This window comes from Pithys albifrons, chromosome Z (assembly GCF_047495875.1).
Source record: "Pithys albifrons albifrons isolate INPA30051 chromosome Z, PitAlb_v1, whole genome shotgun sequence".
NCBI classification, from domain to species: domain Eukaryota; kingdom Metazoa; phylum Chordata; class Aves; order Passeriformes; family Thamnophilidae; genus Pithys; species Pithys albifrons.
Window position 1 is genome coordinate 73,555,680 of NC_092497.1, and position 144,179 is coordinate 73,699,858.

Consider the following 144,179-nt stretch of genomic DNA (forward strand, 5'->3'; position numbering starts at 1 on the left):
GGTGAATCTTTGACAACAACTGCCAGTAAACTGCCCTCTAAAAGACCAGAGACTGCTTTGACCAAAAACCTGTATGCTTTTGCCTTCTAAGGTGTTGAATACCTTTATGTTTTGAGCTCTGTACCTAATGCCAAACTCAAGCAGGGCAACAGCGGACAATCAATCCTGCTGTTATTTTTAGAATTCAATTTCTTCACATATACTGTTTACTTTATAACTGGACTCATCATTCTCCTGGTTGTGGATTTGATGGTAATATCCACTGTGTGCACCCATCAGCTTTCCAGAGATGCTTGTAACTCTGCAGACTGAATTGTTCTGTTCTGTTCCTGCACAGCTTTCATGCTTTTGGGTGACAGGCATTTAAGTATTTGTAGATTTGGCAGCCATACTTCTGAATGTCAAGACTTGGTCCTGGCATATGGTAAATGTCCTCTGTTTCAGAGGAGTTGGAAGTGCTCCTCTGTCTAGAGCAGGGTGTCCCTGACTGATTTTTTGACAGCATTTTTGATGCCAGAAGATTTGGACAAATGAGAATCAGTATTTTCATAATTAGGCAGGTGTTTTATCATAAAATCATCAAACAATATTTAGAAGTCAAGAACCCACTGGAACTCTTATTATGACCCAGATAAATGTGAAAATTCCAGTGGAAACTAAATACGCAAGTAGGCTGAGGGCTGAGTATTATAATGAATAACATGTAGATATCTTTTTAGTATAAAAACAGAAGGTGACGAGGATGGACATATTTTGGCCAATTTTGCACTGGCCACTTCAGGTAAAAACTTTGTTCAAAAGGATTCAGAATCTATTGTCACAAAATGCTCCAGATGCTAGCAGTTATAGCACTTTTCATGGGGGAAGCAGATTTTGGTTACAAACTCTATTTGAGAAAGAGGTGAATTTCCACTCTGTGCCTCATTCAGCTCTGAATCCTATGCAGTGTGGATGTCAGTACCATCTTTATCTTCAACACCATGACTCTGAAATGGAGTCCTGAGCTCCTGACTACTGGATCAGTCTTCAGAGCTCATTTAAGCAAGTCAAAACCTCAACAGTAAAACCTGGGTGGCTTGTCCCGTCAAGGCGCTGGGCAGCTGTAGGCCTTAGTTAGAGAACTGTAGGCAATAAAGCAAATTTACAATCAAAAACTTAAGTCTATATATAATTCAGCTATCGCTGTTAGGGTATTAATTGCTGAATGTTAAGTTTTGAGACTATAGATTTGAAATACAGACACCAAAAATGGCATGACTAAATCACATCTATTGTGCATGTAGGTTTAAGCTGCACTCATCAGGAATACAAACTGCTTGAAAGCAAATCTAAGCACGACAGGCAGAGAGGAGAAAAAAGCCCCAGTCTGAGCCTATAACCTCACGTATGCCTCACTGCAGTGCACTGTCTGCAGTGGGGCTCGGCAGAAAAATTGTTTTGCGGTCTTTTTAGCCCACAACACTACTACGTGCAGAATCGGACTTTTCCCGGCTATTTTTTTGGGCAGTGTGTGTGTAAGTGTGACAAATCAGGTGTTCACGCCCCAGCATGCCAGTGCCAGGCCTGCAGAAAGCACCCAGGCCTAGGAAGGCGCTGTCCGAAGCTGCTCCCCAGCCTGCGGAACACGGCAGCCGCGTCGGTGCAGCCTTAGATGCGGAAAAACGACGCTGGAGTCCTCTGTACTTCCCCTGCACAGCTGATTTCCAGGTCTGTGTACTGCACGTTCCGAGGTGTGCAGCAAAGGGCCCAGTCGCCCTCTGAAAACCGGGACAGAACGCCCCGTCCAACACAGAAGTGTAGCCACAATGGCGCATTTAAAGGGCAAATCCTCAAGCCTTAACTCTCCCAAGTGTCGAACACCCGGTTCCTGTGACCGCTTCCTCAAGTAAAGCCTGCAGGGAAAAAAAAACAACCAAAACCAACCAACCAAGAAACCAAAAACCGAAACTTAAAACACGTCCCATTCGGTGACCGTAGCACGGCACCGTGCACGGTAGGAGCAGCGGACCTGCCGGGGCTGCGCTGCGGGGACCGCTTCGGTTCCCCGGGAAGGAAGCCCGGCCCAGTCCGGGCAGGCCGCGGGGCGAAGGCAGGACGGCCGTGCCCGGGGCCTCCGTGGGCAGCTCCATCGCCGTGTCTGTCGCCAGCCCCCGTGCCCGCCCAGAGCCCGCGGGCGCAGCGACAGCTCCTGAGCTCTAACGAGGCGCTGCCCCCAATTAGCGCCTGTAGCCGGCGGCGCGGGCGGCCCGCGGGCGGGGCGCGGGGCGGAGCCTCCGCCACCGCCCTGTCCCACCGCGCCACCGCCCCACGCGGAGGAGGAGGTGGCGGGAGCGGCGGCGGCGACAGCCGACACCGGCCCCACGTTACTTTGATTGACGGCAGAACAAATGTTTCCTCTGTTCGAACGCCGGCGCCGCAGAACGGCGGGGACTGCGGGCCCCGCCTCGGGCGCCGGGCCAACGGGGGCGGGGAGGCCAAGGAGGGCCGCCTGATTGGCTGAGAGCGCGCGAGGCGTCAGGGCCCCACGTGGGGGCGAGACGAGGGCCGCCCCCCAGCCGGGCCCGCGCGCCCATTGGTCAGCGGGCAGCGCGGGGCGGCAGTGCGGAGCGGCGCTGCGCTCAACCCCACGCCCATTGGCCGGCGGCCACGGCCTGCGTGGGCGGGCCGCGCTGGGGGCGGCAGACGGCGCCGCGCTGCCTGACGGGAGCAGTAGTTCTCGGCGCACAACCGTGCGGGCACATGGCGTGTCGGGAGGACTGCGACTCCCAGGGCGCCTCGCGGCGGCGGCTTTCCGGCTGCTGTGAATATGTATCAGAATGTTAATGACGAGCCGCTGCTAAATTTGGTCAAAGGAGTCACCTCGGCAGAGCGTGAGGTGGGAGCGGCGAGGAGCGGTGGCCTGGGCTGGGTCGGGCTGGGCAGGACAGGGCTGGGCAGGGCCCGAACGCGGCGCGCCGACGAACCGAGCACGGGGCTCTGCTCCGCCCGTCGCTGCAGCCTCTGCCACTTCCCGGAGTTTCGAAAGGCGAGGAGGGAAAAAAGAGGGAAAAAAAAGACATAAATAAAGCTGCCCGGACCGTACCGTATTTTTCATCCTTCTCTCTTTTTTTTTTTTTTTTAATTAAAAAAGAATCAACAAGCCGGCCCAGTAGCGCTGGCGGGGGAGATGCGGTCCGGGCGGTAGTGGCGAGGACCGGCCCGCCGCACGGAAGGGCACCGCGCACCGCTCGCATCCCACCGCGGCGGCGGAGCAGCCGCCGGCCCGCCACAGCCGCCGGCCCCGCCGGGGCGCCGCGCCCCGCTCCGCCCGGCGCCGGGAGAGCCGCCGGCAGCAGCAGTAAAAGTTTTCAGGAGGGGAGGAAAACTGCCGACGGGGGGGATCTCCGGCGGAACGCGCGCCGGCGTTGGCGGAGGGGCTTTCCCCGCCCTCCTCCACCTCACCCTCCGCCGCACGGGGCTCGGAGCCCGCGGAGCGGCGGCGGCGCTCGGGAGAACCGGCCGGCGCCGCCCGCTGACCGCCCCCGGGGGATGTGGCAGCGGCCCTCGAGCGTCGCGGACGCCGTCGCCGCCGCGCCTCGCTGCTGCCGGCGGTGCCCCGCCAGCCCCGGGGCGGCGGGGCCGGGGCGTCCCTGCCCGCCGTCTCCGCCGCCGCGACTGCAGCTTTGATCCCCGCCGCTCCGGCCGCCAGCGCCCCCCGAAGCGGTGTGGATGATCCGCGACCTGAGCAAGATGTATCCGCAGACCCGGCACCCGGTGAGTGGCGGCTGCGCCGGCCTCGCTCCGGCGCGGGCACCGCGGAGTTGTAGCCATTTTCTTATTGTTGTCCGCCGCGCCGCCGCCGCCGCCCCGGGCCGGGGTTGGCTCGTTCGAGTGGCCCTCGCCCGGTGCGCGGCGGTGCCGGCGCCAGCCCCTCGTCCCGCGGCTGCGGCCGATGCGGGAGGTCCGAGCGGGTGGCGCCTCCTCCCGCGGCGGTCCCGCACCAGCGGCGGCCCCGTCGGGGCAGCATCGCGGGGCGCTTGGGGCATCGCGCCGACGCCCGCGGGGCTGTGCCTCGGCGGAGCCCGGGTGTGAGGCCCTCGGCGGGTGGCGGCGGCGGGCGGGAGGTGGCGTCCGGGCGAGAGGGGCTGATTAAAAGACCTGCTGTTGCTTGCTTGCTTGCAGGCTCCTCACCAGCCAGCGCAGCCCTTTAAATTCACCATTTCAGAGTCCTGCGATCGGATTAAGGAGGAGTTTCAGTTTTTGCAGGCTCAATACCACAGGTAACGCTGCCGACTTTCCCCGAGCCCCACGCGGTCTCTCCCTTCGCCGCTCTCAGCGCTGCTGCCCGGCGGGGCTGGGGCGCCGGACGCCTTGGCGGACCCCGAAGCGGGGCGGACCCTTCCCAGCGCGGTGCTCCTCCGGCGGCCCCGCCGCATCCCGCCGCCACTCGGGGCGAGAGGCTCCCGTGAGCCCCGAGCTGAGCGGTGCGAGGAGATTTTCTTGTTTGCCCCGCGCTCCGTTTTGTGGTTGTTCTTCTCCCCCACCCCCCCTCCATTTTTTCTTTGGTAGTTTTGTTTTGTTTTTTGTTTGTTTATGTTTTGTTTTGTTCACTTTTGCGTGCGGGGGCTGAGTGGGTGTTGAGAGAATATGTGGTTGGCTGGCCCCATTCTCTGCTTTTCTTCGAAATGCCGCTCAGGGACACGCATCTTGTCTTGGCTCGGCCCCCTCGCGCCTTCCATTGACATGTCAAGTGCTGATAACCTGGAAGTGGGCCGGCGAGTTATTTCATTATCTGTAGGTGGAACAGCTCTTCGTCCTCAAAGTGACAAGAGACTTTTGGCAGAATTACTTAGCGGGCTTCTGAAAACAAACAGTAGAGGTGTTAATGTTTACCACGGTATTCTAAATTATCTGCAGTATTTTATTTGCATTTCTATCATCAGAATAGAAGTAAAATTAAAATCCACAACTTTTTGCTTCTTGGAGTGTTGATATACATTTGATTCGTGGATCCAGTGAAAGAAAGAGGTGTTTCCAAAACCTCTTTTAAATAAAAATTCCAAAACACAAATTATGTTTTTATTAGAAGCTTCTCAAGCTTGACTGTTAAAGATAGGAACCCCTGCTTGCTTCTTCTGTGAACTGGTGTCGATGTTCAGGTTTTTTATGTCAGAAAAATACTCTCCTGTGTATGCACACGCGTGTGTGCAGTTCTTCTAGGAGATGAGCATCTTGCACAGTGTCACTTGTAAAAGTGCAGACCCCTACCCTGATCTTTCAAGTAAGAACTGGAATACAGATTTATTATTGTTGGTGGAGAATAGTTAGAAAAGGGGAGTAGCCTGTGCTCTGGAGAATGTCAGTTTTGTATTATGAAGTGCCCATGCTTTTCCTTTTTTGTGTTTTGAACAGTTTAAAGCTAGAATGTGAAAAACTGGCCAGTGAGAAGACGGAGATGCAGCGACATTATGTCATGGTAAGGAAGCTGCATAACAAATTCAAAATGTCTATTAGCTTGGTATACTGAGACTGACATACATTTGGATTGCTGGAGGGGAACAGGAAGATTGAAGTAGCACTGCTGTTTCTGAGGTTGCATTTGTGCTTCCATTATCAATCCTTAGTTCTTGAGGTCTTTTAACTCATTTGCAGTGGTTAGTATGTGGATGAAACCAGCTTTTTAAGCAATTGAGGACATTTCTTCCAAATAAATGCTAGCAACTTACTTGTCAGCCTTTGAAGCCATGTACATCTTCCATAGTGCACACCTTCCGAGGATGATGTTTTCACTTTTGCTGACTTTTTCCAGTGTGAAATCTGTTCTTTCACAATGGTCATATCTCTGTGAAATGGTTCTGGTTATTTTTTTTCTGCGATGGGAGTAAAGCAAAATTGTATATGAATGCATGCAAATCTAAAGCCTGGTTCCTCGAACTGTTGGACTTAGGCAGCTGAATCATTGTTTCACTAAATGGAAAATGTCAGGGATCTCAGCTGTGAAAGGGATTTCTTCAGTGCTTGTGGTCTGCTTGGTTAAATAACGTGCATAGGAAGACATCTCTAAATACATAATTGTGTGATAGATCACAAGTCTAGAGGAGCTCTTACTGTCTCTGCTCTTGTTCATCTATGAAAGATTAGCTGTTTTCCATATGCACACGACAAGTAACACTCTTGTATTCACAAAAAGAGTAAATAAGCTTGAAAAAATCTTAACCAAGAGCACGAGCAAATGTTAAGGCTCGCAGTTGTCTTTTTAATGCCTGATGTGCCTAAGTCTTGGAGGTTGTTTGGTATTAACATTACACACTGACCAGAGTACTCAGGCACAACAGGACGTACTTAGATAGGTTTTTTAATCCTTTCAATTTAGTTGCAGGGGTTTTTTTGTGATTGTTTTTAATAAACAATACTGAATAATCAATCTGTTAGACACTGCTGATTTAGATGTTTATATACTTAAAGCATTTTCTGTGGGGTTTTTTGTATCTTTTGTATGTTCCGGGGAATAAAAATCTTGAGCATTTTCTGCTTCTAATGTTTGACTTTGTGATTACCTTTTGTGATTTTTTTTATGTCTGTTTTTGCCGTGTTTTGCGGCTGTTCTTTGTAATGTGACATGAAACACTGTAGGTTAAGGAAAAAAAGGTTACTCTGAAATGTGCTTTTTCTAATCCCTGGAATTCTTCAAGGCAAATCAATGTTTTTTAGGTCTGTATGTCTTTGGATAGATGATGTTTCAGTCAGGGTGAATTTCGGAATAGTTTTCACAATTGCAAAGTCTAATAGAGTAATTTTCTTTTTTTCTTAGTATTACGAGATGTCCTATGGGCTGAATATAGAGATGCATAAACAGGTAGGTAGATGATTTGTTCTGTTGTAAGAATGCTCTGTGTAATTTCTCCCATCAGTCTTAACACAGATGTGTATTCTGTGTGACTTGCTTTAATTGCATGCTTGAGTGCATCGAAATTTTTTTTGTTCTTCACCTGTCCCTGAGTCTTCCATCTCATGTGTGGTGTACAGACTTTGCATAGATCTTGACTGCCAGTTGTGTATTTTTTGTTTTTTTCCACATAATGATTTTTGTACATGCAGGTAACCCTATACTGTATGTGGAGTGTGTCTGTGTAGGGATGGGTTTGTGGGTTGTATCTTTGTTTCTGTCTGGCCTCAAACCTTTTGGGTTTACTTTTTGTGATGATAGCTATATCACAAATGTATACTAGGAAAAGGAATGCATGTGGGAGAAGCTTATTCTTTTTGGTTAACCTGGACTGACTTAAGCTGGAGCTACAAATGCAGTTGATGCACAGCCTTGTTCGTGTTTCCCTCAGGCTGCTTACTTGGACTTTTGTCCAAAACCAGTGTCTTAGAGTCTCAAACACAAAGGAGCAAATGAGCTTTCTGTGAGGATGTTAGCATAGAATTGTAGATTAGTTTGGTTTGGAGGGGACCATAAATATATTGTAGTTCCACCCTGCCGTGCTATTGGTCACCTTCCACTAAACCAGGTTATTCAAAGCCCCATCCGGCCTGGTCTTAAACACTACCAGGGGTGAGACATCCTCAACCTCCCTGTATAACCTGTTCCAGTGCATCGCAACCCCCACAGTAAAGAATTTCTTCCTAGTATTTGAACAAAACCTACCCTCTTTCAATTTGAAGCCATTCTGCTTTGTCCTGTCTTGTCCTGCTCTTGTCAAAGGTCCTCTGCAGCTCTCTTGTAGGCCCCCTTTAGGTACTGGAAGGCTGCTGTTGGTTTTGTCTGTTGAACTGCAGCATTTAGGCCAAGATTAGCAAGAGATTAGTCTGCTGAAGCATGGTAGTGTAAATTAGAGTTTTTTATTCAATATTATGTGTTTTTTAACTTTCTCTAGAGGAGAATGAATTAAACATCTGACCTCTTTTCCACTAAGGAAACTTTTTATATAGTAGTTAATACTGACAACTCATTTTAGCAAACAGTTGAGCATCTTGTCAGGGTTTGCTGGGGAGTGTAGACTGCAGAAAAAAATAAATGGACGGTAGAAGAAAGAACACCTGAAAATTGTTTTGTATGCATTTCTGTTCAAAGTTAGGGATTTGGAACTTCTTTGAGTTGCGAAAATAGGATTTCTTTATCTTGCTGAGAGCAGACATAGAAGTCAAAAGTTTTCTCATGTTATTTATTATATTTTGTATTCTGTTAGAATCCCAATACCACAGAAATTATTAGGGTCGTTTATGCTAGGTGACATACAAATATGAAGATTGTGGGATTTCGTGCCTCAAAGCCTTTTGCATTTGCAGCTCCAAACTTACGGGGCCTTGTACATACAACTTACTTTACAGACATATGTGCAGATCTTTTGTATCCCCCTACGGATCCCTCTCACAGGTACTATAAAGACTCAGCAAATGCGTTTAACAAATGCTTAACAGGAAAAAGCTGTGATTGCAGCTGATCAGATTTTATGTGTCTGGTGACTCTGGACCTGACTCATGTCATGAATAGAGGTGGAAAGGCTGGTCACTGACTCTCAGAGGTAACGGGTGTGCTCTTGGAAGAATATCCAGATTGTTTCAGATCCCGTTAGAAGAAACCCCCAAACCAGACCAAACAAATGCTTATTCAGTAAAGTTTAGATATGGAAACAATTCATAAAGACCAGAGTCTTTACAGGCCACCTACACAGCAAATTCTTACAGGCATTTGAAAGCGAGCATTGCAGTCAAACTTGTTTATATTTCTAGATACTCTGTTTTTACAGTGATTAGTTCTGTGTAGACTTACACTGTCTGCACAAAATTCTTTGTAACAAAATCAGCTTTCAAGGGAAAAGTGTAATGAATTTGTATTAAGTGAGGGAGAAAACTCACAGCAAAAGCTCTTTTAATTTTTAATTTCTAAATGCTTTATTTAAGACATTTTTTATAGTTATGCTGATGGACTAGTCAGTGATGCTATGCAGAAATTAAATACTTAGTGACAACTAAGTGTGGGGATTACAAGGAACTGGATTTTAATTAAACACCTTTTTCCATCACCATTCAGTCAACTCAAATTAGTAGTTTTAAGTATTGTACTCTCAGGCAAAACACTGAAATATTTTGTCAGATGTGGATTCAGATTAGTTGCAGCTAGGAAAATTGCTCTCATTCCTAAATCTGATACCAATTTCCTGTCTTTCATGTTTCCTATTGCCACAGCATTGTGTTTTTCCTTTCTCATCTTGGCAACTGCGAAATATTTCCCATCTTGCTTTATGATCACAGCATTAGGGTTCAATTTCGTATTTGTATAGATAGCATTGATTGCTTCATTTAATGTGTGCACAGCTTTTTTAGTCTACCCTTTTCCTCCTCTCCTATCTTAGCATTTTACTAGGCTGAAATTGAGTGGTTCACCTTTTTTTTTCCCCCCTTCTCCCCTTCCCCCCTGCCAGCTTTCTAAATTCAATCATACAAAAAATCCTGAGGGCAGTTTATCACATTATGAAATACAGACAGCCCTGCAAACCACCTACTTATTATATTTTCTTTCTTTTTTTTCAGTTTAGCACAGAGGCATATCTGTCTTTATTTGTTTTTCTGGGCAGACAGCCTTGGTTCCTCTCAGGTTCTTTTCCAGATGTACTCGCTTGATGCCCTTGTAATGGAAAGCAGGCAATAATGCAGTGAAGTTGCCCTTCGGCGTAATTGGGCCTAGTTCTCAAGATCAGGTTAGGCTTATTCACTTATTAGATTTGCGTCTCAAAGGGTTCAAGAGCAGGGCTCCCTGGAGTCCTTGGAAGTACCCTAGTAATTGGTGGCCCTGATACTTGAAACCTTTGTGTATTTTTCTGTTAAAGCTTCTGTTCTTTTTGGCTGCTCCCAGCCACAGAGTATTTATTTTTAGAGAAATTTTTCACTGGAACAGAAAATGATGTGTGATGGAGTCATGACTCTGTGACTTGGCAAATTGATAAAAGGATAAACGTGCAGAAGGCAGTGGTAGTGAGTGTGCCTGCGCGTCTGGGGGCAGAGAGGGGGAAAGAGCATCTCTTTTCCCACCCCTTCTGTGATGCTCATCATCAGTTATTCTGTGTTGATTTTGATAGAAGACTATTAAAGTGAAACCTATGGGGAATTTGTCATTCTGAAAGGAAAGCTAATGTAATTAGTACCAATTAAAGTACATTTAGTAAATTGGATTTAATCTTAATTAAGCCTGCATAATGTTGCCAATTTTTAACAATTATGTTTGAGAACATAATTAATTTAAATTTTGGTAACTGAGTAAATAGCATTAGACTGGTAGAATTAGTCATTTGTATTTTTTTAAAGACAAGTGTAGGGTAAGTTGTCACATACGATATTACAGCCTAACATGCTAAGCTGATTTTTGATACTCTGTATTAGAATAGATGGAACTTCAAAATAGACAAATTCCAGAAAAAAAAGGTGTCCAGTGAGGGATTTTGGGTTGCAGTATGAGGAGGTATGTCCCTACAATTTGAAATTTCAGTATTAGCATACTGTTTGAGCATGGCCCATGTCTTACGAAGTTGCATTTTTTAGCATTTGGTTTTAAGAGGCTCAGCCAACACTTTATGAATGAAGAATTGACGTGCTGCTCTGTGTTTCTAATATACTGTTGGTACTTGGTGTTGGTCATTTACTTTAATTTCTGAAATTAGACTTTTAATGTTACTGTAAACTGTTTATTTAAATTGCTGTAATCAAATATGCTTGCTGAAGGTTTTAATTCAGTGTTGTAATTATTGCTTAAAATAAGTGTCCGTAGTTGGCTACAGACAACACATATTTGTGAATGGGACTAATGGAAAGCATAAATAAGATCCAGCATTCACGTTTTATTGTGGGTTTTGCAGATGTCAATGCATAAATTCTTATTCAGGCTTTCTGGCTAGACCTTCATCTTTGAGCTAATTCAGAAGCTAGAATGTTGGATTTCAGCATTTTTTGAAAGAAAATTCAAGTCTTTTAAGAAGCTAGGTATTAAAAAATAAATGAAATGACTTTTTAAGATCACAGAAAAAAAAATCAGTCCAATCCATGTAAATTTTATTACAAGACTTGGGCAGCAACCATTTGAGTGCTGCTAAAATATTAATTGGGTAGAAATGAAAGGGCTCTGCTAGCTGATAGGATATCATAATCATAGTTGAAGTAGTCGATGGTAAATGATGATAAATGGCATTAGGAACCTTTTAGCAAACTGTAATAACTACGAGGAGGGGAAGAGGTATGGATTTGCATTATATCTGATACCCTCTAGTACCAAGTGGATTGCCAATACTGCTTGTTTAGCATTTTCTAAGGGCAATAGGATATTGATTTCTGTCTTACAAGGAATAGCTCTATTTTCACCATTGAAAAGTATTGCAGGTTGTTAAGAAGAAATTGACTTGAAGAGGCCTGACTGCTGCCCATCATGGAGCAAATAAAGCAAAACTGCCGAAGCATGGTGGAGCAGTGAGATGGGGCCCTCAGCAATTTGTTGCTATTAATTTACCATGCTCGACAGCAAATCAATCGGCATCTACTTCATCTACTGGAGAAAATGCTGTCCAGGGCAGATAAAAGGCCCTGCGTGGTACAGGGAATAGACTGGATTGGCCAAATGGAGGCTGCAGTTAATGTGTAAATAAGTGAAATCAAGGCCACTGTTGCCGAGAAAGCTGTTTTTAATTAGGTTGGGGCTTTATAGTGAGCTATTTAAGAAAGTACTATGGAGAGTAAAGGGAGATTTATTGCTGACTGAGTTAATATACGGGCTGTATGACATCCCAGCCTTTAGTCTGCTTGCTTCTTAAGCCTTAGTAAATTATTTTGGTAAGGGGGTAAAGATGGGAATCAGGTTGTTTAATTTAGGGCAGAATTTTGACCATTTCTCATCCTCATAGCAATAAAACATGTATTGCAGCGAAGTGGTTTTATGCACGCAGCAGAAGAACACACCCTTCTTTTTCCTCTATTCTCTGGCAAAGTGTGGGCTTGGCATCATTGTGTATGGATGCATGTGTGGACATTTTCTTTAACACATTCAGAAGTTGAGTATATATGGTCTTAGATTTGAAAAATAGCTGGGGAGCCAACTAAAATTACACTGGCTGAGTTTGTTCTCCATTGTAAACAGCAGGAAAGGTTTAACAGAGATATAGGCAGTGCGTAGTCAGAACTGAACTGGAAAACTTCAAAATGAGAGAGATTAGAAGTGAAATTCTGAAGGCTGCAGCTCACATAGGACTGTTAAGGAGGAAGAGAAAAACAAGTGGCTTTTCGATTAAAATCGCAAAATGTAAAAAATAGGCTGTCAAATCAGTTTGACAACTGAGGCTTGTTTGTCCCAGTTTTAGGTTATTTAGCCTCTGAAGCCAGCAGAAAAGCTTAGAAGCTTATGAAAAGCTAGAAAATGTATTATTCTGGAGTTAAACCAGAAACCTTTTACCTGTTAATAACTGCTAAGTTCTGAAACCAGATGATATGCTTCCTTTACCTCAGACCTGTTAGGCAGCCTTAGTGCGTAACGCAGCTGGTAATTACTGGGAAGTTTGTTGTTGCCACTATTCCATGAGTTACTACTGGAATAACCTTTACTCTTGCAACTGCAGAATAGCATACAGGATGACAAGAACTTCCGTATTACCAGATCTTGCCATTCATCAACAAAGGAAAGTGTCTTTTTCTCTCACTTGTTTAGGCAATTCAGACAGATGCTTAAGACACAGGAAGTAGCACAAAACATGCTGAGCAAATGTTTAAATTAAGACATATGCTCTGTTTTTTTACTGGAAAAAGGCTGTGCTCTACAGTGCTTAAACATAAAAGCATTTTTGTGTCTTTGAAAGATGATAATTGCCATGATGTTGCCTCACTGACTGTATTGGTTTATAAGCCCACTGGTATTTACAGAGGGGGCCAGTGGTGACCCCGTGGTTATAGTTACCTAACAATTTCCCTGATAAAAAATCCTTTGCAATTTTTTTCTTAATTTTTTTTTTTAATGAAAGAAATGTGCAGTAAGGGAGAGTGTTGCCCTGTGTGCCTTTTGGGCAACTGGGGGAGAGGGAGGGAAAAGCGAAAGATGATGTGTACCTTGGCAGTGAGAAGCTCCTCTCCTGCCTTGCACCACTGCTTGCTCTTTGGATTGTCCAGGATGGCTGGAAATAAGACTTGGGCATAAGGCTGCTGCTGAATAGTCAGGACATATACCCACCAAGAGAGGAAAGCTGTGTCACCATTTTGTATATAGCTTTTGCACCATTTTATGTGGTGAGATTTACCTTTCTTTTAGGGGCCAAAAAGAAGTGCTGACATAATTCATCACTGGAAAAAAGCCCCCATTAATTAGCAGATAGGTTTCCAAGTGGAGTATTGCTATGCAGGCAGTTAAATGCCTCCCTGACATCTGATCCTGTCAGATCTCAGAAGCTGAGCAGGGTCAGCCCGGGATTAGTACTTGGATGGGAGACCTCCTGGGAAATGCCGGGTGCTGTAGGTTCTGGTCCTGAGGACTTCACTGTCACCATCCAAGCTCGCTCGGCCGTGGCAGATGAACCTCAGGACTTAAACGGTGGGGCCAGTTCTGCGCACGCTGAGCCTCACCTAAAATCCACCGCGCAGACTGGAAAGGCACACCCACGTGGGGACAGCCCTTCCCAAACCTTCGTTCGAAGCCGAGCCCCACACACACACACACACACACTTTGCTATGCAGGGATGCCCAAGGTTTGTAGCATTTTTGTAAATGTGATCCTGCCCCATTGTGTATGTGCATCGTGGTGCAGGTTTTAGTTATACACTTGCTGGTCATATTGCCAGCTTTCCTAGAAGACCTCCTGCAGTGCACAAAATAAACACGAGGAAAGTAGAATTAAAACTGCAGACAGGATTGTAAAGCTGGCTTGAAAGTGTTTGGGTTCTTGTCTCAGCAACTGAAATAACTTTAAACATAAGGATTCAGGCAAGTAAAATAATTGCCATTGTAAGCTCCTTAAGATTCCGATTTTGATTGATTTTACAAAAAGTGCAAGGAGTGCTCACACATGTCAGTTAGAGTGAGTACTACAGGCTTGGTCCATTAAAGCTTGTAAAAGGATTTTAACATCAAATGTGGAAAATTCAGAGTTATCAATTTGGTCTTTTTATTTTCTTTAATGAAATATTGTGATTTACTATTTGTGAATGTAATACAGAACTGAATTTGTCACAAATGTGGGTCAGTTTGTGAACAGTGCTATTACAGTTGTTAAAAAGTCACTTCTATGGTCTGCACATTGACTACCGCCTGCCACTGACTTTCAGAAAACCTGTTTAGCTACAAGGCACAATGGGAGCAGAACAAAGATGATAATGTGAAACACAGGATGCACTAACTTGCATTAACTAATGGATGACAGAATACATCTTGAAGATGAACCTATCTACACTCAAGAAATGCTATTCTGTGCAAGAAATTGAATGAGTTAAAAATTAATCTTTATTTTAAAATGCAAAAATATAAAGTGTTTTTAAGAATACATATTTGTCTATTTACCTTTATTATTACAGATTTTGTCTTGGTTCAACATGGTATTTTTTGTTCCACTGGTATCTGGTGGAGGATGTTCCTGCCCATGGCAGGGGGAGTGGAACTAGATGAACTTTAATGTCTCTTTCAATCCAAATTATGCTGTGATTGTACCTTGAACTACTTCTTGTCTAATTTTTTCCGTTGATACTGTCTTAGTGGTGGCACAAACTCTAGTTTCTAGCAGAAAGCATTTTGGCACAGTCAGAAGCAGATGTCTTTAACTTTTTTTTTAAATAGTAGTTTTTAAATATTACTGAAATACGTCACAAATAGTAAACAGGACTGTAAATAGTGATTGCCTGTATGCGTAGGATTTAGACATAAGAAATCATCTTTCTTAGCCCAGGACAGGTACATAATGCTCTGGTATTGAACACTGTAGTGTTATGGCTGACACGCTTAAATGTGCAAATGTCAGGCAAGTCAAAGTTATAGTCCCCACAGTAAACCTGAATTGGTCTCTTTATGGTTATGTAGTTGTGTGGTATGCTGTATTGCCAACTCCAAATGTTAAATCATGCCAGTCACTGAATATCATGAGACTGACTGAAAATTAATCATGAGATACACATAATAAATTTGAGGCTCTTTTTACTTTCCTTCTAATTTTAAGCTGTCAAACTGTGCTTGGCTCATGCTTCTTACTTTTTCCCGAGTGCTCTTCCATAATTGTTTTTTTGCAAATAAGGAGTAAAACATTCAGGATAAAGTCAATGGAGATAAGTATGAGATACAGCTGACAACTTCTGTCATAATTTCCTGCTCTCAGAAAATGTGTGATGTGTACTCTGCTAAGAAAAAGTAATACCAAACTATAAAACTATATGCATTGTCTTTCTGAAATGGTTTTTTAAGTTTTTGTGTACTACATATCATAAGATGGAACAGATATGATGATGGCCATTCTTTTTTTGTGTTAGAAGGAAAGGAAACACAAGGCATAGATTTGAGTGGAGGTCTTCTAACTTGACCTCTCATTTTTGGTCTACTTAAATGGTTTCTTTGCAGAGTCTTGCACTCCCAGAGGTTTTGGACATTTGCTGGATGAGATTCAAATTCTTCAAAGGAGAAAAAACTTCTGTTATGTTTGGAATGTGAAACAGAGGCAATGAGAACCTGTGCTTTTCTTTTTTTTCTTCTGCTTAAAAAGCCTTAGCAAAATGTCTCAGTTGAGCAGAAATAAAAATTTGTCCCCTTCATCTGTAAAGAATTTGCATTGCAGTAGGTCCTGCTACTAGATTTTGTTTGGCATGTGTGACGTACTGTGCACATGTTGTATATGGTTACTGAGAATATTTAATTCTTTAAAAAGCTGGTTTTTTCTCCATCTTAAATAAACTTCTCTTACAGTGTTCTGACTGCTTAAGTGCATGGCTTCTTTTAGTGTCTTGACTGTTAGGAGGTTTTGCAATCGTGAAAAAAAACCTCCAACCCTATTCTGGGTTACCCCAGAAAGAAGTGATTGCCCTGGGACTGAGTAGTTGGTGCTGGAGTAGCACTGTGTAGAAGGTATGATGAAGCTGCTACTAAGACGTCACCTGGTTTTCAGTTACAGGTGTAGCCAGCGATGCAGATGTACTATGTCAGAAGAGTACCTCCTAGAGCAAAGGGGGTCCTATCCCCTTATGTTTTCTGACTTTGAACCCAAAATCAAACAAATCAAAACACAGCAAGGCCAATACATGCTTCTCTGCAAATAATAAATACTGTGGCACATGTGGGCAGTGACAGCAAATGTATTTGAAATATAACAATGGCAATTCTAAACCCGGGAACAACAGCAGAAAGGTCTATTGTCTGTTGTGTTCTCAAGGCAGTGGGCTTCCTCAGAACTCAGGTGTGCCCAGGGGTTGCAATGACAGGCTCAGCAGGGAATGAAGGAGGAGCAGGTAACCTGAAGCCTACTGAGCTGGCACAGTGATACGATCCTTGCAGCAGCTGGGAGAAGGCTTGCATGATGGTGTACAGACCTCAGTGTTTAGAGAATTGAGGTTGCAGGATGCTATTGACAGTTGCTCTATGGCAGAAGCTGTCATTTACCTCATTAACAACATTATTTAAAATTAATCATAAGACAAACTGGAATGAGTTTTTAGTGAGAAATTGAGGAGGGAGAAGGCATTTTGATCATGCTTTTTTGTTCTCAAATCTTACTGCTTCTTGGCAGGAAAGGTGGATCTTCATTATTGCTTTTTCTTTATAATACAGGTATGTAATGGGGCCTCCAGGTTGAAATGTTTGGATATCTGGTTAAGCTGTCTTTCTCAGTAACTTATATGTGCTGGTAAACTGATTTCTCCTATTTGTCATTTGATTTGAATTTTACTTTTTAAGACCAGGGGAAATGGTGCAATTAGTGAGCAAAGTTTTTGTCTTGGACAGCCACTTTTCCACATTTCTCTGCTTTCACAGAGATGAATAAGAGGTTTTCAGCCATGCCTAATATCTGAAATTATTCTTGGCTTTTTTTTGAAAACACAGTCCTGTTTTTCTATTAGGTTTTCCTATTAACAAGTCAGGGGAGATGAAATAACTGTAGGGCAGCCTAGCTCAAGCTTGGGAAAGGGGCACTCTTGTTAAGTGACCATGCTTGTCCGTGTGTTTTCATGACATCTGCTTCACTGAGGGCTGTGCAGGACTAGGTTTCTGTCAGAAGCTCTGGTGGTGTCTCTGACAGCTGAGCTGACTGTCCGCCTTGGGGGATCCTGTGTTGGGTTTGAGGTAGACAAGCCACCATTTAGCTGCTTGAGAGCCAAATAGCCAGTGGCAGCATGAACTCTATTGTGGGCATTTGAGTTCCAGCAGCTGAGCCAAGCTGTTTCGTGGTTTTGGCTTTAGGAGAGATATGGGTCTCCACTGGATTTTTATGGTAGCTGCCAGAGGAAGCCACCTTTCTATGGTGGCTGCAGGAGGAAAAAGTTTAGTACTCATATTTCATGAAGCACTGTGGATCTGCAGAGAAAAGTCAGTGTACTGTCTGTTCTGGTTCCTGCTCTGGACACCTGCAGATGCTTACCCAGTGGCTTGACTGCCTTGGATCCAGGGAAGAGACCATTTTTAATCTAGGGGATGTGACATTATCAGTTGGGGTTTCTCTGGCTGTTAGTTCATGAGCTCTGCAGCACTTTGCAAGACATTCCTTGTAACATTTCTGTGCCTCTGTCTCCTCCTCTGAAATGGTGGTGATATGTACATGATGGGGAGTGATCTAAGTCTGTTAACATCCATTATTACGTAATAGGTTCTAGAGAATCACATAATATTGAATGAACGTGTATTTGCTGTGGAAGGAAGAGGGCTCTTTCCAAACTCATGTCTGCTGTATAGCAAGGTCCAGAACTGCCTTAACAGCTATGAGCTTTCCTTTGTTCTTATGCCCCAGAGGTTACCAGAAGATAGAACACCACAGATGCTTCAGTTATCCTCCTGTCTGCAACTCTGTTAGTTATATTTGGAGATAGAGGTTAGAAATAGGGCAGTCTGGTCAAATGTAATAACATTTGGAGAAGAAAAACAAAGATAACAAGGCCAAAGCTGGTTGAAACACTAGATTTTTGGCTTGGGGGAGAAGACAAAGAACAAGAAATGTTTGGAGGAAGCTCTTTAATTGGTTTTCTTCTCATGTCTGCCATTTCCCTGTGCTACTATTCACTTTATATGACAACATCCACTTTCTCAGTGCCCCCCTTTGAAAGATGGCACTGTGCTGATGTGTAAAAGAGAGTGAACTACAGCACCAGTGCCATCAGCTTTCTGTAGTTTTATAAAGCATTTGGCAAGATACAAAGTAGGTGCTTCTTCTTAAAATAGGCATCTGCTGAGGATGAAAATCGTTCTTGTTCTTAGGCTTGATCATGTAGATAGAGATGTAAAAAGCAACAGCACCACAAGGTTGTATAAGAAGAGTGCCTTTGTGAGCATACATGCGGTTGCTTTTTTTTTTCTGAGGTTGTAGGTTTCTGTTTGAAGATGAATTTTCGAGCATGTGTACGAAATGTTAACATTAGCAGCCTTGCTATTATACACTTAACCTACCTCTGTGGAAAGATGTAAGACTTTTCTTTGCAGATACAAGCATCCAACTTCTTTGCATATGCAACATTATTTTTCAGGCATACCTTCAGTTAAATGGACATACAGACCTTGTGAATGTAGGAAATCAGGATGTTTTGTCCTGTATTTTGTGGCTTTTAACTCTCTTTTCTGCTTGGTACTCATATGAGTATTTCCTCTAAAGCACTGATTTTTATATGCCTTAGTTTAGATGAGAAGAACCCTGGGATGATCTCAGTCTACACATTTTCAACGAAAAATGCAGTTGTAATTATGCACTGCATTAAGGGTCACGAGGTTTTTGTTTTTTTTTTTTTAAGCCTGTGATGGAACCTGGAGAGGCTGAAAATCTGTAGACATGGGAAATGCATGTCTGTATTAGAATCATGGAATCACAGAAGCAATTGAATAATCTGAAACAATACAGAAAGCTCTTAGGTGTATGAGATGCAGCTGATAGGATCTGGGACTTGGGGGGAATCAAAGTGCAAGTTTCCTGTCCAAGCTGTCAAGGTGTCCTGTGAGACCTTGGACAAACCACTTGGCTCCTCTCTGGAACAAGATGGGAGCAATGCTGTGGACACTTTTGTACCACTGGAGTGCAGGGTCCGCTGAGTGAGGGCAGAGAAATGCTTTTGGTGTGGGTGGTCAGTTAAGAGATTCAGTACAGTGCCAAAGAAATCAGCACATATAGGAGGTAGCTCATACTAATATTGAGGTTGCAGGAATGTCTCTTACCTCTCACTGCTTGAAGGCTGAGCCACCAAAGTTAGTGCTGCCAGGGCATGCTGCTTTGGGTTGGTAGTTTCCGAACTACTTTTTGAAGAGTAGCACCTAAACTTTATTTCAAAGTATAAGCATAGTACTGATTTTTCTTAAACAGAAAATCTGGCAAAGGCAAAACGCTTGGTTCATCTGAGTTCAGCTATTTTTCTGTCTACTATGAAGACCGACATTTCTTCTCTCACAGAAAAATTACTTGGATACCCAGCAGAAAGCTGTCTGGTTTGCATGAGTTCCTTAATGTTTCAGTAGAGCTGAAAGAGGAGAGATGCATGTGTGCTGTCCCCCTGGAAAGACTGGCTAGCTGGACAAGTTGTACTGGATTCCTGTCACTGCCCCAAACCCATTTACATGGTTTAGCCTGCAGTGTTTTTTCAAGTATGGTGATTCCGAGCAAGAACTGGAAAAGAGACATTCCTTTTCCAGTGGAAGAATTGGGAGTATTTCCAGTGCTCACAGAAGCCTATTCAACAGGTAAAAAGAAGTAAAGAAAGAATTGACGTAATGCATATAGTGCTCTGATTAAACTCTTTAAGCTGCTACATGGAAGTCTATCTGTTCGCCACTCCTTTTTTTTTTTTTTTAATGTGCTGCTGCTGTATATTATGTGGGAATAATTCTGGCAGAGATTCTCAGCTCTCTAGGGAACATGGCTGGAGAAGCATTAAGTTATGGGAGTTTCAGGGAAAAGGTTTTTGCAGGGCTTAGTTATGAGCTGGATACCAAATAACTTGGTATTGTTGAGCCAAAGACTCAGCAGGGTGAGCAGGGAGGGGCTTTCAGTGCTGAAGATGGAAAATGCCAGTGCATTTCAGGTGACTTCACTACTGTGTAATCCCTGAGTGGGGTGACAAGGGGGTGAAGATTGAAGTTTGGGATTTTAATCCCTAAATTTTTGTGGTGGTGTGACTTGGTTTTTTTTAGGATGTAAAGATACATTTATGTTTCTTTAGATAAGGGTAGAAGCCCCCTGTTTGTGTAGGAATTCTCGAAAATCTTCTTGAGCATTTGTCTGTAGCTGACTTTTTGCAGAATTACATGTCTAGTCTGCTTAGGCATTTTTAAAATTCTATTACATACCTTCTGGAGACTTTACCTCTGGCTTCAGATCATTGTCTGGGAAGTGGAAGTAATACCATTTCCTGAAGCATAGCCCTTACCACAGAGACCCGTATATTGAGAAATGGGTGGTGGGACACTATTGCATGGACACTTAGAGGTGACTGGGTCTATCTCATAGGGCATTATACTTGGAGCTGAGTGCTCTTTCCCAAGACAATTTTGTCTTTCTTTTTGTTCCCATGTGAGTTCTGCTGTCTTCCATCCCAGCTGCAATTAAGGCTCTACTGATGTACCCTTCAGTAGTAATGCAGTCAGTGCTTTGATCTGTATTCAGGAAGTTTGCCTGTGGTAATCTATGGAATCAGCTTCTGTTCTCCATCTGGACAATGGGGGAATACTACTTTTTTCTTACCAGGGTGGAATTTTGGGGGAAAACTGAAACAAACTTTCTTGCCTTGTGGTCCTGTGTCCATCCCTGCCACTTGCATGCACAAACCTTTCCAGTGCATGTATACGTGCAGTGGTTGCAGCACAGTGGGATCTTGGTTCTCTGGTACAAGCAATTATATTGTAAAGTGATGGAAAATATGGGGTTTGATAAACTTCCTGCACCTAAGACAGGCTCTCAGTGTGGGCTCTCAAGTAACTAGTTTCCCAGTCTGTTTTTAGCCTCAGTTGTATTTCTACCTGCCCACTAGACAATGAATCTGTACAAGGCTGTTCCTTGATATATTTGTTACAGAGGCTGAAGGAAGGAAGGTGATGACAATGTGAAATGTCAAAAGATTAGGCAAACGAGCTTAATATTCAGCAGGGAGGATTACAGCTTTGGTTTAATCTCCACTCCTCAGTATATGGAATACCCCACACATGCAAGAAGCTGTAAATGTAATCTTGAGTATAAATGCAAGGTGGACTTTGGAAAAGAAGTACTAGTCAGAGGGCTGTTTTCAGCATAATAGAGGAGAAAAGTTTGATACCTGGTTCTCTCCCCTGAAACACTGCTGAGCTTTTCCACTTCGGTGAAGCAGTGGTATTTAGGTGATAAAGCAGGTCACTTCCTCTGTTGGAGTATCACTTTGCTCTTACCTATCATGATTACCCTTCCTCAGAGGGATGCCAGTTTTGGAGGCAGAACAGCTGTAAAATTAACAAGACTATAATATCTCTCACTGTATAGTCTAGCTATAGTCAGTAGAGCTGAAGAAAGCCTAATTTAAAGGCATATAGAATGAGCTGTACAGTGTTCTGCGGTGGATATTGAGAGTAATTTTGTATTGCTTTAGGCTGCATTGGCAGAAAATGGCATCTATTTTCAAGACTTTGTTTACAGGTACAGAGTTAAGATAAAGTGTTGTTTGGTGCATGTGGATGATATTCAAGAATATGACTGAAGTACTCACAGGTGTGCTTTAAACACCGTTGAACAGACTTGCTCAGGTCCTGATAAATGAAAAGTTGGCAAGGTTTTATTGTGCTGATTATTTCTCCAGCTACTTGGGCTATTCTGTAGCTAGTTTAAGGCAATTCTGATTCTGTGTCCATGAATGAAGTTGTACTTGTAATGGTAAACATACTTGGATGTCTTTTTAGTGATTTAAAAAATAAAAACATTTTCTCACTTATTCTTTCCCTTGCTTTCACCCACACATCATGATGTGTTACATAGTAAAAACTGTCCTATTTAATAAATAAATCAGTAATCTTGAACTGCTTTCTCTTTTATTGAAGGTTTTTTTTTCCTCCCTTGTCTTCACTGAAGCTCACACAAAGGAAACACAGTCTGAGCTATCCACTTGTCATCAAACCTGTTTCTTTTCTTACTCCTCCCAGCTTTTTCTGTTGCCTTTTTGCAAAACAAATAATGATGTTACACAAACAGGTTTGCAAACAGTCAGTAGATAATTCAGTGATTTTAAGGTTTCCTTTCTTGTATTCTGGCAAATTTCTAATGTAATTTCATAATAGCACAGCTAAGTCTCTAATTGTCATGGGAAGCTGCTGTTACAAAAAAGAAAAATTATCATAGTTTTTGCAAAACAGATTTTCAGAAACCAGAGCAGATCCAACCTCTGTGTATTTTTATCAGTAAAAATGTTAGGATTTGAATGAGTATTTTTCTTCTAAACGCTTGGCTGAAACCCTTCTGATTAAAAGAGTAGCAAAATTGCAGACCTAGCAATCTAAATATGAAATTAACAAGCCCACAGACTGTCTTTTGGTAAACTGTAGAATTACTCCATGGAAAAAAGCCAGAGATCTATGAAAAATCCACAGCAACGTAGACACAGAAGTGTGGTTTTGCTGTCTTTCATGATGGATGCTTTAACTGATGAATATGCATTGTTTTATGAGCGTGGTTTTTTTCCACCGTTTTGACCACAGCATTTAATTTCTGTCATTTGGCCACTACAAAGTTAGTACAACCACCACTAATTTACATTAGTTTTTGTTTATTTATTGGTTTGAATTCACTGTACAATTGGATATTGGTAATTTGATTTACCAGACCTAACAGGTGGCTCTGAAACTTTTAGCTAAACCAATCACAATACTAACCGAGAGGTGAAAAGTGTAGGATAGGGTTGATAGCAATACAACTTTGTTGCAGCACAGTGGAGGAAGTGAAACAGAATGCTTTGTCATGCCCAGAGAACTATCTCTAAGAAGATGAACAGCTTGCTGCATGTGGTCTCCTTACTTAACTATGCTGTTGTTTTCTGACTTAAAAGGAGTGTGCACAAGAAGTCTTACCTTGGGATTTTGTGTGTCCAGAACTGAAGTTTTCTGACTTCAAGTACCTGTTTTTAGGCCAATTTTAAAGTGCATTTGAAGCAACAGTGAAAGCCTTCCCTCTGTCTCAGGAACAAATACAGCATAATTGATGAGAGCGTAATCTGTATTTCTGTCCCAGACATCTTTATTGAAGACTGGTCATAGGTGCAAAATTGGGACAACTTCATGAAGGAATCTTGTTTGACTGATGCCTTTTCTCAAGGAGTAATGTGTTGATCTGTTTAATCTATTTGGAGAATGGATTATTTACCTCTTACATGTGCTTATATTTGATGTGCTTTCCATGTTCTAGATGTTTTTATTGAAGTTTGTAGGTATGATGAAAAGCAGGTTTAACATAACGCTGTGTCTTGAGTATTTGTCTGAAATTAGTGCAATTCGTAGTAGCTCTCCAAGTGTGATCTCACAGGAGTTACACACTAGAAAATGTTCCATGAAGTCTACATTTCCTAACCTGAGGGTTCTTGCTCAGTTTCTTCTATTCTGCTTTTTATGGCGTTTTCTTAAATTTTGTGTTTCTTTGAAGTTGTTTTACATTGAAATCCCTCTTGGATGAAGAGTATTTGAAAATTTCAATAATGCTGATGTACTTAAAGATAAATGCCATTTAGTGTTGCTTGACTCAGAGTCTGTCTGTTCTGGTAGGAGTTTTACTGGGGGAATGCCATTCAAATGAATTGAACATGAAGATGTACTTGGTGTATCCAGCTGCCTTGGACAAGTGAATTTCCTGAACATATTAAGTGTGCATGTCTTAAAAATGTCTTAGTATTTGCTTTGCAAATGTGTCTTAGGAAGGCTGAAAAGAGAATTGTAAACGACCTGATTATTTTAGACGTATTTCACTAGTGAAGCTACCATTTGTTACATATTCACATGCTGAAGGATTAAATTCCTTGTTCTTTCCTTGTCCTCCATCACTTAGTAGGAAAAATACCAAAAAAACCTAGCTGCAGAAATGCTGAATTCTGAATGGTGTTATTTTCATCAGAGATAGTTATGATACACAGTGACTGAAATTATGAGCAATGACAATTCATATAAATATTTTCTCCTCAATAGGAGTTGGAACTACAGTCTTTTTTAGTTATTGTTCCTCTTTGGAAAGCAGCATTCTGCTGCATCAGGGTTCCCTGCTTGGTGAGCTAGTTGTTGGAGCAAGTCTTTTACTTCAAAAACATGAATATGAATCCGTATCAGCTGAGTGGTGGCAGAGATGTGTGAAATGCTGGAGCTTCCAGTATGGTATAAACTCCTAGTGACAAGATGGGTGATAGTTCACACTATGTTTCTCTTCCATATAGGATGCTGCAGTATGGAGGTTTTCAGTTAGTGCTTCATTAGGATTATGGCACTGCCATATCAAGCACGAGAAAATAATTAGTTTGAAACTTGCACTTGAATTCAGAATAAGAGAAAATGTGTTCTGCTTAAACACCCTTCATATTTTAGTAGACTTTCACTTATGGAGTGTTGATTTAAGAACCAAGAAGTCTTTAGGATAGGAAAGGGAGAAAGGTGTCTTAAATGTACTGAGTTTCTCAGATGATTGCTTTATTCCAGAAACTGGAACTTAATAGAGACCACCAAGGAGTATGAAATACTTATGTATCTTCAGAAAGAATTAGCAGGTATCATACTTAACCTTTGTTTAAAATGTGCGATAGTGACATGCCTTATTTGAATTTCTGTCTTTACAAGGATTCAAAGTTGAAGCTTGATTTTATCATTGCTGTAAAATCCACTATACTGTTCTTTCATTTTTTTCAGGGGTGTTGTTAAAATTGTGCTGTTCTGTATTGGCTTAAAAGGGGTATATCTTTATCTGTTTTTTCAAATACTAAAATTTATTACATTAATCTCTGGAAATTGCATCTGAGTATTGCTCATCTTCATGGTACAACAGCATAGTTGAAAAGGAAAATGAGTTCAAATGTTGTTTCCTTTAAATAAATACCCTGATTGCTGTTCATGACGTATTGTGAAATTGCTGGGTAGGAAGAAGAGATGAAGGATTGAAGGAAAACATGCCAAAGTTTTCAAACACTCTAAGAATTCTTGTAACTAGACTTAAAAAATCCATCAAATAGATCACTGTGCTTACTCCCAGTATTATCTTTCCTGGAAGCAAACACAATCAAGTGTGATTATCAAAGAATCAGACAGGCTATGGGCTCTACCTTTAATAACCTGCAAGGCTGGGGCAGGTTGAGCAAAGGAAGGAAGGGGTGAAGAGAAATAGTCATTTGCTCCTGATGCAGAAGGATGGATTCCTGACCTTGAGACAAATTTGGAAGAAAATAAACATGAATTCAGCAGTCACACTGTCTTTCTTGGTTTTGTGGGTGACTTCTGATTGCTGCTTTTATAAGTATATTGATCAGCTCTATGTAGTTCATTAAAAGCTGCAACAATACAACTCAACACTTGCTGGAGAAATTTAATTTTCTTGTCAGAACATTGTATGCTGCCACTGGTTGTAGTGTTTTCTGCCACCGTCATGTATGAAGAGTGCAACTTTTCAGGTATAACTGGAAGTCTGTCACAGTCTTCACAGTTCTCAACTCAGATAGGTATCAGTTTCTCGATGACTAACATTTGAAGAATACTACTCCAGAGTAAGCACTGTAGTCATAATACAGGGAGTGGATGTAGGAAAATGGGTGCCTAACAGCTTTTTCTCAGTCTTCCTTTGTGTGTATTTGCAGATGAAAGTGAAGTGCTGGGAGGGATCAGAGGTGGACACTGGTAGTTCTAATTTATAGTGGGAAAATGATTTCAGTGCTTATTTTGTGGTGCCATTTCTAAAAAGAGCATCAGGACCCCTTTTGTAAGCACAATATATGGAAATTTTAAAAGCATAGTTTCTTTAAAGTCAACTGCTAGATACTTTCAGCTTGTCCACGAAATGTTGCTTCCTTAACATTTTTCCAGTGCAGTTAACATTTTTACTCTCTCAGCTTATTTTTTTATTTAATTTTTCATGATGTACACATTGAAATGACTGATTGGCAGTTATTTCATTTTCTTTCTGTCTGGTTTTCCTGCCACCTCTGAAAAACTGAGTATGAATGAACTTGTGTTGTAAATAAATAGGGAATTTTCTTCATCCAGTTAAATTAAAACTGCACACCAGAACCACTGTATGCATATAGTTGCAAGGGCAGGCTCAAACTGGGTTGTGCCATTTCCAGCATGTGCCGAATTGTGGCCAGACTCTTTAGTGAGGTGTGTGAGGGTAGATCTGTAGTACTGAGAGACTGGTGATTGTGCATGTGCTGTTGTGTTTTAGTAGTTATGGGAAAGATTAAAATGGGAAATTCTGACCTAATCACTGCTAGGAGACAGATGCAACTCTGAGCCTTAGTGTGATGACATGGGTTTATAAGCTTAAAACATTTTTTTCTTAAGTTTTTTTAAACTATAAAGTCAGATCCTTCAGCTGTTGGCAGGTGGTGGAAGCTTCTGAACCTTATGTAGTTACATATTTCACAAAAAAATGTGTCACTGTGAAATGCTGGGAATTGCTTGTAGGTGAAAGCATAGTACCTTATAGAGGACTTCAAAGCTCTGCTGATGGAAGCAGCATTTCCCATGGCAGTGTCCTTTTACTCATTTCTGTCTGATTTTTCAGCAAATGTTTCCTGCTGCTTTTGAGGAAGGGATATTGAAGCCAGTCATTGCCATTTCAAAGTCCACTTGCTGCCTTTTTTCTGGATGCTCTGCAGTTTCTTGTGTCAAGGCAGGGCAGGGTGTAGCTTGGTGGCAGCCTGAGCAACTGAAGAACTGTGGTTATCTCCAAGCTGTTGATTTCTGTTCCCATACTTGCTGATAGAAGTCGATATTTACAAAATAACATCGACTTCATCAGGTGACAGACTTGATGCATGTTTATATGTCAAATTACTTTACTTGCTTTTTATTGTCTTAATCATGAATGATTCAATATGTATCCTTTTTTTTCTCAGTTTGGCTCCACGTGATGCTTGAGACACTAAATAAAAGCTATGTCTTATCAGTTCACTTCAGCATCCCACAGTGTGGTATGGGCATTAGAAAATTGATTTTGAAAAGGCTGTCACTCCAGTTTATTGCTTATGCTGCTGTTTGCAGTGTTTTATTCAAAATGGGCACCTAAATTAACTTACAAAGTCTGGATATCAAGTTTACAGTACTTCGTGAACTTAGCTGGGATGTTTGCAAAGGAAAGTTGGTAGGCAAATGAGATAGAGAATGTACCTGTGATTTGGCATTCCAGTGGACCTGCTACAGCTAACACGTACATGCATTGCTCAGATGATATCTCCTAAATCTCAGCAACTGGCTTAGTGAAGAATAATTTTTTTGTTCACTAGCATTCTAATCATAGAAATTTTCCCTCCACTTTCTTTGACTACAGAATTAGGCTCTTTGAGTCTCAGTTTCCAAACATCATTCCTTTAGGGCTGAGAAATTTGATATTCAAGGCTTGCAGTATTTTCTCTAGTTCTGTAGAACTGGAGTAAGCACTTCCAGACAACAGTCTGTGATTAAAACAAAACACATTATTCTTTATGAATGAGGAGTTAATTTTCTGTGAAATACTAAGATTAGCTTTTTTGCTTGCTTTATTCAGAATCATGATATGTTTCATACAGTATAATAATGATTTTTGTTCTCACTAATTTGTGAAGTGCCTGTTTAGGGTGTGTGCATGTGTTCTTGGTAAGCACTTAATAAACTAGATTGATCTTTTTGGCAAAGGCTGCATTGTGTAGAACAAATTAAACCTGAAATAACAGCTGTTTCAGATTACTTTTCTGAAAGTGTAATTGCATATATTCTTCTTCCTACTGGCTGCTGAAATGAGTTTCTCAGTAATGTTTTATTATTCTGTTTTATTTCAACAATACTTATATAGTAGTTTTTCTTCCATTCCACTGACAAACCTAGGGCCTCCAGTGGTAATTCTTTCCCAGCAATTTTTTTATAATTATAGCAACCATGGAACTTTGTGAAATACAGTGGAAATATTTTCCTGAAGTTTATATACTATAAATAAAATGCCAGTTCTCTTTTCTTTCACAGAATGATTTAAGTTTATTTCCAGAAAAAAGGGAATGCAAATAGATATTTTTAAGCAACAGGTTTATTATGAGCTCCTTATCTATTAGGACATACCTGAGTACCTTAAGATCTGGATTTTAAGTGACTCTTGCCTCTCTTTTCCCGTCCATCAGTGCTAAGTCTCTGGACATGTGCTAAAATGCTAAGGCACTTAAACATATTCCCCCATATGCTTATGTCCTGTTTTAGCTGTGTGTGGCAAGGGTAAATTGAACTAAACTGCTATGTTGCAATGGTGAAATGGATTAGGACTCAAGTAGTCCATCACACACTCACCTTCACCTACAGCTGATAGTTGTGGAGCTGTGGTTGTACCCCAAAGTCCAGTTTTGCTGAGCCCCCTTCATGATCTGGGTTATCTTACCTTGAGGGACCTGTGGTATAGTCTTGTCTTTGAACATTCTTCTCAGAATGCTTTATAGGCACTTAGGAACTTAAGGGGTCAGATTTTTAAGTGTATTTAGGAAACAAAGTCCCATTTAACTTGCCAGCTTTGGTCAAAAAGATTTTGGTGTCTGAATTGGGGACCTTAGATGTTACTGTTCTGTTGTATCCACGAAATAATGCTGAGGGGCTGTTAACTGATACAAGTCTTCATTCCTTTACTGTGATCAGATTCTGGCACAGGGATTTTATTATCATCTCTTTATACTCAGACAGACCAAAAAAGTTAACATTGTAGTTAAAAAATATTTAATCTTTCTCTTTTTTAAAATTATGCCATGAAAGTGACTATGGAAAGAGATCAAAACTTTTAAAATAGTATCTTGTAGGTGTCTCCAAAAGGATGCAAGCAATACAACCTTGTATTGCGTAAGTAAAAAGATAATTCCAGCCCAAGCCTTCTCTTTCAGTGCCTCCTTCATTTTTTCTGGTTCAATGCTGGTGCCTTTTTATGCAAAACCAAACATCTTTCATGTTCAGGCAAAGGAGTAATAGAAGTATTGGTGCTTGTTAACAGATTTGACAAACTGTGGCAAGAAAAGCTATCTTTTATATGCTTTGGCGTCAACAGTCACCCTTTTATTGTGCTATTAATGCTGTTTGAGAGCATTGTGCTGTATCCACAGGCAATAATTTAGCAGTTGTTCATCAGGAGCTTTCATAAAGCTTTAAATAGTATTATAACCTTTAGTAACACTAACAACAGCTTTTCAGAATCCATGCCAGTTTACATGGGATATCTGTGAATGTAGTTGTTCAGGGAAGCGTGACCCACATAACCTATCAATGTGATTGGAAGTTACAGTGCTGGCATAGGCTGATGGATAGCAGATTAGAGCCCTGATTAACCATGTGATTCACAGACTGGGAATATATTGTCCTAAGAAAAATTTGTTAGATGCAATCAGAATTTCAAGTGATCATATGAAATTCAAATGTGCTATTGGATTTGCTCCATCTCCACACCCCCCTCCCTTGTGTTTTTCTTCTTAGGGTTGCCCTCTTTTTTATTTATTTATTTTATTTCTTTATTTATTTTATTTCCAGAGCTGGAAAATACTACTTTGATGAATCTGTTCCTCACTGTAAAGCTGTCTGTCCGTTATTCATCAGAAAGCAGGTCGCAGTTCAGTGAGCAGAAGAAAAGATTTTAATAGAAGCTGTGCCAAGGGCTGTAATGCATCATTTTAGGGCCCTAATTACATTACAATGACAAATATCAATGGTGACAACAGCAATAACCTACATCCTTTAATGGCTATGCTGGAAAAGGAGTTTGGGCACTGCGCCATCAGATTAGACTTGGTTTCAAAACATAGGCCATTAGAAGTGTGTGTGTTCACGGTATTATTGGCTGATAACTGAGGCCCAGTGGAAGGGCCTGTAAATAAATGAAGCCTCTCTAAAGCCTGGTCCCATGGGAAAAAAGAGGAAAAATAAGATGACTGTGGAAGCGGCAGCGTTTCTGAGGCAACTTTGGCTTTCCATATGAGGAATTGAGTGCCTGATTTTATGAAATAACACTTTTTCCTTCTCCTGCCAGTTAAACAGATCATGAAAAAACTGTTGACCTGATGTCTAAGAGAAAAAAGGAGACACTATATTGGCTACTAAATGTAAGGTTTTAAAAATCTGTATGAGTATAGAAATACAGAGTTGTCCTTTACTTAGTGTCAGAGCTTGTACCTTACTCAAAGGATGAGTTTTCAGGCCCCTGCTGAGGGCTGTAGGAATAGATCTACAGAGATGCTAACCTATGTGATCAGTACCTATACCTTCAAATTTAATGGCAGCATTGCAAGAAATGCACTCAACTATCTTCAGGTGGCTAACTGCTTTCTGTTGTACATTTTGTGGAAAACAATCAAGCCTGGTGCTGTGGCATTATCTCCTGCAGTGACTTACAGAAACAGTTGCAGTGTCAAGATAGACTGTAATTTGTATTTACTATGTGAAAAAGTCTGGTGTAAGACTTTTCTTGGCAGAGAATGTGTAATGCCCTTCCTATGATTTGCACATGTGCACAGTGCTTTCATTCGTGCCTTTGGGCTGTCTCTGATCTCCAAAGGCAGGAAGACTGTATCTTGGTCATGCTGCGTCTTTTCGGTCTGCTGCTGCTCAGTTGGACTGTTTACTTGCTGCCCGAGTGTTGAGGATAAATAAAATGTAACTACACAGAAACATGCAACTGGCGATGCTCATTGTTAGGGGAAATGGAGACTGTTTTAATAAGGAAAAATTGCAAACACTTTGGTGTAGCAAGGGCTTCGTGGCTTTGTTGTGACTAGCCTAGTGGGCCCCTTGCTTAGCTCAGAAATGCTGCTAGGGAATGTTTTGACATCACTTGAAGCTGTTTTAGCAAGTTCTTTTTCTTCTCCATAGGCTGAGCTGGGTGCTGTCTCCATCAGCTCACTTCCCTACATGCAGCATGAAAGGACCTGCTGTTCTGCACTCCAGGGGGATTGATGTCAAGAGATTTGCAGTTGTGTAACTGTTCATATTCAGTCACCTATTTTCAGTTACAGCTTTTCGGAAAACTCTTTCTAGCTTAACATTTCCTAGATTCAGAATCTGCCAGAGGTGAATTTTTGTATAAATACTGAGCAAATACGTCTCAGCCACTTTTTGTCTGGAAGAGCAGTAGAAGAGAGACATACTTCTGTTGTGGAGCAGGGAGAGAAATGATGGAAAGGAGAACATCATAGATGAAATAACTTGAAATAGCTATGGTTGAGTACCCTAATTGAGAAGAAATGCCTCAGAGTGAATTGAATAAACTTATTTTTGTTGACTAAGCTATATTCTAGCTGAACTGTAATTTATGTCTTTGATGGAGAAGCCAGTGAAGTTTTACAGTGCAGGAGGTCAGATAAGACAATTGTAACAGTCCCTTCTGGCCTTAAAATCTATGAATCTACAAGCCTTTTAAAATTAGACACGGAGTTCCTGCATGGCACTTTGAGCCCGTTTTGTTCCAATTTTCTTAGCAGTGCAGTAAAGGTATCAGTCTAACGTAGCTGAGGTGGAAGTGTGGTTTTCCAAAGGTTCCCTCCAGGAGCTGCACAGGAGGGGTTGGTAGGGTTGTGACAGGCATTTTAAAGGTAGGTAGGAGGAGCTGTTTTACAGCAGAAGAAAGCATGATGTGCCTTTTTCACTACAGCGCATATGTAAGTTAAATGGCAGGTCAGAATAGCTTGAGCTTATATCAAGACAGGGGCACTTTGGGATTTTCTGCTTCTATGGAAAAGCCTCGAAGAACAAAATATGTGGTTTTCTGTTTGGCTTTCAGGCACTTATGAGATTCCTTTGAAAAAATAGCGGTGTGGCTGGAACCCAAAATTTGGAAATTACTAAATTAATGGTACTTGAACCACTACAGCACAGGTACTTTACAGCTGTGTCTTGCATTACAGTCTAAATTTCTAAATAAAATATTTTTTCCCAAGTAATGCTGTATTGGATTGTACAGCCTCTCTGGCTGAGGCTTAGATGCACGTATCTTGTTGCTTTTAGCACTGCTCTCTGTAACCAGCAATTCATAAATTTCTGTGTCAACTAGTATAGTGAACACTGTCTGTTTAAAGTAATAATTCAGTTTTACATTATGGTATATCTGGTATTATTGGTGCATAGAGACTTTTGACATTTGGAGATAATTTAGCTTTGTGGTGAACAGAACATGTTCTCAAGTGTCCTGTAAGATACCTGTGCTGCTGAACAAATAGAAATGGTGTAGTAGACAAATGTAAAAAATGTATTAAAATGCATAAATATTTTAACAAGATGAGGACTTGCATCAACAGTGCAGGCCAGTGCGAAAATAAAAGGACAGTGTAGTATAGAGATTGCTGTATAAACAACCTGTGGGAGTCTAGGTGGGTTTCAGAAAAAAGAAGTGGTATTTGCAAAATAGCATGTGTTAACTCGTATCACAGACTCGTATATCACACAGTATGCACAAGGGGGCAGAATTTGTTTCACATGTACTCTAGCAAACCATATCTGTTGGTTAGATAGCTGTGTAACTGTAATATTCCTTGAATCCAGATTTATTTTATGTGACTTTCTGGGGGTTTTGTAATGCTACTTCTGAGCCTTTTTATTCTATAGGTTCTTTCCTAAGTGTTTGCCATTTAAAAGACAGCACAGCTGTTAAAAGATGGAAGGCTAAATTGCACAAGTTTGTATGTCTTCATCATATGGTTAGTGACTTTACAAGAGGAAGACCATTCTGTTCTACCAAATAATAAGGAACTGATCCTGGTTAGAATTTATTATAAGAAAGTTACAATTTATTGTAGGAAAGTCTGTGGTTTAAAATATTCTGTTTTTAAAGCTCTAATTCTTGTGTTATCAAATCTTCTCTGTCTCTGTTGAGATTCGCAGGTTAAATACACAGCATACAAATTGATCTCCAGGAAATATAACATTGTATGTTATTAATTTCTGATCACAGTTGCAAAATTAAAGTATCTGCTATTAATGTGTGTGTAAGTGTGATACAAGACTGCAGCTTCCCTTTCTGAAATATGTGGTGGAATGTTTATCTGTGAACTTGTATATTACAATGCTAATGTTGTCATGATATGCGCTGTTAGAAGTAAATGGTTTATTTGTTCCTTTGCTTACAGTGGCATTTCTGTAATTGAAAATAATCCGTCCTTTTGCATTGTAGGAGGGAGTTCAGTTTGAACACAGAATTTTTGTTGCATCTCCTTTTTTGTTACCTCTCCTGAAGGTTTTCTTATTTAAATGCCTGTGATTGTGTAATCAAAATTAACTAATCTTTGTGTCAGTTCTAAACAGTGTTTTTTAAGAGAAACTTTTTAGCCAGAAATTACTAGCTTCCTAAGTGTTTTTGAATCGCTGTCCAAACACTTTTGACAACGTGTCCTGGCCAGCAATGAAAAAAACCCAAATGTCTTTTTAGTGTTCATGGGTGATAGTTGCATTTGAGAATTTATATAACTGAACTTCTTTATTCTTGTCACTTGCAGGCAGAAATTGTCAAGAGGCTGAATGCTATATGTGCACAAGTAATTCCCTTCCTGTCCCAAGAGGTAGGTAGTCATTTGTACTGTTTCTGATCTAAATGATTGCCTCGTTGTATCTATTACAAAAGAGAGACTTTGTGTTGAGACTGTTTCCTTATGAATCTCTTGGCACTTGCAGATAGATGACTTTCCACTGTGCTGTTACCACTGTAACTTCATTATCTTCTCCAAGCCTATTATAATATCATTTAAATGTATTTATGAGATGGAGTGTGTTGTAATATGCTAAGCAAAATTTTAGTTGTTGAAATATTTTTCTTTAATGTATAGCATAGTTTTCCATGCAATTATTATTTTGTGGGTCTGAAATCAGAGAATAGCTTGCAAAAATGCTAGAAAGGCAAAATTTGTGCTGCATTCTTGACAATGAGCATTAAAGTTCAGCAGAAACTTATATTTTTGGTACACAAATAGTGATAGTCAACACATTAGGCATAGAAATGCAGGGTTTTTTTCTGCTGTTTTTCTCTCTGCATCCCTCAGATTACTTACTGCCTTAAATCCTTTTAAGTTTTTTGTGTATGTGGGGAATATAAACAGAATATTAAAACTTGCCATGAGTTAATGTCTCTGAGTACTCATTTTTTCCAAATCATGATTTGCTGGTATTATTGTGAGTGCATTGTAGATACTTTGAGGGGCATGAGGATTTGGGGGAGTTGGTGGGAGCTAGCGAGGGAGCTTTGGAACAACTGCCATGTATGAAGTAAAAAGGAGTTGCTGTTCATTAAAGGAGAGCTTACGTGTGTAATGGCCTTCCCCTGTCCACCCTGCTAGAGGAAAGGGACTGGAGACTGGGGTCTGCTGGCACAGGTTGGCATGCATCTATGTAGCATATGGTTTCATTTCAGTACAATCTGTAATTGTGATGTCAGAGCTAGAAGGTATGTTGTGTATTGCATCTGTAAAACATCATGCCTACGAACACGATGAGACTATTTCTTCTGCCTTTTCAGCTGTTCTATAAAATGCTCAAGAGAGCTGCTCAACCTGCTGCAAACAAGAGGCTGTGTGCTCAGTATGGTCGTTCAGCTAATGCACTGCATATGTGCACGTGCGTATCTGTATGTGTTTGAAATGAGAGTAATGTTATCAAAACTAAAGCCTGACAATGTTCATGGGTGCCAGTGTACTCTTTGCTTATTAAGACAGAGTTGTGGAAACTGAATGATGTATAATGTTCCGTCTATATTGCTGGGGGACCAGAATTTAAGTCCTGCATGGATCTGAAACAACTAGCTGTTTTGCACTTTGACTGCTTTGGAATTTCTATATGTGTAGTTATACAGTTTTATTTGCTATGCAGATCACGCACAATATATAGACAGCAGGGAAGGTTTGAAAGGGGAAGCAGTCTTGACAGTGCAATTGATATTGACAGTTTTCATACTGGGTTTAGGAAAATCTTGGTATTTGTTTGACCTCTGATAGTAGAAATTCATATTTAAATCAGTCTATATTGGCATATACTGATGTGTCAAAAGAGAACTCATCTTCAGATTACAGTATTCTGTTAGTCTTGGTTTCTGTCTAGTTTGTGTCTAGTTTAGAAAGTGAGTGTCTTAATGAAAGTCTCTTTATTTCATTATCTAGATTAACTGAAGATTGAATGCAGCAAGCTTTTGCTGTTCATGCATTTTGCATACAATCTAATTGTGGAATAGTGGCTGAAAAATGTGATCAGGCTCCTTGGTATTGTGCCTGAGGGAAAAATGAACAAAATACAGTGGTTGCATGCACTGATGGCAACATTATTGCCTCATAATAGCACCAGGTTAACTTGTCTTATTGCTTGTTAACTTTGTAAGGAGTCAATGGCTTGTGTTAACTCACTTAGAAGAAATCCTGGGCAAAATCAGTAGAGATCTTGTGAAAAGGATGCAGTTATGATACATCACCCTACTGTGTACTACTGTCTGCTTTGTTTCAGGGTGAAATACAGTAAAGTATTCAGTGAAATCTTGAGTCTTCAGTCAGTTTTATGTTGCCATACATCATCTAGACATATATTGAAAACAAAGTTCTTAACCTGCCTAAATAGGCAGTCAGCTGGTACCTCGTTTTTACATTGATTTGACCTTAAACAGACTGTAAAAAAACAGCACCAAGAAATACAAGCTTCCTATTTTGATAGGAAAGAGTGACTTTGTGGTTGAGACATGAAATGGACCTCAGGGGTAATGGGTATTTTATTTCTGATGTGGTTTGTGGCTTCTTGTGTTACAACAGTCATTTTCCACCGCCAGTGATGTTGTGAGATACCAGTGTGCTCAAAGTAGTTCCTATTGCATTAGGTGAAGAGAGTACCTTCAAGGATGTAGGTAAATACTTGTAGGTTGTCACTCAGTTAACTTAGTTTTGGTCTGCTGTAGCTGGTGTAAATGGTTCAATGTTCACATCATTGAATGATCTAGCCAGTAAGATGCAATTAATTTTGTGTCTAAAGCCATAGACAGCACCTCTGCTAGTTTACATTTCTCAACTGAATTTACCAGCTGCAGCAGAGTGAGACACTTTGTACTGTTGCTCCCAAGTTGGGGCTGGTTCCTGTCTGCTCAAGGTAGAGTGTGTGGCTGGTTGTAACCTGTGCTATTATTGTCAGTTGTCAAGTGCTGAACAATCTCATGTGCTAGATAAGGGTATTTGTTCAGTGTGTCTGGAGATACTCATATATCACAGTTATCTTCTTTTCAGTAAATATTGACTGTGTTTATATTCATGAGAGACATGCAAGCTGTCTGATGTACAACCAGCACTGTAGTTGTGGCAATTTGGAGCTTAGCACAACTTGCAAAAGCTGCTTGAGAAGCCAGATAAATGTTCATGGTATTGATCCCTGTCAACTTCCAGTCCACAATGTAAACGTTGCGGAGGCTGCAGGAGGCTCTAATAAACTTTTCTTGAAAGGTGCGCTTTCCCTTCCAGCTGCCAGTGAATTAACTAATAACAAGCTATATGGGTTGTTTTTTAACAGGGATCTTCAGTTTCCTGTGCACATTAAGGTGGTCAAATATACTTAGGAGTACAATAAAATGCTAAGCACTGGCATGCATACATGCAAACAAACATCAAAAGGAAATGGTATATACAATCTTCTCCTTTCAAACTTTTTAGTATCAGTTGATGGGTTTTTATGAGATTTATGTGGTTCATAATGTGTTTGCTCTTCTTTGTACATAACTTCCCTTTGAGGTGCTTCTGAAGTTCAGTAAATTTGGATGCAGAGTGTGAGATCTCTTATATAGAAATCAGAGCAGGAGTTCTTATATGCTGTTCGAAAGGAAGTAGTAGTTTGTGGTCTGAGATGTGAGATGCTGAGGAGACAAAATTATTCGCCTCCGTCTTAGATTTGCCCCAGACTAGAGCTTAAACAGTAAGTACAAGGAAACTGTCAGGGGCAGTTTCAGACTACTACCAAGGAAGGCATCTCATTAGCAATTTAGGCATATATTGCTAATAATGTTCTTACAAAGTGGTTATTACATCTTTTCTGAATTGTGGTGCCTGGATGCAGTGACCTAGCTTGTCCCTTTTAGCTTTCAAAGTGTGTGCTATACTCCATGGTAAATGTGTATTTGCACTCCAGTTCTCACTAGCAGTTTTGGCACAACCTTGTTCAGTTACGCTGTTTCTAGATCTGGTTTTTCAGAAGGTCAGCACTGAAGTTCTTAAGCAAGACCTGTACTCCTGAAAACAGATGATAGAATAACAGAGTAATCTGAGTAAAGCATAGCAAAGCCTGCTTACTTCTTCTTGTTCAGTGAATTTTACTTTGGATGTTGGTGGCTGTCCAAGGACAGGTTGCAATTAGGCCTTTTTAACACAGTTGTCAGTGTGCATGCCTGTGGGGAATTTTAGCTGCTCAGTTGCTGTCAGCACAGCTGACCTGTCATTGGGCGTTGCAGGAAGTTCTGGCATGGTGTGAAAAGCCTGGGTATTTTCCTCCTTGCTGCCTTGCCTGTACATGAGCCAGGGCTAGGTGATGACTGTGATGAGAAAATGTGATAGTGAAAAAGGCCACATCCTCCTTGTTGTCTTCGTAGTTGTTCCTATCCACTGTGAAACTGAAAGGAGGTGATTTTCCAGCACAAGGCAAGTGCAGACATATCGCTCATTACAGGAAGCAAAAAGGGGAAAAGAGACAAGAAGTTAGAAAGGAGAAACAATACTAGTCTGCATGACAGGTGGGGCAGGGTATTGAGCTCATTGCTCTGGCCTCTTATATGCAATGCAAAATGCTGTTTTCCAATAACTGAAAAAATACAGGCCTGTCATTTGCTTATGTGCACAGAGGTAGACTAACATTAAATGTGTGTGAAAGTTGCAACCTTGTGTCTATACTCGGTCGGAGGGGGTTGGAGGGTGGGAAGTAACCCTTTTTTGTTGCAGTTTTTCCTTTGCTGTAAAGCTCTACATGATCACTTGATGGTAGGCTGATGTGTACTGAATGCTTTTAGCATAATCTTGCTTCTTGTTGGTGCACAGACCTGGGAAGATGTTCAGGCACAGAGCAGGTATTGAACTACTCATCCTTGGGTACACATTTGGGCTGGGCGGGCCAGCTGCTGTCTTGCTCAGCAGGCTCTTGGACTCTTTGCCTTTCACCTTGGTTTTGGGTTACAGTGGGTCCCTGGAGCCCTGTCAGGGCTATCTCTATGTGTAGAGATCCCCACCCATTACTGGGCCCATAGCTGCTAATGTGGAGCCCCCAGCCCACCTCACTTTTGGAAAGGTTGTGAGCAGACCATTTGGCTCTCAAAACCCTGGATGGGCTTTCCTGCCCCTTTGTCTCCTGCAATGTGTAGTTTGTGCATGTAACTCAAAAGTAGCCCCAGGGTCACTTGAGCAAGCCCTCTGTGGCATTTCAGGGAGCTGAGCAGGAGTCTGCTTGGTTGCTGCACTGAGGTGGGAGTGACAGAGTGGCTAATTACAGGCCATCTATTTCGAGTCTTTTGCATACAGCGCCACTGAAGATTAAATCAATGTTAAAGCAGCTAGCAATGGGAGGGTATTAATTGTCTGTACTGTACCTAATTTAGGTTCAGTGTTATTAGGCCCTTGGGTTTTCTCCTGTCTGAGAAGGCTTGATCCCAAACTATGAGAATCAGCCTTGTGTAGCTGCTCCAGCAGAAATTGGAAAGTGAGATTTTGGTAGTTATAGCCTTTCAATTTCTCTTCCTCTCACCTAAAATGAAATAATATTTCCCCCAAATTCTTCTGAGAGCCATTCTTTCTGTGTTTACTGTGTTTACTGACATCCGATCCCGTCAGATCTCGGAAGCTCAGCAGGGTCAGCCCCGGATTAGTACTTGGATGGGAGACCTCCTGGGAAATGCCGGGTGCTGTAGGTTCTAGTCCTGAGGACTTCACTAGCACCATCCAAGCTCGCTCGGCCGTGGCAGTGAACCTCAGGACTTAAACGGTGGGGCCAGTTCTGTGCACGCTGTGCCTCACCTGAAAAAAAACCCACTGTGCAGGCTGGAAGGGCACACCCATGTGGGAACAGCCCTTCCCAAGTCTTCGGTCCCGAAGCCGAGCCACACACACTGTAAGGGAACAGAAAGCATTCTGACTCTTACGGAGTTGACTTACTTTCCAAATCCTGAATGAAAATTGGAGTAATTTCTAAAATAATTTTTGAGGTTTAAGGCCAGCTTTCTGCAAGTCCCTCAGAAGTTTTTTTTTTACTCCTGCCTGTCACCCTGGGAACAGGATTTAAGTAAATGGGTGTTGAAATTGAAGACTAGATTGAATACTAGAGCTTTCTTTACCTCAGTGCAGAAATAATTGCCTAGAAAGAAGATAATTGTAAATTCTCAGGTAATGATTTTACTAAAAAAAAAAAAGTGAGTATTTTAAAATTTTTTGTTGTTGTTTTTTTGAGTTTTGATGACTTGATGAAAGATTCCGTAACCCATTTTTGGTGTGAATGACCTCCATCAGAAAAGGGTGGTATAATATTTATGATCACCCTGTTGACATGTAGAGACATGTGTCACCAGGCTTTCAGCTTTATGATGAATGAAAGCTGTACCTGTCCTTAAAAAGTGATGACCTGGAGATGATAACACATTTTCAGGAACTCAAAGCCTGAGTATCATGATTTCCTTTTTTTTCTGGTTATCTGTGATACATTGGATGCCAAGAATGTGTTTGCTCACGTTCAGCCTGCTTGTTAGTCTTTACATTGTCTTCTTATAAGTACTGGATTTGGTTTACATTGGCACTGTGGTTTTATAAAACTCTAAAGGGGACTGCTGTGATTCTGTTTGCCTTGTTTGTTTGTTTGTCCAATTAATTCTTCATTGCTTAAAAACAAACCTTAAAACCTCTCTCTTCTCTCTAGCAATGTTTCTAAATTGCCGCCTTCATCATTTGCATTTATCCATTTTTCATAGTTGAGATCAGCATTTCTTACAGTGTCATAGTTTAGGAATGCTACTCCACAACTTCATAGTCTCACTAAAAAAAAGTCACTCAATGAGCAATGAGATCAGAAAATTAACAACAGCAGCAATACTAATAACAAAAATGTACAAAAAGAGTGTGGTTTCCAAGCAAAAATGTTCACAAAGGCTGGGGCAATGAAAAGCAATGTCAGACAGACTCTCCAGCCAGCACACCTTTTTTCCTACCACAGGCCATCTGCCACCTTCTTCCTAGAAGGGAGAACCCTTTATTTCCACCCCACAGCAATGACCTGAGGTGATGCAGAATAACAACCTAAACATGCCCTCAGACCTCCAGGCTCTGCCTCTCATGGCTACTGTGAAAAATTAACTCTGTCCTAGGTGAAACCAGGACAAACAGTTGTGAGTGGATTTTTATGTTTGCTTTTCCCAGACCTGAGGGCTTGTATGGGAGAGAGTTTATTAGTGAAATGCCATTTTTGTTTGTGTGTTGCATTGAGAATTGTGAAATCTGAGTCCACCATGCCCCTGAAGTGGCAGCACCCTTCTTTACAGCCCCCTCTTCCAATGGGGCTTAGGGTGCTCCCTGGTGACTCCTTCTGATGCTGTTCACCTAACTCTTGTTTTGGAGGTGGTCTTGAGGATTTGGGGCCATACTTTCTTTATGCAGCTTTTTGCTCCTGATAAGGATGCACTGGAGGAGTTGCTGGAATGGTCTCTACCTTTACTCCATTCTGTCCATATACACAGCCATAGGGTGGCAAACTTGAATCTTTAAGAGACCTCAGCCTTTAACTTTGTGATAAAAAACATCTAGGGATTGGTTTTGATACAAAGGTGATGATTCATTGTTAGGTTTTAGCACCTCTTCAGATAGGCAAGACCTCCCTCCTTTCTGTGTTCAATCTGTGGCGGTAAATCAAAGATGGCTCACTCCCAGTGCAGATCAAACAACCTATTTGCTGTTCTCCCTGACTTCTCCTTGCAACTGTTTGTTCTGTTTCATCCTGATTCTGCAAGACTGCCTGTGAGGATTAATTTGCCACTGGTGGAGGTCTGAACAGGCATGGATGTGGTTGTAAGATGAGGGCCTTATTTTATTTGTAGTTGATGTTTTCAAATATCAGCATACAGCAATTTTGAGTTTACTGCAGGAATACTGTATCACTCAAACTGAGATAATATAGTCACTGAAGCTTGTAAACTGTGTTGTTAATTAGACCATGTGTTTCTGATGGACTTTTTAAAGCTATTAAAATTTACATGTTGGAGATTGAAATAATTAGTTCTCTTTCACATGTTTGACAGATTTGTGAATGGCATTTTAAATTTCTTTCTTATGGTTGAGCTGGTTTGAAATGTACCTGGGAGGAGAATCAGCATATTGTTCAGTAATGTGGGTGCCATGTGCTTGTTGAAAATACATACCTTTCTTTTTCAGAATACTTAAAAAAAAACAAACCCAAAACGAATTGCTAAAAATTTGCATGGCTGTAAGGAAAGTGGCTTGCAATTGAAGTAAGCCTATAAATTCAAGAGTACTCTGTGCTGATGAACAACAGGAAGAGAGTTTCCCATTAGACAAGTTATAAAATAGCTCTTTGGGAAGCAAAGGTGTGATTCTTAGCATATAATGGCATAAAAATCTTCCCCTTACCTGTATATTTTTGCAGATCAACACATAATTTGATTGCCTGTTAGAGAACAGTTATGTCAGACCCTGCAGGTGTTGAGAAAGCAAATAAAAACAGTTAAAGGAAGAGCCTGTGCTTACTAATTTAGAAAACAAATAATTTTATTCTGTTTCTGATCTTCATTTATAGCACCAGCAACAAGTGGTGCAGGCTGTGGAGCGTGCCAAACAAGTGACCATGGCAGAACTGAACGCAATCATTGGGGTATGTGGTCTTTCCATTTTAGCTTTGATAGTATTTGTAAATAGCTTTTTCTTTCTCTGTTGCATGAACTCATTTCCATCAGATGGGCAAAAGTTGTGGGCAGTGGTGAAATTCAGTAGCTTGATCTTCATATAGGTTGGTTACTACCGGAAGACTTTTTCTTGCACAGTGCCAAGAAGACTAATGGGGTAATTAATGTCTGTATGGTAGCTATTCCCCAAAGCCGGGTCAGTATCTGGTGGGGTTGTTTTGTGGTAGGTTTATTTTTTTTGGTGGGGTTTGGGTTTTTTTGTTGTTTTGTTTGTTTGGTTGATTGATTGGTTTGGGTTTTTTGTTTAATGGTTTGGGGTGGTTTTTTGTTTGTTTGTTTGTTTGTTTTTTGGTTTTTTTATCCTTTTAAAGTAACATTGCTTCCTTTGCATACCAGCTGCCCGTCTCCTTCTGCAGCTACAATTACAGGTAGACTTCATATGGCATACTATTTTGCCCATCCCTGCTGCCCACATCTTTTTCTGGGTGTTGACTCAAGACTCTGAATATTTATCAGAATTTTTATTTTTACAGTAAAAAATAGCTGTTACCTTAAAAAACAAAAAGCAACCAGCCAAGCAAAAAAAACCCTTAAAAACCAGAAAACTCAATCAACCAACCAAAATCTATGGCAGAACAACTCATCACCAGTGTGCTTATAGGTACCCTGCTCCTAAAGTAAAAAATGTAGGTTTTTTGAGCTCCCGGGGTTCCGGCGCGAGAATCAAAGACGTAACCTCCATAGGAGTATGATCAGTGTTCTGATTTATTGTTTGCATTACACACACACATATTGCATATTCTCTCAGTCTACGAATAGTACAGGAATATCATTGGTCTATGGCTAGGGCGTGCTACCAGCTGGATTGGTACTTTTCTCAAAACTATGCCCTTCTCTATCAGTGTGTTTACCTGCTTCTCCTGGCAGCTGCCGCATTCTTCTATTGTTTACTGCTCTTCTTGAAGGAGGCTCAGGGACAAAGGGGCCCCGTTTCCCTCTCCATGGCCTGGACTGTGCACATAGGCTTCCAAAAACACACTATGACCTGTGTTATTGAAATATTCCTCAACATGCTCCCAGTCATCTAAAAATATGTATGTGTGTAGTCCCTCTTGTAAAAGCTTTTCTACCAGTGGTATTAGCCTGGTATAGAGATTTTATGGATGTGGGCAGCCACAGTGTTTATGTAGTACAACTGTAAAGGACAGACATAACAAAAAAAGCCATGGATGTTCACACTACATAAAATAAAGGTGAGAAGTCATAGCTTAATAGCATATTATTCTCATGTATAATTATGCATCTGGAGCAAGCAGTTGTTTAAGTTATTCTAATGAATATACTACAACTGTACTTCTTTCTTCTGCACCCACCCAAATGCTTTTTCTTTTGTGTATAGATTATACATAAAAGTATTTTCCTTTTTTTTATTCAGTGTATCAAACATACTTTGAAATGCTAATTATTCCATTTACTTTCATTAAAATTCAAATTGCTGAGTGAAGATGTGGATAAGGGTCACCGAATAATCAATCTGAAGTGAAGATATTGCTTCAATTATGCTTCTGTCTTTTAACAAGAAAATCAGGACTTTCTGATCATTGCTGACAGTAGTGTAGAGCAATGGTCTGATTGTAGATTGTTTTTAATAGGCTGTTTCTCTGACCACAAGAAAATGTTGGTAGTCAATTAGAAATTATAAATGGAAAAGAGTAACCTTTATTTCCTCTGAAATGCCCGTTAGAAAGAAGGGGGTGAATGAGAACGCACTGTGTAGAATCATGGATAACATTTGTTGTATGTTTTTTACGCTCCAGTGGGAAGAGTGGGAAATGAATAATTTCCCAATTAGTTTTCATTACCTAACCAAAAATACTGCTTTCTATTAACATTCTTTGCATAAAGTAAGTAGCTAAAGGTTGACTTCTTTGTTGAGGAAGCTTTTATATGCGTGTGCTGCATGTGCATGTATGGTTTTGCATATATGTGCACACGCATGTACTTCAGTCTACTTGTGCATATTTTAGCCATTAAACATTGTATGTATTACAGAGACTGCAAAAAGCAATTTAATTTCTGATAAAGAAAGCAAATGTGAAATATATGAGGTTATAGATACTGGCTATTCACTACTTATTTAAGTTTATCCTGCTTTCATGAACCACTAAACCACAAGAATAAATATAAACAGACTAGACACCTGTCTGGGAACCTGGCATTAGCTTCTCTTGGTCTTGCATCTGAATTTGTCTAGTCATGGCCACTAAAATTATATTGCTTCCAAGTTTTTTAAACTATCAGAATTTTCGATTTGTGCATTAAAATTGAATAGCTCTTGCCTCCCTCAGAAGACTGATTTTTTACCTTGCTCTACTGCCTTTTTTTACTCCACTGTTTTATGTTGACTTAAGAAATGCTATATGACCTCATCTTTAGTTTTAGAGAAACAGGAGCAAGACAGAATGAATATTTCGTATTCATCAAGTTTAAAGAGAAGTAATTAATACAAATTTTAAAAGATTCATTTTTGAAAATGGAATAAATAAGAAATCAAGTTACCAAACTTAAATTTGTGTTGCATGACTACCCTCAGAAAGAGAAATTAAGAGAGATTAAAAGTCTGAAAATGTACCATGGGACTAAAAAAGGCTTGTTGTACTTTGTCAAGTGAATACCCATAAAATTACAATAAAGAACATAATTTGAAATCAATTACTTTTATATATACCTGATTAGGTTGTCATATATAATTTTGCTGTTTTCTAAGTATGACAGTATTTCTATTCTTTTAATACCACATGGTATTTAAAAAAACTTCCAAAGAGTATTTAACCCATTGAACTGTGTATCAGACAGACAGAAACAGTATTTGAGTTTTTGAAATACAACTGTAGCTTAAGTTTCTCTGTGCTGTGAGAGGGTCCTATTCAGTTCACCTCACTCATGCTAAACCACTTTGGTTTTCACAGAGCAACCCTGACTTTGGGTTTAAAATGGATTCCTCCAGAATGGAATATGGGAAAAGAATCAAATGTGGCCCGATCATTGTCTCTCTGTGTGTTTCACACACACATTCATTTTTGTATGAATGTGCTGTGGTATAATGGAATCTGATGAAGAACCTTTTAACTTTGCAATATTATTCTATCTTCATTGGTAAATGAATCAAATCACTGATCCATGCAGTTTAAACGCAAAATACTGAAGTGAACCTGAAGCCCAGAGAGACTGCTTGTTCGCCTTACAGTAAACTAGTTATATTTAATGGAATGAAACACAGTTATAATTACTTCTTTCACAGGTCATGTTCAGTTTAAAACTGTTGATGGGCTCAAACAAATTAAATATCATCTATCATTTTCTGGAGAGATTCAGTGAAAAAAACTAAATCAAATCTGGGTTTATCATAAGTGTGCTACAAGAGGATGATAAATCTACAGGCATACAGAATCTGCATCTGGTGTTTGCCATGCATGGTGTGTTGCTGTGTTCTTACTTGGGGCAATTGGTAGTGCACATCCAGATCTACTTTCCAGGCTGGGTGTGGAAGAATGAGCAGTATGATCTATCCAGTTGATCTCGTCATGTGTCATAGCTACCGTGTTTTTACATTAGAATCCACAAGATTTCACTGTTGGAACAACACACAAATCATGCCTTAAATCAGCAATATGATCTAATTAGGAATGATGTTTTCATTTCCTGTATTAAGAAATTGAGTTATCTAACTTGCTTAAAATGTTAAGGTTTGTTTTCTTTTAATATATACACTGTACAATTGGAACATGCTGTTGAGTGTGCTTATGTTTTAATAGGGGAACCAGGGAATTAGCTTGTAACTTTTTAAGAATTTTATCAGAATGTTACTTTTCCCTGCTGTTTAAGATTGTAATTTTTCAACTACAGTTGGGTAGTAATGCAGAAATAAAGGCTACTGCTTGTATGCCTGTTTATCACATGGAGAGAGAGAAATGCACTAAAAACTTAAGAACAGGTATGTGATGGTGTTCAGAGAAAATGCAGTTTAGCACAAGAAATGCTGAACCTCAATTTTTAGCAGTGACATTTTAATGATAGGAAGTCTGCAAAATTATTTGCCATCAATTGTGAAGGCAATAACAAGCCTTGGTGGTTTTTCACACCCTCTGTGTTAAGTGCTTTCAGAATGACAGCATAAACTGTGTTGGAGAACTCCAAGGAAGTAAAACTGATTAAAATGTTCATGCTTGAATGGTACTGATGGAATAGTTCATTTGGACTTTCTCTACCTCCTGCAGCTCAAGCTGAAATATTAAAATTCAGTGAATTTAAATCTCTCTCCCCTCAGCTCAGGAAAAAAAACATTACATTTTAATAGGTTTTAAACTCATAATTCATTGGTTTGGAGCAGCATTATTAAATCTATTTAAATATTACTTGTATTACTAAGGAAATGATTGAAATATTTTTTTTCTTTACCATTCTATACATCTGAGTGAAAAAAGGTTGTTCTTGGTTTAATTTTAAAGCGTTTTGTTTTAGTATGCCACTTTTATTATCTTCATTAAGAAAATAAAGAAATGGCACTTACTGGAGAAAGGGTTCCTTCTGTCTTGTCATGTGTAATTACCAACCTATAATGTTGCTTAAATACACTGCTTGTCACAATTTCTGCCCTATATTTGAGGCCGAGGTTCTTGTTTGACCCATTTTGAAAGGTTTGTAATTTTTCGTTGCTTTCAAGCAAGTGATCATTTTACACCTATGAAGAGCACTACCATCTTGAAAAATAGCACTATTACATGGCAGGCATGGAACCTTTGAAAGTGGTGTGGTGCAGGTAATGCACACAACTTGAAATGAAAAGTTGGCATCGGTATCTGCCATCATTGCTGTAGTGCCAGTTGTCCAGGGTTCCAGATCCTAGATGCTGAGGTGCTTCTTTACATTGGTGCTTAATGTGCAGTGGCATCTCCTGCTCCTCACTGAGGGTGGATTGTTTCTGGCTCTTGTGTGTGCTTGTGCTGTGAGGAAGAGTGAGGGGTTTTCTGCTTGAACCAATGCAGACAGTTTGTATGGAAAAGTCATTCCTGCCCAGTGCATGCATTTGGAAATGATAGCGTCAGGGAGGATGGGAAAGTGCAATAGAGCAAGCATGTTGTAGCACAGGGGCAACTGTCACTTGTCTCTGCAGTGCTTCTGTGTTGCTTGTTCAAAGATGTGTTAAGCGGTGATTGAAGCTTAAAACCTGTAAAACAAGTTGGTGACCTGCTGTATGTTGTACACAGGTTGTTACAATAGGAAGGTGGCAGAGGACGTAGACTTAATTGGTATGTGCTTTGAGTTGTGTTTGTGTACCCTAAAGAAATGCTGACATTTGTTGCTCTACATTTAATTACTCTTGTTTTCTGATTGTATATTGAGGGTGTGTGGTGATGTGGTTCTGCAATTTTTTGATCCTGCTTAGTGCCTGAAATTGAATTGTAGAAGGAATTACAGATACAGAAAGGTTTTGGGTGAGCACTTTTGGTTTTGAATTATTCACCGGTAGTCTGGCTAAGTTAAAGACATACTGTTTTGGGTATAAAGAGCTGTTTTGAAGGGATTTGTTGTCGTGTCCCCTTACTCGGATCTGTCAGCCTCAGAGAGAGGCTTGAAGGTGAGGCCTGATTTAAATAAATCTGTTCCATATGCAGTATTATCTGGATTTAAAGAAGGTGAAAATAAAGCACAGGAACTTTGTAGGCATTTCCAAGGAAAATAATTAGAATATAAATAATTTCCTTGTTCCATATGTACAAAAAAAAAGCATTCCTAGGATGAGTTTTAAATACTGTTGCTACTCTTCAAATAGGCTGCCACTGTTTTATACTTTTTCTCGTATTTTCAATGGCTGCGGTAGCTACTGGATTTATGTTAGCCTATCACTATATGAGCAGTCAGTGTAACATTGCAGTGTGAAGTGCTGATCATTTACTACATTTCACTTCCAATATGCTGGTGCCAGAGGTCTTGCTCATTATGTTGTAAATGCATATGACAGAGTGTTAGAGCTCACACACTGTATCTGATCAGGCAGGAGAGCTGACTTTAGCATCCATGTTTCTCAAGGTTTTGCAAACCCTGGTACCAAAGCTATGTGACCACTGTATCTTTTTACCTTTAAAATTAGGATTAATCAGTGTAGATAAGAGGAGTCCTATGGAGAGTTTTCTTGATGTTCTACAGAATGAACATATGCAACATTTTATAACTTATTTTTGTGTACTTTCACTTCACACACAGTAGAAATGACAAAACACTTGCTCATGTGGTCTGTACTCCCATATACAGAAGATGCAGCCAAGCAAATACTGATGTACCATGCTCCATCTAGGTCTGTTACATGCTATATATTACCTTCAGTGATGGCCTTATACCAGTGCTTTGGAAAAAAAAGTGTTTGATTTTAAAATATTGTGAAGGCAGGAGTTTCACAAAAGGGCTTCTTTGCAAAATCAGCAATGTTTTTGTAGTCAGTGGAGAGGCCATCTATTTAAATAGGTATGCTTACTGTACAGTATAGCCTAAAGACAGTTGTTATGGTGTCATGGTTTCATATCACTGAGTTCTGATATCACCAGTCAACAAGGCTGTAGGTTTACAACTAGACTTCTTCCCAGCCACACTTTCTAGGCTGCTTCCTACAGCTGTGAATGGGGACCAGGACCCTATACAGTGAATGAGTTGAGTTGTTTGCATTTCTTCAGTTATATGGATAGTACTTTCTTTGTCTTTAATCTTAAGTACAGGACAAAGCAAAGACCTTAATGCTTAACTGGGATGAACACTGAAGTACTGAATAAGTAAAGTATTTCTACATGTTAAGTTCATCCATGAGAAAGGAGTTTAGGAGATCTTAAATCTTTTAAGTTGTCTGATATTTCAGAATGTTTGGCTTTCATTAGCTAGACAGTTCCTTGCTTATTGTTTGGTGAACTTAGCACAGACACTACCTTAGTATATGAGTGCTTTACAAACACTGATGAACTTATTCCAGTAATGTTTCTGGAACAAGGAAGTACTGCATTCCCTGTTATACCTTTGAAAGAGACTGAGGCAAAAAGAACACAGTCTTGGGGCTGCAACTGAAGTCCAGGTGCTTTGGTCTTTCCCATAGCAAAGCTGCTGTAAGTGGGAAACTGCACTAAAGCGACCCAATACTATTTAAGTTTCAGTTACTTGACTAATAGGCATTATTTAAAGAGGCAGACACTACATGTCTCAATGAAATTGCTTGCAGAGAGAAAATAGTATCCTCATGTCCTAACACCTCTGGGAAGAGGCTACTTACCTCTGAAAAGAGCAGGCATTACAGTGCTCTGCACAGGACCAGAGCTGCATCAGAAATGGCAGTCTTTAAGGACACAGAATGGTTTGGAAAGAATGGATCAATCCATGCAACCCAGGTTTTTATGCCAAGCAAAGACCACTTGCCGAAATCCAACAAAGTGTGTATTTGTGTGTTGAAAGTATGATGAGATGTAGTGTTAGCTCTTAAAGTTATGGAGCCTGTGCTTCTCAGTAATCTCTATGTAGAAATTAAGCTGGTAAGGATTGACTTTATAAGATGCATTAGAGAAATGCATGTGTGAGATGTATAACATGCATCTCTTTTTTTGCTGATTACTACGTGACTCTAGAACTATACCTTGTGAGGAATGTTTCAAGTGAATTATAGTTCCAAATTAAAAGCTCTGGTAATAGAATTGCTCATAGATTTAGCCACTTGGATCCCTCTGTGATCAGTGACATTCCTTTTCTTCTAACTTCTGTTGTTTTGATTCATGATACAGCTCACATGGTATTTCTTTCACTTTTCAGCCTGGTGTTTCAGAATCTTTTTTATGTGGTTACCCTAGAAGATTATTTAGAAGTCTGCTGGGGAGAACATAAGCATTGCTATCATTTTCTGGCTCTAAAAAAAAAAGACCAAGATTCACACGGTCACAATAGACATGCTGTTTACCTACTGTTAGACCAGAGGAGAGAAAAAACCCCTCTTCCTGGTGTCTGTGGGTATGATGTGAGTGGAGTGCTTTGTAAATAAGGTACTTGAACCAGTGTGCACCTACTTAGTCTGAGAAGATTTTTGCTGTCTGTTTATCTGTAGCAGAAAACATCCATTTGCTGCCATTGTTATTCCTTACACTAGTCTTTGTGAAAAGGTTTTGAAGTGGAGGTTTGGTATGTTGAGGCACATTTCACACCAGTGTTCCTCCTTATGGTAAGACCTTGGACTTACCTCCATTTGTGCTGTCTGCCTTCTTTGTCAGGAGATGTGGATTTTGCTTAGCTAGGAACTGCTGGGGGAGAAGGAATTAAGAGAGTTTTAAGTGGCATGATTTATACAGGAATTTCTGCCCTTTATTAATTGATAATAGAAAGTGATTCTGAAGAGCTTAATTCTTCCTCCCTCTGCCATCAGTGTGAAATTGAGATGAAGTCCTGCAATCAGAAGAATCCACTGAACGCCAGTGTTCTGTGGGAAGGTGAACTTGGCCTTTTGCAGGGGACTAGGTTTTTCCTTTATTAAGATTTTGTCCTTTTTTTACTATGAATCCTTTATTTGCTAGTAGGTTGTATTAATTTTTTTGTCCTCTATCTGTACTGTTTTACTCACTGAAAAGTAGTCGTGGAAGTGAAAGGGAGGACAAATGGTGAAATGTATCCTAAGAGAACGGAAATGTGCTTTGCATGTATTGTCTTTCATCCCACAGTATGATTTCAGGACATGACTTTTTGTTCCTAGTTCACTTAAAAGATCTTTGAAGCAATTTGTAGAGATACGAGTCTAATGGTTTCTTTGTTACTTATGTAGGAGTTCTAAATGCTCCTATTCTGATTAATGACAGCTATTGACTTTTTTCCTTCCCCCCATAGTTTGCTCAGTACAGCTTACTTTGCTCCTGTGAAGTCAGCATCCTCAAAGACAGAAATTACTGGTTCGTAGACAGCTAGAAACCTAGTATTTGATTCTTTAAAAAAACAAAATTACTTTTATTATTATTAGTCTCTTATTTCTTTGTTTTTCATTCTTTTCCCCTAGATTTTTTCCTAACCTGTGCATAGAGGTGTCTGAGGTTTTTAGTAGGTCAGCAGAATTTGTGTGTTTATAATTTCCACTAAGTTCTGATAGCTTTTATAGAATCACAGAATTTTCTAGGTTGGAAAAGGCCTCTAAGATCAAGTCCAACTATTAAACCCGCACCACTGTGTTTACCACTAAACCATGTCCTCAAGAGCCAAATCCAGAAGTTTTTCTGGGCATTTCTGGATACGGTGTTTCCACCACCTCCCTGGGCAGCCTTTTCCTATACCTGACTGCCCTTTTAGTGAAGGGATTTTTCCTAGTTTCTAATCTAAACCTCCCCTAGTGCAACTTGAGACCATTTCCTGTCATCCATTAGGTAGTTGCCTGGGAGAAAAGACCAGTGCACTACAACCTCCTCTCAGGCTGTTGTAGAGAGTGATAAAAGTCACTTGAGACTCCTTTTCTCCAGGCTAAACAGCCCAAGCTTCCTCAGCCATTACTCACAAGACTTGTGCTCCAGACCTTTCAACAGCTCTATTGCCCCCTTTTGGGCTTGCTCTAGCACCTCAGAGTCTTTCTTGTAGTGAGGGGCCCATAACTGGACGCAGTACTCAAGGTGCAGCTGCTCTGGTCCCAAGTACAGTGAGAGGCAATCCCTTCCCTGGTCCTGCTGGACACACAATTGCTGATACAAGCCAGAATGCCATTGATCTTCTTGGCAACCTGGGCACGCTCCTGGCTTATATTCAGTCAGATGTCAACCAGCACCCCCAGGTCCTTTTCCACTGGGGGACTTTGCAGCCACTCTGCCACAGGCCTGTAGTTGCTGCCTGTGGTGGTCGTGACCCAAGGGCAGGCCTTGGCACTTGACCTTGCAGAACCTTGTATTGTTGGCCTCGGCCTATCGATCCACTCAAGAACCCTCTACAGAGCCTTCCTACCCTCCCGCATGACTTGGTATCATCTGCAGATTGACTGAGGGTACACTCAGGCCCCGCATCCAGATCATCAATAAAGGTGTTAAAACAGGATGGCCCCAATACTGAGCCCTGGGGAACACCACTAGTGACTGGCCACCACCAGGTAATGTGATCCATTCACTACTACTTTCTGGGCCTGGTCTTTGGTCAGTTTTTATCCAGCAAATAGTGCACCCATCCATACCATCGGAAGCCAGTTACTCCAACAGAATGCTGTGGGAAATGGTGTCAAAAGCTTTACTAAGGTCCATGTAGACAACATTCAGAGCTGTTCCCTCATCCACTAAGTGGGTTACTTTGTCACAGAAGAAGGATCAGTTTGGTCAAGCAGGATCTGTGTTTTACAGACCTGTGCTGGCTGGGCCTGATTCCCTGGTTATCCTGTATGTCCATGATGGTACTCAAGATGATCTATTCAATAACCTTTCCTAGCACTGAAGTCAAATTCACAGGCCTGTATTTCTCTGGATCCTACTACTGGCCCTTCTTGGAGGTGGGGGTCACATTTGCCAACTTCCAGTCAACTGGGACCCCCCTGATTACCTAGGACTGCTGGTAAATGATGGAATGTGGCTTGGTGAGCTCTTCCACTAGGTCCCTCAGTACCCTTGGGTGGATCCCATATGGCCCTTCTTCTTCAAGAACTGAAAACTCTTTATTTTTTGATTGCTGTGCCCAAGTCAGCCTCTGACCACCACATCTCCCAGTAATCTATGTTCGCAAACAGCAGGTCCATTGTGGCACCAGTCCTTTTTGTCTCACTCACCCACTGTACTGAGAAGTATCTTCCACATGGTCCAGGAACCTCCTGCGTTGTATTTACAGCAGACATAAGTTGAAATCCTCTACGAGAAAATGGACCTGCAATGGTGAGAATTCTGCCATCTACCTCTTCATCTTGGTGGTCTATTATAGACTCCCACCAGGGTAGTTCCTTTTACTCTGGGCACTGTAATAATTTTCAAAATGATCACTCTTCCTTGAAATATTCTGTGATTCTGTAAACGATTAAGGGTTGTAGTTTGTTCTACCGTACATCAGTACCATGGTCTCTTTATGGCACACCAGTCATATGGTATATATGCATATAGCTCCAGAACCATTCTACCAGAGGAACTGCTGCAAGACTCTCTTTGTAAGCTGTTTTGCTGTGTTGTATGTTAACATTAGAAAAGTTGGGTTTTTTTTGTAATGGTATGTCACCAGAGAGAGAACAGTACAAAGGAAGTACAAAATAGTGCAGAACACATCAAGGGTGTGAACAGCCGTGATAGGTAAAACTTGGTAATCATCCTAGGCACACTCATAAATGTATGTCCCAGAGGACTTTGCTGGTGTTCAGACCATTGACATAGTGTGTACTTGTGAGCCATTGCTTTTATTTATTTGTTTCCTCTTCACCTTAGTTTCTTTTTCATCAGTATGCTGTCATACTAATGATGCACTCTAAACAATCAATCACATCATCTAACTTATTTCAAACAAACAATTAAGCTATTTTATTCAGATTTATCATATTCCCTTCCCAGCAGTATTGCAGGTATGAGTAATGAATACATTTGTATAAGTATGAAAAAAATACCTTTTTGAGACTTCAGTTTATTAGCATTAGAAATGTCTTCAGGTTAAAGGAGGTTCAGGTTATTAGGGTAATGGCGGTGAGCTTTCAGGTTCTGTAAGAGGAAAAGTGGTAGACTACTGCAACACAGAGCTGCTTGGAAAGTATCCAGTAAAAACTTGAACCTTTTCCAGGAAAATAGGCTTTGAATGTGCTGACTATAACAAGAGAGCATTTGTAACTAATTTGTTAGTGAGTTTGTTACCACATTTTACTTTAAATTTGATCTCTTAAGATGTGTTGGGAAAAGAATTAAACTAAGCGTGAATATTTAGAGTTGTGGTTGTATAAATCGGTGATTCTTAGATAAAGACATCTTGCAAATCCTTTGTACTCATTTGCTTAGACATGACTTTGGAGTTATTTTATTCCTTAGTGTAGACTGCCTAGAATAGTATGCAGAAAATAAAAGTAACACTAGGAGCAACCAAATTCTGTCTTTGTTTGGCAAGCATTAATATGTTTTGAATGTTTTACTTCAGTTTTTACAACTGAGCTGATTTAAATTATCATTTACCTAAACTTATTACTAAAAGAATGCAGTCTTCTTTTCTGGTTTCTTTCTGATTGCTGTGTTTACCCCTTACTCGTATTTTTTTTGCATGTTGGATTTACCTTAAAAATATTACAATCTATTTTGCAATTCCATAGGGCATATTTCTAGGTAGCTATCTTGATTGCTGTGCATATTTTCAAATAGTTTTGGAAAATAGCATCAAAGTTTTCACCTATTATACGTAGATGCTGAAAATGTGCGCTTGATTTTATGCATACTGAAGTCAGCCGTAATGAGATTGTCTAAAGTTAAGCACATGGTAAGAGTTCATAAATATCATGACTAAAGATAATAACTTAAAACAAAACTGGAGAAAGGGGAAGAGAAGGCATTACAGCAACATCAAAAAAATTTTGCTTGCTCTGCTGGCTCATTTTTGGGCTTTCCTTGCAAGTTTTTAAATTGTGCTACGTGCAGAAACAAATGTACTTTATTCCATAGTGGAATATTTCTGTGTGTGGAGAATATCTCCAAGTTGCCTTACTCCTCCGTATCTGTGGCATTTTGATGACTAGAGGAGATCATCTTTTTTACCACTTTGTAACACTAACCTGATGCCCAGTGGGCTAAGGATTTGCCTGTCCAAGTTTCAGTGTAACCACATAGCTGCATGCAGGCCACCTGATGCTCACCAGTGACACCCTATGGACAAGGGAAAGCAAAACCAAGCTGTCAATGTTCTGGATATTTGAATACAGTAATAGTTTTCAAAGGTCTGAAAGTGGCAATCAGAGGTGTGATGTCACTTTGTCTTTACCTTCTTAACTAATCCTATTAGCAAAGAGCAGTAATTACAGGATAATGTACTTTTACTTCCTTTTCTTCCTCTGTATTCTGAGTGGAAAAACCTGCTCAGTGCATCACTTGCATTTGAGTCATTTCTAGTGCCTCATTTTTTGTGTTCAACATCATTTCTTGTACTGAAGAAAGTCATAGTCCTTTCCCATACCAGTGCAATCCTAGTCCACTATCATCCTCCTCTTGTTGGACTATTACTCCCAACCCAGTCTAACAGCATTGCACAACATTATCCATGGCTGTATGGCACAGGCATGGGGAACTATGCTGGATTTTTGGGTGTTACCCTAAATTTATTTAACTGTCTGTTTTTTGTACCAGACATTTCCTTTGTGCTGTTACAATGTGACTAAACTGTACTAAATTTTTGTTGTATTTGTGAATGACACTTTTGTTACTTCAGGTACCATGTTCTTTCCAGATTTCAGGTTCCTGTCACTTTTAATCTAAGAACTTGGTCTCTTCAGAAAAGTTCTGCACAGCAGGAAGGATCCGGGTTGGTTTTTTTTTAACCCTACTCTCCGCAGTTATTTTCAGATCTCTCTGCAATTCGATTTGCAGTGAAAACACATCGGTTCTTGGCCAAGTGGGACTGGGTCAGCCAAGCTGCTAGGCACTGAGGTACCATTAACCATAGTACTCTTAGTGGCCATACGATGTCTGAGAGGTATATTAATGATGCTCAGTACATCCAAGATTTAGTTGGTGCTGTTGTCTTGCTGACCTATGTAGAGAGGTTCCCAAAAAAGAGCAATAAAAAAAGGGGATTACATTCGTAGTGTAGCTTTATTCTAGCTCTTTGGAAACCACCCTATATTCATAGAGGAGGTCTTATAATGCCAGTAGGGTCGGTCAGTAGGCAACTATACAGATTGTACAGTACTGTGCAATGAGTGTCCCTCTTTGGTTGGCAGTGTAATAGTTAACAAGGGGAAAGCTCACTCTTGATATGCTCAAGCTCTTCTCAAAGTCTTTGCTTTAATCCACTGGCATTCAGACAGTAGTTTATAGCACATTCTCAAACAGGAATGGAACATTCCTTGCTCAAAATCAGACCACAGATTATTTTGTCCATCCCTTTCTTTAGCTTGATCTTCTTATCCCTCCCCAAGTCAGGCATGCCATATTGTTTCCTTGCTCTAAGGCAGCCCCATTCAAATGCTGAAGCTAAACAATGCACTGTTTGCTTTTGCTTCATTTCACTGTAGTTAATTTAAAATTCTGAAAACCAAAGTATACAGCCGTAAGAGCATCAAGCAAACAAAATATGTTTGATACTTCCTATAAGAAGGAACACCTACTGGAATGACATGGATTTGCAAGCAGGAAAAAGATTGAGCCTTCCCTTCTTCCGCCTGGAAAGATGTTCTTTCTGGTTTTATTTTTTTGTTGGCCCACCTCTCCCTTTTGTGTTTTTTTCCCCTAACCATTCCTTTGGATAATTCCCCTTCTTTCCCTGGCACTGATCTGAATTGGATGATACTTGTGTGACACTGCCAGTTTGATTCCACTGCATGGGTTTTATTTCTTAGAGGAAGAGAAGGATCTGTACTTTCAGAGTGGGGTATTGAGGGAGGCCTACAGTGTGCTGCATGAGTTAATGTAGCATGCTGTGTGTGACTTGCAGCCTTTTACATTTAGCTCACCCTTATGTAAAGATTCATGCTGGGGTGGGGAAGGAAATAGTCAAGTGAACATGTCTGTTGATTGTCAAGAGATGGGTTTCTAGGTGGAAAGTAAATTTAGGTTTAAATGAAAACGAAACAAAAGTGGAACTCAATTCTCAGCAATCAGAAATTTAAGGTGAAATGATTTTATGCAAAGCAAGTTAAGTTTTGTTTTCTTCTTCCAAAATCTTGTATACAGACATGCAGGGGGGAGAGAACAATCCCAAAGGATTCAGGATTTGATTTACCCTCAACCTGAGCAATACATGCTTGAAAACGAAAATTTCAGAGTTAATTTAGTTATGGTATGAATAGAAGTTGGTTGGACAATTAGCGTGCAAGCCTTAGACATGAACAGGATATATTTAACTAAACTTTTTAACCTGTTTTGTTTCTGGTTTTAATATGTTTGTTTTTTTTCTCCTTGCTTTCCCAGTGAATAGCAATAGTCTATCCTACCCCACAGTGGTTAGTATAGCACAGAGCTTGATGCAGCCCTGGTTGAGGTCAAGCACTCCAGTTCAAACCTCTCAAGGGCTTTCTCTATGTGTTGCCAGTGTACTGGTAAAAATGACTTTAAACTCTTGTCAGTGCAGTTACTGGTGCATGCATCACAGTCCCACTCAAATAAACCTGTCACAACACAGAGTCAGCAGCTAGAGAAGAGTACAAGGGCAGGCCTCTAGCTTTTCATTCGAGCATCACTAAACGTGCACAGAGTGCCCAATTATTTCAGCATTATTGAGCAAGCCTACAGGAGGACCCAAGCCTTGCTACATTAGATTTTCTTTAGTAATTTGCTCAAGTACCGCTGAGGACACTTAAAGGGCTTAAAATGGTGGCTGCAACCAGTTTCCTTTTCTGGGTTGTTAATTCAGGTTTTCTCTTTCAAATTAACTTTCACTGCACGCTGTGCAGCAGCGCTGGGAGAACTGTTTAACACTAATTTTCTCAATTTTCAGCTTTTTTTAAATTATATAACTGCTTTTATAGTTGCATATGTTTTGATTAGATGTGTACATGTGCATTTCTGCTAGACAGAGAAAAATGTAATACTTCTCAGAAATACAAAAATTTCTCAGACATGGGAACATTCCCTTCCTTTATTTCCTTTTCTTTGTTTTGTTTTTTCATTTTCATTGTTGTTCTTCCAGTTCAGCCTGAAGTTTACTGAATGTGTTATGTCCAAACATAATGGATATTTTTAAAACACCACGATGTTTGTGAGTGTTGGTACCTGGATCGATCAGATGCATTGGTTGATCTGATCGATCATGGTTGATGTACATGATCATTCAGACAACCCCCAGGTCCCTGAACAAGTTCAATATCTGTGTGTTGTTTTTCACAGCAGCAACAACTCCAGGCCCAGCACTTGTCACATGGACATGGTCTTCCCGTGCCGCTCACTCCACATCCCTCAGGCTTGCAGCCTCCAGCCATCCCACCCATTGGCAGCAGTGCTGGTCTCCTGGCACTCTCCAGCGCATTGGGAGGGCAGTCCCACCTCCCAATTAAAGATGAGAAGAAGCACCATGATAACGATCACCAAAGAGGTAGGCACTGGCAGATGAGTGTGTGGTTTTGTTTATTTCTCAAATTTTTTTTAAACTCTTTTGTTTAAAAAAAAAGGAGGGACGAAAGGAATTTTCAGAAGAGTTCTTCGCTAATTACGTCAGTGTTTATTATCTAACAGTAGCCTGAAATTGTGTTCAAGTGCTAGAAATCTGGTTTTATGAATGTGGCTGTGCAGCATTAATAGCTAACTGTACAGAAGAGTTAACATCTGTGTAATTTATTATTTAACAGACATCAGGATTCTTTCTTCTAAGTATGCTAAATGTATAATTTTATGTAAACGAACTAGTACTTTTCTCTTTCTCTTTTCCCCCATGTCTTCATCCTCTGCCACCATCTCTTCCCCTCCTTACACATTGGGGCGGCTCTACGTGCAGACAGAGACTCCATCAAGGTAGGATTCCATTTCTTAGGCTTAAAGGGTAGCTCGACAGAGCTGCATGCATTTTTCTGAAGTATGGCCCAGAGTGGTGGAAAAAGTCACCAAGTGAAACTGAGTTGTGATGCATGTATTGATTAGCAGCACCCTGCATAGACTGTGTATCACGTTTAGGATGTTGCTAGTAGTGGGGCAGCTAGGATTGCAAGCAACATGCTGACCAGGAAGTTTGCTGGAACAGCATTGAGGCTGTTCTTGGATAGAAGGAAAGGTCTGTCTAGGGTCTCTGCCCAAGCTTCTGAGACAGAAAGAATAAGCCAGTAGTCATAAGTCATTCAGAGACTGTATGTGTCACTCTGATATTTCCTTACAATGCAGTTACGGATACAGAGCTCTGTCTCTCTCAGGTAAGAGGTTGGGTACTTCCTGCTGTCCTGACCCAAGCAGCTGGAGAGGAGTGAGCTGCCATTGCTTACCCAGATGAAGGTGGTACTTTCACTGAGGATTCTACCTTCCTTTTTCAGAAGTTAATTTTCAAGTGTCGAATGACTCTGCAACATATCTGTGTGTACCATCCTGTGTATGGTAGTGTCCATAAGTAGACATAATAACACACCTTCCAGCTTGTATGATTTTGAGCAATCAGTGATGTGTACAACTATGATTCAGCATATTTGCCTGGATGCTTTTCTGTACTGGGAAGCCACCAGAGTCTCTCAGAGGCTCCTGAGGTTTGCATTCTGTAAGAGGGGAGATGTATGTTGGTCCTGCCCTCTCCGGAATCAAACTCCTCTCCTAGTTTGCACAGTTTTCAGAAACATAGGATCAAGCCTTTTTAGGTGCTGGTGTGTGAAATAAAAGTTACACTTCTCTTACAAATGGCAAGACCTATACCCACCTTATTGAGCACTTAAAATCAGTTCGTTAACATTATAGTGGTGCTTTTTTTAGGAAGATTATTATATATATCTTCTTGGGGTTGGCCAAGAAGAAATGTTCACAGCATGATTCCAAGTACATTAGACAAAATTACTGAGATCTTGTCAGGCAGATGTTAGTGTGCCCTAGACAGCATTGAGAGAAGCATGGTTCTGGGCATAGGCTTTGCCCCCACCAAGATATGTGTCCAGCCAGGGCTGATGTATGAGTGTCCGTGCCTTTGCTTCTTCATCAGTAACAGGTGGAGATGTGTCCCACAGCCTGCCCCAGTGCACCCATTCTGCCACTGGCAACTCTGACATGTCCCAGCCAAGTGCAACTGAGATGATGGTTGTCAGTTTTGCGGTTACCCACATGGCTCCACATAACAACCAGGAGCTGACAGGAACTGTCAGTTTTTGCTGTTTTTTACTGTGAGCAGCAAAGGCACTGAAGCTGTCGATCTGCTGACGTAAGGCAACAGTGTGTCGGATTTCATTTCAGCTTCTTTGTCATGAGGGTTAGAAACTGCTATTACTGCTTTATGCATTAATCTGGGCACAGATAATTACGATTTCCCTAGAACATCCACTCTTCGCTGTGAACAGATAGGTTTAGTCTGTTTTCCTTTTTTCCTGCACTCAAACAAACGTACAAGTAGGCCATATGCCTAAATATGGGGAATACAAACCCACCTGCTTTCTTGAGCAAGTTTGAATAGCTGCACAGTTGGAACCATGAGGATTTCAATCAAGAAAGTAACTGAGGAGAACTGCTAGTATATACGATTCACTGTTTCTAAACAGTATATGCTAGTCATGTTTCTGTAACATTTGTGGGACTGAGGTGTTTCTGCTGACCTGGGTGTTAGGGGGAGCGTTTGTACTAAGAAGGCTGATTTTGTCTGGGATTGATTCAAAGGCACTGTTGACTCATGCAGCTTCCAGAAGGAGGGGAGAGCACAACATCACTACTTTGTACCAGTTTACTTTGAACTGATAGGTAGGTGTTTGTCTTGCACGATGTTCAGGTTATGAAGTGGTTTGTGTGTCAGCATTATGGAACTTACTGCCAGTTTTGCAAGGTGAAATAGTTTGCTAATTTCCTTAAAAGTTTTTAGTGATGCCCAGAGTAGCAGTTAGTCACTTGCTCAATCGATCTGTCCTCCCTTAAGTGGTTCCCAGTTAAGAGAGACATTTTATGATTGTCTGCTGTGTGACTTGAGACTGTTTTTGTCAGCAAGAACGTGCCAGTTGCCAGCAGCTGGAGTCTGTGTGCTTGTAAGAAATAATTTATTCATGCAGGATAGTGCTCCTTAACATTTAACAGGTAATGAATGTGACATAAATTTCCTTCTTCCTTTTAATTTTTTCCTTTCCTCTTTGAATGTGCAAACAGGCAGGCTCTGGTACTCTAAATAGTAAGTAATTTTTGGCCATCTGTCAAAAGGAAATTTCAATACAAATTTAAATTAATGATGCCTGAAATTTTTTATAGCTCCTCTAAAAGCCTCTAATGTGCAGAAAATTCTCAATCTGCTGGTAGTAATTAGTGTAGCATGTAATGAGGAAATGGGCGATGTTATACAGCCCCAGTGTAATGTTTTGATATGGTAGCAAAATTTTGATTTATATAAGGTTTTGCCTGGGTTTAATTGTGAGAGACACTTTAAAGTGTTTTCTTGCTGATACAGATTATTAAGCAGGGCAAATTTTAAAAGAGCTCGTAAAGTGTACATTTACACTTTAGTGTGCAATTCAGACAATGAAAGTACACAACACACAATTCTACAAAGAAAGAAATTTGGCTGAAATGTCCTATTTCTTGCCATGACTTCCTGCACCTTAGATTTGCTCATGGTTTTCTTAGTGACACTTGCTTTCTCTAGCAGTGCTGGTCCTGACTCTCCTCTTAGTGTAGACTAGGGAAAAGGCAGATGCATCACTCTTGACTTTTTCTGCCTGATAAGCTAGACTGGGCTCACATCCTTCCCAGTGTATCTCTGGAGTGAGCAGTTCACTGCTGAAGCTGAGTAGTCACCTTTCAGGTAACACGAGATTGTCCAGGAGCTGTTCCTAAATAATAGATCAGCATTGGCACAGCAAACTCTGTGAAGAAGGGCAGCTTTGGGTGCTCTTTGATTTCTTCTTGAATTCAGTCCTCCAAATCTGTTGCCAGGTTTGAAGTGTGGGAAAACTCTAAATGCAGTAAACTGGGTCATGGGAGTGCTTTTTGAGCAGTGGCAAGGCTGTGGAGCACAAAAGGTGAAGGAGTAGGGTGGCATGTGCCAGGGCTGTGCTCAAGGGTTTGGAGGGAATGTAATGTGTTTAGACAGAAAGACAAACAGCTCTGCAGTTAACCAAGCAGCTTTTCATGGAGGACTTGGTGTGTCTCCTTTTTGAAGCTGTAAAACTTCTTTTTTAAAAAAAAAAAAAGAAAAAAAAGATACTATTCTAAAGTGGATTCTTGCTTGATAATTGCACTGCCCAAATTTTTTTTTTGCCTCCTATGAGACCTCCTGATGAAGGAGTCATGTCCTTCTTCCCTGCTCTGGTACCTTCCCTGGGACAAATGTGGCAAAAGTTTCACTGGTCCTTGACAAAGTTCCTTCTGCAAATGCCCTTCGAAAACACTATGGAAACATTTTGTGTGCTAACGCTCCACCTGGCAAAAAGTAGTCTAGTGTTAACAATCTCTTCCCATGCCTCTCACTGCAGGTGCTGGCTGGTTTGTGGACCTGCCAGAGCTAGCTAGGATGCACCCTAAGCAGCTTATTTAAGGAGTCTTCTGAGTCTTCTGAAGCACTGCTTCATGCAGTTACGTGTGTAACTTTTTACCACGTTATTTGTTTATTTAGGTTATGTCGTTCCTTATATGCCTGTTGTGCACTGCCTTTCTTTTGGGGTTTGTTTGTTTGAGTTTGGGTTGGTTCTGTTTTTTTTTTCTTCACCTGAATTTTAAATTATTTGGGGCAGAGACTATGCCTGTAGTAAGACTTGCCAGTGTAGTGAAAATGTTGTTCATTTTGATGGTGGGTGTTACTGTTTCAGCAGCAAGAAGTGCCAGTAATTTAAAACTGTACTCTTGTGGCAGGAGTAAAACAGCTAGTTTGAGATTCCTCTGGGAAAAATAAAGAGTTTTAATGGAAAAATCTGAAATAATGAATTGAATGCAGCTTTGGGATGAATTTCTGACAAACATACTGGTGAATTTGGAGAAAGAAGTCTGTCAGGGCAAACCGAGGTGAATTTAGAAATAAGATTACTTTTGCCTTAATCTGTGTGAAAGCTAATAATTACATTTGTGGGAGATTAAGGGAAAGTGGATGGGTGAGATTCCTGCATTCCATTTGCATTTATGGTAGGCAGTGCTCCAGTACTTCACAAGCTGTTAGCCAATATTAATTGTTTAGTCCTATGTTCATTTAGTTGTAATTAAGAGTAAGCTGCTTACTCCTGAATAACCTGATACTTAAAAAAGAGTTGTGTGAGTGTAATGCTTCGGGAAAACACAAGATAGTTTAAAATAAAAATATCCAACATATAGTATAAGACTTTGGATATTACCAGATGTAATTATGTTGCTGGCTTTATTCTTCTGCTGATAGAGGAACACCACATAAACTGCTGTGATGTATTGCTGTGGACTTTGTCCTAATTGTCAGGTTTCTTTTAAATGTGACTTCCTCTAGTGGCATGAGTGTCCTGCCAAATATCTTTGCATTCAGTATGTATTTAACAAGCCAAAGAAATAGTTAACCAGTTACAAGCTTAAAGAAATTGGCAGAATTTATTTCCTGATCATTTTATTATTCTCCCACTTAATTACCGTTCAGCTGAAAAGCACTTCTCAGGCTAGTTAAAATCCACACATTTCTCACTTGTGTCATGGATTCTGTTTGTGCCTTTCCGTGTTCGGAAAGGAGGCATTGCATCTATTATGCTTTCTGTAATGATGCAGTGGTAGTTTTAAGCAGAGCATATTTGAACTACACTGCTCTGCAAGAGTTGTGGTTTTGATCTTCATGGGTGTTTTGGGGGTAGCATTACCAAATAGTAATGAGTAACTTCTGTTGTCTTGTGATACAGTAATTTTTTCAGTATTAATTGATATCTGCTTCTGGGCCTGTAAGCTGTACTGAATGTAACAGGTGCCCTAATTCCAGAAAATGTATTGTAATTGTTTGTTCGTGGAACAGATGAATAAATATCTGTGGGGCATAGCTGGTCCTCAGGTGGTGAACGTGAGTGGATTAATGATGTGATTGGGTGAGACATGCTTGTTTGTTGCAGTCTTGTCCAATAACTGTATGCTGAAGCAGAACAAATACTAATTAGCAGGGTCCTGTTTGTTGTCTCAGTCTGTCTTCAGGAGTGGATTTTTTGATACTGCTTTTTTTTCTTAAAACCCTTTTCATAGCTAGAATTGTAGTATGTCATTCAAGCCTCATGTTTTTTAACAGACTTTTAGAACGTGAAACTGAACCTCAGGTATATATATCCCTGCTGTGTTTTTTTCTTCTTTTCTCTACCCCCACCTCCCTCCCCTTTGCCCCCCTGCCCCAAATGAGCTTTATGTTTCTTCAGTTCATACAGTGTCACATCTTAAGTCTTTTTCGTGAGGTCATCTGGGAATTCTGATTTAGTGTAGAGTATTCATGTTCATGTAGAAGTAACACCACATACCCTGGTATCAAATGGCTGCTTCTACCATTTTTCATTGGCTTCACCTCTTTAATGCAATAGCTTATTACCTGCTTCTGTGTAGTAACTGCACATTGTCCTCTTACCTTGCATCCTTTTGCCAGTTACCACAGGGTGACTCTTACACAGTCGTGTGCCCACATTTGGTGAAATTCCTGTAGTGCTTCTCACTATCAGACTTTCATTTTGCCACTTGGTGATTTAGGGTAACTCAAATATTCTTTCTCCAGATACTCTCTTCACCCAGAAGGCAAACACATACATGGGCTGTAATTTCTAACCTCAGCAGTCATGTCTAATTATTTCCATGGCAACAGACTGGGATGTTGATAACACAGGATTATGACTTCACATCATAGAGTAGGAAGAGGAAGTTTGCTGGGATGAGGAGATGGGTGCAAAAAGTCTCCAATGCAAGGGCTTTGGCACTTTAATAGCTGGAGGAAAAAAATAGGGGGAGGGAATTAATTTGATTATTATATCTTTTAAAGTTCTCATCGTTGTGCGTGATTAAAATCCTACTTCGGATGCTGTCTTAACACCAGTTTACTCATGGTGAATGAGTCTGGAATTAAGAATGCATTTATAGGTCAAGTTACGTAGGTGTTAACAACACTTAACAATTTTTGTTTAAAGCAGGATACAAACTAGATGCCGTTATAGATTTCTGTTGGCACTGTGATTTGTTAATTTTTTTTTTATTAAGCACTTAATATTTTGACTTTGAGTTGTCTTTAAAACCCTTAAGTCCAAAGTAACTTGAAACATCCCTTATTTTTACACAAATCAGTGGACTCTTTGGGTGTGCAGATTATCTGCTAAAGGGAGGAAAAAATGTATCCTTTGATTCTGTGACATTGATGACATGTGTTGGAAATTCCTGTCATATCACTAAAGTCACTGAATGCTAGTAGTAGGTTAATAGTTATATTAATATTTATATTGCTCCTTCCATCTCTTCCCTGGCAGTGGGGCAGAAGCACACTCCTAGTCCAAATGTTGTCAGTCTCCTCCGGCTGATTTTATAAGTTGAGGGAAATGAGTAGTCTGATTCACAAGTTGTTATGCAAGATTGCTGAGTGCAACATGAATTACAAAGTTTTAACTGTGCTTTGAGGAATGAAGCAATTAGGCCAGACATCAGGAATTTGCTATGGGCAGTTTTCAGGAAAGTTGCATGGTTCTCTGCCTCTTTGGTACAGCTCTAATTGAGCTGAAAGATTAATTAAATATCTAAAGCCCGATTAGCCTATTCTGCATAGCAATTTGAAAAGTTTTATGTTTCCTCAAGCAGCATTTGGTCTTTTGAAGAACAAAAAATTGGAAATGCTAATGTTTTTCAGCCAGCTATGGGAAGAAAATAAAAATGTCTCCATAGCAACAAAGCTTCTTTCTAGATGGTTTCCTAAAATATGCCCAAACCAGAAGCAGATGTCTGATTTGAGAATCTTGCCTTGTTCAATGTAAACAAATAACTTCTAGGCAGGTGTTGGAAATAATATGGAAATCCTATTAACGGGCCTTGGGTTCCTGTCAGTCAGGAAACCCCTGCCACAAAAGGGTTGGTTGTCTGAATAAAGGAGGCAGAGTAAATACTCGTTAGGCTTTAGCTTTTCCCAGGAAATTATTGTCCCTGTGTACCCTTCCTCTTGCAAGCCTGAATGCAGGCCGTTTTTTCTACTGATCACCTCTGCCACCCTCGCTTTCTCCCGCTCTTCTCTTGCTGGATTACTGCTTGATGTCAGTGGTGGCTGCTGCTGCTTTAGGCATTGTGTCATTTGTGATTTTAACCCTTCTTCCCTCCTGCTCCCTGTCTGCAGCCCTGCCTTGGCTGGTGAGAGGACAGCCAGAGGGAGATGCATGACACTGACCTGGAGCGAGGAGAAGAGACGAATTGGTTTGTTTAAATTTATAGATGATACTGTGATTAAGGTTTTGGCATGGCTGGCTTGATGGTGTCACATGTTGAGATTCAAAATAAGAGTGTGTTTTTTCTCATAATGTGTCTAGGAAGTTGGTGGGACACTTATTTTTCTTTTTAATCTTCTTTTGATGTTAACTGAGAAAATGTGCTTCCATCAGTAGTCTGTTTGTCTACTGTGACACTTGTGTTGCTGATGCACTTGCTTTTGTGAGTTTTGTCCACACACACAGCTGTACTAACACAGCGAGGGGATCAGCTTAAACTGCGACATGTGGGCTAAAACTTTAACACACAGTGGGTAGGAGCAGTCACTGAGAACATGTTTCCAGGGTTTCTAGGCTGGAAGCAGAGACTGTGCATGTCTCCCCACTTCCTATCACTACTTTTCTTAATGTGCCAGACATGCATAGTGATGCTCTTAATAACACTCAGAGGGTTAAATGTGGATAAAGACAAAACAAGGCTTCTGAAAAGCCTGAAGATTATCATGCAGCATTTCTTGGACTATAGCCCCTGAGACACACTTCATAAAGCCAATAAAGCGCGCACTGGTGGTCTCCTGTTGCCCTGGCAACAGACTACAGGGCACCCTGTGTGTGAAATGCATGAACATCTGTGAATTAATCTTCCTTAGTTTGTTCTTTCCTTGGTACTGGTGGAGCAGTGCTGCCTGATAGCAGCAGGGCCGGAGCTAGAGGGTACCCTGGGGATGCCCCAAGTTCCTGGCAGAGGGAATGAATCCAGGTTCCTCCCAGCAGTACTTACCACAGTGGAGGGATTTAGCCTGACATTGGTCTCAATGGAATGCTCTTAGCTTGCTTTTGGATGCACGGGAGGCAACAAATGAAAAATTATTCTTCTAAGTTGCGGTGTTGTTTGGCTTGTCAGTCTTCCATGACAAAAGTAATCTAAGAGGAAAATTGAAATGAGCACTTGTTTCCACTCGGCGTTACTCCACCACTCTGTGCTTCATTCTTACCAGGTTGTAGTAGAAATTGAAGTTGAGGGGTAGCAGGTCTCACACAAATCATAAAATGTAGGGGCTTAACAAAAATCAGTAGTGTGACAGCTGACCTGGCAAGAGACTCAGCCACGATTGTGTTTGTGAGGTCCAAAACCCGGGGTATGGTATTTTTCACTGCCTATTTGGAGCAATTACTGAGAGCACTGCCAGTATGGGGGTTGTTGTCTTCCTGCCAGTGCCCTGCCAGGTGCCAAGTGTTTTCTGCCCTGACCTGTGTCTGCCCTCAACCTCACTGCGGTGCACCAGGATGGAGGTTTCATGTCTGGCTTCAGAAGCTGTGCAGACTACTGGCTGCCAGTGCAGGCCTTGCCCCAGTTCTTCACCAAGTCTCAGGAATCACTGTAGGGGGAACACTGTGTATATTGTATCCTGAGCTAATACTGGGTGCAGTCAGTGTTATAATGAAGTATTGGAAGTGAAATGCCACTTTAATTTGCTAATTGCATTAAAAGGACAGCAGATTGCTCTGTGTCACTTCTTTTTGATCTGCAAGCTTATCAAAGACTGCTAAGATGCTTTTAAGTGAGGTATAGCTGCCAGTCCAACCCTACTTGTTTGCATACTAATATTAGCAGGCACAGCTGCACCTCTGTTTTTCTGCCTCTTGAGAGGCAATGAATGCAGCTGTGGGAGTGTTCTTAATGCATACTTATGAGTAAGTTGGGCAGAGAGGTAGGAGAATGAAAAAAATTTCAACAGATTTTGTTCCTTTTTTTATTAACGGGGTGAGCTATATATTGCAGATTCTCCATACACAGAAGCTGGCATATTTCAAGTCACTGTATTGTTTGAAAGAGGGTATGCAGTATTTTTTCTGCTATTAATCTTGACAGGTCAAAATAAATAATAACACTGATTTTGCTGACCGAGTCCTGTTTTGTCAGACTGGTGTGCTCTGCAGAGGTGCAATACCATAATATGGAAGAACTACTAGAAGAAGCTACCACAGAAGAGTTGCCCACAGGGCTGAGTGGGTTTTTGGCACAGAACACTCCCAACATAAAACTCATCAGCTACAGCAACATATTTCTGAGTCCTTTTCTCATTTTATTTTATTAACAAAGTAGTCAGACTATATAGAAGTCTCTGGTTGTGTTGAGTTGAAAAGCCAATGCTGACCTAAATAATATAAGGCACTGCCTTGTGATCTTAAAACAGCAGGCATTAGAAAATCATTGTATCTGACCTGCAGCAATTATAGCTGTGTGCTTATATTTCTCATTTCTTTCTGATATGTTTGCTGAACTTCTGTCCCACCTCTCTATTTCTTTTAAAAATACCAAACTGCAATTGATTTTAGCCCTTGAAGAAATTAATGTTTTGCTTTTCCTCCCCTGCTTTGAGAAAAGAGTAAATATTATTTTGTAATGAGCCTTGTTGTCTCATGCTGCAAAATATAAAAATATTTCAATGCTGAATAGTTATAACATAATCCCTTTAAAATAAAAATTAAACCTTGTGGGGTGAGAGAAACCCTTTCTCTGCCATTCCCTTGCAATATGGTATCTTTCCAAGTGTCCATCAGTATGCATAATTGGTGTTAGAGTAGCAAAGGCACCCTGGACTAGCACAGAAAAGTTGCCTGTCTAGGATCAGTTCAATGCCTTTAGAAAAAGCACTGTATGCTCACCATCTAGGTAGGCTAAAAACTTTCTATCGCACTGCAGGTGTTTGAAAGCAGTTAAGTTATTTAGCAGACCTTCTGTATGACTCTTGCATGTTTCATAAAGGTTTTCTGCTAGCAGCATTACATTCAGCTGTGGCAAAGGCTGGAGGTGCCATTTTTGGACCCTTCTTCATGCTCTAGATGAAGAGGAGGAGACACCATCAAAGACTGTGATGTGTCTCTTCCCTATTCTTTTTAGAGTATCTAGCATCATACTGCAGTTTTTTCCCTGTTAATCTCTGCAAGTTGTAATCCTTTTGATCCTTTTGATATCAGATGTTTTCTGTCCTACAGTAGCTCTCTGTTGGCCTTTCCTCTGCGTAGACCCTAAACTGAATTCTGCAAATCCTGTTCTAATGACTCTTAACAGTCCTGCTAATACTGACAAACTTAGTATTGCAAATAGCAATAACCTGATGTAAAGTAGTAAATACAACTGAAGTTTCTCACCAAGTAGAATAGGGTTAACTAGTAGTGGGGACTAACAGCTAAGCCCATCACAGATTGATGGAGCTGCTCTGCTATTTAGTAGACAAGTGTTTCATGATGGTTTGGGGCAAGAAAACATTGATAGAAGTCTCTTCATGTAGACAACACACAACACCAGAGATTGCTACAGTACAATCACTGTAAAGCCATGTGTTTTGCAAACAAAATACATTACAGATTCTAATTACAATACCAAAAATATGTTCTTCAATTTGACATACAGAGAGAATTTCTCTTACTATTTTTCTAAGTGGTAAAACTACTAGGAATTCCATCTGGAATACTAGTTATCCAGTGTGCAGAACTGTTACTCTAGATGTCAAAAATAAAATATTCATAAGTGTATTTGATACTGTGTTCTGGCTGAAGATACATACCCGTCCAACACTGCACTGTGATGTATATGTGAACTTGTCTTAGGAAAAACATTTGTACCTATCCAGTGTTGTTCTTGCCAATAAAATTAAATCAAAACAAGCACCATTTTTTACTTAATTTGCCCGTTTTCCCAACGTTTAACTGAAAGTTTAAATATGTTAATGTAATGATATGATTGTGACGAAAAGCCGATGAAAACGAGTAGGTGGCTGTTTCCCATAGGAAGAGGCAATTGAAGTAAAATATATAATGCTTAGCAACTTCATCATCATGGCTAGGCTTCATGAATGAAAATTTTGGGCAGGGCTCTCCCCACGTGGGTGTGCCCTTCCAGCCTGCGCAGTGGATTTTTTAGGTGAGGCACAGCGTGCACAGAACTGACCCCACCCTTTAACTCCTGAGGTTCATCTGCCACGGCTGAGCAAGCTGGGATGGTGACATTGAAGTCCTCAGGACTGAAACCTACAGCCCCCAGTATTCCCAGGAGGTCTCCCATCCAAGTACTAACCCGTCCTGACCCTGCTCAGCCTCTGAGATCCTGACGAGATTGGACGTCAGGGTGGCATGGCCATAGTTTTTAGCAGCTTAGTTCTATGCAATAAGACTAGTTTGCTCTTCTCGTTCAAAGTGTAAACATGAACTCCGGTGAAACCTCTGGAGAAACGCACATGAACTTTGGCCTTCTGTTTGCAGGCAACAGAAAGTGGGTGATTAGGAGCAGATCAAATGAGCGTGGGGGGCAGTGGAAAAAGGGAGATATGTGGGACTGAATGCGTATTTCCTCTCTGCACTAACCTAACTAATTACTTTGCTAGTTTTTACCCACATTTTACATATTCTCCAGAGAGAACGCTTTTACAATTCACATGAAAAAGAGCAAGAAAAATTATAGGCAAGAGCCTTGATTTTATGTGTAGGGATCAAGCAGCTCGTAAACTGATGCATGCCTAGCGCTAGTATATGAAAAGCTGTGTGCTTTCTGTACAGTGACACCAAAAGCAAGATGAAGGAAGGCATTAATCCTCTAAGCATTAATGCTTTTCAAGATCACAGATTACCATTGTCCTCTGTTATGTCAGGATGTGCCTGATGTTTCCTTTTCTCCAGTAGAACATCTGGTGGTTCTTCGGAAATATTTGAAGAGCCATCGTTTAGGAGTTCAAGGGGAAAGCCTTGAATAATTCACACAACAAATGATTAGGCAAGCACTTGTCTATCTAACTGAATTATTCTGCATGTTTGCTGAAGCAGTTAAGCAGCAGAAGAGCATTTCCTTCACAGGAGGGTTTACAGTGGTAGTATTGACCCACCTAGTTATTGGGTTTCAGCCTTTTGTTGACACTGTTGTAAATGAAAGCAGCCTGGACAGGCACTGAGCAGCTGGACTGAATAATTGTGAAGGATTCATGCTTGTTGCTGTTACCCCCAGTGTTTGTAGTGGGTTGTTTGCTTTGACTTTTGTTGAACTGTTGACAAAAGCATTAGATACAAATGAGAACAAATAAAGTGGTGAGATGCCAGGAGGGCTTGGCAGAAGTGGTGGTTTTCATTCCAGCTTAAATGGGGAATGTGGATGCTTGCCTGGATGGGAAAAGGAAGGTGTATTCAGCATTTATATGTTTCTCCCTCCCCTTTCCCTTCCTTTCCTTACTGCTAAATATGTTCAGGCAAACAGGTGAAAAAAGCAGACTGAAGGCAATTTTCACCACTGCCTTAACTCTTTGGCACAATGTTTTTGAAGCTTGCTCTGGCTGTGGATGTCTTGCTGGGCAAATCCAGTTCCTGAAATGAAAGGATTAAGTATAAAAAGCTAAGGGGAGGGGAAAAAAAAGTGAGAAAAGGAGGGGGCTATATAAAGGGGAGAGTTGAGAAAAGAGGGGATTAAATAGAACCGTATACACCAAGTAGCATAGCCAGCAAAATTGAAGTCATTTACTGGAACGCTTTTAATTTGGTTTAAACAAAATACTCTTTTGTATATTCAAATGGGGAGTAGCTCAGCTGTTGTGAAGCCAGAAAATTAATGGTATTTTTAGTGAAATAGCAAAAGCATGTCAACAGCATAGCTGTGGATGATAATGTTGGCATTTTATTCATGAGGAATTATCAATGCAGGTTACTGGACAACATAGTGTGACTGGAATGATTGAGCACAGGGGGGAAGCGACTGTCCTTCTGTAAGATGATTTCATTTTGCATTTAGTCCTTCAGGAAAAGAAGGAGACAGAAAGAAAGCATTTAAAAATACATGTCTAAGATGCCTATCCTTGTAATTTCTGGCTCCTGGAGACTAACCTTTATACCTTGGTGTCTGATTCACAGTTTTCCAGCTGTCCTGCTTTTCATGTCTGTCTGAAGGCATGGCAGAGAATAAAGGCAGAAGAATAGCATTACATTAGGATATCTCTGCTGAAAAGGCAGTTTTGGCCCTGGAGGACCTGCAAGTTTGCTCTAGCCATCTCTGGCGCATGAGTTTTGTGCCTGAACATTGATTGCTTGGAATCTTTAATGCATTTAACATATTGTAAAAGATGATTATGTTGGTTGATTGTGGAGAAAGTTAGTGTATGATCTGGAAGATCTTACTTGAGAGGAGAAATGCTTCATATTTGTTATTCTGATTGTAGTTTTCTTGTAACCATCAAGTTCACTGTTACGCAGGTCAGCTGGAAATTGGCAAAGTACACAGGGGTGAAGACACTACTGTGATGGAAGGAGAAGACACTGTTTTATATTGCTCTCTGAAGGCATATAAAGGTACTCCTTGCCTCTGCTGTGACATGTGCACCAGGTGGTATATGAGGTACCCATAGGGTTTTGGAGCATTGAAGTTGTCTTATGCAGTTATTTTTTGTCACCTGCTGCCATGGAGCTTCAAGTCCTAAAACCAAACACCACAGTAGTAAAGTAATCATGCCATTTATGGATCCACTTTGAGCAATTGTCCACAAGTATTTTCATTATTCCCCTTTGTTATGCTTGCCATATTATTCTTACTGTCTTCACAAATAGAAGGGAAACACAAAAAGAGATAAGGAAGAAATTGGCTTTTGCTGCTGCCATTGCTGTTTCTTCTAACATGCAGTATGTTTGTTGTGCCAAACCACAGCCCTGTGGATGTCAGCAAGAAGTGTTTTGCCCAGATGTTAAATATTGTGGGATCAGGGCCTGAATATGTTATTAATCCTATAAATATTAAAACAAAGGGTAAAAATACCAAGCTATTTCCAGCAAACATGTACTAGGACTGATGTTACTGTAAATATCAGCTTGTGCATGTCAAATCCCTAATTATTTTTGCCTCCCTGTTTGGGGAATACCCTGAACAATTCTAAAGGGAGCTAAAAAATTATCTTAGCAAATTTCAACCTCGAATAAAGGAAAAATGAGGAATTTCTGAAAAGTGGGGACTTAAAGCTCAATCAAAACAAATATATTCCATATTAGTGTTTGAACAGCATTTGGGAAATCAGTTTTAGATCATCTAAATTGAGTGAGAATTGGCAAAAACTAACTGGTGGATTTTCTGCGTCACTTCCTGGATACTTTTTAATCAGGTTTGGATAGTTTTGTGTTTGAAATACACTTGCCCCTCTACTTAGAGCTACTTTGGGCTAATCTGTTTTGTTTGCAGACCTGTAAGAAGGGCCCCAAGTGCTTTACTTGGAGTTGCGAGGAACTGAGGCCCAGAATCAGGAACATGCTTCTGAAATGAATTTGCATTGGAGTAACAATAGTTGAGTGATTACAAAAGCAAGAAGCGAGAGAAGTGGTAATACTGCATAAGCTGAGATTGGATTGAACTCACGCCAATCACAGATTAATCACTCTGCATCATGTGGCAAAATTTTTTTTGCATTGCCTGATGTCATATAGTAAGCAAATAGAGTGCTAATTAGGAAGAGAGTGGATATGGGAAAGAACATTTAGTTGTAGAAAATCGTAAAATAATCAAACAGAAGTACAAGTATGACAGAGATATGAAGCTTTAAATAAGCAGTGCACATCCTTCAGCACAAAAGTTCTTTACTGGCAACTTGCCATGAACCAGTGGGCTGCACCTATTTTGCATATAATTTACATTGGATTTTAATCAAATAAGCACATACCCTTTTGTTTTTCATATTTGTGGAGTGCTTTAAGTGCAAACACTTCATAGCACAGAGCTATAAAAGACTGTGTACTTGGTGGGTTATAGTAAAAAGAATGCTGATGGGAATAGTGGCTCTGCATCTCTGAAATCAGGGAGGCTTATCTGACATCTGGCTGCCTTTGAGAAGGTCTTACACATTCTGAAGTACAGGTTTGAGTTTATTAGGCAGCTGGAAGTTTGGCTTTGTGCTCATTTCAAATACATAAGGTTAATTTGAGAAAAAATAGTTTCAGACACAAACTTGGAGATAGCACATTTCTGTTATGCATAGGTAATTAGAAAACAACAGCATTAGTAACCAGCAGCATTTTCTTTCTGAAACTTTGTTCGGACTATTTACTTACATCTCAGATGTAGTGGCTTCAGGTTCTCATGAATTTGTCTGATGAAAGGTTTACATACAGTGCAGAAGTATTTCTTCTTTTACATGTCTCATGTCTGTGTGATGCAGATTTATGCAAAATAAGAATTAACTAAAGTTATTATTTGTATAGTTTCTGGAGTATAGTGTAGATACTCTGTTACAGAAGTTGGATTGCTCTAATCTTCTAGTTGTATTTCTGCTGATACAAGGAATTTTCCCATTTTAGTCTAGCATATGTAATAGATCCATTTTGGTGATACTGGAGTACTTCCAAATCTTCCATACATTAATCACCACAACAACCCTGTAAGGGAAAGAAATGTGCTCTAGACTTGGAAATTATTCTGCTTTTATAGATAATGAACTGAGGCATGAAGAGACTTAGTTGACTTCACGTGATCAAAGGAAAAAGCACACTATTAAGCCTATATTTCTCAAATATGAAAACAGTTTTTTGCCCTCCGCAGTGTTAGTTTTTTGCACCGGCATTAATTGTTACAAAAAATGGTCAAAGCCTCCTTAACACCAATGTAGCATTAAGAAACAGGCACTCTTCATTTGGCTCTGGATGCACGAGGGAATATTTTCTTCAAAATAATGTGCATACCAAGTACAGAAAAAGCTCCTGTTTATATACTGTACTTTACATATATATTAATTGATTTTTCCCAGAATAAACATACATACGATAATAATTTCTCCGATGTTATTAACAAATTTCCCCTCCCATTGGCACATGCATTGTTCTGTCCCAAACGTCCCTCTGGTCATCTTAGATCCTGAAGTTATAGTCAACCACTTGATGTTTAGTTCCCAAATATGGGGCTGAGTTGACATACCAAGGCTGCTTCATTATTTTGTGCCTCTTCTTGGTTAATGTTTAACATAGTTTCCCCATAGGCTAGTGGTTTTGCAAAATAAGCATTGTTTTAACACCAGCTGAGCAAATAGTTCGTCATCTGACAACAACTTTGTGATCTATTTTTACCTAATTAATCTTTTTGAAAACTCACAGTGGATCTGAGTCCCGCTTTTGACAAGTACATGCATGCTTCTAGTTTGCTCACTTAATCCTTTTGAGCTACTTCCATTTTCAGTTGACTGTTTAATCTCTTACATTTTTGCAGAAGATGAGCTTTGGTTGAATTTACATCCTTCCTTCCAGTTTGTGTACATTTTGAGATTTTGGTATGGCTCCTTCAATACAGCCCTGGGTTGTACATATAGCCAGATGAGCTGAAGCACACTGCACTGTTGAGAGGGTTGTGGGAAGGGGTGTGGATGTGTTTGATTGTGTCACCTACCCTAGGCTAACCAGCCATCACACAGTATGTGCCACAGGATGCCACAAAGCACCCCACCGAAACCCTGGGACTAATGTTAACCCACCTTGAAACCACACCACCCACCAGCAGTGCTGTGCCTGAGTTACTCCTCATTGTATTAGTTCCAGCCTAGGGCCACATGGATAGGGCTCTGCCACATTCTGTACATGGAGCAAGATTGTTCAACCGCAGATCATGATTTATGACACAGTGCTCAGTTGCCAGCTAGCAAGGTGCCCAGAATGGGCTACTGCACAGCTAGAGGACTCTTCTGGGCTTCCTTCTTTTCCTGCTGGAGAAGGAGCAGCCCCAGAGGTAGATGTGGGAATGTTATTTTTGTCAGTAGGGAAAGTGCCCTATGCCGTGGGAGAGTGTGTAGGCAGGGAAAAAGGATTTCCGTCTGTAGGCTAGAGCTTTGGATACAGTTGTGCCTGCTGTGAAAGAGCTTGTTACACTTTCTTGCTTTAAGGGCTCCATCTGGTGCTGTAGGTGTCTTTAAATGGAAATTTGCATTGACTGTCAGAACTAAAATTAATGCATAGTGATCATTCTGATAGTCTTACCTGGCACAACAAATAAAGCTTTTCCTTCACCTCCAACCCTGTAATACAAAGGGCAGGGAAGGTTAATGAAATGAAGGAGAACAGATTGGACAGGTGCAGAATCTGTCTCCGTCTTAGCAGGAACCTGTAGTGAAAACCTGCTTTAAAATTCAAGACTTTTTGTCTTAAGGCAGGATTTAGCTCATTACTGAGAGTAAGCAAGATAGCATTGCAAGGAGACACACATAGCCCAGATGTTGGTCACTAAACAGTGGTGTGACTTACAACTCAGCCTCTTAAATTCTGGCTAAAGACTTCTTGGCAGTGCTTTGTCTACTTGATGTAAAGCCTGCACTCACTCTTGAAATCTGAAGATGGTTTGTGTGGAGATCATCATAGTGGTCAAGCCTTGCATTAGGAAACACTTTTCTAGCTCTTTTGACTAGTGCCTCAAAAAGAACGATCTTAGCAAGCTATTAAGGAGAATAAATGCACTGATAAAACTGTTGTAATTCAAGACTTAACAACCCTTCCCAACTGAGCAACCCATTTTACAAGTTATCCCATGCATCCAGCCTTCTCTTTACACCTAAAATAATTCTTTACTCTGCATAAGGTCAAGCTGCTTGCTTAGGTGTCCTTTAAAATGTGTTGGTTTTTGTTGTACTTCAAAGCAAGTCCAAAAATGCTTGTCTTCACTGTTGCACCCAGTGAGCAGTGCCTACAGGAAATTAACTGTATTGAGGAAGCCTGTGGAGGCTTTCCCTTAACCCTGTAAATGCTGCTTTTATAGTGCTGCTTGGGCCTTTGATCTCCACACTCCTAACTGGCTCATAGGGAGGTTATTTACAGTCAACAAGAAAAATATCTTGAACTTGTCATTTTGATGAACTTGTTATTTGTCAGCTCCTCTAGAGGCATCCCACATGGAAATAAACATATTTCATTTTGGTTTATAAAGAAATTTTTTAAGTGGTTTCCTGAAGCCTTGATGAAATACCAGCTTCTTCGCAGATCAAATCCACACCATAGGTATTGTTTGGAAATAGGTTTGTTGTTCTTAAAAATGTACTTAACGCTAGGTTAGAAAGCATAAGAGTTTGGGGTTTTTTTGGTTGCCTATTTCCACCAGCTCATTTCAAATTATTCAAAATAAAAAGCCTGAGCATATATGGTATTTTACAAACGTTTCACATGATGTTTTTAAAACAGATCAGTTTCAGCACTAAAGTGTTAGTAATTCAGCAAAGGAAAATTCAACTCAGGGTTGTATAGCTATAATGGTAATGTATGATATCCATCTTCTTTGAAAATTATTGTAACTGTAGAGTTGAATCCAGCAAATTACATAATTTAGGAGCGTTAACCAGAATGTTGTTTTAAAGGTATTACTGTACCCTTATCTTAAAAGCTAACAGAAAGATGTATCATATTATGAAGTGTTTAAATGAGAGAGAACTGTCTTCAGAAATTATCTAAAGAAAGTCATTTTTGTAGAACAGAAGGTCATGTATGTGCATGCCAAATTGTGACACTTAACTGCTTAGGAGAGTGCAGGAGGAGGAGTACAAGAGGGAGATTTTTGCTTCTCCTCTTCTCTAAAGTGAATTAAAAATGTATTGGCTACTCATTGCTAACATCAGAACGTTTCTAGTTAGCCTGAAGTTAGTATTTGATTGTGCTTTTAACGTTTAAAATGTTAACAGCATGACCTGTCTAATATAAATAATGAAAATCCTAGAGAAGTAAAAGCTACTGCTGCTTCTCTTGGCAAAGTCTACAGTGTTCAAGAGCTGTAATGTATTTGAAAATCTGGCAGAAAGGACCACGTGTTTTATCTTTTCAGTATTTAAAGTAGGTGTTGTACTTAAAATCTGCTATTATATACTGATGTAACTGCTTTAAAGCTGACTGCAGAATCTCTGTTCCCACCACTCCTCCATCCATTCCACTTAGCAGGGTCATTGGTTTGAAGAATGAGACTGGGGACAATTATTTTTGCATCAGGCTGAGGTCCAGATTCAGCATAGTGCACAGTAGGCATCTAGAGTTCAGCACATATGTACATTCCTGTGATTTCTTTTTCTGCCTTGTGACTTCGCTGAGATCAAAGTGTGTGCCTCAAATCTGGCATCTGCTTGAGTGCTTTCCTGAATAGGAAATGGGATAATTTCCTGAACAAGGGTCTGGGGAACATAGGCAAGTGAGCGTAGATGAAGTGAGGCAGATATAATGGACTGGGACATTATTTGGGCAGAGGGAACAAAGTAGTGGTCAGAGATTTCTCTGTGGAAGGTATTTTTTATAGATAGTTGAGGGAATATTTTGCTTCAGCATGGCCTGGAATCTGCAGATATTCAGTAGCACCCAGCCACATTTTCTTCACCTCCCTAATTCAGAGATTGATTGGGTAATGAATTCTGTTTTCAGTGGATGCTTAGCAGTGGCTGTGGCTTCCTAAATCATGTCGGGTATTAAAAAAACAAAATAAATTGAGTCTTCCAACTTTGAGAAGCCACACAAAATCTAATGGGAAAGAGATGACTGAATTGTTATTTTCTTGCTTAATACCAGAGAAGACCATGTGAACATGTTTCAGCTGACAGAAGCAGCAGTCAAGATGTGGAGTGAGCATTTCTGCTGAATTTTAGGGGGCTTTTTGTAATCACGGTGGCCTTTAGAAGGCTTCCCAACCCCCTCAACCCCCCCCTTTCTACTGATCAAGGCAGGAACAAATAGGATTGAAAGTAGGGGAAAGGGAGATAACTAGTCACAAAGCATAGAAAGAGATCATCAGCTCTATCTGTGAAATACTTGGTTAAAACAATAATTTGTTTTTTTTTTCATATTATGTCCTAGGTCATCTCTGCAGCAAAACAACTGTAAAATCCTTTAGAGACAAGCAGGCAGAAGGGAAGAAAAAAGTGGTTTTCCCTGAAAGATTGATATGTGTGGATAGATGGGAAGGGAACAGAAATGTGAAAACTCAAAACTGATACCTTTGCCATGAATATAGCCTTTGTTAGATGTAACCAAAATTCAAAATGTGGGACACTGGGGCACAGTACCTGATTGAAGGCAACTAAATTGAGTGTCTCGTGGGACTGTCTTCAGAATGATCTCTGTGGTTTTAAAGCAATGAGAAAGGGGCTTACTAGTGATATTTGGATCCTTCTGGTCAAAATGAAAAATTAGGGAACGTAAATCCCAAGAGAAAGTTGTTAGTACCCGTCACATGGAAACTGAATCTGCTTAAATATACCTGCAGAAGGCAACACTTAAAGCCTGATCATTGCTGCTTTGATGTGGGAAAACTAGGGGATGTAGGTGTCTGTATTTTTTACCTTCTAACCTCTGTTGGTGGTACTGAAGTGGTTTTTATAGCCCCTGTGGCTTGCAACGTTGTAGGAAAGTGTTTGCATTCCGCTTGGTTTGGTGCCTTACAGTCCATTTTCATCACTATGCAAAGTGAAAGGATAACAGTTTTACTATGGTGCCTCGTCTGAAAAGAGAACCCTAAGCAAAACCTGGTTATTGTTCAGATGGATTTCCTGATTCTTGCATGTATTTTTTAACAAAGTGGAAAGCATACTAACACAGGCCTTTAATAGCTATCATAAAACATTCCCTTCTTAGTGTTTATTTTTTAGTATTCTGAAAACTAACCAAGTATCCTTGTGTATTCTTTTTAAATGCAGTTGCTGTGAAAATAGTTTTAATATTCTGGAGATAGGTTGGATGCTGCGAATTTTCTGTTTGTGTCCCTTACTAGTTTTTGAAGAACAGCCAGTGAGTCATACTGCTTTTCATTGCCTTGTGGCATGCCATTTAATCAAAGCCCGTAATGCAGCCCTGGTGGTTTTCCTGATCTCTCCCTTTCATGGGTATGAGCCCACAATTAAACTGCTGCATTGAATGCTCCAGCTGGTTGAGCTTTTTCTTTCACTCTGTGATTGCATGCTTTCCATTGCACTTTCTCCCTAGATAACTGCCAGTATTCTCTATGTTTCTGTTTTGTTAGAACTGTTGAAACTGTTTCAGGCCTCTTCTGAAGGCAGTAGCATGAAAAAATCAGTAATTAGAACCCCAAGTAAATATTTGAGTAGAGAAGAGCTGTAATTTCATGTTTCCTTGGCACCTCTTGCTTACTCAGGTTTCTGAAGATATTCACCCTGAATTCTTCTGAATCTCTGTAACTTGACAACCTTTGACCCTTCCATTTCAGTGTATGTAATTTTGGATAAAGTAACACTTAGATGTTTGTAGACTGTCATGACCAACATGCAGGTTTGTCCCCGATTTTCACATTCACTTTCTAAAATGCCTGTGACATTTTTCTGTGGTAGCATTTTGAGTATTCCGATGATGGAGCACTTACCTTTCCTGGAATCATTAGGGATGGTATTCCTTCGCAGCCTGCATAAGCCCTGGAGCTCACCTACTGTATTGCTTATACTAATTACACTTTCTGCCTTAACGCCTTTTTGCTAATCTTGTCACTCTATCCAAATTGCCTACTCTGCTGTATGCTGAGGCATGTGGTCTTATTCCGGAGTCTGTTGAGTTGAAAGGGGAGGAGACGGAATCATAGTGGTGAATGGAGAGAATGGGTTGCTTGAATTGCTCTGTAGTTTAAAGGGGAGAATGTTTGACAATGCTGGGGTTTTGTTACCATCAATTAAATTCAATATTTAAGAGTAGGCAGATGTGGGCGAGAGCAGACTTAATGGTAATTGTAATTTATGAACTTTGAAGTTTCTGTAAACTATAAGAAACGTTTTAACTCTTTTTCCTGCCCATCTGTTTCCTTTTGTTTTGTTCCCTGCTGAAATCAGATCCTTTGTTCAAACTGTCTTGCTTACCAAAAGGGTGCTTGTTACTCTTTTCATACTTGATTTCACCATCTTCATGTGCCTTTGCTAGCATATACAACCTGGATTTCATTTTTACCTCACAGCTGTGTTCTTCTTCACTACATGTACTTAAGCTCCATCAGTTCTTCTCTCCATCCTTTGACCCTCATCATAGTGTCAGTAGTGATTAAACCTTGTATGTGTTATATCCTTCAGCCAGTGATTAGTGAAGAAGCTGTATTTTAAAGGATTTGTTGCAAAAATCCATCTGTGAAAGGCTATTGAGCCGCCCTCACCATTGCTTTAAATACCTACCTTTCTTGTCACCACCATGCATGCACCTGTCACCAGGAGAGGCTGGAGAAACACCACTTGCTGATAGGATTATAATTCAAAATTGCTGGGTATCTTCAGCTGCTGCTGTGTGGCCCTCTCAACTCTTACAGCATATTGATAAGTGTATGTTGAAAAAACCCTGAAATTAGTGCCTACAACCATAGTAGTTTATTGTTCATTTTGTCACCCATTTCATAATGTCTAGACTTCGATGTTTTTAATTATCTTAGATTAAATACTTAGAAGTTAAACAGCTACATGGATATTTTTAAGGAAATTGCATACCCATATTCATAATGTACATATGTATCTACATTTCTGTTCACATAAAACTTCTGAGAATGCTTAGATTTTGAAGACTGCTGAGCCTACACTTTCTCTTTATTCTGGACTTCTTTATGGCCTTCTCATTGCTCTTGCAGGCAACACTGCACAACTAGACTTTGATGTTTTTTATAACACTCTTATCCTCTAATTAACTTCATTAATTTTGCAATTAGTGAAGTTAATTAGTGGGTAAAAATGCTGTATAAAACTTCAAAGTTTGCATTTTAATCATAGTGTGTATTAAAAATAGTTATCACATGCTTGATTACTAAACTCGATCCAGTTAGCTCAGGCAGGGTCATGTGATATTAAAACCAGCTTTATTCTGTCCCTTTCATAGCTAGTTAGTATCATTTTTCACTTAAAATTACTGAGGCTTTTTCTGGTGTCTGAAAATGCAGCCACAGAGAAACAGCAGTGAATGAGACAAAGAAGAAAAAATAAAAAAACTGATTGATAACAGTATGGGTGAGTGGAAGTTGGCCAACCTCCTATGCGTGGATGAACTGTTCCACAAATGATGTGCTCTGGGTTGTACTGCCTGACTGCGTGAGCCTGATTACTACTCACTGTGTATTTTTAAAGATAAAGACATGGTAAGGAAATTCTTCTTCCCTAAGGACAACAGAGTACCTTGAAAAATTAAAGCAAAGAGCAGAAGATCCATGAGGTTAGAGTGGATACTGAGATGTAGCTGGACTGCCTGATCGTTTCCCTGTGATACATATGGTATTCATTTTTATAATTCTCTTACACTTTCAGCAGACTTTATAACAGCAATAATGTCATTCACATAATTATACTGTAATTGACCTTAGTGCTGAGCATCCTTGGCTTTTACTGCAGTTTGCTTAATACTTCAGTATGGTCAATTATCTTGTAATTCCCACTTTGTTGGGAATTATTGTTTTAATTATTCCACTCCAAATACATCATTATGGAATGGTAGTAAGGGTACACTGGGGAATGGTCATATTCGTGAATACTTTAAAGAGTTACCAGCTTTAACATGTGGGAAGGCTTTTCATCTTGTCATCTCTAGTCATTACTTTCAACACTGATTCCATTTAATTATCACTTAGTCTGCTCAAGCCAGGTCTTCATCTGGAGGAGTCAGCATTTGGGAAGCTGGGACATGCAGGGTTTGATAGCTGTGCAGCCTGACCACACTGGTTTCTGCCACGCTACAGTGTAAACCAACTAATTTCCATTGGAGGAACAGTGATTGTTTTTCACTAGCAATTTGAACTATTAATTATCCCAAACAGACAGTGTACTGCAGAGAATTTTACAGCTGGGCAAGAGGCTTGCATGGCACTCTTGATATTAATTTAATTTGCACCTGTATGGCACTGGTATACTCCACCAGGGGCAGTGTCCTGCCAGAGTTGGAGAGAAAACGGAGTGGTCCCTGTGGTAGGAGATCATTTCAGTTAGCACTGCTCTGAGCACTGCCCAAAACATAGACTGAAGCACAGCATGCTGTGCTTTACAGCCTAATGCAAAAAATACTATGGGTCCATCACTAGAAAAACACTGTTCCACTTCCTAAGCAAATTATGTGGATGCAGCAACGTGCGCAGCCTTTCCATAACATAAATATATGTATGTTTGGTTGTTTTTCCTCAGCATTTTGTTGTATTTAACATGAGTAAAAATGTTCTACCTAGGCAGAAATATGAAAAACTGGTATGTTTTGCTAAAATAAAAATTAAATGTAACCTACTTTGACCAAAGTATATTTTTTCCTACATTTGATCTAATTGTATGTAATCAAATTCAGTGTAGTTTATTAGGAAAATGCTACTCTTCCAGTGGATTAACACATTTTATTGAAGAAAACAGCAGTGTGAAAATACTCTATTTCTTTATAAATTTTAATAGTCACTACAACAAAAACTTTGGCCCATCAAATTACAGTCTGCCAAGTCATGGTACTGAATCACTTAATTTCTCTAAGTAGCCATCCTGTCCCAGATTCTTAAAGGCAGCTGTTAGGAGAGTTTTAATGAAAGAACAGTGATGCTATAATCAAGAAACAAAATAGAGTCTGTCAGCTAGACAGTTTGCTTTGATGGAAGTTTTCTTTCACAGTCTGCAAATGTAAGGAAGTCCCTTGGAATTTGTGGGCTTACACACTCAGGAACCAATGTGTGGGTTGGTAAAGGATTATATGCAGGAATGTGATGTCAGTGAGTACATTGTTCCATCCTGGTACTTAGCAATGAGAATAGAACCTTACAAATATTTATAGACTGAAGATCTATTACAGACAACAGAGGGAACTCAGTACAAGTAGCAGTGTTGTCCATTGCACAGTGAAAATAGTAGGCATTAGGTCCGTAGTAAGATCTAAACCATAGCTCATTTGCTATGTATATGACATAGGTTTGTTACTTAGCATAAGAGATTTCTCAACACCATTACCAGAGATCCCATGAAGTCAAATGATTTTCATGTGGCAGGTGCATTTCTTGTTGAAGGGAAGAGAAGGCGATGCTGAAGGGATATTGATAAACTGGCTCCATGCATGGAAAGTGGTGGGATAGTTAAAATTGGAAATGTTTAGATTTGTTCTGTAATAATTGGCTCTTGAGGCAAAATAATGTTAGTCTAGTATACTGGCCTAATTTCAGGTTGGGAAATGAGAGTCTGCCTGCTGTCAGTAGGTGAGTTGTCTCCATTCTTCTGCTAATGTCAGGTGAGATACTGCAGGAGAATTTTTTCATATTGGTATGAGATCTGATCCATCTTTGAAGCAATAAACCCATTTAGCAGTATGCATTGCCCCAGTGCCCAATGTGGTGCTCATCCTTTGTGTGCTAATGATACTTAGCTAGTTTTATCTTTCTAGTAGGGAGCTTTAATTTATTACTTTATTAAGTGATGAAATCAAAGATTAAAATAGTATCTATAGCACATAGCTGACCAGATTGTGAAAAATGAAACTATATAGTTTCAAATTTATGAAAATATTTCTGTTTAAATAAGTGCAGTAGTTAAATTCTTTAGACACCACTCTAATTTGTACTTCTATTGGTGATTATTTTTCTTCGTTTTAAAGGAAATTGCTTTCTATAGGGTGAAGTTGAAAAATAATGAATTGAATTCACATTACAAGATACTACCGTCCAAATTGTAAATTAATATAAATGTAATAGGAGCATACTATTAAAATCATTTACAAAAGGCTATGCTACATCATTGAAGTAAACAACTATATTTTTCAAGTCATCAGTTCATTTAATGTTGTGTTTGTACCTCGTCTTTTTTTCAAGTGCTTCTGTACCTACTGTCATGGCTGTCTCCAAATGTCTTAACACGTGTTGTTGCTTCAAAGCAATAACTTGGTTAGTTGGTGCCATTTACTGTAATAGTTGATTAATGATCTGCTTTAAAGCTAACAGTATTTTAAGATGTATTTGCATAGGGTGGGAAATCCTTTTCTACTTACTCTCAAGGAGGGAGAAAGAGAGGAAGGCAGGCAGGTAGGCAAATGGGAAAGGCACAGGCTGTGTTCAGCGCTAGCTTTGTTCTAAAATTTTTATTTCCACTCAGTGTTCTTAGAGAGTAATTGACAAGTACCAATCAAATATGTGGAAAATTTTTGCAAATTCTACCACTCATTAATCTGAAATGCTTTTGACAAGGGCTGGAAATTTTACAAAATTGGAGAGTGGTTCAGTAGGGAGGAATATTCTCTCATGTGACTTGAGCAATAAGCACAGCTTAATTTCTGTGCTTCAGTGTTCTAAATCCTCATCAGAAGCTTGTGATGTAATAAGGAAAAGAAGAAATTTTGTCATAGTGATGGAACAGAAATTGTTCAATGTAGATGCTGATTTCTTGGTTTGTGTTCATGTTAATAGCTGTAAAATAAACCTAAGGGAGATGTGCACTAAACACCCCAAAACCAGATTGCTGTGGTTTACAGTTTTATGTGGAACAGCAGCTGTCCATAATGGATAGAGGACCCCAAACCAGTGTTTCTGGGTTAATTGGAGGATATAAAATCCTTCAGTAAGGACTTCTTTAGTTGTTGTTCCTCCCCACCCCATTATATAAGGATGATAGAGATGGAAACAGCAGGGTTTCAACTGACAATTATTTTTATCTTCATTGCTGTCATTTCCAATTCTGGACAAAGCCTAAACACATCCTTACTTGTGTATGTTCAACCACTGACTTCAGCGTGAAATATAGTTTAGTGCATGCTTCAATGCTTTTTTTTTGAAGTAGGTCCAAAAGCTGCTGCTTCTGCTAAAATCAGTCCCAGTTGGAACTTTGATTCTTTCATTGCTTCCTTTTTTGTATACCAAAATACTGGTTTCACTAACTTTTGGATGTTGCCTGCCTTGTTGAAATGAGTAGAGTAGAATTGTTGGATGGCAGTGCATAAAGTACATGTTATCTTCCTTTTTTCTCCTGTCCATGCATGTGCAAGAATCAATACTTGAGTGAGAGCTGTAGAATGGCAAGAAAATCCCTGAGCCCACTACATTTTATTTCCATCTTCTGCAGGCACAGCCTATAATTGTAAAAGGCATCAAACCAAAATGAGTTTAGGTGTTTTTTCCCTGTTCTTGCCTGCTTCAAGACTGTTCAGAACTTCTTTCTTTGGTGGAAATCTTCATTCAAATATTTGCTGAAGTGTGACTTACCTTGAACCTCTTCATTTCTTTTGATTTACTTGGGCAAACACACACGCACACACACACACACACACACACACGTACACAAACATACCTTTCTTCTGGAGCTACTGATTTAACATTGCACATTTGTAGATGAAACAAAGCTAAACAAGACAAGCACAGCATTCATAAAATGACCCAAGGTAGCTCTGCATTTATCCTATTGACACTGCAGATAGCCTTTTTCTGTCTCTTGCAATACAATGTGCAATTGTGCAATTTTTAATGTAAGACACTTGATGGGTAGCTGTTGCTAATGAAAACCCAAAGTGGTTTCTGGGAGAACAGGTCCATATAATATTATCAGCTTAAGATGTATTGAAGGGTAGTGACAAATGAATTACTGTTTTGAATGAGTGCCCAATAGTACTTTCTCCTTCTCTTTTTGGACTACAGAGCTCTTCTGTATCTCCCTCAGCCAGTTTCAGAACAGCAGAAAAACACAGAAATTCAACAGATTATTCTTCAGAGAGTAAAAAACAGAAAACAGAAGAAAAGGAAATAGCGGCTCGTTATGTGAGTAAATTGTCTGCATTGTGCATTGTTGAACTCAAGTATTCCTCTGTAGTTTCACCCTGATTCCTGCTGCATAACTCGTTTTAAAACTGAGGGTGAAATTTTTAACAGGTTTTTGCTGGGTACCTCTAATGTCTGTATTGGATTAAAGGTTTTGGTGCATAGAATTCATAGTGTTTTTAAAAATACAAGTACAGGGCACCTGAATGTCGCGTGACAGTAGTAGTGAGCTTTAGTTAGACTGGTACTTATTAGATCTGGATTCTGGCTTGGCTCCACTTCATAGTGCAGTGCAACTTTGGATGAAGATTTTCATTGCATGTGCTTGTCCACCAGTGTGAAAACTGGGAATAATGCCGTAGCTGTGGTAACCTGCAAAGCTGAAGCCCTATAGGTGGCCTAAGTATTTGACCACAGTAGGTTTGGTGAAAGTGAATGGTAGGTACATTGCATACTTGTGAGCAGCCCTGCTCTTTTTTCTTAATACTTAAGTGATGTTGGGATATTAAATAAATTGTTTTTAACACATTGTGATTTGCCATTGCAGGACAGTGACGGTGAAAAGAGTGATGACAACTTGGTAGTTGATGTTTCCAATGAGGTATACATGATGATATTTTTTTCTACCTTATAGTAAATGGTGGTCTGGGTGTCTTCAGTGGTCTCTGTGCATATTGGTTTTATGAATAAGATTATGGCATTTGCCTTCATAAGGGAATGTGAAACACATGAGGGAATCCAGTCACATCATCTTTCTTTAGAATACAAATCAGATCTCTAACATTTATTTCTACAGAGGACTTTTTGTTTCTCACATGAACAGAAAGTTCTCTTGAGGTATTTGAAGCCAGCCCAGCACAAGATAGGCTGCTGCTTATAACAATATTGGTCTTTTCTCTCGCTCTGGCCATGACTTAATTCATTAACTTTATCAGGTCTGCCAAGTGCATCAAACCTTTTCAATCTGTCACCTGAAAGAAAGAGATTACTTGCGTATTTCAATATCCGTAGATTTTTGCCATGATTTTTCATAGTTAATGGCATCAAATTTTAGGACTTTTCTTTACAAAAAAACATTGTCCTTCATTATCTGTCTCAATTTTACAATTGTATCAGCTAAATCAATAAAGAATGGAAGGAAGATGTCACTTCCTATGACAGATCTTCATTCCAAAGGGAGGACTGCTCAAGACAAGCAGTAGTGACCAGTTTTTATGCTAACCCATGTTGCTGATATTTAGGATCCTTCTTCTCCCCGGGGGAGCCCAGCACACTCTCCACGGGAAAATGGCTTGGACAAGACTCGACTGCTGAAAAAAGATGCACCAATTAGTCCAGCATCTATTGCATCCTCCAGCAGTACTCCTTCCTCCAAATCCAAAGAGCTTAGCCTTGTAAGTGCTTAAAAATGCTCCCGACCCATGATCATATGCTGAAATACATTTTACTGATTTTTTTCTGGATACAATTCATATTTTAACTGTAAATATAGTGCAGTAAAGCACTATGAAGCATCAGTTTAGAATTAGTTTAATTTATGTCTTCAAGGGAGTTTAATAAAATAATAATAAGAAAGTCCACGGTCTTTCTTGTGGGACAGGAAGAGGTTTTTTGTTGGTGGTGTGGGTAGATGAAAGATGTGCTGTTCTGAGTGATATTCTTCTCCATATGAAAAACTATCATTCTGAGAATAAATAAAAGTACATAGAGGTTTCTTGAGCTGTGTTCATGTGCTGTGGTTTATAGCAAATTCAGTTCCTTGCTTGGATGTGATTTTTTCTTAGCTTTGTTTGAATTACCAGGCTGTATACAGTAACAATAATTCTTATTTGCTATCTAAAAAGTAATCTGTCATTTACAAGAGCCTTCCTTGACTTGCATTGCAAATCATACTGCAAAAAAAAGAGCTGCCTGCAAGGGGTGTCCTTTCTTTTCATGTTTGTGACTACAGTTAATCACCTACCTACCTACCTGAGCTGCACAGTAATTCCCCTCTCAGTTCTTCACAGGGCAGGGTATGTGATTATTTAAGGAAGCAAAATGAACAAAAAGGAAGCTTAAAGCGAATGTTTAGGAAAGATGGTGGCATTACAGGTCTGGAGAGTCAGTGGTTTGTCTGATGAACAAGCTGGTCACAGGAGCAGCACTGCACAGTTCCTGACTTTATACCCCTCACTGTCTCCATCCCATTTTTCTAGCACTATGCATGGGCATGAGTTGTTGGTCTCTTAGGGGATTTTTTTTGTGCTCTTCTTGTCCATCCTGCAGTGGCCTTTCATAGAAAATCATAAACATAATGGGAGCAGGTCCATGAGCAGAGTGAGACCACTGCCAGATTTTACATATGTCACCAGTTGTCAGCTGGCAGTGATTTTCTGTTATTTGCCTCATTCTGGATCATATGGATGCTCCTGATGAGGAAAGCTGTGAAGGCTGTAGTTAATAACCAAAGCCGTTCCATCATTTTCAGTGTTTCTTCAGCTCCTCTTCATTGCCAGGGACTGTTGAAACCCAAGCCTGAAAGCTAAATACCACTAATCATACACATCCTGGTTGTTTTTCTTTCCAGTGACTCTCTATAAAACTGAAATAACTTACAAACTCTCTTCCTTTTTCCATTTTGGTGATTAGAATGAGAAATCTACCACTCCTGTGTCTAAATCAAATACCCCAACTCCACGGACTGATGCCCCAACTCCAGGCAGCAACTCCACTCCCGGACTGAGGCCAGTGCCTGGCAAACCCCCAGGTGTGGACCCAATAGGTTAGTGTCCATAAATTTTGATGGGGTGAAACAGTGGCCATTTGTCCCTTGCCATGGTCCCTTTTAATTAGAAGTGACAAACCAGTATGTTAAAGTTGCTTAAACTGTGTGCTGAGCTGTTTCATCAGCCCTGTAATACAGTGTGTGTGGTTTTTTGTTGCGGTTTTTGTTGGTTTAAGGTTTTTTGTTTTAACATGTTAGGGTTTTTTTTCTGTTAGCTAAATTCGTGTTTCATCTGATGGGTTTAGAATGCCTCTGTGACTTTTTTCTTCTTTTACCCCCTCCATAGGTTCAGGTTTAAGAACACCTATGGCAGTACCTTGTCCTTATCCTACTCCATTTGGTATCGTGCCACATGCTGGTATGAATGGGGAGCTGACCAGCCCTGGAGCTGCCTATGCCGGTCTGCACAATATTTCCCCTCAAATGAGTGCAGCAGCTGCAGCAGCAGCAGCAGCAGCAGCTTATGGGCGATCTCCAGTGGTAAGTGTTTGCTGTTAGTGCGTTTAGTTTTGAGAGCAGCTTATATTAAATATGAGATCTGTGGGTTTAACACCAGTTCACTCTCTTTGTAGTTTGGGGAGTATGCTATGGAGAATGTGAATTAAACAGTCTTCCTTTGACAAACTTTTACTTTAATACACTGTTTTGTTTTGCTTGGGGAAAACTATAGGTTGGGTTTGATCCACATCATCACATGAGAGTCCCAGGCATCCCTCCCAGTCTCACAGGCATCCCAGGAGGAAAACCGTGAGTATCAAACATTCAGCTTTAAAATTCATTCAACCTTGCTGGTTAGAATTCCCCTTAGCTACTCAAAACTATTGTGTGAATAGAAATAAATACAGCTACTCAACAAGAGCAGGAGAATCCCTATTTAATCTTAAAGTTACATTTATAAATTTGTTTTGAAGACTAATAGCAGTCAGGAGGGAGTGGATGAAATAGTGTAAAGGATACGAAGAAATGAAAAAAGGAGCTGAACTTCAAATCTGACTGGTTGGTCATCTGTGGAAATGAAAACTGGAATAGGATCTCAGCTTTCCATCTTTACTGTACTCTGCTTCTGAGTTGAAAAAGTTACATGTTTATTCACAAAAGCCTTGCAATTACTTGCACACTTAGCAGCTGCTATAAAAAACAATGTGTAGAGAAAGGAACACTGGAATGTTTTGTTTGATTTAAAATGCTGGAAAGAATTATTTTATCATAATATTCAGATTCATCCTTTACAGAGCTGACTGTAAAAGGTGACCTGCTGTACCAGGCTTCACATGTTGTGAGCCTCTAAAGAAGAATTACAAAGAACTCTGCTCATATTCCTCTTGAGTTAAGAGAGGAGAAAACCTAAAGCAGCTACATAAACCGTGTTTGTCCGGATTTTATGTTTGGTCATGTAGTTCCACTTCCTTGTGACACTGTGGGAGACTCTGATCAGCTCACACTGCAGTGTTTGAAGGTCAGGGGATGTTTACTCTGTTTCTTCTCCAGCTCCTTTATGTCAGAACATGTTTGTGGAAGAGTGATTGGGGTTAGTTACACACTTGCATGTATGTGAGGAAATGCATACTTAACCTTCCAGTGAGCTTGCAGACATGCAGGATTAAAAACATATGGTGACATAAGCAATCAGGCCTAGTGCCTGGACCTCCTCTTGTACATGTGTGTCACACAAATCAAACCAGGACCAATCGCTTAGGCATCACACACTGATAACTGCCTTAAGTTGACTTTTCTGCTGGTTGTGCCACCTTGTTAGGTGGCTGCATGCAGCAATTATGGAAATTGGTGTACAGCAGCTTGCAGACTAGCTGCTTACAGACTAGCTGCTTGCATTAAAAATTCTGTGGGGCACAGATCTTCATCCAGTATGTACAGTGGGCTCTTAGAAATGTCTTGATGTAATGTTCAGATTTAAGTTCATCCCAGATGGAGTTAGTGACCTGGAAGGAAGTGTGACTGGATCTATTAGGCTTTGCTTGCTGTGGTCTGACAACTGGCAAATGCAGGGATGTGGAGACCTCCCTGCTTATATCTCACTTGATTGCAGAATTTAGGAGAATAAAACATGAGGCAAACTGAAATGAAATCAGTTCCATTCTGGCACATCTCCAAGGGGTTTGAATGTTGTTGCCGTGTTGATGTCTATTTTAAACATTTAAATGTAACTATCATTTGTCTACTGTAGGGCATGAAACTTTTAAAATCTCTGGTACTTTTAGCATGATTGCATTGACTTTTCTTCATCTTAAGCGTAGTACTTCTCACAGCTTCCATTCAGGATTGTTACATTCTCCTTTTTCTTTTCCCTTGGAGGAAAAGTTATGTAAATTCTCTGCACTGTTAGGTGTCTCAAAACGGATTGGACAGCATGTGGTACATCAGGAATCTGGCACCTAATAACTTTATTTTCACATTAGAAATACATCAAACTGTTGAGTATTATAAAATATATAAATAAGACAGGTAGCTAATGGGAAAAGAAGGAAAAGGTTCTCACCATCTGTTTATAGTGTCAGATCTTTGTAAGATTTTTACAGTACATCAGTAAGCAGTGTAAGTTCTTGGGGGGGAAGAAAAGAAACCACTCAGTGAGCACAAAACCAAACCAAGCAACAAAGCAAGTTTAAACACATATTCTGGTGTGGAGTAATGAACAGAGTGAGGAAAATATAAGATCTAAGGCTTATTTTTGTAATTTTAAAATATATTCCCCATGTACTTTATAAGGATGCTAAAAACCACTTTGACTGATAAAGGTATCATACACTCAATGCAGCTTTGCAGAGTGTGACTGTGTACAGAAATCAGAAAAAAGGATTATGAAGTTCCACTTGTTTTGATGTCAGATGACCATCAGCTACTTTTTTCAGTATCATACTGCGCAAAGAGGAAGTAGGGAGATAACAAGGAAGATATTCTGGATTTTTGTAGTGATGATTGAACCCTTATACTACTCATATAGGCAGTTCTTTTGTCAATCACAGAAGCCTGTCCTGCTGTTTCTTGAATGTGTTTAGTGTCAAAAAATGGAGAACATGATAGGATCTGTCACTCAGACCTGCCAGAACAAGAAACAGAGTGCAGAGTGAGAAAAGTATGTAAAGCACTGGGAATAGGGCAGAAAGATGAAAGTGCATTTGCATTTTGTCCCACTGACAATTATTGTTCTAGTGTTAATGTACTGTGAATCTTAAATGACAAATTCAGTAGTTGAATTCTGAATACTGCCTTCCTTCAGTGACTTTGAAGCATTAATTAAGAAAGTGAGCTTAGAAAGTATTCTCATCAAATGATTTTTTTTGTGAGCTTTTCTCATCCCACCATTGTGATAATGGATTTTTCATCAGTACTATGATGGTTTTTTAGGTCTAAGGAAATGAAAGCCTTTCGTTAAGCATACCTTAAGCCCTCTTACAAAGTTTGTGCTCTTGCAGTAGATGTGATATGTCACGTAGCATCTCAGAACAAGACAATTTCACAACCTAACTGTTCTCCCTGGAAAATATTTTGAGGCAAAGCTGTTGATAGGTTATTCACAGGTGGCATAAGTGGCAATCGCACAACACGTTCTTTCTCAGTGAGATCCCCAATTTTGGCAAGAGTAGTTGTGTCAGGTCCATTGGAAAAACGAAAAACTAAAAAAATCCAAACAAACAAACACAAAAACTGCAAAACAAAACCACAAAAAAACCCACACAACCCCCCCAGAAAACAAAAGCCAAACAAAACAACAACCAAACAAAAAAAACCCAACAACCCCCCCTCAAAAACGAAAACCAACCGACCAACCAACAACAACAAAAACAAGCAAACAAAACAAGCCCCAACAAAAAATTCCATTCCAGTGTATTTTTGCTGGTCTGTCATGTCAGCTGTCAGCAACTGTACCTTGAGGACTTAGCTCTTTTGTGGTCGGTGGAGGTTTCACTGCACCCTTGGGTACAGTACTGGGCAGCTTAGCTAAAGGGGCCTGGGGCAGATTGGCAGAAGTCCAGCTGAAGCTGCCACATTAGAGTCAGTAAAGCAAGCAACCAAATGTCCCCTGGTGCGCAGCTAGCCGCCATGCTCCGCAGCCGCCAGCCAATTATTTCTGTCTTTCAGGGGGCCCTGACCCTACCTTCCTTCCCTTCTCTGCATACAGTGATATCCCCATCCTGCAAGTTTAAGAATGCCTATGCCCCAAAATTAAGAATAGTGTCCTATAGCCTTACTCATGCCAGAAAGCATCATTGTGTGAGTTTGATTGGTGCTTGACATTTTCACATTAAAAGGTGAGTTTGAGGGCCATGCTGTAGATAAATACAGGTAAATATTTCTTCTTTGCATAATTAACATACCTGATATTAGCTGATTAACAAAGCTAATGTTAGTTGGTTAGAGCATGGTGCTGATAACACCAAGATTGTATGTTTGATCTCTGTATGGACCATTCACTTAAGAGCTGGACTCAAACATCCCTTCCAACTCAAAATATTCTTTGAAGTATCTTTGAAAAGGATTGTGAAAATATTGTGCTTAGGGCACAATCTGAAACATGTCTTTGATTCTATTTGCTTAAACAGCCTTGAAAAAAACTCTTTAAATCACCCCTATAATTTTTTCCCCCTCAGTGCATACTCATTTCATGTAAGTGCAGATGGTCAGATGCAGCCAGTTCCATTCCCTCCTGATGCCCTCATCGGTCCAGGAATCCCTCGTCATGCACGTCAGATCAACACTCTGAACCATGGGGAAGTTGTGTGTGCAGTTACCATCAGCAACCCCACGAGACACGTGTACACGGGTGGGAAGGGGTGCGTCAAAGTCTGGGACATCAGCCACCCTGGCAACAAGAGCCCTGTCTCTCAGCTGGACTGCCTGGTAGGTGAACAGCAGTATATGGCAATGTAAGAGGACAGGAGGATGTGTTAGGATTGCAGTGATACAGCTTAGGTGCAAAAGTAGTGGGTATTTGAGTGCTGTCATGGTATCAAAGGTTGGTATTGCATTTGTAATTTTGTTGTTTCTTTTAGGACTGAGGTTGAAGTGTGTTCCTTGCCATACTTGTGGATTTTTTCCCCACAAAGAATCAAAACATTTTTAATATCCTAAAATTGTATTGGTAGGAGGAAAGAACGAAGACAGCACAGCAGTTACTGTTTATAAACTTTGTCACTTGTTGGCAATCGCAAAGCTTGATATCTTGTCATGCTTAAAATTTCTGTCTTGCAGCTGTATTCTCAGAATATTTGAAGATTGTGTCACATATTTTATGTCTGTGTCTGTGTACAAATGGATTGCCCTGTCTTAATGTGACAATTAAAAATATTCCTGAGTGTTATTCACAAATTATTTGAATGTGCTAACAAGATCCACTATTGTTAGCATCTTTCCTTTCGTCATTTACCAGTTCTTACTGCTTGTTACAGAGGCAGTAAAATGAGAACTGTGCAGCACATGTAGACTTAGAATAAATTGCTACATAAGTTGCTACACAAATGAAGAAAATTACCAAAATATTTTCCTCTGACATCTCCTAGATCGTGGCAGCCAGTCTCACTGGAATGGGAAGCTAGGAAGTGTTCAGGGAATTTGGTACTCTTCCATGCTGAGAGGTTAATGTGCTGAAATAAACAGAGTATGAAAACGTAACTTTCTATACCAGCTGTCAGATACAGCTATCTCGAATTATTTTGGGCTGGGTTCAGGTCTTTGCATTTTGATGCTAATTAAGATTAAATATCTCTCACTACTGAATTTTATAGATCAAGCTGAAATACTTCCCTAATGTCATCTAATTTTCTGGCATTAATATACTTTATCATTGTCATAAGTATAAATGGCTCATTAAAACCAGAGGGAATACAATACTTCGATGGATTTCTGCTCTTATGTTAATGCTGTTTTCTTTCCTCTTGAGTAATCTCTTGATGGCTTCTGTCTCCACAGAACAGAGACAACTACATCCGTTCCTGCAGATTGCTCCCTGATGGCCGCACCCTGATTGTTGGTGGAGAAGCCAGCACGTTATCCATTTGGGACCTGGCAGCTCCAACTCCTCGCATCAAAGCAGAGCTGACATCTTCTGCTCCAGCTTGCTATGCCTTAGCTATCAGCCCTGATTCCAAGGTCTGCTTCTCTTGCTGTAGCGATGGGAACATTGCAGTGTGGGATCTGCATAACCAGACTTTAGTAAGGTAGGTCGAGAGAACTGGATCATCAGGTTGTGGAGAATTAAATATACTCAGCCTTATGTGAACTTTTGCCTATATATGTATGCTATCTTCTCTGTGTATAGATACTTCCAGTACTTGTTGTTTGCCAATAGCCATGGTAATACCTTGATACAAGTCTATATAATTATTCATAGTTTTTGAGAGTTTTGTAGTTTCAGCCCTACTGAGCAGCCCATAACTATAATTCCCTAATATCAGCTGATGTTGACAGTGTTGTAGATTCTTTGTGCAGTTGATTTTCATGTTTCTGTGCAATACACTGCTCTTACTGTCCAGCAAGTATGTCTTGGGTAAAGATATATGTAAATTACTGCATTGCAAACTTAGCTTCTTAGTGGTATGGGTTGCTTATCAACACTGATGTACAGTAAGCTAGGAGTGAGTTATACAGAGCTTCTCTCTGTGTATGTTTTTACATATAGTGTATTAGTATTGCATGTAAAGTTGGAGTTTTATTTCCTGATGTTCCCGTTTAGACCACTCTCTGGTTTTTTTATCTTTGGTAACCTGCAGATTCTCCTTAAACTAATGTGAGTTTTCTGATCATGCTACATTCCTTTGGGGGGAATGAATTTTGGGAGTTGAATAGTGGGCATCACACACAGTCAGCAGCAAAGATTTCTAGACGACCTGACTTTCAAAGTGTGCTTTTTGAAATCAGATTAGCACTTGGCTGTCTCACCTGATCGCTTCATCAATTAAAAAAGTTACATGGTTGTCCCAGAGTTTATATTAATCTGGGGTTGCTATTGGAATCTATGTTACTGTTGCCTTCAATGGCTCAGTATTAGGGACTGATAGAAAAAGGAGTTATTTTACATGCTTTCTCAGAACTGACTCTTTCCAGTGCAAGAACATTCTTATCTTCTTTCAATGTTTTCAGGCAATTTCAGGGTCACACAGATGGAGCAAGCTGTATTGACATTTCTAATGATGGCACCAAACTATGGACAGGAGGCTTGGACAATACTGTCAGATCCTGGGATCTCAGAGAAGGGAGACAGCTACAGCAACATGATTTCACATCACAGGTTCAATCTCAGAAGCTTTGACATGTTAAGAAAAGTTTGTCATGGTTTTTCAAAACAAGCACTTTTTTTGGTGGTTTGGGTTTTTTTTCGTTATTGGTTTGGGGTTTTGTTGTTTGTTTGTTTGTTTGTTTAAAAAGAAAAGCAGACTCTAAAAGAACTCCAAAGAATTTTTCACTTAGTATCATACTTTTTTTTTTTTTTAATTGATGTGGCAGCTAAATGTCTTTCTGGATTATGACTATGTGATAGATTAGTATTTCTTCCATGTGAGTAATGGAGAATCTTTTATGCAAAACAAGTGCCAAATTAAAGTGTTTCTGTGTGCAATCTATTTCCATTTCTGTAGATTCAGGTTCAAAAATACTTTATGAACATATTTTTAAATGCTGTCAGATAAGCTCGGACATTAACTTTTACAACTTGATTCAGCACTTCACTATTGCAGTTTTAATAGCATTCAATAGCATTGTTTTACAGCTGTGCTTGCATGAACTAATTTATCTAGATATCTGTAGTAATTGGATTATCATATCTTTAAAACTGTAGTAGCCCAAATATCTGATTTTGCATAATGTTAACAGTGTAGCAGACATTGGTTTTGAATATCTCAAGCTCATTCTTTAACTGATTGAAGCATGTGCTGGGCTAATTACAGATCTTCTCACTGGGCTATTGCCCAACTGGTGAGTGGTTGGCAGTAGGAATGGAGAACAGCAATGTTGAGGTGCTGCATGTTACTAAGCCGGACAAGTACCAGCTGCATCTTCACGAGAGCTGTGTGTTGTCACTCAAATTTGCTCACTGTGGTAAGTAAATCTTGATATATCAGTGTTTTCCTTCCTGAGAAATTCATTCAAGACTGCCTTTAAAAGAAAGTATAATATAGATACTTAACTATAGGTTGTAGTTAAAAAATGGTATTACATTTAAGTATTAAAGTTATTTAAAAAACTCTACATGACTACTTTGTGTGTAGTGTGTATTTTGTGATTGAACATCACAGTGCAACCAGATGAAAATGTTACTGTTCTTTGGATATGTGTGCATGCTTTTTTGTTATGATCAATCTGTTTCTTGAGGTGCGTTCATTGAAAACAAGATGCAGCAATAACATTTAAACAATCTGTTACAGGCAAATGGTTTGTAAGCACTGGAAAAGATAATCTTCTTAATGCCTGGAGAACACCTTACGGAGCCAGTATATTCCAGGTAATAATCTCCTAAAAGCTATTGTCCACATACATTACAGTGCAGTAGAGCTGCACATCACAGGGTCTGTCAATAGCTTAAGGAGTTTTTAGATGAAAATGCAGCTGATTTACTGTTTCTTAAGAGTTTGTCTTTAATTAGAAAAAAATATGCTTTTGTCCTTTCAAACATTTCAGTAATTCAGCTCTTGCAGTACAGTAGCCCTTTAGTCAAAAATTTGTTTTAATACTCCTTTCTCACTTTCCTGTTCATACTGCTGTGATACAGTACCCAAGTCCCATAGACAGCCCAAATCATCCTAACAAGAGCACATCTCCCTTAAAAGTGATGTTAAAAACTCCAGTACAGCTTTCTCAATGAGGGCTAGATAAGGAAACTTCCTTTGTGATGAAGCGGAGGTGTCTTCATCTAAACATAGCATGATTGTGAAGTGTTTAGCTCTTTCAGTGACAGGCAGAAAACAGTGTGGACATAGGTTATATAAAGAAAACATGTACTGAAACAGCAAGGTAAATGTGACAATACACACACATAATCACAGCACATACAGAAAAGCCGGAGGAGACAAAGCTACTGCAACCTGGTGTTTCCTGTCTCCCATCCACCTGCTATACAATTGTTGTGCGTCCTGCTGGCTCTCCGATTATGTAAATTCCTTTGTGCAAAACCTTTGTCTTCTATGTTGGGGAAGTAGTGAGAGGAGATAAAGTTGCTTCTGTGGAGTCTCTTTGTTTCATACCTGTGGGTGGATAGGGCTTTGTAGTGCTTCTCCCTGTGAATTGCTGGTTTACAATGAAAAAAAGAAGGAGGATGCTGGCTTTTAATTCATTTTTATGCAAATCCAATCCATAAGATATCAATAAATGCTCATTTCTTGTGAAGTTTATAGAAAAGACTGCTTCTGTTTGTTGGATTGATAGATTATCTTTAGGTCCATAACATTCACTTCCCTTTCCACAGCTGCTTGATTTTGTCATAGATCTTTTTGTGGAACAAATTGGGAAATACAGCCTTGTAACGAAAGGTGCCCCTGCAGTACCAATACTGAAATGAGCTTTTGGTGTATTCCCTGTCTGTAAACTCTTTCAATTAATCTTCAAGCCCTTCAGGATTGAAGGATTGGAAAGTTGTAATTTTTTTCTTCTGTTTTTTTTTCTTTTCTTGTAGTCCAAAGAATCATCCTCTGTGCTTAGCTGTGATATCTCTGTGGATGATAAATACATTGTCACTGGCTCTGGGGACAAGAAGGCTACAGTCTATGAAGTTATTTATTAGAGGCAAATCTGAATACAGACAGAACTCCTTCTCCTAGCACTTTGCTATATATTCCTTTTGGTTTTTCTTTCTAAACTGAAAACTTAAATGCTTATCACAGCTGTGGAATTTATTTTTACCTTCTTAAATTGCTTTTGATTTGTGAATGTTCATTAGGAACTTGTGATACTAAATTGTCAGATACCTACTTGGAAGAAGTTGGAATAAGCATACTGAACAGTAAACTTGACTCTTTATTATGTATTATAGCTGTAATGTATTTATTTTGTTTAAAGAAGGCTTTCTAACAATGATTAAATAAAGCTGTCTGCCCGGCTTTAGTTTGAAAAATGCATTATGTACTTGTGTTTTTGCAGGTGGATAAATTGGGGATCTTGGAGAAGGATGTTCAGGAGGTAGTTAAAGTTACACTAAATAGACTTGTAGTTTCTATTTAAAAAAATAAACTTTGTTATATTTTTTAGTCTTGTTCTTGGATGAGACCTCTAAGTGTTATTACGGTATAATTATTTGGTGGGAAGATGCTGTATCTTAACTATTTCAGACAGTCTTGGAAAATTAGGAAATTGCAAGCTGTAGACAGTGATCTACATGCCTGTGACGAACGGCAAATTCAGTTCACATCTAAATTAAATTTAAGTAAGAATGTGCTAATTTATATATTTGCAATGTTAATATAGCATCTTGTGTACAGATTTGTTCTCAATGCTTCTCTGTTGATAAACATAAAGCATTTTGGTGTCAAGCTAGGTTTTTTTAATATAAACACCTCTCTGTTATATTGTAGAGAGTACAATAAGTTGCCTCAGAGAATCACCTTTGTTACTTCTGGAAACTTTTGCAATGTTTCCTTGAAAATGGGGATATGTGTCTTTGGGCAATTTTTCAATTACAAGAGATTATGAAAAATATTTGATATGTTCTTTGGAAACTGCACTGAAATAAGAATGGATGCCTACCAATATACACACTACAAAAGCAATGACCTCCGAGGTAGGATTTAAAGAGTACTCATTCCGACATACAAAAAGGAATGGATTCTTATTGGGATAAGGACTTGCTTTGTTCGCCAGCAGTTCAATCCAAGTCTTGATTGGATGTCTCTAAAAGGACGCAGACTGAGCCATTGTGCCAGAGACAACATGTTATCTTTTTATGTTGTTGTTGTTGCTGTTAAACTATGATCTGTGACTTTTTTTTTTGAATGCTTTAAAAAAAAATCTTTAAGTCTGTGGATCTGCTGATGTACAGTGCCTTTGCTGCTATGGATCAAAATCAAAAGACCCATGTAGATAAATCTTATTGTATAAGTAGAAAATTACTTAATTTCATACTAGAAATGGATTGATGCTGCAAGTTAAAATGGACTGTTTATTGATGTTCCAAATGTGGTAGCAAAAAATGGTGTCTTAAGTGCTTAGTGTTTGATGTCATTACAGTTTCGTAATATTCTACATTGTAGAAAGATTTTGATACTAAACTGTGTCACTGTACATAGTTCTAATGCATTGTATTGACCACCAGTACTTCTATAATGGTAGATTTGTGCATTCAGACTTTTAAGCATTAAACATAAGTAACTTCTAAGATGCATTTTTCTTTCTTTTTCCCGCTCCCTCATTAATATAAGTGCAGTTATATGTGCAGAGTGTTGTCTGTAAGGACAACAGCCTTTCCATCACAGAGCATGCCACTACAGATGCTTTGTGATTTTGTCACAGAGAGACTAAATAAAGTTTCATCTGAACTAGTGAAATCAATGAATTTAAAGTTGTCCAACTTACCTGATTCTGAACTCTTGGAGGCATCAGCTACAAGATTTCAGCTGTGTTACCTGGGAGTTTGCCACCTTCCATTTGTGTAGTTATTCATCTGACATAAAGCTTCATGTTATCCCATAACTTGAAGAGAGTGAAACTGGGGACCATTCCTGCTCACATGCCTACTGGAATATGTGGAGCTCAACAGGATTTGGGGAGTGCTGTTGCACTGCAGCATCACATCTGGCTTTCCCCATCCAGACCTAAAGTCTGTTCATGCCCATAGACAGACTTTTGGGTTTAGATCAAGAATTTAGGCCAGCTGCCATGTTACTAAGACTCAGGTTAAAGTGAATTAATTTATAAAATATTGGGACATGGGAGGGAAGCAGGAGGGAATTACGCTGTCTGTAACAAAAAATATGGAAATGGAAAAAATCCAAGGGAAAACTGGAATTAAATCATTGTCCCATAACTCATTTCTGAAAAGTGATATTGTGCATGGTGGAAATTCCCAGGCATGCCTGTTGTGCTCAGATGTGCAACTCATTGTGACTGTCAGTACATGAACCCCAGCTCAGAAATGTTTTCGGTGTTTTCTTGAAATGTCAAAACAACGCTTAAGTTGATGAAGTCATTTACCTTTACTGTGAGTGACTGGATAATACTTGTGGATGGAGGAAACTATACGAGCAAGTTTCCATCAGAGCTATCAGTTTCCTTTAGAGATAATGGTGAAGAGTTTTCAAGAGTAAGGTACATTTTTCACTCATACAGAGGTTTTGTGCTACTAAACACAATAATGCTCCGTAAAAGTAAACATGGTACAGATACCTTCTGTTATTTACTCTTGTCTGAAGAAATATAATTTACCTGTTATAATGGAGACACCTTATCTTTTCAAAGTATTGAAAAATTAAAAGCTGGAGAGCACTCCCATTTACTAACAAAGAGAAACCACCTACTTAATATTTGTAGAGGATGTTATATTTTTCTGTAGTAGTTCAGGGATGAGATTACTTAAAACATCCAAGATAAAGCATTCCTTTAAAAAGAATAAAACATTGCAAACACCTGAATTTGTACCAGAGCTAGTTTTGACGGCAAAGTAATATATTTTTAGAGCAGCCTGCCATATATCGTGTTTTTAATGTCTGTATTAATGGCTTGTAAACAGTCTAAGAATTAAATGCTTTAATCCAGGATTACCGCAGTTAAATATGTAGGCATCCTAGTTTTTTCCCCTTCAGCCTGGAGTGCAAGTGGGAGATGGTACAGAGCTACTTTCTGGTTTTCATTTATGCATGCATAGGGTCATCTTCCTTTTTCATTCCTTAGTTTTGTTTGCCACTGCACAGCTCTATTATATGTAAAATGTTTTTTAAAAATGTGTTTTGTGCCATAAACATATGGCCAACATACTCCAAGGTACAACCATTGCTTTATCTCTGTTCTTCATGTCTCAAATCTTGTTTAGTACAGTGATTGATTAGGAAAGACATTTCTTTTTAATTCTTACATATTTTCTGACTGCACAGTATATGCATGTTTAAGGGTACACTTCTCACCAGAATAGTATTTTCCAAAGATACAAAATTTTAAATTATATTTCTCCTGTTTGTTTTTAGCCAGAAGTGATTTCTCTCTCCTACTTCTTAAGCTACTCCATTACATAAAAAGAAAATAAGGTTTATTTTGCCAGTTGTGATTTTCCTGTATGAGGAATATTTAAGCCTATACTGCAATGGTTCAAAATCGGGTTTGTGTTTTAATTCTGGCACCCAAAGCACACAGGAAATTCCTTCTTTCTGAGATGTTGATAGGTGTGTAGGAGAAACAGGAAAGTAGCTGTGCAGGTCTACATATTTCTGAACTATCATCTGCAGAAACACAGCTGAAAATTTAGCTTACCACAGTAAGCATAGAGGACCAAATAGACCCATTTGGACTGGGCTGAGTTTTGGGGTTCTTGGAGGGCAGGAGGTTCAGCTGGAGGAGTGGGGTGTTGTTTGTTTCTTTTTTGCTTTGTTTGAAACAGTTTGATCCTTTGAGTGTCTTCTGGTTTTCTACCAGCACGTTTATTTGTGATCAGCCCTACTGAAACCCTGATTCAACTAGCTTCCACTTAAGAATTTATGCTGTGAAAGAAAATTAAAAAATAAAATATTCTACAAAGTTTCTATATGTACACAAGTCAGGAAAATCAAAGCAGTAGCTTGGGCCAGTGCTTCTCATTTGCATTGAATATACTACATCTTTGTGGCACTAAATTAACACTGAATACAGCAATACAAAAACACTGGAACATCAAATACGGCTACTGAGAAAAATACCACCTTGGATTTTTCAGAGCAAATGTGCTCCGAGTAGCTCATCCAAGAGCTCTTATATGGGGTTTGTGGGAGGGTAGTTGCATTCAGTACTGGAGAGCTTTTCTGATACTAATATTTTGCAGTGACCACGGTGGTGGTGAAGAGGGTTGGGTAGTTTAGGCATGATGTTCAGCCAGCCAGTTCTGCCATATGTTTATAGGAGTGTTCTTAAGCATAGTAGGAGATGAATTCTGGAGTAGTGTGCTGTGGAAGATCATCTCTGACAAGCTCTTAAATAATGCACCTGCCACGTCTGCTTTTGAACCAAGAGTTACTGAACATAGCTCTTGAGATTTCACGTTTCTTCCAGTATTTGGACAGCGCTTCCACTGCACAGCGAGGAATTTTTATGTCAAAACCAATAAATGTTTTTACTCTTACCAAATGATTTTCTGTCCCAGTTAGAAGAAAACAGTATTACAGTGTCTTTTTTAATTATTAAAAATTGTGTAGTCTGACCTTTACAGCATGTCCATAAACCTGCTATTGAGTACAAAGGAGCTCTTCTGTAGGGTCACTTTGACTCACATGATTATGTTCTAAAATGTTGATGCAGAAATACATTTTTCCTTGTTTTGGGAGTGATTAAGATACTGTATGCATAGTGTACAAATGAAGAGAGGGACTGTGTAGTAGTTGCCTCTGCATCTGTGATTTGGATTTAACTGGTTACCTCTGCATGCGAAAATGCATCTGAAGGATAAAATCAGTAAGTACAAATATTGAAGGATTTTAAAAAAAAGTTTAATGTCATATCATGGTAAGCATCTGTATCACACCTTCTTTTCAAATAAAAGGAGAGGTGGAGGAAATTAAAGCTAATCTTTACCTTTCAATCAAATCTGTTCTTTAAAAAATACCCAATGCTAGTGCTTGAAGGAGTAACTTTCTTAAGTTTATTTTTGTTATTCCTGTATAATTTTGTAATGAATGTGCTGTAGCACAATCAACAGTAATGCCATAAATGGGAATAGGTGATATGGCTGCTATAGAAGCCAGGATTTAGACAATGCTATTGACATTCAAAAAAAGGCAATATGATTTGGTGATCAAAGATGTTGCCTCATTTCCTGAGCATAAAGAATATGGAATTTTGACTGTGTATTTGAATGCGTTCAGATGTCTGTCCACTCTGGCTTCAGGAAACTTCAAAGGGTTTAAGGGTTTCAACAATTCTGTCTTGATTTTTTTTAACTGTAATTTAGAATACATTTCAGGCAAAAATTCATACTTACAGACAGCTCTGGTTCCAGGACCACAGGCAAGAGGTGCTATATGGAATGGCTTGCTCTGCTTCTGATTCCAGCCTGTGCTCAGTGCTGACTGGCATCTAGCTAAATGATTTGCATAAGCTCTGTGTAAAGTGGTTTTATGTTCTGCATGAAAGGCGTTATCCAAAGGCTAGCTATCTTGTTATTTAGAAAAACTTGTCACAGCTGTATTGAAATATAGGGGGACATTTTACATTAGGAAAAGAACAAGGAGGTCCTCTGGGGAATCAAGCATTTCAACCCCTTATCAAGCACTGTAAATGTGCAAATGAGGCAGTGGCACTGCTGTGTTACAAACTGCCAGTCTTCGGCTGGAGTGGGGAAAAAAAAATCCTGAAATATATGGTGTAAAGATAGTAGACTTCCTTGTGTTTCAGTGTGGCTTTCAGGTATTAGGTATGAAGTCTAATTTTACATTAATTTTAGGATAAATAAACATGAATCCTCTTGTGATATTAATGATGGCATGGCTGGCCACCTTACAAAAAAATAGCAGTTGAAATAATGAGGGTAGTTACTAGGTTTTCTCCTCTCCAACACATGAAGTAATTTTATCCAAAAAGATCTGCTTATTTTACAGTATAATCTCCTAAATGTGAACAGTGATGTTAATATTTTGCTGAAAATATTTTTTCCAAAATACGTCAATGTCATCCTGCCATTTCCCTATGCATGTCTTTGCCTGATTAAAAAAAATTCTGACCTCCATTGCAAATTAGCTTGTTTCATCCAGCAATTATTCAGAAGAGCTTCTCTATGTCATATCAATTTTAGGGGTTTTGCAGGTTGTATGTGACTCTGCTGCTATTTTCTCACTCCTTCCTCCCCTGCTGAGAACCTTCCTGAAGCTGGTGTTCAGTACTCAAGAGATGCTCTTTCCTGTGGCTTGGTCTTGATCTCGAGGGCTGCTCAGTGAATGGGAATGGAAATCGTTCACAGGATTTGGCTGGCTGTAACAACTGCTGTGACAGCTGTTACAGACTCACTTATGCCTCCTCCTTCCTCTGAGCAGTCTTAAATGGAGAGATGCAGTAGGAGCAGTCCTCTGTGTAGCTGACCCTTCTTCTTTACCAAGTTGCACAGATGCTCATCATCTGGAAATGACAGAGGAGGAAAAAGAGCTGGAGTCCTAGCTAGGCTTTCTATGCCAGTGGGAGACAGCCATGAAAAAGACAAATGTGATACTGGATGTGTCAGGAGAGGCATTTACTGCAGAGATAGAGAAGGATTGCTGCCATTAGACAAGGCATTGGCAAGACCTTTCTTGAATAGTGAGTACAAACCTGGTCACCAATGTTCAAAAATCTTAATTGCAAATGGGACTGATGGGAGAAGGGCCTACTGGGCAGACTGGAAAAATAGGGAGAGGGAGAACATATGTAAGAAGAGCCTATGTTCTTTTAATCTTACAAGGTGGCAGAGTGAGAGCAGATACAAATGTCATCAAAAATACTTCAAATGTCTATTCATTGAGGGTGAAATGGCATTATTACTGAAAGACAAGCTAGAACGACAAAAGAAGTGAGGAAAACAGTGTAACCTGGAATGAAAGAGGCTGCTTTTACAAGCAGAGAAATCCTGCAAAGGGTTTCCAGTACAAGGACTGCAAAGAAAAAACAAACTGCTTTTAAGACAGAGCGCAATACATTTATGAAAATGTGTGTGTGATTGCAGGGCACTGGCATCCATAGCCCATAGGTCTCTTCCAGTGCTTCCTATGTGCTTGACCTACATACATAGGGAATGTATGATGGTAATGGAATGAAAGGGATGTTTACTTTGGAAGGAAGTTTGATGGGTGAAGAGGGTGGGAGAAAAGAACTGTCAAAGAGAAAAACACTCAATTTGGAGTGTTTCTGTGCAGCTGAAAAATGAGCAGTTCTCTCTAGGTCTATTTATTATGACACTTCTAAAAACAGTAGTTGAAATGAAAACTGCACATTTTTCAAGGTCTCATGCAGTGTGCTCTGGCATACTTAGACTTACTGGTTTGTACTTCATCAACCCAGACAGATGATCTGGTTTCTTTTACAAGTCAAAGAGTCTGGATTTTGAGCTGGGAGAAATGGCAGATGCTTTTCCTCCACACCTGTTGCTGGTCATATCTGTAGCACTTGGGTTTGGTGGAGTGTCCCAGACTGCACCTGTACAGGCTGATAGCTGTAAGCTGCTCAGAATAACCTCAAGGGAAGAGAGGGAAAATGATCTTGGCTGCACAGGAGGCAAGATGATTACAGCTCGGTGTAGTCAGTCATACTAACTGCTGCTGTGTACTGCTGTGAGAGATGTGGTTTGAGGACAGAGATTGCCAAGGATCCCTGCACTTACCATGTCAGAAAGAGTAGGGGAAAATGGTATTAAAAGCTGAATTGTTCTATGTGAAACACAGGCAGCATTCTCCCACCAGATGAAAATTTACAAGGTTCTAGATCAGGCATTTCTTTTTTTAATACAAAAGGAAAATTTCTGATCCTGAGTGTTTGTATCCTTCAGTCTGGCCATGTCTGCAGCTGGAAGAATGTGAACATGCTTATACAGGCTTTCAACTCACCTTTTTGCTTCCTCCCCTTCCCCCCCTTCTCCCCCCCCCTTTTTTTGCCCCTTTTCTAACCTAGTGTTTTCTGAAGCTGAATTTAAGTCCACCAGAAACTCATTGTTGACCATCCTGCATAGCTTTCTAAAGAACTTGTTTAATGTATCAATATGCAGTGGTAACAATGTGAGGAAATTGTGAACTGAGTTTTGTGTGGCCTCACACCACTATTAAGCATGAATGAAAAAAGTCTGATAGAGTTGAAGTCAGGTAAGTGGTGGAATGGTGCCTGACTAGAATGTATGAAGTTGGCAGGAGAACACCCAGAAGGAAGACAACAAACGACTGGGTGAATTTTGCCTGAAAAATAGCTGCAGAAAATTGTCTCGAGCCTGACTGTACCTGTCATATTTTTAAAAAAGCCCCAAACAACGAACCCTTCAGCAATTCAAAAGACAAGAATGATGTTATTTTCTGCACTTTGAATTCATCACAGTTGTCTGTTTCCAAAGTACTCATTCATACTGTGGAAGAGGTCTTTTCTTGAGAAGAAAGGACATGAAGTTATCATGGAGCATTTAGGTTTCTCTTCTTATGCCTTACTGAAATATTGACCCACCTTTGTGGCATTGAAATGTTTGAGAGTTAATGGAGCATCATTATTTTCTGCCTGATGATCCTAGCTGTCTGTGTGCAGAGGGACTCTAACTTCAGGGGCATACTCTATGGTTTTCAAATGATGTGGTGATCTCCTCCCACTGCACCTCTCTGGCAGGTCTGACTTTCAGGGACGTTCCTATGCCCTGTGGAAATGGCATGAGAGGCAAGGAAGTCTGCCTTCACCCTAAAGCATCAAGAGTCCTGTCCCAGTTTGTATGTAAAATGGAAGCAACTTGCATTCTTACAAGGGCTTTTCTCTGAGACACTGACACCTGATTTGATATGCACTCTTTCTCTGAACTACAGTACTGCCTCCAGCTCTGGGGTCCCCAGCACAAGAAGGACATCGACCTGTTGGAGCAAGTCCAGGGGAGGGCCACCAAGATGATTAGAGAGATGGAGCACCTTTCCTAGGAGAAAAGACCAGCCTTGAAAAGAGAAGACTTTGGGCAGATCATATAGCAGACTTCCACCTGAAGGGAGCCTACAAGAAAAATGGAGTGGGACTTTTTACAAGACCATGTAGTGACAGGACAAGGGGAAATGGCTTCACACTGAAAGAGAGTGGGTGTAGGATGGATATTAGGAAAAAATTCTTTATAGTGGGAGTGGGGAGGGACTGGTACAAGTTACCCAGAGAAACTGAAGATGCCCCATCCCTGGAAGTATTTAAGGCCATGTGTACAATCTGCCCCTGCACACGAGGGTAACTGAAGTTCTTGTTGATAGATCCCTTAAGGTGGAATAGGGTGAAATAACACCTAATGATTGGTACATGTATATATGTCTGTGTTTATGTATGTATATATGTATATACATATTTATGGCATGTTTATGTTAGAGCAATTTGGTTGCAAAGGAGATATTTAACCATTTCAGTTAGCATCTATAGGAATGCAACAATGACAGATATAAAGATATCACTTAATAAAACATATGAGGAAAAGAAGGAAAGAATGAAGAATAAAAGTAGAAAAATATCCCCACCCATGAATTTTGATTGTTACAATTTCAGTGTCTGTTAGTCTAAGTGATGGGTGCAGTCTTAATCTGTCAGTGGTGTGCTAAGGCCACAAAGCTGTCTCAGGTAGGAGTGGAAGGTTTAGACAAAATTTATTAAAGTCCTGCTGCTGAGTGTCAAGATGCAGAAAGGACTCCCTTCTCACCTAGCGAACAGGAAAACGGTGGGACTAACACCCCATAGAACTCCATGTTTTGGGGACAGACGGGGGCAGTAGCCAGTAGGATTAGGACAGGGGCAGAAGCAGGCAGCAGCCATAGATAGCCATGCTGCCCCATCTACATGGGGCAGAGGCATTCAGGCACGGAGCCGCCCCTGCTCAGACCGGCAGGAGCTGCCCCGGTTCGTCCCGGAGCTGCAGCGACTGCTCCGTGCAATATCTGGTTGCTGCCGCCACTCCGGCAGTGCAGGGGAGAGGGGAGAGGCACCCCTCTCCCCGGGCAGGGCCGCGGCAGACCGCGGAGGAACAACAGCTGCCCGGGCTGCCCAGGCATATTCGTGCGGCTCACCCGGCCCAGGAAGAAACAATGCTGTGCTTGACGAGCTCCCAGTGATGACTCACTTGAAGAACAAAAAGCCTCCAGGAAACACAGGAGAGGACAGGGGAGGGGGGTGGTGGAGGTGAGTCAAAGCTTTGTTAACTAAAAACCCAATACAGGTAAAAAGGCACAATTTTAATACTTCAGCAAGAAGTCTCAGCTTCTCAGGTGCAGGGTGCTTTTCCAGCACTGGCCTCCTCGTGGTCCACAATCAAAGTCTGTTCTTCGTACTTCATAGTCTGGTGTGTTTCCCACACTACGCAATATAAAAAGCTAAAAATCTACTTAGTAGAGAATAATACAGCATAAGATAGCATAATGCACTATATTGAAACAATTATGGAAGCAATTATTGTAAAGCTAGCAAAAAGAAAATAATTATTAAGTAGAGATTTATGTAACTCACCAATACCAATGCTGGTGGGGAGCTGTTCTTTCAGCCTCAAGGAGTATCCTTGGAGTGTGTCCCCAGCTAAGGGAGGAATCCACACATACACCCAGGAAGGATTATGTCAGAAGAAGCTGACTGTATGGAGGGGGCTTGAGCTTTCATAGTAAAAAGTGATTGACAGGTAGTCAGAGATCTATAGGTGGGCTGAATAGCTTCTCTGTCAAATCTTGTTTTAAAAGCAGGATGTATATTTGAAGTCTGGCAAACCAGGATGGTTTTAACATAATTTAACACCAAGACAGCATCCTGGCACCTGCAGTTGAGTTTGCACAATAGCCTGCACAATGGCTTGCATAGTATGCATTCTCTGATTGGATTTTAGGTCTTATCAGGGGTCAATGGGTTAGTATATGTTCAGGTTCAGGTGGGAACACCCAGGTACCTCCTCTGGCAGGGAGAGTTTTACACTCTCTAATGTAACATAGTAGGTCATGTGCAGTCCTCTGGTGGAAGGCCCCAGAAATTAGTCTGGGGGTACTCCAGAGGTCTTTGATGGTTTATGATTCCCTCTAAGACATAACAGCTGCCTCTCATGCCAGTCTAGTTGAGCAAATTATGCCCCATCAGAAGGGGTGAATACTCTCAAGCCTATGTGTGGATGTCCTGACACCTCCCTGGGGTGGGGGAAATTTTTACACCCGAACCAGTTGTGTAAGGAAGGAAGTTGGCATGATCAAAAGTGTTATGCCACTTCTGCAGGGTGTGCTTCTTTATGGCCTTCTTCCCTATCTGGCTCAAACCCCTGCTTGTTGCCCAGATTGTTAAACAAAGGTTCGTCCTGGTCATCCTCGGGTCGTGGGTGCTCATCCTCTCTACATCAGGGCTGCTCTTATGCAGATCAAGGGTTTTGCCACCACACACCCAAAACACTTCCTCATTCCCTTCAGCTGGGGCTTGCAAACCTGGCCTCAGTAAAGCACCCTGCTACTTTGTTGGCCAATTGTTTGAGTCATTAACATTTCAGTCTCTCAGGCCAGGATGGATAGAGTAGCTCTGAGCAACCCTGTCTAGTGGAAGGTGTTCTTGTCCAGAGAAGGAAAGGAAGGAGCAGTTTGGAACTAGATGATCTTAAGGTCCTTTCGAACTCCAAACATTTATTCTATGATAGTCTCAGTGAATCTTTGAGAAAGGAATTTTGTCTTTTAAAATGCTTCCTGTTTTGTTTTCTTTTTTTCTCTGAAAACAAAACAAAAAAATATTTGATGTAGGCCCCTCAGATGTCCTTCCTGTCCTTCTGTTGTGTCCAAACAAAGTCTCTGAGCAGATTGGCATTTTCTGGGCTTCCCATACTTGCAGCTCATGAAAAAGTAGAAATCTTTCATTATTTGTTTTTCTCTTTTTGTAGCATAATTGAACAACAGAGGTAGGACAGTTAATTTCTTTATGAGTGTTACTGAATTTGTACAGAAGATATGGGGTTGAAGGTAAAAGAAAATATTTTGTTTTGCTACTATTTACCTCACATCTTTGTGTGGAGCCCTAGCCCAGAGTTGGTTTGTGGCAAGATACTCCTTAGGGAAAAAAACAAGTGTGTTCCAGATGAAGTGTTTGACCTCCTAAGTCACAGTGTGTATGCTGTGTAGTCCTATTTACTGACCTAACAGGATGAATCTTTGATTTTCTGTTATTGGTCTTTTGCTTCATTTTGCAACCTTTCCTTAATAAATATGAGGATTTGTGTCCAAAGCAGAGCACCAAAGAGGGAGAAAGGACTGGAGTGCATGACTTAGGAGGAATGGCTGAGGATGCTAGAAGACAATACTCAAGGGTGACCTCAGTGCTGTCTACAACTTCCTGATGATGGGGAGTGGAGTTGGAAGGGCCTGTTCTTTGATGATAAGATGCAAGAAGAGAATGGCTTAAAGCTCATCTAGGGAAGTTCAGAATGGATATTAGGAAAAGGTTTTTCACTAAGAGAGTGGTCAGAAATTGGAGCAAATCCGTAGGGAAGTGATCATGGCCCCAAGCCTGTGGGTATTAAAGCCAGGTTTGGATAACACTCTTAGATACATGGTTTAACTTTTAAAATGCTCTGTGAGGTTCAGAAGTTGAACTTGAAGAATTTCCTGTGTCCCTTCTGACCCATGAGATTCTCTGATTCTAAACTACAGTAAAAAGCTTGAAAAGAAAAGAAAAAGAACCCACAGCAATAAACCCCCAAACAACCCAAAAGTTCATCACAAAATGTTTTTCCTTCATGAAAAACCCAAGATAAGTGATAATAATTAACTTTAAATTGAAATCTGTATTTTAGACAATTTTTTTATCTGGGAGCTTTCTCTTGACTGAGAACTCTGTTTCTGTGGAAATTACAAGCTCCTTTCCTGACTGAGAACACCCTGGGAGTGACTATAGGTGAGGTGGGTGGCTCATGATCACTCCCTTGCTCTGCTGTGCTTGTGTGCTGGCTATTTCCAACATCAGAGGCTATTGACCCTAGCCATCTGATACATATCTGTGTGTCTGTGTCTCTTTCCTGTCTTGTTTCCTTGGTTGCAGCCTCTTTGAATACAGGATTGCTTTCTCTTCTGTGTGTACAGTACCTGAGCCTGTCTGAGATCTTTGTGCTTTACCGGAACACAAATAAAGTTGTGTCCCTGTTGCCGGTTCTAGAGATGTAAACTGTGGGGCTGAGGGTCTCTCTGGACAAACTGCTATTTTTTAGTCTGTTTTAAAGTTAGTTGTTTTAATAAACTTTCACAACAATTGATTATGGCAAGTTGTGACTCTTTGTTGTTTTGTCAGTTAGGGGGTGTAGTATCAACTCCTACAATCCTATTCTGGCTACGCTGAAAGATTTTAAAAGCCTGTTTGATGTTGCTCTCTATTACATTAAATATGCCTGCAACTGTGACTTCATTTGGAGTATGGGATATTAGGCTCATGTAAATGATGTTTCCTTTTTTTTTCTCTAATGTGTAGCAGATCTGTTACTTCACAATGACTCCTAATCAAATATTCTGATAATGCACTCCATTGAAATCTACAGGAATTATAGTGTGAAGTGCTCCAACTTAGCTTTTATCCCTTATTAAAATATAGTTGATAAATGTGCTTCTCTGTGAGACATTTTGTTATCTGTGGATTAGAAGTGGGAGTGTAACTATTATGGTTTACTTAGGGATTCATTTATAAACTATGTAACATTCTGTAAAAGGTTACATAAAGGACAGAAATATATCTGCTTCAGGAAATTTGAGATCAAAAGACAGGCTCATGTGAAAACCTGACACACCTATAGATATTTCAGAATCCAGAATGCTTGCACATTGTGTCTCATTATGCAGAATCATGTATAAAATGAGATCCCTCTCTGAGGGATATCATAATGTCTGCCAGTTGGAGTTTACTGCACACTGTGATGTTACTCTTGGAGGTATGAGTCTCTTAGGAGGACCTATGTAACAAGGGGCTTTGTAGTAATTTCCCAGTCTGACCAGAATTTTTAAATATTAAGCTTACTCTGACTCTCTAAACATATTTCTAATGAATAGATTATCACGACTGGAGTCTCATTTCTTCTTTTCTGAACCCAGATTTTGGATGGGTGAACTTTGACAAAAGACTGCTTTTCAGTTGAAAGCCTTCTGTAGACATTGTTATGTAAGCAAATGGCATAGAGCAGGTGTGTTACTGGTTCTCTCTTTGTAGTTCATCCTTGCTCAGGAGTAATAATAAGAGGTGGTGGTAGTTGTGAAAATCTGGTTGTTGTATGGTATTTGGAACCCCATATATTTTCTGTTCTCTCACTTATAATAAATGTGGCATTTTCCATGAATAGAAATGGCTGAAGGTACTGGAGAAGCTCAAGTAGAAGATGCTTCCATTACTTTACAGCAGTATCTTTGCAGTTCTATTTCAAGGTCTGCTTTATATAAAACTGGTAAAAATATATTTGCTTTTATTACAGACATTGTTTATGTAAGGATTTGAGACAAAAATTATGTCATCAGGGTAAACATTGTACAAGAACTGAAAAAAAAACATAGACATTTGCTAGAAACAGTGTTTTTTCAAAGATCTCTGCCACTGAAGACTTTTAAACAGCCTTTTAGTAATCATAGGAAAATCTGTGATTATTTACAGAAAAGCATTTCAAACTCTTTCTCTGTTATAAATGATGTGTGGTGAGTAGGTACATTAATGTTTGCAGTAAACCTCTTTGTCTTGGTAAGATAAAAGAAATATTTATAATTTCTTTATAATGTATTTGGGTTTCAGAAGATAAAATATTATGAAGTTATTCCTCTAAAGAGAACTGTATTTCTTGCAGTTGTTAAACCACTCTCAGCTGTGTAAAAGTGATGCACCTGCCCAATGGTCCTTTTGGTTGCATGCAGATAAGCTGCAAGGAAATTATATGAATAAGCCAAGTAATTTATTATAAACAAGAAGGAAACTTTAATTTTAATTTGGAGTATAGTTTCCATTGTTTGTTACATTTTTCTGATGGCTTATTTATGGCTGAATTTTAATTATTTTTAGTGACTGAAACACTACTAGGTCATAAGACATTACAATTCAAGAATTTAAGGTATAAACATCTGTAAATTTTGGTGGACATAGGTCTGAGCTAGTGCAAGATTGTTTATGGGTGGCCTAGGCATTGGCTTGAACATGTGTCCAACAGCAGAAGATCTGATGCTCTTTCGTTCAAAGAAGAAATTAAAAAATCTGGAAAACTTCATATATTTTTAAATATGGAATCAATTTTAACCTGCCTCCTTCTTTGGTGCGTGGGACCTTATTTCTGCAAGCTAATGCTGGGAAACATATTTCCTCCTCAAAAGGAATGTTTCATTCCACTTTGCTTAATTTTCCCCAGTATGTCTTCACTTTTACTGAATAAAATCCCTCAGCAGTGCAGGCAGCTATCTGTAAAATAGAATGGTGGGCATAACTATGAAGGTCTGCCCAAGACATTGGTTAGACCCCTGTGTAGCCTGTCAAGAGTACTGACACTGCATTGTTATTTATCCCAAGCAAAGCAGTTACGCTGCTGGATGTCAAAACAGGGTTGAAATTTGTTGTTGTTGCTTTTCATTTCTATGTGTTAAGATCAATGCTGCCCAAGTGACTGGTGTTGTACTTATATGTGCTTGGCCTCCCTCTACCTGATAGCTTTCAAAAAATGTGCTATTTGATACTGCAGTGATTGACACTGTAACTGTCCTCCACAAAACCCTTTTGAAATGAAAAATGAGCTAGATCTCTCAAGTTGGGTTCTTTTACGTAATATATAAAAAGTGACTGTATAATAAAACTGTAAATGTGTTCACTCATTATGCTACAATTCATTTCATGTCCTATTGTGATGTGCCATTCTGTTTAATATCTGTAACTTGCTCAACTGAAGCACAAAAGCAGCAAGCTGTAATGCAACCATTCAGAGTGATAAAAGAAGATGTATTTTTTCTTAAAGAGTGAGTTTTTGATTTTCATCCAGTCTCACTGAGGGAAATTACCCTTCACTTCTGTGTGCATTTGCTTAGGGAGAAAGTCTCATGTACAGAGCTAAGATTAGGGTATACAGTTAGGCTTTTTAATTGCACTTTGTAACAACTTTGCTTATATCGATTTGCAACTAATACCTGGGGTATGAAAATGCTTTTGAAAAGTATCATCTTTGAATTCTAATGTGAATCATCAAAAACCCCAATCCAAACCAAATAAGCACACAGCCCAACAACTTTGCATCTTCATAGAACAAAAAATGGCAAAAACTGCCTCTGAGCATTGGTTTCTTTAGAAACAAGACAAATGTGAACTACAGATGGGAAAGATGATAATTAAAAATGCTTTTTCTCTTATGTTAGTGAAAGGAGTGCTTGAAAATATAATCTATATGTTATTTAAATATGTATCTGGATATCCAAAGGTGCAAACTCAGAGATAATACCTGTATGCAAAGTTAGGTCTGCACTCTCCAGAAATACATGAATATTTTAATTGCAATCAACAGCAAGGATGGATTTGTGATTTTTTTAAAAATAGTTATTATAATTGAACAAATAGTAAGACAACAAACAATATTCAAGATAGTTCAGTCTGAATAACTACTTGACATGAAATAGCTGAAATGCAGACTACAAAAGGACACTTGAAGTTATAGAAGGAGCTCTTTCTTCAAGCCAAACAGAACTGGAATAGGATTGTTCTGTTTATATGCTCCTCTTTCTAATGTCTAAACCAAATTTTGAGGTGAATGTAATTTTGAAACTGCCTTTCTTGGCTGAACATTTGTTTTTTAAAATAAATATTGCAGGCAAACATAAGTGAATGAAAGCCTCACTTGGTTTGTTCCTCCTGCAGTGTTGTAAAAAGTCATTTTTGTTAGGCCATTTTAGTGTTTTGGGTTTTTGTGATCATAGAGGCAGGGGAAGAAAAAGGGAAACATGAATAACTCTTCTGATTTTGCAGACAAGTTCTTTTCTTCAACAGAAGGAGAACTGATAAATGCCACTTAACTCGCTTTGTTCCCTGAAAATTCTTGCCAGATGTCTTAAAAAGAGTAGTTTGATGTTTTTCTCATCATTCCAACATTTACTTCTTGATTATGATATGGTGTTTCTTTGTATGCAGCCACTAGGAAACTTCACCTGAAATGCTTTTAGATCGAATCAAGTAACTCACAGAAACAGCAGAAGATAAGAGCTAAGCTGTCCAAGACCACACTTGTGGTACAAGTGGCTAGAGTTTAATTGAATTTGACTGCAACTACACTTATTAACAGAAGGGTATTTAATACAATTTCTTGTCCTTCTCTTGTATTGGCAGAACAAAGACCTAGTGATTGCTAGTGATGTGTGATTAGGTGCACTTGAGTGGTTATAATAAAATACTGAGCAATCTTTCCAAATGTTAAAGGTTCAAACAAAAAAAGGTATGTGAGGGAGGGGTCCTTCGGGGAATTTTTGTCTCCTACCAACACAAAGGTTTGGGGAGTTGAAGTGCCAGAACCAAAAAGAAAAGGCATGGTTGGTAACTCTAGATTCCAACTTAATGCTGGGGTGGGGTGAGAAACAGACTCCCAGCATCTGGGAGGAGGAGAGGCTGTTCCTGTATGGTTTCACTTCGTTTTGGGCAGCTGCTGTGACTAGAAGTCACCGTTTCCTGAGCTGTGGAGAGTTCCTTCTGGCTCTGGTATTTGCCCTTCCCTCTCCCCCTCCACCCCACCCCCCCGCCGCCTCCATCTCTGAGCACCCTGACCTTCAGACAGAGAGAGACATCGACAGAGAGAGAAGGGGAGAGAGGAAGGGAGAGAAGGAGGGAGAGAGAGAGGGAGAGAAGTCATGTTTGCTTCGGGATAAGCTGCAGACTTTCTTTCCTGGATACTGATTTTGGCTGCAAGAAGATTTCTGGTAACTACCAGTACCCCCCAACTTCCAGTGTTTCCTTCTTTGAACAAAGGACAAGGAGAGAGTGCTCTTCCCCACAGAAAATGTTCCATCTTGCCCCCATGTGAGTTATACAGCCCCCTTGTCTCTGCCTTGCTAGGAAAAGAATGAGAATGCACCTTGTGGCCAGCCAAAGTGAGGCACTGCCACCTGCTGTCTGCAAATATAATTGTACCAAGGGGAATCTACTGTTTTGGGTTGTTTTGGTGCTGGGGAAGTAGTTTGCTCTGGTCTGTTTATAGTTATATACCTATATCTATATAAAGTAGTTAAGAACAGTTATCTTTCTTATATAAATTTTCTAATTTAAGTTCTTCTGAATTTAATAAGGGGTGAAGTGGTTATTGAGGAGGAGTCCTGTCCTCTAGTCTTGGTAAACACTTTGATTTCCTTTAAACTAGGACACCAAATAAGAGAATGTGTTTTACAAAGCATATTGAAATCCTGGTTACCTATCTTCTCAAAACCTCAAGAGTTATGAATACATAACACTCTCACCAGATGCTACCAAGAACTGGGTCATGTTTTGCAGCAGTAATGTGCCCATTGGAAGATTAATATAAAGGTGCAAAATATGTTTTTGATCTGAAATTACTCTTAACTGTCAGCAAAAGAATCTCTTTTCCCCAGCTTAACTACTACTCCCTCACACTTTTTTCTGCATTAAAAAAAAAAAAGAAAGTCTATTTCTTAATGTGAGCGTGAAGATCACAGTATTTCTGCCTGAGAGAGACAACTGTTAGGGAAAATGCAATGTGAGAGCAGAAAGAGGCATTCCACCAAGAAGATGGACTGGGTGAGGAAGTACCTGACCCTCACACCATTTGCTGCCAGTTTCAAGGAGATGTTCAATTGCAGGAAGGTATTGGAGAAGGAGGAGGATCATCTTGCAGCACTTTCAAGCTTAAAATGCTGCTGGTGACAGGTGTGCAAAATTTAGAGCAATGTATTACTGCATTTCATCCCTAATTTAGAGCTACAGCTTGTTTCCAACAACGTGCTGACTGCTGCATAAACCACCAGTGGAACACTGAGAAAGCTCCTCTCAGTGAAAGTGAACATGTTAGAGAATAGCTGCTGCTATAGGCTTAAAATCAGTGCTGGCTGCCTGCCAAGGGGCAAAAATTTTGGCAGGTCAGGAAAAGGATTCTTGAAAGAAAGTCTGTTACCACAAGAAAGACTAACAATTGCTTCTGGTAATATATCCTGGTTTGTGGAAAACCAATTAAATACAGTCATTGAATCCTTTTAGTGTTCTGTTTTATTTTACTTTCATGGATTACACTGACTACATTTCAAAGTGTAAAAACTTTATTTTTGCTAGTATGAAATGATGAGATTCTTCACACTGGTGTGCCACACACTGTTTTATGCAGTTCCCATTGTGTAAAAATATCTACAATATACTCAGGAAGTGAAATGAAGAAAACAATCCTTTATCTAAGCTTAGATATTTAGTAGTTTTATAATAAGTAGTAATCATTTATAGGATACAAAAAGTATTATTCGCTCTAAGGTTTATATATAAGAAAGAAATTATAGGGGGTGCTTTCAAAGACGCATGGCCAACTCAGTTTCATACCACCTTACAATGGAAAATTTGGCAGCTAGAATGCTGTGCTTAATTCTGCTGTGGGATTCTCTTCCTTACTTTTTTTCCATACCACACTAAAAGTGAAAGGGTGGATGACTTCATTTAAGCATTTCAAACTTTTTGGGCCTTAAAGATCTGAAACAGCCTAGGCTGGACAGACTTCCAGTATGCCTTAGTTGTTGACTTACTCAGGGTAATAGGTTTCTTTATTTATTATGGTTCGGATTTGTTTTCATGGTTAGTTTGAGTTTTTTGTTTGTTTGCTTTTCCCAGAGCTGTATTGCTGTTTTACATTGTTTAACTTTTCTTGCAGTCTAGAAGAGGATTATTCAACATTTGCATGACTTTAAGAGACATTGACTTTTCTTTCTTTGGAAAGCTGAATGACACCTGGCCAGTTGTGTCATCAGAAGCTATGTTTTCATTAAGAGTTAGCAAGTGTTTTTAAATGTTCTGTGGTGTCGGTAGATGGTGAAGCTCCAAAAATAGGAGCACGGATCTTCAGCTCTGAGAGGCACCGTGGCCACAGGTTTTGAGTAATATCAGCTCCTTTAGGCCGCCTCTTGAAGCCTGGGTTGGCTCCCCCCACACCCAGCCTGTCGCAGCCACCCAAGGAAGGACCACACTTGAGGCTAGGTGGCAACAGAAGAAGCAAATTTATTAAGGGGTTTGGGTTTATATAGGGTATGGGTGGAAAGTTCTAGAAAACTGGGCAGAACTAAGCCTCCCATTGATCCAGGGGTATACAAACAATGGATTGAAAGATGGACCAATGGGGAAGGGGGGTGGAACTTTAACCATATAAGGAAAACTACTGCAATGCAGCAAACGAGAACGAAATGGGGAAGAGTGGCAGGAAAGGAACCCTACGGGATTATGGGAAGAAGAACCTGGGATAGGAATGACTAAGGGAAAATACAATAGGGAAGATATATTTGTGATGCAGCTTATATTAAACAACTGCGGTTAACCCCACAACATTAGGGGCAGTCAAAATCAGAAAGTCCACATTCTCATAGGCCCAGTGCTTAATCCTGGGTATTCTCCCGCATTAGGGAGCTGTCAAGCAGGATGCATTACAGATGTGGGCTGTAGGTAGATAAGTACAGCTGTGTGCTGTTCTTCATGGCAGTGATATTCCTTCTGACTGCTATCTCAATGGAATAGTTTAGATAGCATGGACTTCATTCACCATAGAAGAAGTGTGCTTTGGGGGCACATTATGCCAGGCATCTTATCCCATTCTACTGTGATTGCCTAAAAGATTTAGAATTTTTTTTAAGATAGCAGTTTTAACACATCAGGATATTGCACGTTTTTCAGTCTTTCTAATGGCTGAATTTTTGACTTTTGGCTATTCCTAAAAGTTACCAAAGGTTTTTTAAGATATGAGCTTGCTGATGTAAGTCATGTCTATCACCTAGTTCTAGTTCATCCATCTCACATATGGAATGGTGTAGTTTTGTTATCTTGTGGGATCTTGTGTAATACCATGGAAGTCATATACTATGCTTGTGAAATTATTGTCTTTTTCACTCGTTTCAGCCCATTTCTCCCTTTTTGAATCTTTGGAAACTTCCAGTCTCCATGTCTGGTGTCACTGACAGAATTTTTTGGGTTTTGACAGTGGAATGGCCTACGTAGCACTGAATATGCTGACATCAAATGGGACTCATCTTTCTTAGCCAGGTGTAATCTTTGCTCAGGAACTACTGAGAGTCATTGGCAGAGTTTTAAACTAGATGTAATGGGAAGGGGGATAATATCACACTTGTCCCTGCCAAACTGTGGGATGAACGGTAAAGGTTAGAAGGACAGGGTGCTAGTGGGGGCCTGGAAGTGACACTGAACTGTAGCACACTTTGCAGTCTTATGGAGATGAGCAAGGGTCTCCTGAGATAAGAGAAGACAGCAGGGAAACACTAGGGAAATATATCAAAGGAATTAAGGGCTGTCCCCCTTGGAAGGTGTCCTGGTTTCCACTAGCGTAGAGTTAATTTATTCTCAGTAGCTGTTTTATTGCTGTGTTTTGGATTCAGGATGAAAATTGTGTTGATAACGCAGTGATATTTTGTGGGTTTACTACATTGTGTTTATTCTAAGTCAAGGCCTTTTTTTCTTGTCTCATGCTCTGCCAGAGAGGGAGTACACAAAAGAAACTGGGAGAGAGCATAACTGGGACAGGTGACCTGAACTGATCAAAAGGATATTCCACAACCCAGAATATCATGCCAAGTATATAAACTGAGGGAATTTTTCTGGAAAGGGTGTCTGTGGCTATTGAGAATTGTATTGTGTGTCACTTATTTTTCCCTTTTTATTATCATTATTATTACCATTTGCAATTACTACTGTATTTGACTTTATTTTCAATTATTAAACTATTCTTATCTCAACCTGCAAGTTGAGGGGTAGTGGGGGAGAGAGAGAAAAATTGAGTGAGCTGCTGCATGGTGCTTAATTTCCAACTAGGCTTAAACCATGACATGGCTGACAGACCAGCTGAGATGCCTTTACCAATGCATGCAATATGGGCAACAAGCAGGAAAAGCTGGAAGCCATCATGCTGCTAGCATGATGACCTTGTTGCCATTACTGAAACTTGGTGGGACAAATCCCCTGAGTGAAGTGCAACTATCAATGACTGCAGTCTGTTCAGAAGAGACAGGGGAGGAAGGAGAGGTGAAAGGATTGCCCTCTACATCAGGAGTTGAATTGATTGTGAATTGTTGTCTCTGAAGAACAGACAGAGCAGGCTGGAAGCACATGCGTAAGAATCAGAGAGTGAGGCAACAAAGGAAATCTTGTGTTTAGTGTCTAATTCCAGACCCCTGATCAAGGTGAGCCTACTGATGAAGGCTTCTTGGTCCAGCTACAGGCGGCATCATGCTCACAGGGTCTTGTTCATCTGCTGGGGGACTTCAGCCACCCCAGCATCTCCTGAGAAAGTAGCACTGCAAAATGTGGACAATCCAGGAAACTGCATGGAGAATTGACAACAACACTAAGTTGGGTGGGAGTGTTGATCTGCTTGAGGGTAGGAAGCCTCTATAGAGAAACCTCAAAAGACTTGATCAATGGCTGTGGACAACTGCATGAGATTCAATAAGGTGATGTGCTGGGTCCTGCACTTGGGTTCCAACAACACCATGCAGTTCTGCAGGTTGAGTGAGGAGTGGCTTGAGAGATGTTTAGCAGTAAGGGACTTGCTGGTGCTGGTTGCCAGCTGGATTTGTATGAGCCAGCAGCGTGCCCAGGTGGACAAGAAGGCCAATGGCATCTTCACCTATATCAAGAACAGTGTGTACAGCATGATTAAGGAAGTGGTCATCCCCCTCTACTCAGCAATGGTAAGGACATACCTTGAGTACTGTGTTAAATTCTAGGCCCCTCATTTCAAAAAAGGACATTGAGGTTCTGAAGTGTGTCCGGAGAAGGGCAACATGGCTCGTGAAAGGACGAGAGAATGTCCTGTGAGGAATGGCTGAGGGAGCTGGGTTTGTCTAGTCCTTAGAAGAGCAGACTCATGGGGGACCTCATTGCTCTCTACGACTACATGAAAGGAGGTTGTAGTAAGGTGGGGGCTTTTGCCACGTTGGAAGGAAGGGGGGAGAGGTCTCTGCCTGCCTCTAGAGACGAAGGGATGCAGAGGAAAGAGACACTGTTAGCAGTCCAGAGGTCCAGGCAAAGAAATAGGTTTATTGGGAAATACACACAGCTTTTATATGTTCTCAGGGGGAATGTGCCAGATCTGGGATGGATTGGGTGAAAACGCCAGGAGGGGGAGCGTCTGAGATGCTTCGGTTAGCCAGTAGGGGAAATGGTGGGTAATAACCAATAGAAAACTAGGGATTTGGGATAGACAGGGGTGGTAACCAATGGAATTGGGACAGGGGTGGGGCTGGCTACAGCCTCGGCCATGTTGCTCCTGCCATGAGACATAGGAAAGTCCTCACACAGGGCTGCCCAGCTTGGACTGGCAGGGCATGCCCAGACATGTTTCCTTTGTCTCCTACTGTGGCACTGCAGAGAGGGGAGGGGGTCTGGGAGCTTTTGATCTCGGGGGGTTCCCTCTGTGTGGGGAGGCTGCCTGGCCCAGGATGAGACAAACCAGTTTAATCTCTGAGGTGTCCAAGAGGTGTCTGGACCTGGGACTGGGTGGTATGTTATAGTGGTTTAGTGGTTGCAGTGGCAGTGCTGGGTAGACAGTTGGACTCAATGATCTTAAAGGTCTCCTCCAAACCTGACAGTTCTATGATTCATGACCCAGATAATATAGACAGCCCTACCAGGGAGGATGTGTTACTGGATCTGTTGGTCATCAGTGCAAGTGAGCTAACTGGGGACATTGACACTGGAGACAGCCTGGGCTGCAGTGATCATGCATTGGTGGAGTTTGCAGTCCTCAGGGATATGGGTCAGGTAAAGAGTAGGTCCCTGAACTTTAGGAAAGCAAAATTCCAGCTCTTCAGGGAAATAGTGGTATCTCCTGGGAGACTGCCCTTAGGGCCACGGAAATGGACCAATACTGATATCTTTAAGGAAGTCTTCCATAGAGTGCAATAGCTAGCAATCCCCAGGAGTAAGAAATTGGGTAGGGAGGGCTGGATCAAAACCAGTGTAGCCAGTGTCATCAAGAGATTGATTCTGCCCCTCTAATCTGCTCTGGTGAGACTCTACCTGGAGTGCTGTATCCAGCTCTGGGGTCCCCAGCACAGGAAGGAGATCCACCTGTTTGAGTAAGTCTAGAGGAAGGCCACTAGGATGTTTAAAGGAATGGAACACCTCTCCTATGAGAAAAGGCTAAAAGAATCAGATTTGTTCAGCCTTGGAAAGAGAAGGCTTTGGGGAGATCTAATTGTGGCCTTCCAGTACCTGAAGACCATCTACAAGAAAGATGGAGAGGGACTGTTTTGTTACAAGAGTGACAGGACCAGGAGGAATGGCTTCAAACTGAAAGAGAGTAAGTTTAGATTAGATACTAGGAAAAAGTCTCTACTGTGAGGGTGGTGTAACACATTCACAAGTTGCCAAGAGACGTTATGGATGCCCCATACCTGGAGGTGTTCAAGATGAAGATGGATGGAGGTCTGGACAAGGTGGTGTAGTGGGAAGTGTCCTTGCCCATGGAACTAGATGATCTTCAAACCAAAACCATCCTATGATTCTGTGATTTAGCAATAAAATAACTTCAGATTACATTCAAGATTTCTTGATGAATTTTTTTAATGCTTAAGAACACTGGATATTCAAACTGGTTATGGTAATTTGAGGTAGGAATGGCGATGGTAGATGAATTTCATAAATACTAGATCAGAAGAAGGCCGATTCAAAGTTTGAAACTTAGGTTAGTCTTTCCTACAGCAGGTAGGCTGGAGCCTTGTGAAGAAGGGGGTAGATCTCTGAGGAATTTCTGTTTGTCTCTCTCGCTTGGACTGGTGTTTCCAATTTAACTACAACCTGAACCCTCCAGTGGCTTATGGGCAATTACAGGGCGTATTCTAGACTGGCTGGTATCTAGTCTATATCTGTTTTATTCAGCAAATATTATTGTTTTTTATTTCATCATTGTTTTCATTGATGTGATTTGTATGGGACCACTTAACTGTAGTATTGTTGACTGAAAGTGTGTGTGTGTGAATGGTCATGCCCATACATGTATTCGTGTATTTGTATTGTGCAAATATTTGAACAATTTTAAATTCCCTAGGACTTTTGCCTGGTTCTCTGGTTCAGTCTTTCTGCACCACCTGTTGCAAAATGAAAGCACAAGGGAAACGTTTCAGGGAAGAAATGTTTCTTAGTTATCTTAAGTCCTGAAATACGGTAGCACCTGAAATTCAGGTGAGCCTGAAGTGAATACAGTTCTTAAAAGTCTGACTTTAAAGGCAATTTATAAGCATCAGAATTTTTATGTTGTCTTGGATAAATATTGGTTTTAATAGAAGAGGGTTTGTCCTTTTTTTGTTTGGTTTTTGTTTCGTTTTGTTTTGTTTGAAGTAACAGTTATCTGAGGCTCAACTTCAAGCAAGCATGTATTTTGATCCTCTTCTGTCCAGAGAATATCTGTACTTACATGTGAAGGATGGGTTTATATACTCTACAGAACTCATCCTTTTACATAACGTGCTATTTTCCTGGCAATTATATTGTTCCTTTTTAGTGTATTTTAGTACTTGCATGCTCCATGTAAATATATATGTAATTTCTTTCTCAGAGTGGGAGAACATGAGATATAAAAAATCTCCTGAAACTGAGAGATTTTATTTTGTTCTTTATATTTGGAAATATATTAATTTATGATATTCTGCAGTGTGAGTATAAAGAGAAGATATATTCAGGATTTGATTGATTTCCCAGTGGTCCTCTGTTCTCAATATATCATCAGCTTACTACTGCTAACTTTCTTACTACAAAGACTTCTTGGTTTGCAACAGTTGTTAGAGTGCTTTAGTGTGATATGGTTGTTTCTGGTGATTAAACTTTGTGGTTCTGAATACTTGTCATTACCGGTGGTTTTGGTATTGCAAAACTCAAAAGCAAATAGATGAGCAAAAGTGCTGACAACCTGGTCTAGTACTTGTATAGAGAGTGACATTCTGAGAATAAAATCAAATTTCTTCTCATTTGATGAATAATTCTGAGTGCGGTTTTCAGAGATCAAAAATCTTAATTTATTTGAATTTCAGCTCTGTTCTTTTTCAGTTTCAGAAGTGTTCATGACTGTTAAAACATGGGGTAAAAGAAAAAAAAACAAACCCAAACCAACAAACCAAAATCCAAAACCATGGGCATGAAGCAGATGCTACTTTGTCTGCCAGACCAAGAATTTCCCATATACCTCTGTTGAGTTTCCACAGAAAATGAAATATTTCTGAACAAAAAGAGTGTGGATTGGATCTCGAGAAAGCACTTTAAAATTTTGTAGATAGATAAATGAAATTTTTAGTGTAGATTCAGACAGGTGTATTCCTTGGCCCTTAAATACCCTCAAAATACTACTTGAGTAGTTTTTGTAAAATAGCTCCCCTTGTGGACATTGTACCCTTTTTTTTTGTGAAAACGTTAGTATTTCCATAATAAAGGTAAATAAACTTCCCATTTCAGAAATGAATGCTGAGGAAGGGAGGGAGGTGTCCTGCACTAACTACTGCAATGCTTTTGCCAAAGTAAACAGTTCTATAGTCTTCTTGCAAGTGCACATCAGTTTAAAGTATGTCTAATGCATGCCAGCATTTCTAAAGAAGGATAAAGTTCAGCACTGCCTGTGTTAGTAGATAACAGGAGCTTGAGTACAAATACTCAAATTAACAGACACTTTGCATGATGCTCAGCTGCTTCTTTAGTGAGAGGAAGTCTGTTTTTCTAGTAAGACACTTGCCAGAGATTAAGGACACAGCCTTTGCTCTTACTGATGCCAGGAGTGACCTCAACCAGATTTTTCAGGTCACATTTTGGCAAAAGGTTTGGGCACAGATTTATGTCCCAGTGATTGCAAGACATGTATTTCATGGAACACAGAGAATAATTGCACTGCTACTTAACTTCTCATCTGAAAAACTAAGGAAAATTACCAAACCTTTTGAATGTCCCTTTTTCTACATCATGTGCTTGCATTGTCAGCTTTCCAAAACAAGTATTTTCATTCTGTAGAAGTACACCGTCTTTGTAATGCGTCTCTGCCAGGTGAATTGCTTCAAGGTATCAACTCTCCTCACTAGCTCCCTAGCAGTTGTGACTTTTCCTTAAAATTTCTTGGCACAGTTCTTTGGGTGAGTGTGCTCTAACCTGTTTCAGACAAATGACAGAAAGACCTACTACTGAGCTTGTTTTTTGCAGCTAATTTGGGTTATTTAGGCATAGATGAGCTGGTCATCCAGGAGCAGCAGAGTCATCTGGAACCACGTAGTACTGCGAAGCTGGAAGTATTGGCACAGCTATAGTGTTTTATGGGTTCAGAGCTCTTTTGTAGGCAAGATAAACACAGTGGAGCTTTTTGTAAAGAGATCTGCAAATAATACAGCTATAGGAAAGCCTGTCATGCTTTCTTTCTAATGATTTGTCTGCCATTAGATGAGTTAACCAATCTTAGTTTTGTTTCTTGCATTTATGAAATTTTATTTTTTCTCACATTTTGATGAGATTTGTTTGTTTATTTACAGTATGCATTATACTTGGACACATAAGATTTTGGCAGAGTTAAATGTCTGGTTCTGGACACTTAACTGGAACATTTTCTAGCTTAAAAGCATACATATAATTTTCTGTTTAAAACCAATATGAATTTGTTTGTCAGCCAATTAAAAAAAAAGTCAGAAATGCTAGAATTTTATTTTCACCACTGAAGCTGCCAAACCCTCTTCCAATTCAGTAATATTGCATTTTCAGTCTTACTAGAATTCTATTTTACCATTTAAAAAATGTAATTCACACAGAAAAGATATTGAAGAGCAGCATAAAGTTTCATGATTATGTTCTGAAAAGCCAGGGAAAGTGAATGCAGCATGCAAGAGATCTCAAACTACACACTGTCCTTGCTTTAGCTACACCCAGATTTAGGATCTGCTAAACTCAATGATAGGTTTCTAGAAGGTGTGGGGAACAGTTATGTTGCTCTTGGATTCTTTCTTTCACTCTATCCACCCTGAGCCAAACCCTTCATCTCATTCCTCACCTGAGAGTCTTTGCAGAAATTGGTTTAAAGATTGCTGTTGTGATTTGAGCTTATAATCGACAAGGTCCATAGCATTCTTGCTTTTCATCTATAAAAGTTGCTATGTAAGATCTGAGCTTAGTCATCGCCTCTCAAGTTTTCCACCAGCCTTAGCATTCCAGATGGTGGTCTATACTTAGGCCTGGTTGGCTATCACCACAGTCTGTTTGGTATTGCCAACTAAAAATCATCTTTAGGCAATAGGCATTGAAAACCTCTAATTATCTCTGCATTCTGTTCCATATTCTGTTTTAGTGTTGACAAGGCATTGCTGTTGCACGCTTTGAGTTTAGTTCTTAGTTTAGATCAAGTATGTGCATCAGATCTTTCTCATTGGTTTCAATGTCTGTCTTTGCTGTTGGAGTTTGGTTTTGTTTATTTTTTTTTTCAGTGGATCTTGTTTGTAGCTTATTTCCATTCACAGTTTTTGGCCTTCTTACAGCTAACACTACACATTCCCTTTCTTGTCTTTGAAGGAATAACTTTTTATTTTAATTCCTTCAACCATATACAATATTTTGTATAATCTGTTGTTCTTTGTGAAGTTTACAAACCTCTATGCAAATTTCAGGTGTTTATCTATTTCTTTACATCTGGTTGATTTCTATCTACTCTAGTCAGCAGTTCCACCATATCACAATGGCTGATTATGGAGATGGAAATGGACTCAAGTGCAGAAGCTTGTGTTGCATACATCACACAGACATGAAGATGAATCTGCTCCAGTTCAAAGAGTTATTATACTATTAGATCATTTTCAATGATCTAAAGAATCCTATCTCTATATATTTTACAGATTAGAAACTAGCTTGACAGGTACTAGTGGAAGTTACTTATTATATTATATATACATAATATTTATTGTATTATTTCAGAACCCTGAAACAATGTAGTCATTTACTTTAATGTTTTTCATTTACTTTTTTGTTTTACTATCTTTGTTATCTATAGAAATAGTTTCTACAAATTAAAAAAAGAAAAAAGGAATTTTACTTTTCTGAGAGATTGTATATAGAGTGGGATGAGACTGAAAGATGGAGGAAGACAAATATGAAGGTTCTATGAGCAGCTCTACTAGTTAAAAACATAGTTGTCCCCCTGCCTGTACTCAGGCTGGCATCTTCCTTTCCCTTCCATCTAGGGTTTTCCTAGTCTCCCATATTGCTAGAAAAACTGTTTGTGTATATGTTCCATAAACTATTTGGGTCCAAATACATCATTAGCTGAAACAGTTTGGAAATGAAATATTAGAAAGCTCAGATGGAAAATTTGAAGGGATACTAACTTTCAGTGGGAGATAAGCTGAAGTGACTGAAGAAGCTCAGCACAGTGATTTCCTCTTCAGCATGTGTTATGGGTTCAGGAGGATTCCCATGCACAAAATAAAAGACACTAAAATGCAACTGAGATAGCAAAGCAAATTTATTTGTAAGAAAAGCAAATGTGTTCTGTTACTTGTGATAGAAAACAATCCATACTAACCCGTGAAGTCTTAACAAGCTGCTGAGCAGGAGAAGGAGATGGAGCATGGTACTCAGCGGAAGGGATAGGCAGACAATGCACCTTCAGGGCATCCCCTGGATCTAAACAATGTACATCAGGTCCTCTTCACCCTCTCATTCCAGGTCCACACCTTATATCTCCTCTCTCTGGAGTGGAATTTTGCCAGCTGCTGCATCACCTTGTGCGTGGTCAGCACACCAGCTGAGGCTGCAGCAGCTTAAGGTACTGACTCTGGGTTAACAATGGCTCTATTCTTTATTGTTCCTTTGTTAAAAGTTAAATTCTCAGCCATTTGATGTTATTACACTAATGTTTCTTTTTCCAAGGCTGAATTTTCAACAATGAAACTTTGCAGGATTTTCTCATGCCACATTGACAAACATAGTCACAGACCAAATAGGACAGGGTGCTAAACATGACTCTGGTCCCTAACACATGCTACCATGTGGTCCATGGATGGAACACATCAAGATTCTACCATACAAACAACAGTATGATGTAACATACTATCTATTAAGAGTTGCATGAATGATACTAAACAAGGCACAAAGGCACAAAGGAATACGTTTCCTTTCTTTAACGAATCCCAGCCCCGTGTTCATCTGGTAAACAGATTTCAGCTGGTGTTCTCTACAAAGTGTTGACTAAGAGTCTGTAGTGTCTGTAGTTGTACATGAGCAGAATTGGAATAGTCACTTAAGTTCATACAACGTAATCCTTCAAAGTCTTCACATGCATGCCCATGTGCTAAAAGAAAAAAGTCAATTGCTGCTCAATTTTGTAGAGTCGAGTGTCTAATGCTGTCTACATCAATCAATAGCTGTGCTCGTAAGGTTGCTGAGTTTTGCTAACCAGTAGCCAAGTTTATTTAAGTTTGTGAGGGCTTGTGCCCTTGCTACCCAGAAACCAGTGAAGAGGCAGCAATTACTTTGTTGATGCCCCAAAACTCAACTATATCTTTGCAATCAGGAAAAGCATGTATGTCTTGGGTATGCCAGTGATGAGTTTGGTTTTGTTGGAGAACAGTTTTATTCAGAGATAAGAGAGTTCATTTCCCCAAGGTACATAGGTCACCTCTTGGTTCCCACAGATGAAAAAGATACCTTGTGAGAGTTGCATATCTGTGCTTGTGATAGGCTTAGTAAGGCCAAGCTTTAGTTTCTCATGTTTCTCTATTGGTAGATACAGGAAGGGATACAGGCTGTCAGCTGACTTTGGACATGGGCTGTCAGCTGACTTTAACTAACCAAAAAGAATATTTATCACCATATGATGCCAAATAAGATATAAAAGAAAGGGAGGAGTAGTTGCTCCCTCTCTTATTATGGTGGCAGTCCTTCAGAGCAGATGTTCCTGCATCGGACTGTGAGATCCAGAGGCCACTCATGGCTGCTTTTGTGGGGAAGCACATAATTTTCTGTTAGCCTTACTTTTGAATGGGTGTGTATATTGCTTTATTATAATTTTTATTTTATTTCTTATTTTCCATGTAAATATTATCTGCTTTATTGTAAATTGTAGTTTTGTAGTTCTTTGCTTTTCTGCCCCCTCTAGGAAAGAGGGGGGGGGGGGGGAAGGGGGGCTGCAGTCCACTAGGTGAATACTTGACATTTTGCCAAAGTCAAAACTACCACAGTGCTAACATTTATAACAGGATTTGTTGTGGTTGAATTGCACCAGTGTGAAGCATTTTGATACCACAGTATGATGGCATTAATCAACCAAAATATACTGTCATTTCTTGTGCTGGTAAATTTAACTGTAAAAAGGCAGTTAAATGCCACCCTGATGCCCAGTCCCATCAGATCTCGGAAGCTCAGCAGGGTCAGGTTGAGTTAGTACTCAGATGAGAAATCTCCTGGGAATACCAGGGGCTGCAGGTTCTAGTCCTGAGGACTTCACTGTCACCATCCAATCTCGCTCAGCTGTGGCAGATGATCCTTAGGAGTTAAAGGGTGGGGTCAGTTCTGTGCACGCTGTGCCTCACCTAAATATCCACTGCGCAGGCTCTAAGTACACACCTACTTGGGTAGAACCCTTCTCAAATCTTCGTTCATGAATTCTAGCCTTGATGATGATGAAATTTAAAGGTAGTACAGTTATGTGCATTCAAGGTACCAGAGCATGCAGCTCTTTTGGGGGTAATGTAGTAGATTTCCTGAGCTGGGACAGGCATGCCAGAGTTCCGTAAATGAGCAGACTAGAAACACAGCAGTATTGTTGCATAGCTGTTGTAACTTGAGGATAGGGAGAGGAACACCAGTCAAGGCATGGCATGAACAGGTTCTGGGGTGTACCAGTGCTAAGGCATACATGTCTTGTCTGATTGCATTAGCCAGGGTCACCCAGACGTTTTGGTCCAGAGGGATATGAATCTGGAGTACTCTGTGAAAGCATAAACAGGACAAGTTATCCCCCTTCCCTCCTCCCACTCCTGCCTATCACTTCCACCAGTGTAAGTGTTGAGCAGTCCCTTGCCACCAATGCCATTCCCCTGCAATAGTGATAGTAACTGCCTAATTCGTTTCTGCCACTATAACCTCAGTGGCAATAGGACCGTGTTCCAGAACAGGTTGATACCATACTTTGGTGCCTGAGAAGTAGGACTGTGAAGGGCCTTGAATGAATAGAGAGGGCATAACAAAGTAATAAACTGACCCAATTGTTCCACTGTTGGTGTTCCAAGTGCCTAAGTCGTGGGTGTACAGGATTTAATACTACAAACACACTTGCTACTAAAGCAGGAGTAAAAGCAAAATTCCAAAACACCTGTTGGTTCTCTGGAGTTTTAATCACTGGATCTGTTTTGAACCATTGCATTTCCACTGGCTGGAATGCGAATGTAGTTTTCTGTGTAATACACAGATATCTGTTCGGTGTGGTGTCAGTAAACTATTCTGTTTGTTTCTGAGAGCCTGTAAGCTGATTGTAGGGCTTTTCCTGCCTACCTGTTTGATAGTTGTGCGTTTTGTGGGTCCCTTGGTCAGGCTGTGTGTGACCTTCACTTACTAACTCTGCTGTTCTGAGTCCTATTCAAACTGAACCTTCTTTTGGGTAACTTTGTACAATGGCTTAAGTAGCACTGCTAAACCAGGTGCATATGATTGCCAGTACCTAACAGCACTTAAGAAGCAGTGTACTCCTTTCATATCTTCTGGAGTGGGCCAGGTTCAAGTACTGTCTAAGCTTTCTCCAGGATTTGTTGAGTTCCCTGGGTCCCTGTGATGCCTAAATATTTGACTTCTTGGGCTGGACTTTTTATTTTATTTGGGTTAACTGCAAACACCGATGACTAAGGTGCTTTTTCCTAACTGTGTTAACACAACACTTACTTCAAAGGGACCCAGGTTATGCCTACAGGGTCCACACCCTGCAGTAACAAAAAGTATGGGTCTATTTACATAGCAGATACAAAAAAAACACTACAACAATTTCTTTCTAAACTGGGCACCTGAAATGAATCCTGACTACCCATTAACTCAGAACAGTGTCTCTTGTTACAGCTATGGGCCCCACTGACCAAGCCATGTCTGTCTGTGTCAATTTGTATGCCCTAATGAACAGCGTTTCTCAGTACAGCTGCATATCCCACTGACCAACCCCTGTGTATGTTTATGCTCTGGGGAACAGCGTCTCTTGGTGCAGCTACGTGCCCCACTGACTAAGCCCTGTCCTTGTTGGGGTTTTTTTATGCTCTGGGGAACAGTGTCACTTAGTGCAGCTATGTATTCCACTGACTAAGCCCTGTGCACCTCTACATCAGATCTGTGCTCTGGGAATCCCATCCTTATTGCAAATTTTATGGTACAGGTTCAGGAGGATTCCCACACACAAAATAGAAGATGCTAAACCACAACTGAGGTAGCAAAGCAAATTTATTAATAAGAAAAGCAAATGCATTCTGTTATTTGTGTTAGAAAACAACCCATACCAACCCTTGGAATCTTAAGAAGCTGACTGTGGGTTAACGACGGCTCTATTCTTTATTATCCCTTTGTTAAAAGCTAAGTTCTCAGCAGTTTGATGTTATTACACTAATGTTTCTTTCTCCAAGGCTGAGTTTTCCACAGTGACATTATGCAGTGTTTTCTCATACCACGTTGATGAACACAACCACAGATCAAATAGGACAGGCCCTAATATACCATGGGTAGTCTTGGACCTTCCCTGTAACTTAATAATTTCTATTCTAGGAAAAGACAGTCTCATTCAAGCAGAATTATTATTTGCCATTTTCCCCCCCAAATTCTCTGGAATTAAAAAAAGAAAAGAATTTATGACTTGATTTAGATAAAAAGTAGTGCCCTGATTTTCTCAATGATTAAAGAAATTAATAAGCTAGACTCCCAAGTATTATGTGCTAAATATTACAACCTTTGAAATTAAGAGACTTTAATCAGAAAATGTAGAGAAAAGGATAACACTTCTTTACTACAAATATATATACACATGGCAAAAAACCCCAAACAAACCAAAAAGAAAACCAAACCAGAACAGAACAAACAGCAACACCGCAACCAAAACTTTCAAACAAATCAAGTCCTGTCTCTGCCCTTTTGGTGCAGTTGTATTCACAGACAGCAGGGGGCGATGCCATGTGCTGGGGGGCAGCAGCTGTGATGACTCACAGGCTCTGGTGAGGCAAGGACAGGTAGGGAGAGGTGCTGCTTCCAAAGTTCATGTGGGAATGGCCGCCACAGGGATGGGCTGAAACCTTTTCTGTAGACAATGTAGAGACCCTCTCACTGTCCTTTGTCTGAAAGCATTGCAGGGATTAGCAACTCCTCTGCAGATGGTGTCAGCCCCCTTCATGATGCTGTAGTGAATCCAGGCAGTGGTGACTGTACTCTCAGAAGAATGGCACAATGCACGCAGAGTCGCGGGTAAGCCTACCAATGCTTCCACCAGTCCAGCAAGTGGCAGCTGGCACCCAAGCAGATAGAGGACAAAAGTGGGGCAAGCACCAGGAAACATATCTCTCCCCCTACCTCCCCCAGTCCTCTCAGCAGCCATCACGTTGGAATGCAAAGCTATCAGCCATCCTCTTGTTTAAGCTTTAGACAGTTAACTGGCTCTAGGAACAGATAGTGGGAGGCTGGGCTTCAAAAAGCTATCTCCTTCTGGTTTCCAACACCCAAACCACAGTGTTGGTAAGGGACAGAAAAAAGTTCTATGAAAGATTTTGAAACTATAACACCATTACCTCTCATCCTTTTGCAACATGACCTGCTAAAACATTCATCTCTGTTTTTATTATAGGTCCCCTTAAAACTGAGTATGGGTTTGGAGTCTGTAACAGATATCCTGGTTTGAATCATAATCCCTATATCTACCTTTCTTAGTGCAGCCATATATCTAGTGAAATATACAGTAGCCAAGTACAGTAAAGGAGTCTGAAGCTTGGATTCTACAGCCTTTCTCCTGCATATAGGACTGAAGCACAAAATGTTAAGTCCTGAACACCTGATGCCAGAAACTGGTTTGTTTGAACAGACATATGAAATAAATAAAATTAAAAATAGATAAATAGAATAGGGTTACATGAGAATAAAATACTAGCCTAGCTCTCCTTTTTCTCAGTAGAAGAGTACCTTAATGTAAATATCTTCTTGCTAAACTTCTAAAATATGCCTGGTTTTAATTCTAACTATGTAAAAGAAAATAAATGAGAAAAATTATGTATTATTTATATATTTGTATATTTTTATATGTAATACATATATAAAATTTACATATATATACATTATAAAAACACATTAAGTGCACTGTTTTTTCATTTATAGTCTTGGTGTTTCCATGCAGCTGATAGTTTGGTGTAAACAGTTCATGGGATGACATAAATGCCATTCTTTAATAAATCAAACTGTGATAAGCAAATGCTGTCTTCTCATGCTGTTGGTGTTCACTCTGCAACTTGTAGGAAGTGGAAAAAAGGTCAGGGATTCTGGACAATGTATAAAACACAACAGGAAGACTTTAAGACAGACTATGGAGATATTAAATTCTTCCTTAACTCTTGTCATCCATGGAGCTAAAATGTTTTGCATCAGTAAGCCGATGTGAGTGAAGGCTGAGTCAAGCCTCCAGGGGCAATTAGTGTATGGCCCTCAGAGGAAAGGGGGCCTCTGCTTGGTTGCCATGCAATGTAAACTGCATCACAGCTGTGGAACCTTATACATGCAAAGGTGGGAATGGTAGCCTAGAGAAGAAAGAAGCTGTGAGGGTAAGCCATGGCTGGGGATAGGTGGATTTCCAAGCAGTATAGTAAGCCCTTTCCCAGTGGTAGGTGGTGATGAACTCAGCTCAGCTCTAGTCTGGTCATATGAACAGCCAAAGAGTGATAATTTAAAAAGATATTTATGCTAATATTGCCTTCACAGTTAACAAGCTAAATCTGCCATCAACGAAGACTTTTAAATATTTACTGCTTTACTTCTAAGGCAATAATTTCTGACAAGCTAAGAAGTAGCATTAAAGCACTGTGGAAAATGGTTTATAATCCTCTTATATCTATCACTCGAATTTCTGCAGTCAAAGATGATGTCAGCAGCCATATACTCTGCAATTACAAATAATACTAACAGAAACCTTCGTTCATAAAAAAGCCCAGATTTTTTTGCAAGTGATTTCTCTGTGTGATCTTCCAGAATACCATTGTGTCCCTCTTAAAATAAATACTCAATCCCTTTAGCCTTGTTAATCATTGAAGACCTGTATAGTGCTACTGTTACTCTCCTAATTTATTTATTTTTTTTTTCAAACAACATGACAGGATGCTTTTAAAGGATGTGTGGGCCCAGTTGTTTATCTATGCCAACGATTTTTTTTTTATAATCATTCATTTCCAGTGTTAGAAAGGAATTACTACAGTGAGAAAAGTATCTCAGTATAAAAGATTAGTACTATATTCTTGTTTCTTGCAGAAAATATAGCAGGTTTTGTGTTAGTGAACCAGACACACATAGCTTCACTTTCAAAATCTCTGTTCAGCATAGCACCTAAGCATCCATCTCAACATTTTAAGTCAGTGCTTAAACATGTGCCCTAATGTTTATTGAATCTGGTTCATCATACACACACGTGTATGTTTATTTAATGAATAATCTTTTTTAATGCATGTTTTCCATTTCTGTAGCTACCTAAACCACCTTCATTTTTGTTTGCTCCATTAAACATTTGTCCTTTTCCCAAGTACTCTCTTTCAGGAAGGTCAGAGCCTTTTTCCATAGTGTGACTTTTGAACTGCAAAAATATTGTTTCCATCTTAGCAGATTTTTTTGAGAACTTACAATTTTAGCTGCCATATTTTTAATCTTTTCATTTTAACTTATATCCAGTAAAAGCTGGCTTAATAGGTAAAAGTAAATTATAAACATCATAACTGTTTGCACTACTTCATACATAGTAAGTAAACTGCTTCAAGATAAAGAATAATTAGTTTTGTAGTTAATAATCCTAATTTTAAACTGAAGTAAGTTACACTGGTGTGTACAATTTTATATCAGGCTATCAACACTCTATCAGCCATGGGACTATGTATTTCATTTATGTGATATTATTTACACAGAAACTCTCATTACAGACAAATCCTTTGGAGCTGTCCTAGAGGTCGTGGTCAACAGACTTCATGGAGTATATGACCCAAGTCCCCTTTCCAGTCTTGTGCACTGGAGGTGGCTGGGATGAGGGCACCACTGCTATATAGGTTGCAGAATCAAGTAAGACTTGCAGGATATGACTGTAAACAGAATGAGGCATATGTTCCCTGATGCTAACCGTGGTCTCTCCAGATCTATCCAACCAGAGGGTCCAGTTGTGGAGAGGGAGAGAGAGCAGCTACAACACTGCTGTGAAAAGGCACTTGTCTCCATTAGGGCTGCAGCGAAGTGGGCAAGAGAGAGGCCAGGTGCCTCCATAGCTTCTGGACTGAGAGATGCATGGAGCCAGTTGAGGATGCAAATGTGTGGCTGGAGCTGTATGCTCTGCAGTTCTTCTGTTTTGCCTGCTTATCTCATTGTTGTTTGTGTATCCCCGAAAGCCTCTCTTTATTCATTTCCCCTATGACTTCAAAAAGTTTTATTTCCCCTTTCTATAGCAAAAGCTTTTTTTTTTGTTTTTGTTTTTGTTTTAGTTTTTTTGTAAACTGCTTTATTGCTACACACCAGATCAAAATATTAATCTTTGTTTTAATGCAAGTTTGAATAAACTACTTTTACAAGCCCCCCAGCCTTCTATTAACATTTCTGTATGGTTTTGAGGAAGTTATTTTATTTGTAAGCTTTCAGGTAATCTCTGCCAGACTGTAAAATAAAAAAAAAATATTGACTTGTGTGATTCTGCTCTAAGTGCTGGTACTACACAGGGAAAACATTTTATTAATCTATAATTTTGTAAAAAAACAACCCCCCCCCAAATTATATATATATACATATACATACATACATACATATATATATATATACACACATATATATATCTAATATATATATAATAATATATAATATATATAATTATAATAATATATAATAATAATATATATTATTATAATAATTATATATATAAAATAATTATATATATAGATATATGTAAAAAGAGGTATAACTGCTTGTCACTATATATATATATATATATATATATATATATATATATATATATATATATAAAGTATTTCCAGAAAAATTAATAAGAAGTCCACCTTTCCCAACTGGAATACTACAAAAATAATTTTCTTCTTATTAATTGATATTGCAAAAACTGTTGTTTCTTTTTAGAACCTGGACAGTCACTAATAAAAAGTGTAAAAGCAATCTTGAAACATCAATGTGTCCACGTGTAAAGTATGTCTACGTAAAAACGTAAATTTTATGCTGCATCCTTCCATAAAATAAAGGAAAACATTAACAATAATGAAAATTACACATTATCAGATGTTTAATTAGAATGTATTAGAATCACAACATCATTGAAAGGTTTCAGTTGGAAAAGACTTTAAAGATCATCTAGTTCCAGTGCCCCTGCCATGGGCAGGGACACTTTCCATTAGATCACATTGTTCAGACCTCCATGCAGCTTCATCTTGAACACCTCCAGGGATAGGACAACCACAACTTCTCTGGGCAACTTGTGCCAGTGCTGCACCCTTGTGCCAGTGCTGCAGCACCTCCGAATACCTAATCTAAATCTACTATCTTTCATTTTGAAGCCATTCTCTCCTTTCCCCCCTGTCTTGTCACTACATGCTCTTGTAAACAATCCCTTTCCATCTTTCTTGTAGACTCTCTTTCAGGTATTGGAAGGCCACAATTAGGTCTCCCTGAAGCCTTCTCTTCTCCAGGCTAAACAAATCTGATTCTCTTAGCCTTTCTTCATAGGAGAGGTGCTCCATCTTGATGGACCTCCTCTGGACTTAAATTGGTAAATTGGTAAATACAGTAAATTGGTGCCATTACAGTGGGGACCTCAGAATTGGATGCAGAGCTCCAACGGAGGTCTCATGAAAGCAAGTAGAGGGGCAGAATCACTCCCTCACCCTGCTGGCCACTCTGCATTTGGAGCAGTTGCCTCTCTGGGCTGCAAGTGCACATTGCCAGCTCATGTCCAGCCTCTTATGCATCAACACCTCCAAGTTCTTCTTTACAGGGCTGCTCTCAATCATTTCATCCCTCAGCCTGTACTGATACTGTGCCCTGACCCAGGCATGTCACCTTGCACTTGCTCTTGTTAAACCTGATGATGGTTCTCACTCTCTGAGCTTGTCCAAGTCCCTCTTGATGGTATCCTATCCTTCAGGTGTGTCAACCACACCACTCAGCTTCGTGTCATCTGCAAATCTGCTGAGGGTGCACTCGATCCCTCTGTCTATATAATTGAGGAAGATATTAAAGAACATTGGTCCCAGTACAGACCCCTGAGGAACACCACTTGTTACTGATGTGCATCAGGACTCTGAGCCATCAACAACTATCCTCTGGATGTGACCAGTTGATTATAACTCCTTATCCAACAGTCCACTCATTAAATTCATGTGGTGAGGAACCATGTCAAAGGCTTTACAGAAGTCCAGATAAATGACAACTTTAACCCTTCCCTTCTCCACTGCTAGAGTCACTTCAACATAGAAGGTGACTAAGTTGGTCAGGTGGGATTTGCTCTTGCTGAAGCCATGCTGGCTGTCATAAATCATCTTCCTGTCCTCCATGTGTCTTAACATAGCTTCTAGGAGGATCTGTTCCATGATCTTTCCAGGTACAGAGGGGAGGCTGTCTGGTTGGTAGTTGCCAGGGTCCACCTTTCTACCACTTTTAAAGATGGGTTCAATGTTTCCCTCTTTCCAATCCCCCGAGACTTCACCTGTCTGCCAAGACTTTTCAAATATCATGGATGGTGGCTTGGCAACTACCTTAGTCAATTCCCTCAGGACTTTGGGTCCCACCGACTTACATATATTCAAGTTGCTCAGGTGGTCATGAGCCTGATCTTTACTTACATTCAGAGGGACTTTGTCCCCCTAGTCCCCAAGTCAATCCACATGAGAGGTGTGGGAAGAGATGTTGCCAGTGCAGATTGAAGCAAAAGTGTTGAGAACCTCAGCTTTCCCCTTAACCATAGTTGCTAGTGTTCCAGCATTGTTTTTCACAGGAGGTACATCTTCTTTGACCTTCCTTTTCTGGTTAACATACCTGCAGAAGCCCTTTCTGTTATTCTTTGCACTAGTAGACTGTATTCAATTTAAAACATTCTTCTCATGATGAATCTATAAACTTAAACACTTAGAAGGGGAATGATGGCAAGTAGGTAGTCATTTCATTGAAGCAGTCTCTAATAAGTTTACTTGAAGTAACAGTTACAGTACTGCCATGCTTATTAAAAATCAATACTAGTGTCAAGTTACGTCCAAAATACACTGGGAAAATTTCCTATTGTCATTTTTTTCCTCAAACTCAGATTGCTAAACTTGTATTGCTGAACAACATTTTAATGGGAGTGTAGTTAAGGTGTTTGTCATTCTTGCAATTTTACTTACCACTGCTTTCAAATGTGTTGGAAAAAGAGATATGAGACATGCAGAATGACTCTTAACCTATGTCTTTTGGTCTAAGACCCTTATAAAATTAAAATACAGAATTTTATACAAACACAAATAAATTCAGCAGTTTGATGAATTGGCACCATTGTATGATGCAAGTTCAGACCCCACTCTGGAATCTGTAAAAATCATGGTGTATCGATGTGCAATGTAAGTAAACTCAAATCCTTGTTCATTATAATTAGTAACAATGAATTCCTGTTTTTCTGCAACATGTTGGAAGACCTTGTACTGAAACATGACTTGGCTCACTCTGCAGTCATGTTCCCTGCTGTATTCTGGAGCACTGTCTTTAATTTTACACCCTTAGATGTTGAATTTTCTGAAAGAAAGTGTCTGAAAGACAATGAACAAGGACCTCTTGTTGGTTCCCTGCTTCATGGAAGAGGTTCTTCACAGCCTGAGGTATGATGGATTTTTTAATTTGATGAATTCTTTGACGTGGTGGTAAACATTATCTCAGAATATTACCATTTCTGTCCAACACTGTAGAGCCTTGAAGAAAGGACTAACAGATGTGTAACCTTGCCGTGTGGGTTAATCTGTACAGGTAGTGTTGGTAAGATAAGTGGTTTGCAATCCAATGGTTGAAATTTGATCAGAATTTTCTTCCTCTTTCAGGAAATATTAAGTCCTCCAGGAAGTCACTTAAATGAGGTACAGTACCTGGGGAAAGACACACTGAATTGTATCTATCAGTCAAACTACAGTATTGAGGATCCAACTTCATGAAACAAAAAATATCTAAACAAACTGAAATATTGAACTTTCTAATTGTTAAAAAGTAGGAGGTGAGCTGAAGGCAATATGCTATTTCAGATATTTTTAATGTTAGTCTTACAGATTTGTCTCAACAATGTATTGAAGAATATGTTGCAAAAGCAAAATGAAAGCTAAAGATATACCAATTTTCATACATTAAATAAAAACAGAACAGACGGCTATGGAGAAGAAATGTATGACAATATTTAAAATTCCTTTTTGCTATTGTTAGCACAAATAGAAATGTTTCGCTTATTTTTATGCATCAAGAATGACCAAATTAGAGAAATAATATAGACATGATTTTTATATTTCAGAAAAATTATTTGTTAAATTTCTGTTTCTTCATTATTTTTTAAGCTGTAAAGCAAAATTAATTAAGATTTGTTATTGCTAAAGTTGCAAATATTCTAACTACTTCAAATGAATGGAAATAACTTTTGCTGTTCTTTTGCTAAAAAAATCCCCCTGTGGAGAATATTATTTCAGCTCTCATGCCCTAGCTAGATTTCACAATAAGTCTGATCCCAACTGACTTTTACATTTTAACTGCATATTTTTTAATTTAAATCTACAAATTGTCTAGGGCCATCATTAAGCAAAAAGACTTCATGGTGCACTGAGGGCATCAGGTGTCAGTAGAGAGGGGCGGTCAGCTTCAACTCATACAACCAATGAATTTGTTCATTCCTAATATACCTCAGTTTCAACTTCCTAGCAGATCCATAAATAATGGGAATGAATTGCAAATTGCTAAATTGAAAAAATTTTAGATTCAACTTTAATTACTGAATCCTGAATACTCATTCTTGTCATTCTACCCCCCAAAAAAGGTATAATAATTGCACAAAAAACTATTTTTTTGTTGTTTAAATTCTCAGGTTTCTGAACTCACTATTTCTCTTCAGTAGAAAAAATTTCCAGAAGGATTTTAAAAATCTTTTTTTTAAAACTATGTAACTTACTCCTTAAACCAAGAACTTAAAAACCATACAGTGGCATGAAACATGACTGTGCTGTAGTCCAAAGGATAAGATTCATGATGCTGCAACAACAAAGGAGAAATAGCTTTTAAAACTTTTGTCAGTTCTTTTGGTCAAGGTGACATCAAAGCTGTTGCATAAGTTCAAGCTAAACTCTTTGTGTCACTGTTCACTGCTTTGCTCAAAAGAGGTTTTTGGCTGGACTTCTGCTCCTCAGTAATTGTAATAGAAAAGGAAGAGAGCATACCTTTTAAAGATATTTTTTCTTTCCTCACTGATCTGTTAGATAATTATGCTTATCAGAATATCTTAAAGTTTTCCTCAAAATATCTGACAAACACATGGGAACAATTTATTGTTAATGACAAAATTATGTATTTGAGAGCTTAGAAACTTGGACACTTTTAATTTGCTTTCATTACAGGCAAAAAACTGAGTTAAAAATCTGTGACAGAATTTCAGCAAGATTTATAAGTCTTTGAAATTACGAAAATATTGCTGTATTTTTGTGAATTATCCAAGATACTGATGTTCAGTTGTATTTCTGACATATTTTGTACTTTTGGGTCTTTGGTTTTAATTGTAAAATAAAAGTAAAATCATCTAAATGAGAAAATCTTCCAATGAAGCAGATGACATAAGAGCTCTAGCACTGAAGAATCAAACCAAGTTTCAGAATATTTGCAATATGTTCACGTCTGCCTCTGAAAATTAAGCAAATTAAACTCTTCACTGACCTACAGACTAGATTGATGAGCATTGACCAGAGAATAAAGATCCACTCCTACACCTGGTGGAACAGAGGCATAAAAGTGAATATTTACTGAGGAATGCATAGGTACTTACAGAGTTCTGAGAAAAAGGTTCTGGAACTTGGATGTGATTGGGTGAGGGTAGTGATGCCTTGAGAGACTGCAGAAAACTGGACTCTGAGCCAAGTTAGTGTGGGATAAGCTAAAATGGTAGATTCTTTAATGTCCAGGCCTAGGGCCTTCGGGAATACATGATGACACGCTCGCCCAAACCTTGATTTTCATGGGTTTTATAATTCTGTCCACCCAATCCCCAGTTCACACATCCCTCAGTCCAGCCGTGTCCTGCCCCAAGCACACTCTGTCAGGAATTGAGTCTAGGGGAGCGTGGGACCCTCTCTTCATCATCCTTTTCTTCTTCATAGCACGCAGGGATACTTGGAGGTCTTCCAGTGTTCTGGCTTCAAGGTCATTGGCCTATGTTTATGTCTCGTGAAGCAGGCGTTAAGATATTATTCAGCCTTCTACCTTGAAAAGAAGTCTAAATAACTAATGGAATTTGAGGCATTGATATGGGATAGGGGTTAAAATGCATAAACATTGAACTTAAGCCGCCAGAAATGCTAACATGGTAAAATCTGCATTTTGCTACAGCTACAAGTACTTCTAAAATCTATAAAAATTGAAAAGTCAAAAATCAAAAAAACCCTGAGGCATCAGTGGGGCAGAGTGAGTAACTGGCAACCAGATAGCCAATGGGGAACAACTTGTCAAATGACAGGGGAACTAACCAATAGGGACCCAGGGACTGGAACAGAGGTGCAAACAGGTAGGAGGGGTGGGAACGGGGCTGGCACCTGCATCGGCAGTTTGAGGCAGAACATGCCGAAATGGGGCTGTCCCGGCCTGAACCTGCTGTGTGGCAGTGTCAGCTGCCACAGCGCTGCAGCAGCAGCACAAGTCAGGCATGATCCCCTGGGCAGCACAGCCCTGGCCTGGAAAACAGCCCCTGTGGCTAAGCCATACGATGACTCATCAGGGAAAAAGTCACAGGGGGAATACACAGGAGGGAACAATAACCACACAGGGGGATGCATAAAACTTTCTGAACCAAAAGCCTTACAGTGAAATGGATAACTTTTAAGCTTCAACTGTGAGAGTCTTTCATATATGCAGCTGGTCCAGTCCGGGCTGCTTCCCAGCACCATCCTCCTTGTAAGTCCATTTTGCATTCTCCTGCACTAGATTGTGGTTCTACACTCTTTAGAC

At 39.9% G+C, this 144,179-nt stretch overlaps 1 protein-coding gene across 3 annotated transcripts; it reads left to right on the top strand.

Annotated features, from left to right (window-relative positions):
• Window positions 1-2,818: 2,818 nt before the first annotated feature.
• Window positions 2,819-101,094, top strand: LOC139684328 (transducin-like enhancer protein 4). Of its 3 annotated transcripts, none has more exons than XM_071580139.1 (20): window positions 2,819-3,753; window positions 4,162-4,259; window positions 5,392-5,455; window positions 6,791-6,835; window positions 33,781-33,843; window positions 42,071-42,145; window positions 58,199-58,403; window positions 58,803-58,819; window positions 86,897-87,016; window positions 87,564-87,617; window positions 88,258-88,410; window positions 89,648-89,780; window positions 90,070-90,263; window positions 90,454-90,530; window positions 94,394-94,643; window positions 95,712-95,959; window positions 96,882-97,029; window positions 97,685-97,835; window positions 98,162-98,238; window positions 99,406-101,094. In XM_071580139.1, exons 1-20 carry the CDS (start codon window positions 3,709-3,711, stop codon window positions 99,511-99,513), a joined length of 2,325 nt encoding a protein of 774 aa, XP_071436240.1. In that variant the 5' UTR covers window positions 2,819-3,708; the 3' UTR covers window positions 99,514-101,094. The 3 variants fall into 3 exon arrangements, with proteins under 3 accessions (XP_071436240.1, XP_071436241.1, XP_071436242.1); XM_071580140.1 differs by having other exon boundaries at window positions 58,202-58,403; XM_071580141.1 differs by lacking the exon at window positions 42,071-42,145.
• Window positions 101,095-144,179: the final 43,085 nt, after the last annotated feature.

Excerpts from the sequence above, each read along its gene's own strand:
- LOC139684328 (XM_071580139.1), top strand. The coding sequence starts at position 3,709 with ATGATCCGCGACCTGAGCAAGATGTATCCGCAGACCCGGCACCCG. Across the intron at positions 33,844-42,070 it reads TTCCCTTCCTGTCCCAAGAG|CACCAGCAACAAGTGGTGCA; the intron begins GTAGGTAGTCAT and ends CTTCATTTATAG. Across the intron at positions 97,030-97,684 it reads AACATGATTTCACATCACAG|ATCTTCTCACTGGGCTATTG; the intron begins GTTCAATCTCAG and ends GGCTAATTACAG.